This window comes from Pinus tabuliformis, chromosome X (genome assembly GCF_031772625.1).
Source record: "Pinus tabuliformis cultivar Carrire ecotype Pingquan chromosome X, CPIR1, whole genome shotgun sequence".
In the NCBI taxonomy this organism is placed as follows: domain Eukaryota; kingdom Viridiplantae; phylum Streptophyta; class Pinopsida; order Pinales; family Pinaceae; genus Pinus; species Pinus tabuliformis.
In genome coordinates, this window is record NC_142308.1 from 957,596,784 (window position 1) to 957,740,962 (window position 144,179).

General features: G+C 37.4%; 1 non-coding gene across 1 annotated transcript; it reads left to right on the forward strand.

Moving 5' to 3' along the window:
• Positions 1-51,608: 51,608 nt before the first annotated feature.
• TRNAR-CCG (transfer RNA arginine (anticodon CCG)) lies at positions 51,609-51,682 on the forward strand. The gene has a single exon. It is a non-coding gene; the product is annotated as a tRNA-Arg (tRNA).
• The last annotated feature ends 92,497 nt before the right edge of the window (positions 51,683-144,179 follow it).

Sequence of the window (144,179 nt, forward strand, 5' to 3'; positions counted from 1 at the left end):
TAGTTGACATAGTATGCCTTGCAAGAAAGAGGTCAGATGGCTAGCAAGGTGGTAGGTTACATAGAATCTCCCTATGCATCAGATGGGAAACATGGTGTGGGGCACTCTTCTGACTTGGCAAGCACATTGAGAAGCCTAAAGGAAGAAATAAGGAGTTGCAAAGCATACAATGACAAAATCATGCAGGCACAAGAGAAAAAAGCATAGGTAAATGCAATATTACTTTAGAGTTTGTCAGATTCGCAGTGATAGGGACCTCTTTGGTTCAGCCATGGACATGAGAAAAAAATTAATGGTGCATACGGAAGTAGGTATCATAGTAGACATAGGTCAGATAGATATGACACTATCAGAGATGGTAGGATGTTGGACACTCTAGATAGGAGGGTTATCAAACACAAATATTACTCTAGTTATAGTTCTGATAGATGTCATGATCATCATCATTATCATCCATACAAGAGGAATGATAAGGGATACTTGTCAGATGAGTTCAAGAAGGCAAAGGCACCTACCTTTGATGGAGAGATGAAGAAATCGAAAGATGCAGAGGCTTGGTTGCTTGGCATAAGGAAATTATTTAGATTGCATGATTACTCAGAAAACATGAAAGCAAGGATAGCCCATTTCAGTCTCAAAGGTAAAGCAAACGTTTAGTGGGAAGATGTGAAGAATGTCAAGAATATACATGAGGATGTTTTGACTTAGCATGTGTTTGAAAGGCTCTTCAAGAAGAAGTACTTGTCTAAGAGGTACTATGATGACAGGGCTAAGGAGTTTTACGAGTTGCGGATGGGTTCTATGATAGATGAGGAGTATACTAGCAGATTTTTGGAGATGTTGAGATATGTGCCTTACCTCAAAGATGAGAAGGCCAAGGACAAAGATTCATTATTGGATTTCTAGTTGCATATAGAGACCGGATTGAGTTCGATGAGCCTAGATCATTGGAAGATGCCATCTGAATGTTGAAGCATTGTTATGAGCAGTCGAAGCGCAAAGTTGAGCCTAAACGTGACTTGAAGAGAAATGAAAAAGCTAAAGGAAAATGGCCACCAATGTGAGGAATACCTCAAGATGCAAGTGAGAAAGATAATGCATTTTCTTACAAGAGATTCAATACAACTGAGAAGGGACATGGAGAGCAGTAGGCTAGAGGCGGTGGTGGGGAACCATTGTAGTGTTGGATATGTGGTAAGGATTATCGTAAGAGGGATTGTCCATTGTATCAAAGTGTTAGTAGACCCCAGATATATAGTGCTCAAGAGGCTCATATGGTTGGTGATGTTGGTCATATCATTCCTCAGATATATGTAGTTGTGGACAACAAGCAAGTAGATCATCAGGCGTCGATCATTAAGATGGATGGTAAGATTTATGATCAAGTTGTTTCTATTTTGATTGATCCTAGATCTAACTATAGTTATATTAATCATGATCTGGTGGATGAGTGTGGTTTGAGAAAAGAAGTGCATGCAGAATCTTGGTTGGTACAGTTGGCTACAGGTACAAATAAGCTAGCTCACCATTGGGTACGAGTTTGTGCATTTGAGTTAAATGGTATGCCTACAGTAGCACATTTGAATGTATTTCCATTGGATTCATACAATATGATTTTGGGTATGGATTAGCTATACCTTCACAGAACCAAAGTGGATTGCTTTGACAAGGCCATTGAGCGTGTGGATGATAGTGGGGAAAAGAGGACATTACAGGGAAAGAAGAAGCCTACATCAGTGAGGATGGCTACCGCTATGTAGGCTAAGCATAGTTGTAGAAAAGGTTGTGTGATGTTTGCAATACACATTTCTAGCGATAAGGGTATTAAGGAGGTTGAGGATGCCGATGTGTTAAGTAGGTACCTAGTTTTGTAACAGTTTCAGGATGTATTTTCGGAGGACATTTCTGAGTTTCCACCTCATAGGGAGGTCGATTTCTCTATTGATTTAGTGTCAGGGGTAGCTCCAACATTGAAAGCACCTTATAGGATGAGCACACCTGAGTTGGTAGAGTTGAAGTTGCAACTAAAGGAAATGTTGGACAAAGGATACATCAGACCCAATGTATCACCTTGGGGCGCACCAATGTTGTTCGTAAAGAAGAAAGATGGTACTCTTAGATTGTGCATTGATTACAGGTAGTTGAACAAGGTAACGATCAAGAATAGGTACCCTTTGCCGAGGATTGATGATTTGTTTGATCAGTTAAAGGGAGCAGCAGTGTTCTCTAAGATCGACTTGAGATCGGGATACCATTAGGTACACATCAAGGAAGAGGATATCTTCAAGATTGCGTTCAAGACCAGGTATGGGCATTATGAGTTTTTTGTTGTTCCATTCAGTTTGACTAATGCTCCAACTACATTCATGTGTTTGATGAATAATGTGTTGCATCCTTATTTGGAAAATTTTGTTATTGTATTCATTGATGACATACTAGTATATTCTAAGAATGAGGAAGAACATGCCAAACATTTAGCAACAATGTTGAGGTACATTACTTGGGGCATGTTGTCTCCAAGGATAGCATGGCAGTTGATCCAGAAAACATAAGGGCCATCATGGAATGGGCAACTCCTAAGAACGTAGATGAGGTGAGATCATTCATGGGATTGGCAGGTTACTACAGGAGGTTCATCAGGAACTTCTCACACATTGCATATCCTATCACATCATTGCAGCGGAAAGGTAAGAAGTTTGAATGGATGACAGAATGTGAAGATAGTTTTGAGCAGCTTAAGTAGTTGTTGACACATGCACCAGTGCTAAAGATTGTGGATTCATACCTGAAGTTTGTAGTGTGTAAAGATGCTTGCAAGAGGGGACTTGGTGGAGTTCTCATGCAAGAAGGACAGGTAATGTGCTGAGTCATGGAATTTGAATGAGCACGCGCAGAACTATCCAACGCATGATCTTGAACTAGCAGTGATTATACATGCATTAAATATGTGGAGACATTATCTTCTAGGTAGGAGGCTTTCACTGATGAGTGAGCACAGTGGATTGGGGTATTTTTTTGACCATTCGAATCTAAATGCCAGGGAAGCTAGATGGTTGGCTACCCTTAGTGAGTTTGACTTTGAGATTAGATACATCAAAGGGAAGTAGAACCAGGTTGCAGATGCTCTTAACAGGAAAGTATAAGTAAATCATATAGCAGTTATAAGCTCCTACAGGACAGAGCTACAGGATAGGATCTTGCAGATAGGACCACAGGATGAAAAATACATGGAGATCATGCAAAGGTTGCATCATAGTACATGTATAGGTACAGGGGATTAGGATGCAGACTATTGTCTCACGGCAAATGGCTTGGTGAGGTTTTGAGGCAGGATCTATGTTCCAAATTGAATTGATCTCAAGAATCTTATCTTGAGGGAGTTTCATGTGAAACCATATTCAGGTCATGTAGGATATCAAAATACATTGAAGAAAGTGAAGAAGTTTTACTATTGGCCGAATCTGAAGAAGGAAGTGGCTGAGTTTGTGGCTAGATGTTTAGACTGTTAGCAGGTAAAGGTGGACTTGTAAGCATCCAGGTGGTCTACTACACGCTATTGCAATTCCGAAATGGAAATGGGAGGTCATTTCCATTGATTTCATCATAGGTATTTCAAGGAAAATAAGGTAGCATGATTCTATTATAGTCATGGTTGACAGATTGAGCAAGGTAGCTCACTTCATTCTAGTGAAGACTACATATTCAACAAGTGAGGTAGCACATGTTTTCATCAAAGAGGTAGTGAGACTACATGGCGTTCCAAAGAAGATTGTGTTGGATAGGGATGCAAAGTTCACTTCCAGGTTTTGGAAGGAGCTATTTGCAAGCTTGGGTATAGAGGTGGCCTTTAGTATAACTTACCATCTGCAGACAGATGGTTAGATAGAGAGGATCAACAAGATCTTGGAAGATATGTTGAGTATGTACGTGATGCACCAATAAAGGAAATGGGAGGAGTATCTCCCATTGGTGGAGTTTGCATATAATAATGGTTATCATGAGTTATTGAGGATGATTCCTTTCGAGGCATTGTATGGAAGGAGTTGTAACACTCCCATCAGCTGAAGTGATCCAATGAATAGGGTACTTATTGGAATGGACATGTTGATAGACATGGAGAAGGAAATGCGGGTTATAAAGAAGAATCTAAAGATGGCACAAGATAGATAGAAGAGTTATGCATATCAGCATAGGGTGTTCAAGGAGTTTCAAGTTGGGGAACATGTGTATTTGGGCATCAAGCCCAAGAAAATATCTTTGAGGATTGGTTCATGTGCGAAGTTGGCACCACAGTATTGCGATCCTTTCAAGATCCTTGAGAGGATTGGACCAGTGGCATATCGACTTGCACTGCCTCCAACAGTGAGAGTCCATGATGTTTTCCATGTTTCATTGCTTAAGAAGTATATAAAGGATGTTGATCATGTTACTGATTGGTCCATATTTCGCAAGAAGGAGAATTCTTGTCTGAGCCTCAATGCATATTGCAGCAAAAGCATCTCATGCTCAAGAACAGAGCCATAGAGCAAGTTAAAGTGCAATGGAAGCACTTTGGGCCTAAAGAATCTACATGGGAGATGACAGATTAGATGTGGGGCCTATATCCTTCATTGTTTGCCAGTTGAGGCAAAGAAATTTTGGTTTGATGTTGGTTTATGTTTCACATATGTTTTGTTGATGTTTTGATATTTGTATATCTATATGTATATGGATGTAAATACTTCCACGAGCTAAGTTATAAAGCTCCAATAAAAGATATGGTTATTATCTTGTCATGATGTTTTTCTTTTGAGTAGGTATTTCATTGTAAATACTGCAATGAGCTAAGATATAAATCTCCACGGGCAGTATGTTTTCTTTTCAGTAGTTTTGTTGAGGTCATGGTGTGGTTTAACACTGAGCATGGTGTTCCCCAAGGGGGAGGGTTCTGTAATAGCCCTGGTGAAAATTTCATGTAATAAAAGTTAAAAAAGGAAAAAATAAGACCACGGGTAAGGGACCATGGAAAATTTTAAGGGCTAATATTTGTAGGTGGGCTAATTTTCCATGATTTTTCCAAAAAAAAAAGGATTCGCCAATTTCCATTTTTTATAAAAATGGTTCGCCCATATTTTACAATATAAAATTATTTTACCTTAAAAATCACCAACATTATATAGAGAGCATATATAAAATCATTATAAATTTGAATAATTTTACAAATACATCAATAAACATTTTATAGTTTTCATATTAGGAACTACTGAGATTTGCCAATGTTTCTAAACTTCAAAATAATTTTCCATCCCTAAAATTTTCCCAGTAAGGGGCACGTATTCCAAGCTGAAATGTTGAGAAAATATATCCTAGTGGGCATCACTGGACGTGTGTTTTGGCTAAAGAAAATTGTCAATGGCTAAGGCAAAGGCATTAAAAGGAAAAAAGGCATTTCTGGCACATTTATTTATGAAAATAAAGGAAATCAGGAGAAAAGGAAGGTAAAAGGTCATAGGTTGCATGTGAGGAGTAAATTGAAGGAATATAATGTAAAATGAATAAATTAGAGGCCTTATGCATAAAAAAGATTCTGAGGACTAGTTCATGGCTTTTGTCAGTTCAAGTTTGGATCTCTCTCATTATTCTCTCTCTCTCTCTCTCTCAATCTCTTGGTCACTTAGAGTTTTCTTGGAGCACTCTAGTTTGGAGCAAGGGAAGGAAAAGTAAGCAAGGATCAAGGAAAGGAAAGCAGGATCAAGTAGCTTTAGCAAGAATACTTGCAGGTAACCTTTTTCATGTGTGATTTCCTAGCTGCTTTGGACATGCATGGCTTTGCATGTTGGTGTATGGTTCTCTTACTATCAGTGGTGTTGTTTTTTCGGATTATGATAGTGGATTTCAGCCTAGCCTAGCCTTTTCTCGGATGCCATGGTGTGTTGGGATGTTGATCTCAGTTTTGAGCTTTGGAATTGTAGGATGGATTTCAAGATCCGGGCCGAAGGTAGTCTCAAGGTTCATTCCCAAAGGCCTAGGAATCCCTTGATCGATTTTGGCGGGATACATGGTAAAGCCTAAGGGAGTAGTCTCGATTTAGGGCCTAGTGATCCGGGTTGGATTGCAGTAAAGCCTAAGAGACAAGGAGATGGAAAATTCCTCAAGTATAGTGAGGGATTCTGAATAGAATTCCAAGTTATGTTCAGTTGTGATCGAAGCATCAATTTTCGTGTGATCACGATTTGATGAGGGTGGATGTGGTTTAACCTCTTGATTCCCTTGGTTTTTCTTGGATTGGTTTTTCTATGAGATCCCACATTCATGCTTGGAATGTGGCATGGGAGTGACTGGATGAAAGAGAGATTTGGTTCAACCATGTCTATGGTTGGGTGGTACGTGGAAGTCCTGAACCTGGTCAGATTTTCCTATGATTAATAAAATCTAAGTTCTCTTACTTTTGCAATGATTTATATTTGGATTTAATGGTTTTCATATCTATGATATTTATATGGTTTTATGCTGGTTATAAGCATGGTTGAATGACTGGTTTATGTCATGGTTATTTCATATATTACTTCTAATTGTTAAATGGATGGATGCAAGACCTAATTGATTATGTAGTAGTTCAATGGAGAAGGAGGTGATCCTTATGGTTATATCTCTAAGTTGTTTCAGTCGTTTATGCTTTGTCTTGTATCCTAGACCTGTAGGTTGCATTGATGCCAAGTGTTTGACAAAATGTCAGTCCTAGTTGGGGATACTCATGCCTAGTACTAAAGGTGATTTTTTATTGATCAGCATCATTACCATGTTTCTAATGAATTCTGGAAGTTACAACAAGTTCTGGGTAGAGGCCAGGATTATGGGCTAGAAAAGTGGCTTAAATCCAGGGGTTGCTGGCACAGAACTAGCAATTTTGGTCCACAGTCGCTAGCAAGTAGGCCTATGAGACCGAATTTGGGTTTTTGGTCGCTCCCTTGCCCATAGCATGAGAGAGACTATGGCCTAAGAGCTATAGAATAGTAGTGGGACCCAGGGACAGGCTGTTTGAGTGGCTGACTTGTCTCCCTAGGGTTCTGTTGATGATGTTGGATGACTGTATGTGATGTTTCATCGATTCCACTTCCTTAAGGTGACATAGGAGGTCTAATCTTGTTGTAATAGCATCTCTCCTCATGTTTACCCTAGTTGGCATGGTTACTTTGGGTAGACCTGGGAGGGGGTGTTACAAAGAGGAGTTGAATTCAAAGGAAGAATGTACCCTCCAAGAGGAAGAGATTATCAAGTCGGATGTTCTAAATGAGGTGAACTAGGACATATGAGATTGGTTTGTCCAAAAATTAATTCTTCAAATCAAAGAGGTGAACATGTGATAGAGGTCAAAGAAGAGAGTGTGAATTCAGTTGCAACAGATGAGACTCCCAAATTAGAAGATTCATTGTTAATGAAAAGAGTTCTGATTAAGTTAGAAAAGAAGTTAAGGAGTTAGCCTAGATAAAAAGTTTATTCGAGATGATATGCAAATCAAAAGGTAAGCGTTGTAAATTTGTGATTGATAGTGGTAGCACAGGTAATTTTATTTCCACTTAGATGGTAGAAGAGATAGGGTTGAAGAGAGTATCACATCCTATGCCCTATAAGGTGTCTTTGGTTACAAACATGACATCATGTCTTGATGAATGAGTAGTGTAAAGTGGAATTTGAAATTGGTGGCTATAAGGATGAGGTGTTAGATGATATAATTCCTATAAATGTTTGCCATATTTTGTTGGGAAGAGCATGGTGGTACAATACGAGATCCATTCATAATGGCATGAGGAATACTTATTCTCATGAGAAATATGGTTAGAAACATGTATTGTTATATTTAAAGGATGAGGAAGCAAAATAAGAAGTTTGTATTAATGTGTTGTTTATGAGTGGAAAGGAATTTCTACAAGAATTCAAAAAGGAAGAGGTACATGTTTCTTTAATAGATAAGCCTTGGGTAATCCTTACCAATACAAATTTGGATTATTTACTTGTAGAAGTTAATATGTTGTTGGATGAGTTTGTTCATATCATAGTTGATGATTTACCAAATGACTTACCTCCTATAAGGAGTATTAGTCATCATATTAATTTGATTCTAGGAGAAAATATTCCTAATAAAGTAGCATATAAGATGACTTCACAAGAGAATGAAGAGATAAAAGATAATTGCAAGAGCTGCTAGATAGAGGTTGAATCCATGTTTTCTCCTACAGTACTCATTCCAAATAAATATGGAGAATGGAAAATGTGTACATATTCTAGAGCAATAAATAAAATCACAATCATGTATAGATTTCCATTAACTCTTACTGATGATTTGGTGGATTGTTTGAGTGGTGCCAAGTATTTCTCAATGATTGATTTGAAAAGTGGGTATCATAAAATTAGAATTAGAGAGTGAGATGAATGGAATACATCTTTCAAAACCAACAATGGATTGCATGGATGGCTGATGATGCCTTTTAGGCTCACAAATGTTCCTAGTACTCTCATGAGATTAGTGGATGAAGTTTTGAAAGAATTCATCATAAGTTTCTTATAATTTATTTAGATGATATCCTGGTGTATAAATTTTTAGAGGTTCTATAACATAATTTCAGCTATGAACCTCTAAAAACCTAGCTAAACTCTTGCAATCATTGATGCCATATGGTTATGAGGGAACTATTCCCCCCATCTGCCTTCATCCTTGACATTGATGTGTTTAACGCTCGTACATTAGAATGGCCTAGAATACCATGGTTGTAGCCTGCCAAAGTCATGAAGAAGACTAAAGAAATTCCAAAAGTCATGGTGGCCATTGCAAAATCAGACACTATGATGCTTTGATTAGTGGATCAAGGTAACACGGGTTAGTCCATAGGGATTTGGCCCTCCTCTGTGTGTGACTGTCTGCCCCAAGGGTTGGCTCAATTGGTCTAGAGAAAAATGTGAAGTTTCTTGGAAATGTTTCTAGTTGTTGTTGATCATAGGCTCAAATCTCTTTGATTTGGCCCTCTTGTATTTGTGTGTGTGTGTGTCCCCCAAGGGTTGGCTCAATTCGTCTAGAGCAAAATGTGAAGTTTCTTGATACTGTTGCTAGTTATTGTTGATCATAGGATCAACTCTCTTTGATTCCCTTGGGGCGAGGCCCCGTGATTAGGGCTGATAGTTTACCTTGTTTACCATCCATGAAATGTGCAAAAGTACTTCGAGGTTTCCCATAATTTCATTTCAAGTAAATAAATAATAAAATGAATATATAGATATATATATATATATATATATATATATATATATATATATATACACACACACAAACTTACAAAATCTTAGATAGAAATATATGTCAGTAAAAGAGTATATGAAGGAATTTTATAAAAAAAACATTAAAGTCAGTCATATTCAAGAAGATGTTGAAAATATTGCTAGGTATATCAATGGGTCGAGGTACAATATTTAGGATGAGATTAGTATCTTGTCTCCAAGAATAGTGGAATATGCATATCAACTTGCTTTAAAAGCAAAAGAGAAGTTAGCTAGGAAAAAAGAGTCAAAAGAGCATAGGAAGGTGTCCTTCATGAGGAAAAGGACAACATAATATAAGAGGAAAATTTCAAACCCCAAGAGAAAAAGGAGGAAGCTTGAGTTAATCAATTCAATCACAATGTGTTGTAAATTTGTGGTTGATACTTGTAGTATAGTTAATTTGGTTTCCACTGAAATGGTAAAAAAGCTAAGGCTGTCAAGAGTAGCACATCCTACACATTATAAGGTTTATTGGTTAAAAAAAGGACGTTAGATCCTAATTAATGAGAAATGTAAAGTGGAAATTCAAATTGGTGGTTATAAGGATGAGGTGATATGTGACATCATTCCTATGGATGTCTACTATATTTTTTTGGGAAGACCATGGAAATCTGATAGGAGAGTCATTCATGGTGGTAGGCGGAATAATTATTCTCTTAAGAAAGATGGTCATAAACATGTATTATTATCTTTAAAGGATGAGGAGGAAAAAGAAGAAGGTGGTCCTAATGTGTTGTTAATGAGTGAAAAGGAACTACTGCAAAAAGTCAAAAAGGAGGAGGTACACTTTGCTTTAATTGCCAAGCCTACGTTAATACTTACTAGTCCAAATTTGGATCATTTTCCTACATAAGTTTAAAAAAATTGGATGAGTTTGTTCATATCATAGTTGATGATTCAACAAATGAAATAACCCTATAAGTAGTATTATTCATCACATATATTTGATTCTAGGAGAAAATATTCCTAATAAAGTAGAATATAAGATTACTTCATAGGAGAATGTGTTGTTCCTACAATACTCAGTCTAAAGAAAGATGGAGGATGGTAAAAGTGTACATATTCTAGATCAATAAATAAAATAACAATCAGTTACATATTTCCATTGCCTCATATTGATCTGAACTTAAACAAGAACTCAACAACTTATAGATATACTCATAAAAACTGAGATGCAGCAGAAAAACACTTCATTTCATCAATAGAAAAATATTTAACTATGCTTACAAATAGAATGGAAATGAGATAGCTCGAGCGATGGTAGCTTATCTCTGAGAAGAGATGTGGAAGCTACATGCCTATGAACTGAGTTACAATGAGGCTTAAGGGCCTTTTTATTATTGAACAATAAGAGAAAACCCTAAAAAACCAAAACCCCAACCCGAGGAGATGTAACACCAAGAGTTTATGGGCCTCGTTGGGGTTAGTTGGGCAGCCAACTTCCTGGGGTCACAACTTTGTCATATTATCTCTATTTGACGTGTATGGTACCTCATTGGAAATATCTCTCTGAGGACTACAACTGCTAACGAAGTTACCTTGTTAATCGCCTAAGGAATGTTTCCAAAAAAATGTCATTTAGGGCCTCAAAACAACTCCTAAAGTTCAGGACTCGAAAAACTGCCAAAAATAGTAAACTGCGTTACAATTAAGGAAACTGAAAAACTGAAAAAAACAATGGCGAGGGTCTAAGTGAAATAGGCAGGTGGCCACCAATATCCACCTAGATCAGTCCTCCCCCCTTAGGAAGTAATGGTCCCCATTGTGTTGAGTTCCTCCATGAGATGAGGAAACTTCTGTTGAACTTGGTCTCTAGTGAACCATTTGCCTTGGTGAAGGAGTTGGCCTGCTTTGACAAATCAATATAGTTGTATCCTATATTTCCGAGTGTTCTTGATCTGTGTGTCCATGATTTGGTCAGTTGCAGCCTGTTCCATGCTGTCCGGGTTGAGCTCTATTGGTGTGAGTTGTTCTACAATGTCAGATGTGTCCAACAATGGTGGAAAGTATGGCCAAACGCGATCTACATTGAACACTAGGTGCAAACCAAGGAATGGTGGGATGTTGAGCTCAAAAGAATTGTCCACGATGGCCTTGGTGATGGTGTATGGCCCATGTCGGAGAGGGCGAAGCTTGTGGTGGGGTCCAGTAATGCGCTCCTTCTGCAAATGTAGCCAAAATTTGTCACCCACCTAGAACTTGTGTGGCACTCGATGCTGATCATGGCGATGCTTGTACTTAGCATTGGATATGTCCAATATATCATGGACGTGTTGGTAGATGTGTTGAATGTGCTCAATTAAGTTTTTATCCCTTTCAGCTTAAGACTGCACGTGAGCCGAATCTACCTGAGTGGATGCAAATGGTATGGCCACATCAATGGGGCATAATGGTTGAAATCCCAGCCCTAGTTGTGGCCTGTTGAGCTATGGAGAGCTTTGTCGTAACTGTGTTGGACATAAGGGATACTTTCATCCCATGTGTGTGGATGCTTCGAGTTATACATGCGCAGAATGTGTACGATCATCCTGTTGACAACCCTTGTTTGGTCATCAGTTTGGGGATGGAAAGTCGTGGACTTAGTGAGTTTTGTATCCATCATCAACCAGAGACTTTACCAAAATGCACTCAGGAACTTGTTGTCCCGATCTAAGATAATGGACTGTGGGATCCCAAAGTGTACCCACACTCGCTCAAAGAAGAGCTTAGCAGTGGCCTCTACTGTGATACTCTTCTTGCAAGCCGCCATGATGGCCATCTTAGAGAATCTGTCAATGACCACAAAAACACAATAATTGTCGTGCTTAGTAGAAGGAAGGCCCAACATATAATCCATGGAGACAAATTCCCAAGGCTGACTAGGAGTAGGTAGAGGAGTATATAAACCTTGCTTCTTGATGGTTGGTTTGGCAATGGCATAGGCGCTGCAAGATCTAATGTACTTCCCAACATCTTGACGAAGTTTCGGCCATTAAAAATACTTCTGCAATAATGCCACTATTTTCTCTACTCTGAAATGTCCAGTGACCTGACTGTAGTGTGCCTCCCAATTTATCTTGGCATGCTCACTTGAAGGAACACATATGTGTCCCAAGTGGCATAATAGTGCATCCTGAAGGTGAAAATTTGTAACATTCTTCCCTTCCAGGAGTGTCTGGTATATGCTATCGAATTCTGGATTGCTCTTATAAAGGTGCAGCTACCCCGATGTCTCGTTCCCACAGGAGTCAAGCACAGTGATTAGCTCCATGATCGGTGGTTAACTGAGGCAATCATTGACATTATTGGTGCTTCCATTCTTATACTTAATGTTCAAATGGAATTGTTGCAAATAGGTGGACCATTTCTGACGACGATCATTCTACAACTTCCCTTGTGTTTGTAAGAACTGTAGAGGTCAGTGGTCTATGTGGATGACTGTTTCCTTCCCCATAATGTAATGCTTCCATTGTCAGCAGGCCTACACAATGGAATACATTTCTTTGTTGTAAGTGGGGTACATTTGGATTGTGTCTGAAAGTGTCTCACTGTGGTAAGCCACTGGATGCCCATGTTGAGTAAGAAATTCACCAATAGCATAGTTGGAGGCATCTGCCTCAATCTCAAATGGTTTTTGTAGGTCTAGTAATGTGAGAACTGGTGCAGAAGAGAGGTGATTCTTCAACTTCGAGAATGCTCGTTGTTGGGTTTTTGACCCAAAGAAATTGGCTTTCGCCCTACCCTTGGTGACTTGACTTAAAGGCCAAGTGATATGAGAGAACCCCAACATGAACCTACGGCAGAAATTGGTAAGACCCAAAAAGCTACGAAACGCCGTTAGAGTGGTTGGGGCTGACCAATCTCGAATGACTTGTATCTTGGATGGGTCCACATGCACACCTTGATCTTCAATGACGTACACCAAATATTGAACTTGGGTAAAGCCAAAGGTACATTTCTCCAAGTTAGCACATAACTTGTGTCGTCGAAGGGTTTGAAGGACTTGTCAAATATGGTGGAGGTGATCTTCCCAACTCTGGCTGAAGATCAATATGTCATCTAAATACACCACCACGAATGCATTGGTGAAGGGCTACAAGATGTCATCGATTAGTCTCATGAAAGTTGCAGGGGTGTTCGTCAATCCGAACGGCATGACCAACCATTTAAAAAGGCCCTCCTTGGATTTGAAGGCAATCTTCCACACATCGAAGGGTTTAATAGGCACCTGGTGATAACCTGATTTCAAGTCAATATTGCTAAAATATTTGGCTCCCTTGAGCTGGTCTAGAAGGTCATCAATCGATGGGATTCAATACCTATTCCAGACAATGATCTTATTCAACACTCAATAGTCAATAAAAAGCCTCCAATTCCCATCCTTCTTCTGTACCAATACAATCGGGATCTCACAGGGTGATGGGATTGGCCTGATGTGCCCTTTCTGTAGTAGTTCCTAAATTTTCCTCTTGATCTCATCATTCTCCAGAAGAGAGCATCGATAGATCGGTCCATTGAAAAGAAATGCGGGTTAGATCAATGGAGTGCTTGACCTGACAGTGCAGAGGTACCCCTATGGGTGAGGCAAAAATGTCCCTGTACTCCTCCACGACCTTGTCCATTTGTTGGTGCTATGCAGAGGATCCTTGCCTGGAAGTCATGAACACAAACTTCTTCTTTCCTTGGGGATGAATCATAAGGAAAACAAATTTCTTGATCTGGGAAATGATCTTACTGCATTGCTTTCCAATGATCAAAGAGATAGCGGTAGGTGGGGCTACTTCTGGTATCCTGTACAACTTATTAGCCAAAGTAATAATTAGAGAATGAGGTCTAGACTCATATACAACATGTCACTTCCACAAGTATGGTTGTCCTAACAATACATCAGGAACTTCAGGAGGAGCAACGTCACACAATACCTCATCCGTGAGGGCTTGATGTTATAGGGAAGGTGACACTACTCGCTGACATGAAGATCTTGTCCTTGGTGAAGCCACCCAATGGTGTACGGATGTGGATATGTTGTAGTCTTTAGGCCCAACTGCTTCACAACTTTTGCTGAAATGACGTTCTTTTGGCTCCCACTATCGACAATGAAATACAGTGAAGAACCCTTCACCCACATCTATGAGTGGAAGAGGTGTTCCCCTTCCTCTGGAACTTCAGGCTCAATTTTCTGGATCTTTGTGGTGGCCATGGTGGCACTGGGCTTCGCATCAATTATCTGCTTCCCTTTGTTAGTCCCCTTATCAGGTTCTGATTCAGAGTCAGAACATACGTCTGATTCAGAAGCCTTCAACTCGGACACCAGTGATTGCTTGGCCTGACTCTCACTTGTATTGTGAGTGGAGCTCTTATGGAACTCACACTATTTTCTCATATCCTTCTTTGTCTTTGGGTTGTTTTCCTTTACTTTTGGCTTCGATGGGTTGTCCTAGGTAGCCCGACCTTCGCTTGGTCCCTTGTTCTGTGGTTTGGGGGCACCTTTTCCTTGCTTTGGATTTGCAAATCCAAAGTCCTGCTTCTTCTGTTTAAACTTATGATCAATCTTTTTAGTGTACCAATACACCGTGTCGAGCGAGGAAATGTCCAAGAACTCCATCTCGTCATGGATGTACTTGTGTAGACAGACGTGGTACTTGAGCACCAAATGATGCTCAGTATCCTTGATACCCAACTTCATGCAAAGGGTATGGAAAGTATTTGTGAACTCCAACACATCTTGGTCCCTTCCCTGCCGTAGCGTGGTCCACTTTATATATTTCTCTTCATAGCTTCCGACAGGGTAATATTCTTCCTTGATGGCGTCTCGGAGAGAATTCCAAGTGGGTATAATTGAAAAAAGCGAGGGTTCACTCTCGTCCTTTTGTTCATAGTAGGTTTCCCACCAGTCCTTGACGTGTGGGGCAGCTTTGAGAAGTGCAAACATAATATTTTCCCGATTGGAAAAGTCATGAACTGAAAAATATCCTTCCAATAGATTTAACCATTTATCTACAACGTCTGCATCTATGAGGCCTTCGAATATGGGAATATCAAAGTTAACTTGTACCTTAGAAGGAGTAGCACCTCCAGAGTGGTTGTTGGATGAAGATGCATCGCCTGTGGGTAGTCATTGAAGGATCTGGGCAAGGTTATCCATCGTCGCATCCCTCTGTCACTCGAGGGCTTCTTTGAGCAACATTTTTAAAGGATCTCCTGCCCCCTTGTCTTTCTTTTCTTCCGCCATGGGAGGCCGTTAGGTTTTGTGAGGCTAATCCTGAAATGGTTCAACTAGATCAAGCCCTAACTTCTTATACCCTAACCTCATTGGGGACATGCAAAGAAAAATAGAGAAAGAGCAGATATACTCATAAACACCGAGATGTATCAGAAAAACACTTCATTGCATTAATAGAGAAATATTGAGCTGTGCTTACAAACAGAATGGAAATAAGATAGCTCGGCCAATGGTATCTTATCTCTGAGAAGAGATTTGGTGGCTACATGCCTCTGACTTGAGTTACAATGAGGCTCAAGGGCCTTTTTATTATCGAACAATAAGAGAAAACCCTAACCCGAGGAGATGTAACGCCAAGAGTTTATGGGCCACATTGGGGTTAGTGGGCATCCAACTTTCCTGGGTCATAACTTGGTCATATTATCTCTATTTGACACGTATGATACCTCGTTGGAAGATCTCTCCGAGGACTACAACTGCCAACACAATTACATTAATAATCACTGGAGGAATTTTGCCAAAAAAAAAACATCTTTTAGGGCTTCAAAACGGCTCTAGAAGTTGAGGACCCAAAAAACTGCCAAAACTAATAAATTGTGCTACAATTAAGGAAACTGAAAAATTGAAAGAAATAATGGTGAGGGTCCAAGTGGAATAGGTAGGTGGCCACCAATATCCACCTGGATCACATATTGATGATTTGATGGATTGTTTGAGTGGTGCCAAGTAATTCTATAAGATTGGTTTAAAAAGTGGGTATCATCAAATAGAATTAGAGAGGGATACGAATGGACGAAAAGTTTCAAAACCAACAGTGGATTGTATGAATGGTTGGTGATGTTTTTTGGCCTCACAAAGGATCCTAATACTTTCATGAGATTGATGAATGAATTTTGTAGAGAATCCATTGTAAGTTTGTTTTAGTTTATTACGATGGTGTCTAGATCTGGGGGGAATGTCCCCTCCTACCTCCATCAATCTTAACATCAATGTTTTTAATGATCTTTATTGGTGTGGTTCATAATCCCAAGGTCATGTCCTGCCAAATTCATGAAGAACACTAAAGAAATTCCAAAAGTTGTGGTCAATGTTGAAAAATTATGCACTATGGCACTTCAATTGGTGGATTGAAGTATGGTGGGCCAATTCAAAAGGATTTGGACCTCCTCTAAATCCCTAAATATTTTCTAGATACGAATTGGAGGCCTTTGATTAAGGGAAACTATCAGGCTCCCTACATGGAAGGGTTTTTCTTACCTTCTAGTTTGAAGATTAATATTATAGAGACCTAATATTTGGAAGTGGTCCTTATTTTATGGGAGCTCAAGGATTATATATGGACAGATGGAGTCAAAATTTCAACCCTAGAAATGATGTTGCTTTTGTTCTTCCTATCTAGGTAAAACTCCCCTACTTTCTCCTCCACTATTGGAATGATGAAACTTTAAAAAATATTGGCGATGCCCTAGGAAAGTATATAGATAGAGCATAAAACAAGGATGGGATGTCTGCTTGTGACTGCATTTATGTTGAATTTTATTTTGAGAAAGGCCTCACATAAGAAATATACCTATCTCCAGTTAATTGGACCTTCCTATAGGAAGTTTACTATGACCAACTTCTCTTCAAATGCAAGGTATGTCATGAATATGGTCATTTTGCAAGAAATTGTTGAAAATATTCATATGTTCCCTCACAAATGGAAGAAGGATATAACTGGTATATTTCCAAGAGAAGAAGAGGTCCCTCAAGGCCAAAAACCCCCCCCTAGGTCCCTGAGAAGTAGATTGGTACTAAGGTATCACCTCCCCTTCAACATCCTTTAGGGTATTTCCTTTCAGCAAATGTGTATGTTGATTGTACAATTATCTCAACAATCAGTTTGAAGTACTAAATGGAGTAGAAAATATAGATGATTTTTAAAAGAAATATAAATATGTTCATGAGAAGGAAGCCTCCCTAGGAGTGAAAGAGGAAGAATAAGGTATGCCTCCACTTGAATATTTCCCAATCCCAATGCAAGTTCTAGAGGAAGAAGAATTAGAAGAAGGAGAATCCCTCCTCTCCCTAAAGACCTCAATGAACCCTCTATACTATGTTGCACTAGATGAGGATATCTTTAGGAACGATAATTCTCATGATATTGCAATGGAAAGGCCACACAGGAAAGTAGGAATAAAATCAAATAAATATATTCACTCTAAGCAAGTTGATTATGATTTAGAGTTGGGAAATCCAAAATCAGTCATTTTTTTTTTTATTAAAGTCACTAGAAGTGCAAAGAAACAAATAGGCACTATTCCTCCCCAAGGAAGGTGTAGAAGTTCCACAAGTAAGATATGAAGGTGGTCTCTTGGAACTATAGAGAACTAGAGAAAAAAAAATCATAAATTAGAAGTGTAACTAGAGAAGAAAACCCCCTAATTCTTCTACTCCAAGAGAATAAAATGAAAGATTGTGATATTTTTATTTAAGGAAAACGTGTATGGAGAGGTATTCAAGCCTTAGAAGCAAGCTCAAAAGGTGATTCAGGAGTAGTATGCACTTGTTGTTACCCTTCGTTATTTTAGAAGCTTCAAGAATGGAAATATCCACATTGGGTAGCTCTCAATCTTCTCCATTTCATTCACAGAAGTTTTGTTCTATTACTAATGTTCATCTACCAATTACTTCTCAAGACAAATATATTTGTTGGAATTATCTTCATAGTATAGGTGATCTATCTCAATCCTCCAATCTCATTTTTGGGGGTGATTTTATTACCATTTTGCATCCAAGGGAGAAAAGAGGTGGATCACAAATTAGAGATATATCTAGAGAACGTATGGAAGATATAAAAATGAATTTTGACTTTCTAGATATAAAACTAACAAAAATAAAATTCACAAGGAACAACTAGAGGGTTAGACCAGGGAACGTGATGGCAAGGATGGATATATTTCTAGTAAGTATTGTATTTTTGGTTCAATATTTCTCTCTATCATCCAAATTATTGTATTGGGGAAGTTAATACCATAAGCCCATTATTTTATAACTTGATGAACAAATATATTATGGCCCTCTTCCACTTCATGTCAATTTTCTTCGAATCCTTCAAAATGCCTCTCTAATATTATCTCGAAGTCTTGGAGCATTTGGGTCATTATTACCATTATTTATGTTTAGGAATAGAATATTAAAGTGGCTAAAGAAATCATAGAAGCTTGAGAAAAGTAAAAATATAACGATAGAGAAAAGGAGACAATATTGCCTAGATTAGATTTTGAAACAATTCATCAAAAAATAGAGCAAAACCCTCTCACCATGGAGATATTAATGGAGGAAAGAAAAATGAATTTTACCATTTTAACCTGAAAGTAGAAAAAGAAATTTGAAGGTTTAAATTTAGGAGTCTATGGCTCAAGGTAGATGAAAAAAATACAAAAAATTACCACAAGTAAGAAAAAATGAGGATATGGAAAAATAATATTAAATCAATTTTGGTGGAAGGGAAAGAAATTTCCTCCTTTTATAGTATCAAGGAGGAAGCTTACCAACACCGCAAAAATGTTTATTGTGAACAAAGTCCCGCTCTTCCTCAAGTTGAGAAATAAATACTAGAAAATATCACTCTTCTAGTTACTCATAAGGATAATGAGTTATTAATAAAGCTAACTATTGAAGAGGAAATTTGGATAGTTCTAAATTCTTTCAGCCTAGATAAAGCTCCCAATTCAAATGGATTTTTAGCTCATGTTGGGTCCCTATACTACTAGTGTAACCCCTTATTGTTATTAGTACAACCCCCTTATCATATTGGTGTGCCCATGTAGTCCCCATATTGTTATTATTGTGCCCCATAGAAGCCCACTATTGTTATTATTGTGCCCTTACATTATTATTGTTATGTTGGCTCTGATTATATTATGACCCCTTAGACTCCTATATATAGAAAGGAGGTCTTGTCATTTGTATCATCAAAGAATTGTTCATTTATGTAATGTAAAGGAGGTTTCCCCCTCGAAGAGGCTTATTTTGAAGGAATTTATCTATCTTTTCTATCTTTTTGTGAGCTGGTTTCATAACATTTGGTATTAGAGCTTTGGATTCTAGGGTTTCGTTGCTCCAAACAGGTCATTATGGAATTTTCACTATAACTATTTTTCTTCGACGTTTTAGAAGCTAAAAACAAACCTATTTGAGGTGAACTCTCGCTAAACCGTGGGTCCGAATTTAAATCTAGTCACGCTATATTTTCGGAGATATGATCTGAGCAAGTTAGGGTTTTTCCAAGCTCCAAAATTTCATCTAAAACAAGTCATCGTGCAATTTTCGCTATAACTTTGTTGATACGAAGTTTCAAAAGCTAAAAACAAAACCCATTTGAGAAGAAATCAATCTAAACCTCGGGTCTGAATTTCAGATCTTGTCTCGCTATATTTACGGATATATGATCTAAGGAAGTTAGGGTTTTGGAAGACACCCAAATTACATCCTAAGAAGGTGACCTGGGGATAATCGTCAAAAATTTTGTTCTGAGCATCAGATTGAAATTTTGTAAGAAGTTTCAGAAATAGGATGGCCTGTAGTTTTCTGTATATTAGTTTCAGGTACTAAGGTCGAAAGAATGACACATGGAACTTCATACAAGTTGTCTCTATTGAACTAATCTATAATCAGGTCACCGCGGGAGATTTGGTATAACGTTTTCTTGGAGAATTAAATTCTGATCAGACTTGCGGAGTTAGAAAGAGGACTTAGAGGGCTACTATAGGACACAATTTCAGAACTTGGAGATCTGAAATTACCAAGTTATAGTCATTTCAATATCAAGCTCCTAAAATCAAGAAAAGGCGATATGAGGAAGTTTGATGGCAAGGATCCGATAAATTGGATACTACAAATGGAACAATATTTTGATCTACATGAGATTCAACTGTTACAAAAGGTACATATTGCATCTTTATATTTAGAACCAAACCAATTTTTATGGTGTAAAGGGCTTTGTTCTCGTAAAGCACTTGTCACTTGGTCAATTTTCACAGAAGAAATGATAGCACATTATGAGGATAGAAAGAGTAACACCTTCTTTAGCCAATTGATAAATCTCGAACAAAAGGGTTCAATGGCAGAGCACATTGAGGACTTTAAAAAATTTAGTATAAGGGTAATGATATTCTAGAGAAGCAAGTGATTGATGTCTTCATAGGGACTTTAAAGCATAACATTCAACATGAGGTTCATCTTTGGGAACCTGATTCATTGGAGAAGGCATTCAGGTTGAAAAGAAAATTTGAAAGAAAAATTATGGAAACAAGGAATCCCACCACTCACGACTATAATTGTGGAAGTGGTTTTTCTCGTAGCCTTCCACAACCTACAAGGTTTACACCACAACAATTGGAAGAAAAAAGAGAAAAAGGGCTTTGTTACAATTGTGATAGCAAATACATTAAAGGTCATAAGTGTGCTGAGAAGAAATTATTTTACATAGATTATGAAGAGGAGGAAGAAAAGAATCAAGAAACATGAAAAGAAGAGGATATACACCAGGAACCCACCTGAGAGAAAGAAGAAATGATTCTCACCATATCATATAAAGCATTGGAAAGAATTACCACTCCTCAAACTCTCAAGATAGAAGGACATATCAAGAAGAAAAAGGTTCAAGAAGTGAAAGATCACATCGAGAAAGAAGAAATGAATCTAACCATATCTTGTAATTCATTGGCTGGAATTACCACTCCTCAAACTATCAATATAGAAGGACATATCAAGAAGAAAAATGTTCAAGAAGTGAAAGATCACATCGAGCATTGAGAAATGAATCTGACCATATCTTGTAATGCATTGGAAGAAATTACCACTCCTCAAACTATCAAGATAGAAGGACATATCAAGAAGAAAAAGGTAATAGTGTTGATTGATTGGGGCAGTACCCTTAATTTTATTCATTGTAAGATAGCCAATGAATTGAATTGCTTCCTATATCCAACACCAGAGTTTCAAGTGGTGGTTGCAAGTGGAGGAACCATAAATTGCTCTGGAAAGTGTCATAATATCAAGCTATCCATGGGAGAATATGTATTGAATAGCCCAATGCTTTCCATTCCAATGGGTGGTGTTGATGTTTTACTAGGAGTCCAATGGCTACAATCTTTGGGTACGATAGCTTTTAATTTTCAATAACTTTTCTTGAATTCTTTTTTGGAAAGAAAGGAAGTTGAATTGAGGGGTATCGAAGGGAAACCGGGAAAGATAATCAACTCTAACAACATGACAAAGATTCTAAATAAATAACAATGGGGCATAATTGCACAATTATGTTCACTAGAGGATCCCACATCAAAATCATGTATTTCTCTAGATCTCCAAAACGTTTTGGACAATCATTCCAAGGTATTTGAGACTCCCAAAGGCCTCCCACCTATTCGTGATCATGATCATGCTATTCATTTGATTCCAGGAAGTGTTCCTCCAAATGTCAGGACTTAAAGATATCCATATGCCAAAAGGAGTGGGAACTCATTCAAAAGTTGTAGAAGATCCCAGTTCAAACAGTAGTGTGAGAACTTGACAAGGAAGGAAAAAACATATTGGAACTTGAAGCAGTCACAGAACCAAGAAATTGACAGCTACGAAATAGATCAATTTCAAAGTATCTCATCAAGTGGAAGAACTTACCCACTGAAGATTCCACATGGGAGGACAATAATTTATACAGAAGCAACAAGAACTACTCAAGCATTGAGGACAACACTTTTTGAAGGAGAGGGGCATGTTAGGTCCCTATACTACTAGTGTAACCCCTTATTTTTATTAGTACAACCCCCTTATTATATTGTTGTTCCCATGTAGTCCCCATATTGTTATTATTGTGCCCCATAGAAGCCCAATATTGTTATTATTGTGCCCTTACATTATTATTGTTATGTCGGCTTTGATTATATTATGACCCCTTAGACTCCTATATATAGAAAGGAGGTCTTGTCATTTGTATCATCCAAGAATTGTTCATTTGTGTAATGTAAAGGAGGTTTGCCCCTCAAAGAGGCTTATTTTGAAGGCGTTTATCTATCTTTTCTATCTTTTTGTGAGCTGGTTTCATAACAGCGCACTTCTATCAACACTACTCGTAGATAATCAAAGTCAACTTATGTAGGATGAACAACAAGTACATGTTCTGCCACTACAAGTTGGGAGGATGGATCAACTCCTCCTTCCTCACCTTGGTTCTAAAAGAGCTCAAGTCCTCTTATTTTTCCAATTTTTGACCTATTTCTCTTTATAATGTTTCTTATAAAATTGTATCAAAAATTATCACATCTCACATTAAGATGGTATTCCCTATGATAATTTAATAAAATCAAGGAGGTTTTGTATGCAAAAGACAAATCACAAATAACATCATTTCGGTTCAATAATCTATTCGCTCAAGAAAAAGCAGGAAATAAAATGGAATGGGCATCAAGTTATACATGGCTAATTCCTTCAAAAAAGTAAGACACTCCTTCATATTTGTTGTTCTAAAGAAATTTGGCTTCAACAATAAGCTTATTAGCTAAATAGGAAATTGCATCAAGGGCCCTTGCGAATCCCTGATAGTCGATGGTAAATTGGTGAGGTTCTTTAAGGCTACTTGTGGGATAAGACAAGGATTCCCCCTATCTCCTATGTTGTATATTACCATGGTGAATTATTTGATCAAAAGGCTAGAAAAATAAAGGACATTAGGGCCCTTACCAGTGATTAGATTCATAAGAGGGGTAAAGAGTTTAAGTCACTCTCATTTTTTTTTATGACACTTTGTTGTTCAAGGGATCCCCAGTGGACATTACAAATCATTTTAGATTTCTAGTGGAAATTTTTGTTGTAGCCTCAAGAGGGATAATTAATGTAGTTAAAATCTTTATCTAAACATAGAATATCAGTCCTAATGTACAAAACCTCGTGAATCACTCATTGAGATTTCTAGTTCTAGAGTCTTGGTCCTCATTCTCTTCTTTTGGATCCCCATTTCTCTAAATCCTTTCTCTTATCCTTCCAGGGATTTTGTACTTGAAAATTTTTAATCAATTTTTTCTCAATGAGGATTTCAATGGTTGAATCCAATTGTAGGATTTACCTTAATCCAATTTTCGCTCTCCCTATTTATCAATTCACTGTTACATTGGCTCCTAACGGGGCTGGGGATTCCCTTCTCATAGAAATAAGGAAGTTATTTTGGCAAGGCCAAAATTCAAACTTCAAAAGATTTCATTTAATCAAATAAGTTGTGGTATGCACTCCAAAAACCCATAAGGGCCTCGACATCAAATATGTCTCCTTTATGAATTTAGAAATGGGTGGAAAGCTAGCTTGGAGTCTTATTTTAGGAAAAAATAACTGACATAAGAAAGTCCCAATGAATAAATATGTCCCTAGTGAAAGGAGAATATTTCTAGAAACTCCAAATAAAATCAAGGGATATTCCCTTATTTGGAGAATCTTAACTTCTATCCCGTTAATGAAATTGAAGCTCACTTGGACTCCTAGAAATGGACGTGATATTAACATATGGATCATGTCATCAACTCAGTCACTCTCCCAACAAACTGGATAGTGCGGGGTTCAGCTCTCTTCCTCAGATTTTTTAAGACAGGGTTCCCTCACAATTTTGGTACATATAGGAATCTCTTTTATAGCCTACGGTAGAGGAACCTTTATACAAAGGTTTCTCAACTTGGAAGCCAGGTCAAACTCAGGGGTGGGGTCAAATTTCTCCACAACCAGACTCTCTGGAAAGGGAAGCTAGTTCGAAGAAGAAAGTAAGGACTTTGAGTAAATGGGAACAGGTTGTGAGGCAGCATCATTTTTTGAAATATTAGGAGTTTCATCCTCAGTTTTCTCCTCAATGATTACTGTAGGTTGTTTTTGTTTTTCTAAATTTATTACCCTTCCCGATCTTTGGTGGAGGTCATTGACCCCGAGTGGCATGGTCTGATAAGTGGGGAAAGGGAGCAGTCTAATAGAATGAATCATTTGTACAACTTTTTTATTTTGTTTGGGCACAGGTTGTGCTGAAAACTGAGGTGGCTGGAATGGTGGTGAAAATGGTAATGGTGGTTGAATAGGTTGTGTTTTCTGAGGAAGAGTAACCACTAGTATGGGTTGTGCCATAGGATAAGGTGCATACGATGTAGGATATGGATGGGTAGGCATGGGATAGGGAAAATGAGAGTGTGGTGGTCCTCTCCGTACTTGTTGCCAAGGAGGAGGACATTTCCCAAACTGAGAATGATACCCATGCTACCAAAGTTGAGGATAATTCAGATTTTAAAAAGAATATTGCGATGCGTTATGAAAATTAGGATAATATGGTGTAGGTTCAGCAGTCATACCTATACTTACCTCTGGCCATGATTTCCGTACTCCCATAGTATACAATGGCTCAAGTATTGAATGCTCCCCTTCAAATGTGTCCTTCAATCCAGGTATAGATGGCCATTCCTTGGTAGGATGTTTACCTGCACATATCACACAACTATCAACAACCTTGACATTTGCATGACATTCATGTAAAATATGCTTTTTTCTACATTTTGGACAATAAATAGACAATGTCTCTTGCTCTTCTGCTATTTTTTACTCAAATTTGAAAGAATATATTTATTTACTAATAGTATTCATAATTTCAATTTTCATATTATCCATTTTATTTTCCTAACCAATGATCATAACATATGTAGATCCAAATTTGTTGTTTCTATAATTTCTTCTAATTCCTTTTCCAGATCTGGATTGGTTATGTGAAAACTTCCTGCACAAGTCACAAATTTGGTCAAAATAAAGCTGAGTAATGTCCCCTTGTCCAAAGAAATTCAAATTATTTCTGGAATCATCCAAAAGTCTTCGTAAAAACATAGTTCTAATAGTTCTCATGTCAAACTTAGTCTTTGACCTTTGAAGGATGTATAAAAATATTTCAAGGCAATCCTCCAAATTTTCATCATTATTTTGTGTGATAGTAAAATTTTTGTCCTACATTTGTTGTGTCTTACTCTTGATAATTTTTTCAGAAAATTCCTCTTTCTTTTCATCACAAGAAGTGATAGTGTTTCCTCCCAACCCCATAAACCAGTGTAAAGTTGAGTCTTTAAGGGTTGTAGGGAAAATTTTTAACTTTTGGGCATCCAATGAATAATCATAGCTCCTACAAAGTATGTCAAATTCGAAAAGAAAAGAATCGAGATCCTCATGTACCTTACCATGGAAATGTGGAAGAACTGAAGGTGGGATGTTTTTCATTTGTACGATTGCATCAGGGTCCACTATTGGAAATCCAAAGGTGGATTGTTCTTCCAATGGTTGATTCTCACCAATCCCTTCACCATGAACTTCCTCATGATCTTCCATCTTCCTTCCTCCAAACAAATTCCCCCCTGTGGACTATGAAGGATGATTGTGTTTCAAATTTATTTTTTCAGCCTCAACAGTCTCCTTCTTCCTTACCAATGGCTATGATACCCCTGGATTGTTGTCTCGAGAATCCATATACAAAGTACCAACCTAGTTGGTTTGTGTCTGCTTGGAGTTTTTACCTACAAGAGAAGGCCCACCATGAGAGAATATTTCTAATTTATGAATATTTCCCCAGCCCTTCCTAGGCTTCGGAGCCTTACCTCTTCTAGTCATTCATTTTAAAATGAAAAACAAATTAGAAAAAAATCAAGAAAAAATGTAAAAAACGCTTGCTAGAAGCAAATTAATCATAATCCCAATTTAATGTTGCAGCGAAAAAAACACACTAACAACACTTTGGAAATTTTACCCCTCCTATTCAACAAGAAAAATAGGCCTTTACTAAAAAAATACCACATAAATTAACCTATAGTGTTGGAAACAAATGTTGAAGATATTACTAGAATCTCTTAGGTGCCTCCTCGAAAACAACACCAAAATCTTGGTTATATTATTGGTTTGTATTTAACTCAACATTTGTTTTGCCAATCCAGAATCATCAACTTCGAGGCACATTATTATATGTACCACTCTATAAACCTTATCTAATTTCACTTTATTAAATCAAATCATAAACACTTTTCTCACCCACCACACTTAGAACAAGATCTCTATCCTTTAATTGCTATGTGTCTATAGAAAGAGAGGGTATGTTATTGGAAAAAAACAACTAAACTACCAATAACATTCAATCTGGAAAGAACCTTCAAAACCACAACCTCACTAGTCAAGCAAAATAAATTAACTAGAATTCATTCACACATCTAACTTTCTGGTTCAATTCATCACATGAATTAATTAAAAATCTATTTGCAAATACATTTGATCAATATTCAAACCATGCATAAATCATGTCTACAAATGTCTGTGTGGAAAGCCCAATAAATAAAAATCAACATTATTGTTTTGAATCCTGATAAAGAACCATTCAATAAAACTGCCATCACACCTTTCATGAAATTATTCACACTTACAACAATTCTCTCACAACTCTCAGTAAATGGAATGTGACACACAACAGTAAGTCCAAACCACAATCTCATCTTATTAACCGATTAATTGGAAATAATACTATGTTATGCTTGGATGCATGTGCTCAATATGATGCCCATACTGAAATAAACAATGCTAGTCCTGAACTTAACCCAGATCGACAAAATCAAGAATGAGAAGAATAGATCTCAAACAAAATCACCTTACTCAAGAAAAGGAATAATTGATGTTTCGATTCATTATATGGATCATAATCACTTTGGACCAAGTCAGATTAGGTCATGATAAAGCACAGTGAACAAACGATAAGAGATTAAAAACAGAGTGTAGAATAGGGGTCATTAATATAAACCAATCACTAAGGCTTAGAGAAAATTTTCATCCACAATAGTTCACACAACAGGTTTAGGCTTGTACCTACCAATCAACTTGAACCTAAGGCAACCCAAGTTATAGATAATGGGTTATTTCGACCGACAATAATAAAGGTATCACTTGTAAAAATAATCATTATTTACTCCAAACCGTAATATTGAAAATGTTTGACAATCAACCTAGGAGGAGACTAAGATCACGAAAATTAACAACAACAAAAAATTACACAATAACAACCTTCCAGATCAATGAATAACTAATCAGGATCGAACTAAATGTAACAGTGTCAAGTCAAGATCAAAACCCTAAAACAATAATATGATAGACCCAGAACTTTTGCATTCATTTAAATGAGAACAATTGTGCTTTTCATTGAAAAAATAAATACTCATGTCCAACTCATTTATTCACAAAACTATTGCAAGCATGAGATAACAATATTCAGTACAAGACAGTGTAATACCAAAGGATCAATAGAGAAAATACACGCCATGTTTAAAATCAAATCTACAAAATGCTTCAACCAAAGTGCACACACACATTTACTCTATATACGATATACAATGGGTTATGGAGTTGGGTTGGTGGGTGCTTACCATACCAACTCTCACACCTATATTAAAGAGATAACTTACATAAGCAAATAATTAATCATGCATAAATATATAACTCACATATTTAGATAAAATCCTGGCACGAATTTTGTATTAATTCAACAGTCTTTACATCACAAGTTTATCTAGTTAAGGATCAAGAACAACCAACAACATCTCCCTATTCTCACTAATTTGGCCAAGGGCCGAGTTATACAATTTATACATACTTCTGAATATCAAAGAGGCACTATATGTTGACTACTATTAGAAACACTTGGATCTGAGGTCCAATTTTTGTTCAATATAAAACCAAATGACCTAGACTTAGACAATAGAAACTGGATATGTTTGTAGAAGTCGACCATTGGATTCTTCATCCTTGCTTCCTTAGATTGTTACCATCGATGGAGGGACACAAATGGTCTTTCCAAATCTCGTCAAACAACTTGGCCTCCAGCTCATACTTTGAAAAGTTGACTACAAACTGTGGTATAGGAAACCACCTAGATATAGGCACTGCATAAATTAGGGTTAGTGGTTTATATTAATCACAAATGTTTAGAAAAGAATATAAATGAAATAATGATAACACTAAACATAGATATGCCTACCTAGCTTTGCAAAATATTATATTTGCAATACTTTTCTTCAAAAACCACATCAAAATGAAGGATAAGCATCATAGGTTTAGGCCGAATTTGAGTGAAACTAAGGTGGGTAAGGGAAAAATAAGACATTTTCAACACCCAACAAACTTTTTATCTACTACATGAAAATTGGATGTGTTGAATACATAGGATTCCATTAAAAAGGAGTTTTAGCCATAAACATCTTCATGTGGTGTCATTTCCAATAGCTCCATGATAAGTGGTATTTTAATACCATTTGATGAGGGGAAGCCATTGTGCGCATTGGTGTGGCTTTTCAAAAGAAAAACATCTAAAATGGGGTTTTAAGCACTTGTTGACCACTTCTAATTGACAATTAGCTTGAGGATGATATTAGTGCTCATATTTAGTTGTGTACCTTCAAGCTTAAATAGATTCAATCAAAATTCACTAGTGAATGTGTGGTCTTGATGCGAGACACTGGAAGTGGGCATATAATGTACCTAAAAGTTTTGATCCATGAAATTTTGGGAACCTGGGGAAGGAGTGAAAAGATAAGCTATTGGACAAAATGAGTAGCTTTTGAAATATGGTCAACCACCACCATGATCGTTGGTTGTTTGGTCACCTTTTTGGAGTCCCACATTAAAATCCATTAAAATATCTATCTAAATATATGTTGGGATTGATAGAATCCATTTTCATTTATTCCCATAAGAATGAACACTTAGCTCTTTCATAGTTTTACAAAAACTGGAGCGACTTGTTTTTGATGATGAATGTAGCTACTCTAAGACCTGTTCTTTTAGGATCAAATTCTTTTGTATAAAAATCCCTTATAACATAATGTATCTTGTTTATATGTATTAAATTTTAGTTTAGTCGAGATTCATCTAACGCTCTTGGATGAGTTGTCTTAAATTATTAATTTCTATCCATTCCATATAGCCTCCCTTAAATCGTCCTAGACTTGCCAATTATAAGGCAAGGAATGAACCATCCACCTCAAGTTGTTTGGATAAAGCATTAGCCACAATATTATTCTTACCCATGTTATATATGACCGTATAATAATACCCCAACATATCGATGGCCCATTTATGTTTCTCTAGTAAGACAACCATTGTTCAAGGAAGTACTACAAACTATGAGGGTTAGTCTTGATGCCCCCTGCGAGATATGGTCACCAAGTCTCTGTTGCACGAATAATAATCACAATTTCCTTCTAATTTTTGAATTGTCCAAAATTATGGTCACACAATTACTTACCAATGAATGCTAATGGGCATCCTTCAAGTATCAATACTACTCCTAGACCTCTTACCTAAGGCATCTCATTCCAACACAAAAGTATTATTAAAGTCAAGCAATGATAACATTATAGTAGTATGCATGACATCCTTTTGAAGTAGTGAATTCCTAGAAGGGAAAATTTCAAGGATGGAAATTTATTTTAAAGTTTAGAAATCTTGGCAAATCTAACTAGTCTGTAATATGCAATCTGTAAAATGTTTGTCAATATTTCTATAAAAATATTCAACTCTCTAATAATTTTATGTAGTTGCTATATAAAATTTTGGCTTTTTAAGGCAAAACAATTTTATACTATAAAATTCGAGTGAATAACTTTTAGAAAAAATGGAAATTAGCAAATATTGTTTTTTGAAAAAAACATGGAAAATTAGCCCACTTGCGAATATTAGCCCCTAAAATTTTCCCTAATTCCTAGTTGTTGCTTCCTCACTCCAAAAAAGGAATTCCTTTTGAGTGAAGTTAGGGGAGCTATAGTTTTGCCATAATTTGTCACAAATTCCCTATACTAGTTACAAGTCACAAAAATCTCCTCAAGCTCTTAAGTGTTTTGGACATGGCCAATCTTGCATATCCACCACGTTCTTGGGATCAACTCATAGTCCTTCTTGAATTATGATGTGACCAAAATATTCAACATTATGAGCCCCAAAAACATGTTTGGTGTGCTTCATGAATAATTGTTTGTCTCTCAAGAGTTTTAAAGATGTATCAGCATGCTTTATTTTTTATTCCCATGTTTTATTACAGATCAAGGTATATCAAAGAAGACCAACACAAACTTGCCTGGGAAGGGCTTAAGAATATGGTTCATGAGGCTCTAGAAGGTGGATAGAGCATTAAAAAGACCAAAAGGCATCACTATAAACTCCTAATTTCCTTCATCGTTTCTAAAGTATATCTTAGGGATGTTTATCTCTTTCATCGTAGCTTGATGGTATCTTGAACATAGAACAAGCTTAGTGAAAAATAATTTTTCGTGAAGTTCATAGAAGAGATAATTAATAACTAGGATGGGGAATTTGTACTTGATCATCCATTTATTGAGAGCCCTAAAATCAATATACACACTCTAAGTTCCTTGCTACTTTAACACCATCGCTACTACTAATGAGTAAGGTTTGTACTCGAATATATGACCCCCACCTTTAATTGTTCCTAAATAATAATTTATATTTCATTTTTTTGTGCAAAATGGTTTCTTTGAGGACATACATTTGAAAGTTGACTCCCTAAAATTAGGGGAATTCCATGGTCATTCTCCCCTTGAAAAGGGGGTTAAACCGTTTGGAATGTCAAAGACCTGATGATGTTTTTCAAAGATTGGATGCAAATTCGGGCAGATTTATTGCATTAGATTATCCATAACCTATATGGCATTAAATTCATAAATATAGAAAAAATATCCCTTCTTTAATAAATTTTCCATATGATGAGAGTTGAATATTTGAAGCAAGCCTACCTAAAGCCCTTGAAGGGTGTGTACCTATCCCTTTTTAATGAAACTCATATAGAGTTCTTTGAAATATATTGTGACTCATCCCAATGTTTAGCCATACCACCCCCTATATTATCTCACAGCACCCATACCAATGTAAAAAATATGAGGTTTGAACTAATAGTCTCCCATCTAGAGTTTGAAATTTTCACATCTAACCCCACATTTCATCATACTTCCATTGGTGATCATGATCATAAAGTTGTTTATAGTGTTTAAAAAACAATGGTTTTCATCTAACACTCTCTTGTGAATGAAATTTTGATTACCACCACTATCAACTTGGACTAAAATTTTTTAGTGCTTGATGTAGGTTGTGAGTTTTAGGGTTTATAGAGTTGAAATTCACAATAATGCATGTAGGGATATTAGGGGTTCTATCTAAGGAACTGCAAGTTCAATATCTACCTAAGTTTGATTTTTGGTGTCTTCAACCTATAAATCTAGTGTATCTTTGGTAATTATGCCCTTAGTCAAAGTTATAAAATTTTCTAACTATCTTATGACAAGCTTGGGGTCACAACAAAATGGAAGCAAAAAAGAAAACTAACTCAATGTTATAGTAGTAAATATGAACATTCATGTAACTACGAGGTAACTATTGGTTTCTTAATTGGAATAGAAAAGGTTGAATATGATCTTATTGGAAGGTCTTTTCTCTAGTCTCCCTCTCAAAGATCCACCTAATTGGCTTGCATGCACAAAATAGCAAGTTTTCTTGTAAAGTAGAAAAAATAAGTAAAATGTACCTACCCAAACTAACTAGTGTCAATACAATTATTATTTTTCAAAATACTAGAACATACACATCAAAAATACATCAAAAACACAGAATTGGAGGAAGGATAGAATAGATTTATTTATTAATGAAATGGATAACAAATCACATAACACATTCACATGATTATTCATTATCAACACTGCTTGGAACCTCCATATGGACTCCTCCTCCTTGACCAATGAAGGTATCCTCTCCTACAATATTTAGACTCAAGGAAATAGCAAGGAATAGAACAATTCTCTATCCTCCAACAAGATAATCTAAAAATGGATAGTGGAAATAAGGGCCTTTAAGGGAAGGAAGCCTTTAAAACTCAAGAATAATAGTTCTAATTCTTGCATACTCAATTAAAAAATTGGATAGCATAAGGGTATTTTCTCCTCTCCTCCACTTTAATGCCTTATTTATACATGGGTTGATGGTTGGGGTAGTTACACATGAGTTGCAGGAGGTGATTAATATACTAAACCTATAAATTGTTATAGAATGAAGTATGGCAACTTATTAAAACAAATCTCCTCATCCTTGATAAAATCCTTTGAAATTAGTTAGCTTCTTATTTTTCTTTATTAGATTATTTTGATCAAACAATTATCAAGAACATAAACCATGAATATCATAAAAGGAAATGGACACGAGATGTAGGCTCCAAGCCAAGGAAAAAACCCTTCTAAAGGGAAAACCCAGAAAGAACTTCATCTCTTCTTATAGAAACAATTCAAATGAGAATTCTAAGACCCAAATACCAAATTAAAGACCTCCTCCATGCACCAAGCCATCCCTCCAAGAAATCCTTCTTCAATAAAGTCAAAGTCTTCAAAGTCAACAAAAGTCAAACCTTCTTCAATCTGCTCCAATCACAGGTTTCAGTCCTCAATCCAAGTCTGCAATTTCGGCCTACAACACTTAGCCCTATAGTAGCTGAAAAAACCCTAGTACCTTCACACACGTGAGAGAAAATGATCACAAATTTCAGAATTTTTAGTCTTCTTCCTTCACTTTAAATTTCTTCTTGTGTTTATTTGACTTTATCACTCTAGATCTTCTTTTTTATTGAATATCGAACTTGTTAAAGTGTGTCACCCAAATGAAGTCGAACTATTCATATATATACCCATATATGGAGGTTGATTTACCCCAAACAAGGCCGACCTCATGAGGCAAGGCCAACTTGGTATTAGAGGTCGAAATTTGACTTTCTAGACTCAAAAATAATATATTTTACATGTTACAACTTGCCCACGTACTTGTCACTTTTTAATGAAACCCACATAAAGTTCTTTGAAATCCAGTGCGACTCATCCCAATATGTAGCCATACTACCCCCTATATTATCTCACAACGCCCATACTAATGGAAAAAATATGAGGTTTGAACTAATAGTCTCCCGTATAGAGTTTGAAATTCTCACATCTAACCCCACATTTCATCATCCTTCCATCGGTGATCATGATCATAAAGTTGTGTATAGGGTTTAGAAAATAATGGTTTTCATTTAACACTCTTGTGAATGAAATTTTGATTACCACCACTATCAACTAGGACTACTACTTTTTAATGCTCGATGTAGGTTGTGATTTTCAGGTTTTATAGAGTTGAAATTCAGAATAATGTATGTAGGGATATTAGGGGTTCTATCTAAGGAAATGCAGGTTCAATATCTACCTAAGTTTGATTGTTGGTGTCTTCAACCTATAAATATAGTGTACCTTTGGTACTTATGCCCTTAGTCAGAGTTATAAAATTTTCTAACTATCCTATGACAAGCTTGGGGTCACAACAAAATGGAAGTAAAAAGAAAAATAACTCAATGCTATAGTATAAAATATGAACATTCATGTAACTACGAGGTAATTATGGGTTACTTAATTGGAATAGAAAAGATTGAATATGGTATTATTGGAAGGTCTTTGCTCTAGTCTCCCTCTCAAAGATCCACCTAATTGGCCTACATGCAAGAAATAGCAAGTTTGTTTGTAAAGTAGAAAAAACAAGTAAAATATAACTATCCAAACTAACTAGTATCAATACAATTATTTTTTTTCCAAATACTAGAACGAACATACACATCAAAAACATAGAATTGGAGGAAGGAAAAAATAGAGTTATTTTATTAATGAAATGGATAACAAATCACATAACAGATTCACATGATTGATCATTATCAATACTACCTAGAACCTCCATATAGATTCCTCCTCCCTGACTAATGAAGGTATCCTCTCCTACAATATATAGACTCAAGGAATTAGTAAGCAAGAGAACAATTCTCTATCCTCCAATAAGATAATCTAAAAATAGATATTGGAAATATGGGTTTCTAAGGGAAGGAAACCTTTAAACGCAAGAATAATAGTTATAATTCTTGCATACTCAATAAAAAATTGGATAGCATAAGGGTGTTTGCCCCTGTCCTTCACTTTAATGCCTTATTTATACCACGGGATGATGGTTAGTGTTGGTTTGAGGGTGCTTGACCCAGGTTCAGAGTGTGTTGTGCACCAACAAAACCCTCAACTACTGGCCCTTTTAGCAATGACCTACAAGCAGATCGCAGTCTCACCCGAAGCAGTTATGGGAGGTTGCAGAACCAGGCTTTTGCAACCAAAGGGATATCTGCGCAGTGGCACCGTGTATTTACTTCTACTTTATATTGATATTATAACTTTTCATGCATAAGAACTTCACGCAGATGATTAATTTAACATATTCACATTAAACCCATAAACTCTAACAAATAACAGTATATCTTATAGTTCTTCGCATAATTCAGTGAAAATCATGCATAACCAGATACATAACAATAGACAATAAACACATAAAGAGATGCAACACTTCGCCAAAACTTTATTCTTTATTAAAAGGATCTTCAATTACATGCACTTCTCTGACCTGCACACCCAGCTGCAAGTGGTTTGTGCACTCAGTTACAGACTCTTCTAGGCCTCCATGCACTCAGTTGGGGAACCTTCTCCAAAATATAGAAGATAGAAAAATACAATAGTCGAATGATCTCTTCTATTATGTTCTACTTCCTTTGCTAGGTATTACACATCCCTAAATATATTCATCTTTACAAAAACCATGGTACACATACCATGGATCCACAAAAAATTACTAATACCTGATTCCCGTTACAAAATAAGGGCTTTGTCCCATCCCCAAAGCCCTAAAAGACTACGCGATGAGTATATCTCCGCCAGCTCCGCGTGGTATGCTCCTTCTTCTGCGGGTTATTTTACCCAAAACTTAGACCATGTTAGACCATACCCAACAGCCCCCCGACACACACTTGTGGCTCATCCTGAGTCACTCGGCATCGGTGCACTTGATCTTTGTTGTGATCCCGTTGTATTGTTGGACAGTTTATGGCATCAATTTTTCTTCCTAGCACACCTCCTTCAACAAATATTATGTAGTAGGGCCAACATTATTTTGTAGTATTTTTTCTTCCCTTCTCTTCAATTCCTTCAGCTTCTTGTTCACTGCCTACGAAAGTTGTTGGGCTTCCTCCTGCCAAGTCTGAGTCCTCTCCTGCAAGGTCTGTGCTTTCCTCTGAATATCATCTATTTTCTCCTCGAGGTTCTTTCCTTTAGTAATTTTGGCAAGCCTCTACAAGACTGGTAAGGTCTTCACAGATGCCAGGATCTCATCATGGTGCTTCTACTTGGCCTGCAATTCTTCCTCAGTCTTTAAGACATTTGGATCCTCCTGTAGTGAGGTCCAAACCTGCATCGTATCGTCAAGCAGTTTTCCACAATCTTCCACCATATCAAATATCCTTTCAATGCTGATTTGAGGTCCCTTTGTCTCTACTCCCAAACCTCTGGTGGCGTAACTGGCTGCAACCTTATTTGCAGCACTGATATATGCACTTCATATTCAAAATTTCAACTTAGCCATAACATCCTTTAAGACCTTGATCGTGAGGGCGAGCTTCGCGATATTTTATGCTCGTGATTCATCCTCATGGACCTGCGCATCTGGACCTGTGCTGAAAGTCTTACCAATGGCCTTCTCTAGTTGTTCTCATTACTGCCTTGCTTCCTCCCTATCCTTGGACAATTTCTCCAATTCCTTCTTCATCGATGATTTTTCTGACTCCGCCTTTGATTTTAACAACAACATACATTGATCTCTTTCCTACAATTCTGCGCTGATACCTAATTGGTGAAATTCATGCAGCACCTAGAGGGGTAGTGCAGCGACATTCATCTAGACATTGTGCCATGCTTTGGCTCGCTCTTTGTTTGTTGCTTCAAACTTCAGTTCACCAACTAGAACATGTAACAGCCTAACTCCGAAAGTTGCTTCCAATATTTGTTATAGTTGCAACGAATGGGCTACTTTCTCTGATTGCTTTAGTGCCTGTGGCAATGCCTTTAACTACTTGATGCTCTACTGCACCTTAGCCAAAATCTCTTTGCAACGATCATCGACCTTGTCCCAAGTTTTTGTGTTGATCTCCTGGATCGTTTCTGTTATCTCGTCGATTGCCAACTCAGTGATAAAGCCTCCCAAAATGATATCGATCCAGAAATCAACAGCCCTTGAGATACTAATTTTGATTCTCTTGAGTTTTTGTATCAAATTAGGATTCCACTCCTTAGGTTCGTTGCCTTTGAAACTGGTCTTATGCTCAGATAACTTAGATACCCACTCAAGAAATTCAATGTGGAACAAACCAAAGTAAATCTCATATTTTTCTTTGAAGATATATCTCTGCAACCAAGTTTCAGTTGATAAACAAGGGTTTTTATTCTCTTTTTTTGAAAATTATTTTTCTTTCTGTTCGACCCACTCCTACAGTGCTTTCTTTGGCGAACGCCAAATCATATCCCTTTAAGCAGATCTTGGTCTTGAAAATGAAACCATTTGTTGGTTTGAGGGGGCTTGAACTAGGTTCAAAGTGTGTTGCGCACCAACAAAACCCTCAACTATTGGACCTTTTGGCAATGACCTGCAAGAATATCACAGTCTCACCCAAAGCAGTTATGGGAGGTTGTTGAACCAGCCTTCTACAACTGAAAGGATATCCGCATACTGGCGTCATGTATTTACTTCTACTTTATATTTATATTATAACAATGCATAAGAACTTCACACGGATGATTAATTTAACATATTCACATCAAACCCATAAACTCTAATAAATAATAGTATATGTTACAATTATGTGCATAATTCAATGAAACGTATGCATAACCAGATGCATAATAATAGACAATAAACACCCAAAGAGATGTAACACTTCGCCAAAACTTTCTTCTTTATTAAAAAAATCTTCAATTACATGCACTTCTCTGACCTACGCACCCAGCTACAGGTGGGCTTCACACTCATTTTTAGACTCTTCTAGGCCTCCGCGCACTCAGCTACAGAGCCTTCTCCAAAATACAAAAGATAGAAAAATACAATAGTTGAATGATATCTTCTATTATGTTATACTTCCTTCGCTAAGGTATTACACATCCTTAAATACACTTCATCTTTAAAAAAACCATGGTCCACATACCATGGATCCACAAAACAAGGACTAATACCTGATACCCATTACAAAATAAGGGCTTTATCCCATCCCCAAAGCCCTAAAAGACCGCACGATGAGTATATCTTCACTAGCTCTATGCGGTCCACTTCTTCTTATGTGGGGTATTTTACCCAAAACTTGGACCAAGTTTGGCCATATCCAGCAATTGGGGTAGTTACACGAGTTATAGGAGGTGATTAACCTAGTAAACCCGTAAATTTTTATAGAATCAAGTATGGAAACTTATTAAAAACAAATCTCCTTATCCTTGATAAAATCCTTTGAACTTAGTTAGCTTCTTATTGTTTTTTATTAGATTATTTTCATCAAACAATTATCAAGAACATAAACCATGAAGATCATAAAAGGAAATGGACACAAGATGTAGCCTCCAAGCTAAGGAAAAAACCCTTCCAAAGGGAAAACCCAGAAAGAACTTCTTCTATTCTTATAGAAACAATTCAAATGATAAATATAAGACCTAAAGACCAAATTCAAGACCTCCTCCAAGCACCAAGCCATCACTCCAAGAAATCATTCTTCAAGCAAGTCAAAGTCTTAAAAGTCAACAAAAGTCAAACCTTCTTCAATCATCTCCAATCATAGCTTTTGGTCCTAATGTAGCGGCTACGACCACACTCCAAAATTTTTCCTTAGCCTTGTTTTAGATCCTCCCTTCCAGCCTTCACAACAGCTTGCCTTGCTTTGCCAATTTCATAAGCTTCAGTGTCTTTCTTGCACAAAGGCAGTGTGTCAATCACAATTTGATCCACCCCCCTCACAAGTTGTTCACCCAGACTTGGTCTAGCTGCATGCTGAGCAACTTCCCCTTGAAAATTGCACACTTCTGGAGGGCAACCAGCCTTCCCTCCAGAAATTGCGCAATCCTTTCTGGCAGCCTACTGGGCTCCAGGGTTGCTCAATCCTGCCTACCAACACTCCCAGCAGGATTTGTGCAACTTTCCCCAGTAAGGCTGCTCAACCCAGAATTTGCAGAAATCAGGGCAGCAGTCACCTGTTCTGCCCATAAATTGCACAAATCTCCTGGGCAATAAGCTAAACTCCCAACCATAAATGCGCATTTTTCTCCAGCAGTCGAGCAGTGTCTTACATGTGCAGCTGAGTTGACCGGTTCCCTATGGGACTGACCAAAACAGACTTGCATGCATGGGTTGCTTCTCCCAAGGTAACATGCAAAGGCATGCCTTGTTTTAGGGATCTATGTTTATCAGTTGGAGGTTACATGCAAGAAGCAATTCCGAAACCTCCCACCAAGTGTCGCTTCCCCTGGATTCGTGGCATGCACTTCACAACCTCAATGTTATCAAAACTCATTAACTGGATGCTGCAGAGCTCATCCCTCACATCAACCTTGCAGCTTTGACATCCCACGTCACATCTAGGAGCAGTCAACACATTCAAATCAGTTTTTTTGGGGTAAGCCCACTTCCCATGCCTTGTGCTGCATTTCTATCACTTTTTATGTTTTCACTTGTGGGAGTATTGTTTTCTTGATCTCTTTGAATGCTTGATGATGTTTACATATATAATAGCTTGTCCTAGCTCTATTTCAATTTTTGTTGCTATCGCATGCATGAAATTGTTTTGCATGGACGTTCGCCCAACCAACGAACTACCTCACTCGCATGCATGTTGACCTGTTTGTTGAATCTTTTATTCATGTTTTGCATGCATTGTGGATCACTTATGCTATCACTTAGTGTCGTCATGCATTCACTGACTTACTTGCTTTCAGTGTCCCGTCGGCGAATCAGGCCAACCTTTTCCCGGGCTCTTCCTTCACCAAGGCAGCATTGCGCAATCTGGGAAAGAAAAACTCACCTTCCTCTCCAGAAATGCGCATTCCTGCCCAGCACTGGCCTCCAGGAATGTTTTGTGCATTTTTGGAGGACGGTGGTTGTTTGGCCCAAGAAATTGTGCGAATTTTCCCCTGGGCCAATAGTCCTTCCCAACTAGAATTGCACATTACGCAATCCTAATAGTCAGTAGCTAAACTGGACTGTGCATTACGCAGTTCTAGCAATCAGTCAGTCTCCCAGGAGCCAAGATTTTTCCTTGTGCAGTCTTTGCAGTTAGTGTCCCTACCTTCCGATCGAAATTGCGCAACCTTCATGATCATTCACCCAGGTATGTTGCAAGTCAGTCCTCATCTTCATTTTGGTTTTCGATTGATAGTTTGCTTGACATGAGTGTTGCCATGTGTTAAATTATGAAAATAGGGCCAAACTCCATGTGGGCCAGCTTATTTATGGCAGCTGATATTTCTATTGGATCCCTCTCATCGAGAGGTGTAGGATTGATCCAAATATCATCCGATTCCGATAAGTATTTATGGAGATATGAATTTATTTCGATTATATAATTATTGTCAAGTGGACCAGCTCTTATGTAGGCTCTAGAAGCCCAAACGTCATGTCTACTCAACCTATACATTTTAAGTATAAATATAAGAGGATTTGATGTCATTTTACACACTCTTTAGGTGATCTCCTCTCCACGTCTAGGTTTTTGGAGAAGGAGAAAATGCTAAGAGTATTTGCTATGATGCCCTAGCCACAGTAGCATTATGATCTAGATCCAAACACAGCTATGGAAGAAACCCTAGAAGCTGTCACTAAATACGCAGCAATAGGAAGGCTCAGTCCGAGAAGAAACCTATGCAACAGGTAGTGTGTAATCTGGGCAGCTGTAGCATTATAGTGAAACGCAGTTATTATATTATGGTGAACACAGTAGCATTATGGTGAAACACAGTCTAGCAATGTCAATATTGAAGCAGCAATCAACGTAATGAAAATGTCGCAGATAGCGTAGGCCTGTTCATGCAAAGACAACCTACGTGGATGAGATACGTGGATTTGGCAGCATAGAAGATACACGTTGTTCTCAAAGGTTCTATGCACAGTCAAACCCTAAAGGTATTAATCTATACGCAGTTATAAAGCCACGCAATAGATCTGTGGACATGATATAGCCGCAGGTATAGATGGAAACCACAATATAGATAGCCACAATAGATCCATGCATATATATATAGGAAGGCTTTACATGTTTTTCAATACATACATATATATATATATATATATATATACACGTTGTTCTCAAAGGTTTTATGCACAGTCAAACCCTAAAGGTATTAATCTATACGCAGTTATAAAGCCACGCAATAGATCTGTGGACATGATATAGCCGCAGGTATAGATGGAAACCACGATATAGATAGCCACAATAGATCCATGCATATATATATAGGAAGGCTTTACATGTTGTTCAATATATATATATATATATATATATATATATATATATATATATATATACACATATATACATACGCAGGCAATAAATGACGTAGTCAAAACAAGGTAAGTAAGGAACACACATCAATGCAGTCAGGTAGCAAGATTTAGGAGATAGCGTGGGCAATCAACGCAGTCAGGTAGCGTGGTTGAAAGAGATATGTGGAACACATCAACGCTGGACATACGCAACATTATGCTAGCTATATAATATACGGATAAATGAATACACGCTGGCCAGTCATGACTGTGAATACATGCTGGGCAGTCAAGTTTATATACACGCTGTTCATTATGGATCATATATGCAGAAAATGATATATCACGCAGACAATAATATACACATTGGTAACATCTACACACTGTCAAGATCAGAATGCAGGAAATGACATAATAACTGCAGCAACTATACACACATCAAGTGCATGAAGTTGAGTTGATCTGGGCACATACATAATGCAGTCATGGACAACAGCATGATGTGTGATATGGGCATACATATATGTTGTCATCCTTGAGGGGCAACAATGTTGATACAACAGTGAATGGTATGATTGTAACAATCTTCAGTGGAATTTTCAATGACATGGTATGGCAAGGCATGAAAGACACCCCATGATCAATATGGGCATCATGAGATATATGGGGCAGCATGATGAATATGGACATCATCATGAGATGTATGGGTAGCATAATGATACATGGAGCATGAACAGTTTCATGATGAATGTAATCATAAGCATGGGCAGCTTGATGATGAAGAGACCATGGAAGATGCAGCATGATGAGCAGCAGAGCAGCTCAGTCATCTAGGTCCAGCACTGTGATTGGGCAACATGGTGCTACATGGTAAGGTGTGGCAAATGGACAAGATGCAACACTACGATAGGTGAAGCTATCACCTTCGAGAATCAGTTGAAGTAGAATGTCTTCAGTTGATCTCATCATTATAGAAAATGATCTATGCTAGATCTAGATAAGTCAAAGTGTTGACTTTTGCTGTAAATATACTATCTCTCTCTCTCTTTCTCTGCTAAACTTTGAAGATCACAAAAGAAGAATTGATCAAGGGTTTCCCCACACATTGTGGGGTTTTTCCTTGCCTAGTGCCACATCTTGTGTCCTCTTGTCTTGGCTTGTCTTCTACGAGTTATATTTATGTTCTATCTGCAGTTTATCTTAATGCTGAAGTGATTGCAAACTGTGAAAATTTAAATAAATTTCTCTAGAATAAAACATACCTAAAATTAACATGGAATCAGAGATGAGGCAAAGACAATGCCCAAGAAAGAGTGAAAGAGCAATCACTGAAGATAGTTGGGACAAGACAAAAGGATCAATGAGTTCCTCATGATTCACATAGGGTGAAGTCGAAGCAGAGCATATTAATAGAATGGCGCAATGGAACTTTTGATGGCATACCTTAAGATCACTTCATTGGGAAGTTCGGATCTAAGGGTGTAAGGAAAGGAAAATGTATTAGTTATAAGTTTAGCCCTTATGTAAAGGAGTGTCCGAATGGTAGAGACGCAGGTCATCAAGGACACAACTGACTCTTCAAGGAAGCAAGGAACCCCAGGTTTGGAAGTCGAAGGTTTTAAAGTGGCATTCGTCGATGGAAAGGTACATGTTTGAAAATAGAATTTTCTAAGATGTTTTTGAATTCAGGGTTGTATTCAGTTACTGGAAGTCCACAAGTAGGACCATGTCCATTGACACATAGCACCGGAGGTCTGTGAGTCAGATGGTGACAGGGAAGCTTGAATTCAAAAAGAGCATGAAAGTACATGTTTGAGATGAACTGAAGGAAAATCTTACAAGGGGACCATTCCCCTCAAGTAGCAGGTCCACAAGTTTGAAACAACCCGTGGAGTTTTGAGATTCATGAATGGGAATCTCATGTAGATAGGTGGAAGAAAGCCCTCTATGACTTGAACTAAATCACCCTGGGCATAGTATGAGAGAATCAACAACTGTCTAATGAAGCTGAGATTCGCTAGGAGTGAAATTGATCCAAACCATCCGAAGGTTGTGGATGACAGACCTCTCATACCGGCACCTATGTCTAACCGGTGTAGACCCTCTCATTTGTAGAAGACAGAGGGAGTTGGATTTCGGAAAAATGTTTTGCAGTTAGCATGGTGAGCTCATATTTGGTTGAGCCTCACTGCCGGAAATATGAAAACTACATGATTATTCAAATGTTTACCAAGCAGGTAGTGTGGAGGATCACTAGAGCACTTTTTAGCGCTGGTTCTCTTTGGATTCTGTTTTGATATCATGGATGAGCAGGAAGCAGAAGTCAGTTGTTGTAAGCACCACCGAGACCGGATACATATCTATAAGTATGATCTCGTATGAAGCTGCCTAGTTGGGGAAGCTCTTCAGTAAGTTGTTTGTACACATGATGAATACCTCTGTGATTCTCTGTAACAACCAGAGGTGGGATTCGATTATTAAGGAATCCTGTATTCGACGATTGCTCCAATAGATAGACATCAGATACTACCTTATCTAGATATGGCAAGTCGATGAGCAAGGAGGCTCCATCGCATTAAGATGATGTACAGGTCGATACACTTTGTCAAAGCCCCAGGGGGAAAGATAAAATCTGTGATTTTCTCGAATGACTTGGAGTCATCAAGAGACCCTTGTACAAGGGTCCTGCATGTTGCATGCATGAAGCTCTGGGGGTTGCAGTTCTTACTGGAGCATCGTACGACCATAGGGTGACTCACCCTCCCCTAGTGGTGCGCACTGGGACAAGATGGTTCGCTCTCTTATGGGACAAGATGATTCGCTCTCTTGTGGAACAGGATGATTCGCTCTCCTGTGTAGCAGGATTGATGTGTTCTCCTGTGAGGCCTGGATTGATGTGTTCTCCATGGCGATTGTAGCAAGATTGATGTGTTCTGCTGTGAGGCCTGGATTGATGTGTTCTCCATGGCGATTGTAGCAGGATTGATGTGTTCTCCTGTGAGGCCTGGATTGATGTGTTCTCCATGGTAGTTGTAGCAAGATTGATGTGTTCTCCTGTGAGGCCTGGATTGATGTGTTCTCCTTGGTGATTGTAGCAGGATTGATGTGTTCTCCTATGAGGACAGGATTGATTAAGTTCTCCTATCAAGGCATCCTACCCATGTAGTCTGGGACTCATTGGAAGTACCTCTCATCTGATCAATGAGCAGGGAAATGAAGTTAGGGACCATAGTAGTACCGATGGATGCATCGTTGTATCTACCGTACTCCCTATGCTAGGATGACCTCCATTAATCTGGGATTAATGATACTGGATTGGGACCAGTGGTAGGAGTTGTACCATACTATGACATTGACTTCGGGTCGGTTGACACTGGTCTGGAACCAGTGGTACATACTTTGAGACTGACTTCGTGTCAGTTCAGTACTGGTATGGGACCAGTGAGAGTGGGACATACTATGATGCTGACTTCGGGTCGGTTGAGAATGGTCTGGGACCAGCGGTACACTCTCTGAGACTGTGATACTGGTCTGGGACCAGTGGTAGGAGTCGTACTTACTATAAAGTTGACTTTGGGTCGGTTGAGACTAGTCTGGGACCAGTGGTACGCACTCTAAGACTGACTTTGAGTCAGTGGAGGACGATACAAGTCTGGGACCAGTGGTAGGAGTTGTACCTACTATGACGCTAACTTTGGGTCGATTGAGACTAGTCTGGGACCAGCGGTACATACTTTGAGACTGACTTCGGGTCAGTGGAGAATGGTATGAGACATTCTTGATCAATTCTTCTTCTTCATAGTTCAGCAGAGCAGGTCAGGGCCAACAAAGTTGAGCAAAGCAGAGCAGAGCTAGCAGAGACAACAGAGCTAAGCAGAGCCAACAGAGGTTAGCAAAGCTGAGAAGAGCTGGGCAGAGAAATGTAGGGCACTGATGGCAGAGATAGTACAGTCGGACTTATGGATCAGCGGATGGAGTTCTCCCTAGTTGAGAGGGAGTGTTAAATTTGGAAACTAGGGCCAAACTCCATGTGGATCAGCTTATTTATGGTAGCTGATATTTCTATTGGATCCATCTTGTCAAGAGGTGTAGGATTGATCCAAAGATCATCCGATTCCAATAAGTATTTATGGAGATATGAATTTATTTTGATTATATAATTATTATCAAGTGGACCAGCTCTTATGTAGGCTCTAGAAGCCCAAATGTCATGTCTACTCAACTTATATGTTTTAAGTATAAATATAAGAGGATTTGATGTCATTTAGACACACTCTTTAGGTGATCTCCTCTCCACGTTTAGGTTTTTGGAGAAGGAGAGAATGCTAAGAGTATTTGCTATGATGCCCTAGCCGCAGTAGCATTATGATCTAGATCCAAACACAATGATGGAAGAAACCCTAGAAGCTATCACTAAATACACAGCAACAGGAAGGCTCAGTCCAAGAAGAAACCTATGCAACAGGCAGTGTGTAATCTGGGCAGTCGTAGCATTATAGTGAAATGCAATTATTATATTATGGTGAACACAGTAGCATTATGGTGAAACGCAGTCCTAGCAATGTCAAGATTGAAGCAGCAGTCAACGTAATGAAAATGCCGCAGATAGCGTAGGCCTGTTCATGCAAAGACAACCTACGTGGATGAGATACGTGGATCTAGCAGCATAGAAGATACACGTTGTTCTCAGAGGTTCTATGCACAGTCAAACCCTAAAGGTATTAATCTATACGCAGTTATAAAGCCACGCAATAGATCTATGGACACAATATAGCTGTAGGTATAGATGGAAGCCACAATATAGATAGCCACAATAGATCCACACACACACACACACACACACACATATATATATATATATCTACGCAGGCTTTACATGTTGTTTAGTATATATATATATATATATATATATATATATATATATATATATATATATAATAACATGTAAAGCCTGCGTAGATATATATATCTATATATATATATATATATATATACATACGCAGGAAATAAATGACGTAGTCAAAGCAAGGTAAGTAAGGAACACTCATCAATGCAGTCAGGCAGCATGATTTAAGAGATAGCGTGGGAAATCAACGCAGTCAGGCAACGTGGTTGAAAGAGATACATGGAACACATCAACGCTAGCCATACGCATAAATGAATACACGTTGGTAGTCATGACTGTGAATACACGCTGGGCAGTCAAGTTTATATACAAGCTATTCATTATGGATCATATATGCAGGAAATGATATATCACGCAAACAATAATATACGCAGTGGTAACATCTACACACTGTCAAGATCACAACGCAGAAAATGACATAATAACCGCAGCAACTATACACATATCAAGTAACAATGTAAACTTTGAAACTGGAACTAATACTGTTACATGTTTCATAGAGATAGCAAAAAAGTGACCTGATTTTGAAAAGGGGTGATGCAGAACACACATGTTTTTTTAGATCATTTTGGCACTTTAATTTTTTTTATGTACACTGCATTTTAGAATGGTAGTGATTTTTATGCTGATTTTAAAAAGTGGTAATTCTGCATCAGTCCCTTTTTTTAAAAGACCTATTTTTTGACTTTAAATTTTCTAATGTATGATATGTAAATAATTATTGTGTAAATTTAATAATTTTTGAAGTGGTCATTTTCTTCATATTTTCTTGTTTTTATTTTAATTTTAATTTTTTTGTAGTGAGGTTTTTATTGTTTTACATTTTCAAATTAGAAGGTTGATATTTTGAATTTTCGATATTCTACATATTTATACATCCTTAATTAATTTTTCAATCCACATGAAATAATTCTTTCTAAAAAACAATATTTTTTAACAATGGACATAAAAATAACCATTTTTAACATAAATATAACTAAAAAACTACACGTTTTGATAATTTTTTGCTAGAACTGACATGTCAAAATCACAATTTTTATACGAAAATTTTAACTAAAAATGGTTAAATAATAGTTTTATTTTTATGAATTTCATGTCAATAAAATAATAATAATCACTTTTTTTTTCAAAAAATAATGATTAACTTAAAAATTAATGCGAAAATCACATTTTACAAATATTGAACGCACAATAGTATCAGTTCCCGTAATTGGAATCGAATAACCACCGCCCGACTGCCCATGGGGGTGGCTATCTGATTCTCGGAATCAAATGGCCACCACCCAGCCACCCCCACGGGCAGCTGAGCGATGGCCATCTGATTCTGAGAATCAGATAGCCACCGCCCAGCCACCCCCACGGGAAGCCGAGCGGTGGCCATCTGATTCTGAGAATCAGATAGCCACCACCTGGCCACCCCCACGGGTGGCTGGGCGGTGGCTACTTGATTGCCACCCCCATGGGTGGTTGGCCGGTGGCTATCCGATTCCAAGAATCGGATAGCCACCCTCATCGGCAACCAGACGATGGCTATTCGATTCCGAGAATTGGATAGCCACCCCCATGGGCTTCCGGGTGATGGCTATTCGATTCCGAGAATCGAATAGCCACCCCCACGGGGGGTCGAGCGATGGCTATTCAATTCCAAGAATCAGATAACCACCCTCACCGGTGGCCAGGCAGTGGCTATCTGATTCTTAGAATCAGATAACCACCCCGTGACCACCCTTGAGGTAGATATCCGATTCTCAAAATCGGATAGCCACCGCTCGGCCGCCCCCATGGGCGGCCGAGCGGTGGCTATCCGATTTTGAGAATCGGATATCCACCTCAAGGGTGGTCACGGGGTGGTTATCTGATTCTAAGAATCAGATAGCCACTGCCTGGCCACCGGTGAGGGTGGTTATCTGATTCTTGGAATTGAATAGCCATCGCTCGACCCCCCATGGGGGTGGCTATCCGATTCTCGAAATCGAATAGCCATCACCCGGATGCCCATGGGGGTGGCTATCCAATTCTCGAATAGCCACTTCCCAACCACCCCCATGGGCGGCTGAGCGGTGGCTATCCGATTCTGAGAATCAGATAACCACCACCTGGTCACCCCCACCCCCACAAGCAGTTGAGTGGTGGCTATCTGATTCCAAGAATCCGATAGCCACTGCGTAACCGCCCATGGGGGTGGTTGGGAAGTGGCTATTCGATTCGGAGAATCGAATAGCCACCGCCCGACAGCCCGTGGGGGCGGTGGCCGATAAAATTGTTTTTTTTTTTTTTTTAATAAAAAATAAATTTTGTTAAATATGTTTATTGTGTGTGTGTCTATATATATATATATATATATATATATATATATATATATATATATATATATATATTTTTTTTTTTTTTTTAATTTTATATATATTTGTAAAATATATATATTTTAAATGTTATTTTAGAAAATATCAAAAATATATTTAGTTTTTTTTAATTTTAATGTTTTTTTTTTAAATGATGTTAATTTGAAAATATGTGTTTTTTAAAAATTTTAATTGTTTTTCGGGTTTTTATTTTATTTTTAATTTCAATATATTTTTGTTTTTTAGGGTTTTTTAAAGATGTTTTTAATCTTAATTTTTGTAGTTTTTTAAATTTTTTGGTTTTTTTTTTAATCTAGTTTGTTTTTAATTTAATTTAATTTTTTTAGTTTTTCTTAATGTTTTTTTTTAAATTTCCTATTTTTACTTAATTTTATAATATTTTTATTTTATTTTATTTTTTTTCCAAAAATTTTTATGGTTTACCACATTAAAAAAATGTTATTTTTTTGAAAATATGTTTTTCTTATTATTTATTTCTTTAAATTTTTAAATTCTTATATTTTATAGGTTAATTTAATTTTTTTACATTTTTATGATTGATTTTTTTTTTTTTAATGTTTTGTTTTTAATATGTATTTTTCTTTATGTTTTGGTATTTTTTTTTAACTTTTTTTTTTTTTGTGTTTTGGTATTTTTTTTTAACTTTAACTTTTTTTTTTTTGTGTTTTGGTATTTTTTTTTAACTTTTTTTTTTTGTGTTTTTTTTCATTGTTTTTATTTTTTATTTTATGACAATCACTCTCATTCCTCTCGTCAAACCATCTGTAGCACTCATAGCTACAGCTCTAACCTTATGATTTCCTAATAATTGTTTTACCTCACAAGTAACCTGAATTTCTTGACCGGCTGTACCTTGACCCTTAACTATCAATGAATTGTAAATATTAGGCATATTACCTGGAGGAAAAGAGACATCCAGTACTGGGCCAATGATTTGAGCAATACGTCCCACATTTTTTTCTACACGTGCGGAAACCCCAAGAACAAGAGGATTTTTTCTCATACAAAAATGGAAATAATTTCCATGAAGAATATATAAATATGATTTTGCCAATATCATCAATAAAAAAAAAATGTTCCATATTGGGTCGATCAGACCAGTAAATAATAAATGGAAGTTACCACCTTGGTAAAATCCAACTTTATTGAAAAGTTTAAATTCATCCATATTTGGAATATGAAGTAGGTAGATGGATATGAATAAGGATCATGAGGAAGTCTTCGATTTATCTATAACTAGAACCAATTTATCCATAACTAAACCGAAAATACTTCAAAATTATGTCCAGATCATCTGTGAAATATGAAACTTGATATTCATGACCTTTCTCTCATTGACCATTATCTCTTCTCTTCATACGCACATTTGTATATGTATTTTCGGACAATTCGCACCATTATGGTCTAATGTCCATTCGGTTCCTTGATTTCATTCATGAACTAGTTTAACCACTGAAAGGTTCTCGGGTCAATCCATGGAGGAAGAACTTCAAGAGCAAAGATTGGGTTGCGTCATACATAAAGAACATTATACAATGAGAGTGTATCTAGCACCCCAATAACGGACGACTTTTTGTAGGATATTTCTGTAAAAATTGATTGTTTACGTTCGGTCCATGTCGAGCAGACCTCGTCCTTGCAAGAAATAATTATTAATAAAGGAGGGACTTATGTCACCAAAAACAGAGACTAAAGCTAGTGTCGGATTCAAAGCTGGTGTTAAATATTATAGATTAACTTATTATACTCCTAAATATCAGACCAAAGATACAGATATCTTGGCAGCATTCCGAGTAACTCCTCAACCCGGGGTGCCACCTGAAGAAGCGGGAGCAGCAGTAGTTGCTGAATCTTCCACCGGTACATGGACCACTGTTTGGACCGATGGATTACTAGTCTCGATCATTACAAGGGGCGATGCTATGACATCGAGCCCGTTCCTGGAGAGGAGACTCAATTTATTGCCTATGTAGCTTACCCCTTAGACCTTTTCGAAGAAGGTTTTGTTACTAACTTGTTCACTTCCATTGTAGGTAATGTATTTGGATTTAAGGCCTTACGGGCTCTACGTTTGGAAGATTTGCGGATTCCCCCTTCTTATTCCAAAACTTTTCAGGGTCCACCTCATGGTATCCAAGTTGAAAGAGATAAATTGAACAAATATGGTCGTCCTTTATTGGGATGTACTATCAAACCAAAATTGGGTCTATCAGCCAAAAACTATGGTAGAGCAGTTTACAAATGTCTCCGTGGTGGACTCGATTTTACTAAGGATGATGAGAACGTAAATTCCCAACCATTCATGCGCTGGAGAGATCGTTTTGTCTTTTGTGCGGAAGCAATTAATAAGGCTCAGGCTGAGACGGGTGAAATTAAGGGACATTATTTGAATGCTACTGCAGGTACATGTGAAGAAATGATGAAAAGGGTAGTATTTGCAAGAGAATTGGGAGTTCCTATCGTTATGCATGACTACCTGACGGGAGGTTTTACCGCAAATACTTCTTTGGCTCATTATTGCCGAGACAACGGCATACTTCTTCACATTCACTGCGCGATGCATGCAGTTATTGACAGACAAAGAAATCATGGTATGCATTTCCGGGTACTGGCTAAAGCATTGCATATGTCCGGTGGAGATCATATTCACGCCGGTAATGTAGTAGGTAAACTTGAAGGGGAATGAGACGTAACTTTAGGGTTTGTTGATCTACTGCGTGATGATTTTATCAAAAAAGATCGAAGTCGTGGTTTTTACTTCACTCAAGATTGGGTATCTATGTTAGGTGTTATGCCCGTAGCTTCAGGAGGTATTCACGTTTGCCATATGCCTGCTCTGACCGAGATCTTTGGGGATGATTCCGTACTACAGTTTGGTAGGGGAACTTTGGGACATCCTTGGGGAAATGCACCTGGTGCAGTAGCTAATCGGGTTGCTCTAGAAGCTTGTGTACAAGCTCGTAATGAAGGACGTGATCTTGCTCGTGAAGGTAATGAAGTGATCCGTGAAGCTTGTAAATGGAGTCCTGAACTAGCTGCTTCTTGTGAAGTATGGAAGGAGATCAAATTTGAATTTGATGTGATTGATCGCTTGTAATCCAGTGACTTTCGTTCTACCAATCGGACTCGGCCCAATCTTTTACTACTACCCCAAATATTAGTCCAAATCGTGAGCGGAGATATGGGATTTCAGATATCAATATATGGAATTTCCATATATTAATATCTATATATCAATATCTATGTAGATATTGATATATAGATATTTCCAAGGTTAAATATCTCAAACAGAGTTATTTATGAAAAAAAATTTGGGTCAAGCATTCGATAACGAATCCTATTCATCCTTTACAATGATCTTATAGATCATTCGATAGGGTTGGTAGCTCAGTGGATCAGAGCTCATGGTTCCGGACCATGAAGTCAAGGGTTCAAATCCCTTCTAGCCCAAAAGATGTTGTATTTTAAATGAAAATTCCTTTCCATCGCGGTATAGGAGAGAATCTTTCTTTATAATAGAATAAAGTATTCTATCATAATCCCGGATTGATACTTCAGATTCCTAATCAATAATGAATGGAAATGATTTCTCAATGATTCATTCCACTATTGATTAATAATTTTCATCATTGTATTTATACTTATACGACTTCTCTTCATACAAAATAAGATAGGAAAAGTAACAATTTTCACCTTTATATGGAAGGAAAACTCTATGTCTATAAAGGAGTGGTTCGAAGACAAGCGTAAAATCACTGCATTAATAAAAAATTCAGTCGAAAGGGATAGTAAGGATTCCAATGAGACGGAGAAAAACAAGAATAAAAGTATTGATTACGCTAAAATTAAGAAGTTATGGGCTCAATGCGATAATTGCGAGAACTTACTATATCTCAGATTCTTGAGAGAGAATCAAAGTGTTTGTAAAGAATGTGGATATTATCTGCAAATGAATAGTTCAGATAGAATAGAACTTCCAATTGATCGTGACACTTGGCGTCCTATGGATGAAGACATGTACACTCTAGATGTTCTTCAATTTTATTCTGAGAATGAACCTTCTCATTCTGATAATCTTAATTCTGAGGATGAATCTTATAAGGATCATATCACTTTCTATCAAATAGAGACAGGTTTAACTGATGCTATTCAAACAGGCACAGGTCAATTAAATGGTCTTACTATCGCACTCGGAGTTATGGATTTTCAGTTCATGGGAGGTAGTATGGGCTCTGTAGTAGGTGAGAAAATAACCCGTCTGATCGAGCGCGCTACCGCGGAATATCTTTTTTCATTATTTTTTTGAAATTTTAATGTTTTTCGGAATCATAACAAAATCTTTTACACCATTATTTCAAAATGTTGAAAATTTAACACACCCCCCCCCCCCCCCCCCCCCCCCCCCCCCCCCCCCACCCCCCCCAAAAAAAAGGTGTTATTCAAACATCAACACTTTTCGTTTTGAGGGCGTTTTTTGCACAATTTTTGCACATAAAAATTTAGTTTTACTAGCATTTTTTTAAAATGTTGAAAATTAACCCTAAAAAAAAATCCATCATTCTATTATTAGCACTTTTCATTTTCAGGCTGGTTTTTGCATAATTTTTGCACAAAAAATTGTTCTCACTGCCATTTTTAAAACATGTTCAAAATTGGCCCTAAAAAAAACATCGTTCTAGTATACACACTTTTCGTTTTTAGCATTGTTTTTCATGTTTTTTCGGGGTTTTTTGGGCAAAGTTCTCTTTTTGAGTTTATAGTTCCCGTTTCAAAGTTTACATTGTTAAGTGCATGAAGCTGAGCCGCAGTGATGAAAAGGCAACACAGTCATGGTTATACGATGAATGTGTGATCTGGGCACATACATAACGCAGTCATGGACAGCATCATGATGTGTGATCTAGGCATACATATATGTTGTCATCCTTGAGGGGCAACAATGTTGATATAGCAGTAAATGGTATGACTGTAACAATCTTCAGTTGACTTTTCAATGACATGGTATGGCAAGGCATGAAAGACACCCCATGATGAATATGGACATCATGAGATATATGGGGCAGCAGGATAAATATGGACAGCATCATGAGATGTATGGGCAGCACAATGATACATGGAGCATGAACAGAATCATGATGAATGTAATCATAAGCATGGGCAGCTTGATGATGAAGAGACCATCGAAGATGCAACATGATGAGCAGCAGAGCAGCTCAGTCATCTAGGTCCAGTACTGTGATCGGACAACATGGTGCTACATGGTAAGATGCGGCAAATGGATGAGATGCAACACTATGATAGGTGAAGCCGTCACCTTTGAGAATCAGTTGAAGTAGAATGTCTTCAACTGATCTCATCATTATACGAAATGATCTATGCTAGATCTAGATAAGTCAAAGTGTTGACTTTGGTTGTAAATATACTATCCCTCTCTCTCTTTCTCTGCTGAACTTTGAAGAACATAAAAGAAGAATTGATTAAGGGTTTCCCCACACATTGTGGGGTTTGTCCCGGGCTAGCACCACATCTTGTGTCCTCTTGTCTTGACTTGTCTTTTGCGATTTATATTTATGTTTTATCTGCAGTTTATCTTAATGTTGATGTGATTACTAACTGTGAAAATTTAAATAAATTGCTCTAGCATAGAACATACCTAAAATTAACACCATGTCTCCAGGTATCGCGGGTGTTCATCTTCCTCTCAGTAGTGTAGGTACAATGGTTTCCAGGAGAGAAGAGATGAAGACACCATTTAGAGCACACTTTGGGATGTTGTCGATCAAGTGTCTATGGACTTTCCTACCCACAAAGACATCAAGTTGTTCATAGACAAGGACATCAAGACATGACAGCAATAGCATCACAGCGATCAACATCATGAACAGCAGGTGAAGACAACATACCAAATGCAACGAATGCAAGAGGAGGGTTGTTGAAAACACGGAGGCAGAACAAGGTTGCAAGCTCAAGCATATCCATTGATGATGAAAGCAACTTTGGAGACTCTAATTATGAGGTGTCAGTGCAAAATGAAGACCTTGCAAAGACAGAGAATGGAACAAAGAAGGAGTTTCATGTGCTGAAACAGCAACTCAGGAAGAACATGAAGCTACATAGATAGATGAATGAGTTGTAGCAAGAACAGGAAAATAAGTGAGCGCAACATGCACTCACGGATGAAATTGCACCCGTACAAGTTAAAGCTCCATCCCAACAGCTAACATAGAGCAGACATGGTGAGCAATGTTGTTGATCGCATGCAAGGGATTCAACATCATGTATGTCATTGAGCGCACTCATGCAACCCAACCCATTCAACACGCTCACCAAGGCGAAGACAAGAAGCAAGTCCAACTGGAGCTGAACATCTACTTCGGAAAGTTGATGCACATGATCACCAGCACACACTTGAAGATCAACACAGACACTATGCAGTGTTACCGGTTCAGCTACACCCAAGAAGACCATGTGCATGTTAGCAGACGAGTTGGATGAAGGAGCCGAACCAATGCACCAGTTGCAACGGAAGCAAGAGTTTGCTTCAACAAGATGTCACCATGAGGTGCATGCACACCATCACGGATGACCAAGCATGGCATCAACTCACCACCTTCACCATCATAAGCATGTCAAAGAGTTGGTCTCATCACAGCAGACCGAGTGTCAGTGATGTCTTGCAAGGCTTTCTCAAGCCATGTTGTCTCACATGAGTACATATGCATTGTAATGTTGAGTCATGTCAAGTATAAGTCAAGTGTCAATAGTTGGACGTAACATTCATAGAGTAAGTGAAGAGTCATGAGGGTATTTGAACTATCATAAAGTGGAATGTCAAGGGTCACCCCAACCTTTTCTATAAATAGTCTCTCATAACTCATTGTGAGGCTTTTGGTCAGCCAAGCTTCTACTAAGACTATCTTGAAGAAGGCTTGGACAATATTGTAACGTGCCTTGGCTTCTCCACTACATAGAGTCAGTACATGTCTTTGGAGGAGTAGGTGGATGTGGCTGTAACATTTCATTGATGGGGCTAGCAGGTTTACATGGATGTATTGTATGATTAGAACTTACACTTTTATATAATAAGAGCCAACATATTTTCATGCATATGTTGTTATTTTAGTTGGACTGCTCTGGTTGCCTTAATGATATATGTTGTTTAACTTACGTATTTGTGTATGAACTAATTCACATGAAATTATATGAATCTTGTTGTTAATGTGTTGTATATATTGTTAATGTTGTCTTCGTCCATGTCGACTACTCTGCCAGACACCAGACATACCTTTGACATGAACCTTGTTGTAACAATTATTACACTCGTTCAGACTGATCCATCAGTGTTGTACGTGTTATCTTACCTTGTATGTTGTGACTACCGCATCCGAGTGGACTGCTACGCTGGAAGCTATGTATGTCCTTTGCGTTGTGTGTTCCTAGCTGAGTTGGGACTTGGCCCTTTCACCCTGGAACTCACCTTCACCCTTTTATCCCCCTTTTGTGTTAGAACCTCTCATACATCTTCCTTGACTCGCTACAACAATCACATCCTTGCTACTAACAAAGTTATCCTACTTGCCTTTGTGCGACATCGCGGTCAAGGCATTACCTTACGACTCACTGTTGGGACTCCTACACCAAATGGTTTGAGGTCTAATTGGGACTTCTTACTGCGGAGATCCCCTTGACATGTTGGCGGGTCCAGCACCGTCAACAGGTCCTCAATCCAAGATTGTAATTTCAGCCTACAACTCTCAACCCTATAGTAGCTGCGAAAAATCCTATTACCTTCACATATGTGAGAGAAAATGATCACAAGTTTCAGAATTTTTGGTCTTCTTCCTTTGATTTAACTTTCTTCTTGTGCTTATTTGAATTTCTTGCTCTAGATCTTCTTCATTATTACAAATCAAACTTGTTGAAGTGTGTCACCCAAATGAAGTCGAATTATTCATATGTGTACCCATATGTGGAGGTCAATTTACCCCAAACTAGGTCAACTTCATGAGGTATAGTAGACTTGGTCTTAGAGGTCAAAATTTGACTTTCTAGACTCAAAAATGATATATTTTACATGTAACAACTTGCCCATGGATTTTCTCCAGTGGTGACATGGCCACTTGTATTTTTTTTCTTCATGCATTTTCAATCAATGATGTCCTCACCCTCCAAAGGGTCTTTGATCTGATGGGGTCTTTGAGGTTCTTTGATCATCAAGATTCAAGTGTATTCTTTGTGCTTTCCATGCTTCCTTTGTTTGCTCTCTTTTCCCTATCTTCCTCATGCGTGCTTGCCATGTTGTTCCTAGAATACTTATATCTGCAATCACTCATGACAAGCAACCATCAACTTGAAAATATCCTATTCTACCATGTTTTATGCATATTTTTTGTTCATGCCTTTTCAATGCACTAAATATGGACAAAAGGAGCTTATGGGTGCATGGGCACACTTTGAAATGTTGGAGGGTTTCAAGGCGCATGGCACAGATCCGGAGGGAAAATGGGAAGGATTCAAGCTTCCCAAGTTAACTGTGCGCTCAAGGAAGAGATGGAGGGCGTAGGGTGGACACTTGAAGGCCGAAGGATGAAGGATTTAGGCCTTCAAGGTGCACTTATGCGCTCAGGCGACCCAGGAGGGTGCATGGCACAAGTCCGAAGGCTAAAGGTTGATGCTTCGTGCCTTTGGAGTGCACTCACGTGCTAAAAGGTTCCAAGAAGGTGCATGGCACATTATGGAAGGCTCAAGGGTTGGGCTTAAGGTCTTCATGGTGTGCTCATGCGCTCAAGGAGGGTGCACTTCTTCGTGTTGAAGGAGTGTGCTCAAGGAAGACTTAGTCTCTTGAAGGGCGCAGTGCAGAGATATAAATGGGAAATAGGCTTAAGGAGTGTGCTTTACGCTCTTTGATAGCACATGGCGCACTTCCGAACATCAAAGGATCCCAGATAAAGGCTTCAAAGTGTGCTCATGTGCTTTTGGCCTCATTGGATTTGATTTGAACCAAATATTTGTCTAAGTATGAGATATATGGCAAGGGCTGAAAAGGATGAGTTTTAGACATAAAACCATGTGCGACATATATCTACTCATCAATAAAACTTAGACAAACTTGAATAATGATAAATAAGCATCAAAACGCCACTTTTTCCACATTCCCCCACGTACGACTAGTGTAGTGTGTGTGACTGCAACCCAAAAGTGTCGTTTTACAACAAAAAATATATTACAACCATGAAATGCACCTAAATATGTTGTAACCAATGCGACAACAATTGATACCATTCAAGGAAACTTATAAAATAATAGTGGAAATAATAAAATAAGAGTAGATAACATCATCAAATTTTAGAGGGGAAAAACAAAAAAACTATTTTCTCAACTTGTATTTCAACGTATCTCCCTATAGGTTTACTCAAATTTCGAGAAGAAACACTCATTGGATGCAAAATTCAATTCCTCGTCCAAGGATTATCCATGTTTCATACTTTCGATGGACCCTACTACACGAAAAAATGAGAAATACCTGAAAAACGTGATTGCAATCACGTTTTTTCATGTATTTCTCATTTTTTTGTGTAGCAAGGTCCATCAAAAGTATCCAACATGGGTATTCCTTGGATGAAGAATTAAATTTTGCATCTAACTATAACTCCTACTCGAAATTTAAGTAAAACCTTAAGGGGATAAGTTTAAAATACGAGTTGCAAAAGTAGTTTTATTATTTTATATTTTTTGTACTTTTTTACTCCAAAAATGGTGAATCATCCCTCATGATTGACATCATCATTTTGAATCCTATTGGTTCTTATAAAGTTTATTTTGGTTTTACATTTTTCTTAGGAGACCCATTTTAGACCTCAAAATTCCCCTAATGATCATAACCAGCATTGTTAACATAGTAAGGCATTTAGTTGACAACCTATTTTTATATCATAACATAATGTTGGGAGGCTTTACATGAGACATCTTGATACCCAAAAAATGCACAAAAATTATCTAAGATATGCATCTTTATAAGGCATAAATCGTGTTTTTGTTTAAATAATATTTTTATTTGTAAATTGTGGTGGCAAACCATTTAGAAGAGTGACAGTGAAAAGTTTTAGTTGTAGTTTGATGTTGCGATCCATTTCAAAGAGAGAGATTTTAATCTTTGAGTTGTAATAATGCATGAGAGAAGTTTTTTAATTTGTAATAATAATATATTTTTATTGTAAGCTTCTACAACTAGTTTCCATTAATATGATAATATATTACATTAAGGGAAATACATATTCCATGCTCCAAAAAGACTACCCTGGTAAGCCATTGCTTCAAATAGGTGCACCCAAAATAACACCATTACTACCAATTCAAAATTTAGATACAAAAATTGTCAAGGTCACATAAGCAAAGTGACCCAACTATGTCTACTAGATTTGTCCACTACTTCCCTTAATGTTTACAAAAAAAAATTAAGGATGACAATAAAATGACCATATTGAACCAAGCTTGCAAGTGCACCCTTTTCCATCCTACTAAAAGAAAAAGAAGGTTTCAACAACAGTAAAAAAGTAACATGTTGATCATTAAGAGTCTGGAGAAAAATTCCAACCACATCATGAAGTTCCATACTGATAACCACCTGTAGAGATGAGTGCAAAAAACATCAAATCTCTTTAGTTGGAGAAAATGACAAGAGAGAAGGGAGAGGAGTTTGTCTATGGAGAGGTGACAATGGGAGAAGAAGAGTTGAATGGGGGAGTGTTAATGACTACAAGGGTGCATTCAACTCCTCTGACTTAGAGACCAAAAATTTCTCCACCCTTGCTAATCTAGCCACAATGTCATCTAAGCTAAAGTAGATCTTCCAAAGAATTTGATTGATATCCTCTTGTCCCACAAAAAATTTGTAGTTGTCTACTTGCTTGCCTTGAAGAACCATGCATATCAAGGTTTCTAGCTATTGGTGCATTGTAAGTGAATGAAGGAAATGGATCTTACACTTTCTAAACCTCCCCAAATCAGGTATCCATTTGAGGTTGCCTCCTCCAACCTCAGAATTAGAGAAATAAGTCTGGTTACCAAACTCCTTCTACTCGAGGAAGAGAATTTCCTTCCTAACTTCGGGAGGAATTTATTCAAATTAGTTCACCATAGAATCCTGCCCAAACAATCGTCAGCAAGAAGAAGATGATCAAGTTGCACCACCTCTATGACTAGGCATTCTCTTTCGATGAGCCATTATAGCAACGGGAAAGGATTGATATAGAAAATGAGAATAAAACTGAGGTGAGAAAGGAAGAAGATAAACTTTCAAATAAGATGTTATCGACTCAACTACAAGGGCATCATCAACAAAGATATATGGAAGGGAAAAAGAGGTTTTTCTAGGAGTCAAAAGTAAGAGAATTCCCTAGAATTTCAACACACCCACAGACCCTAACACTGAGTAAACCCCGACTTGAGAGAGATAGAAGAAATGGAAGGTTGAAGATCTTGAGCATGATATGGTACTAGAAGGACAATTATCATTGTTAAAACCAAATGGGAAGAGTACTTTGGTACCAAAACCTGCAAACCAAAACTAGGAAACTAAAGGAAATGACTTCAAAATCAGAACCTTGAAGTTGTGAGGTGGGTAGAATTGCCACCAGTTCAAAGGATAGACCAGTCCCTATATTATGAAAAAAGTATACAAAAAATATTGACCCTTCCCTATACTATTTGAAACGATAGGGACAGTATGAAAAGGATGAATTCTTAAACAGTGAACAAAACTAGGAAAAAAATGATGATAGTAAGGAAACAAACCTCCCACAAATCCTGAGGATACCAGAGATAGAAAACAAGTGTTGGCATTATGATACAGGTGTTTTCCTTGATGGCAACTCACTCAGATGATAGTTCACAGTGCAGCAGGTTAACAACAAAGGATTACAGATCACGCTCCAGAGATTGAAGAAAGAGAGTGGTTTAAAAATTATACACTGGTTCACTTTGTCCAAGCAGCATATACACGCGGGTTAACATAACAAAAGGAGTGTATATGTATACACACACTTTCATAGAAGAAAAACGTGCATGAGATGGAAAATCAAGGTTTGGGTCCAAGGTATTGGTCTGAGGTATTTGACCCAAGGTATTTGGTTTGAGGTATTTGGTCCAAAGTATTGGTCTGAGGTATTTGACCCAAGGTATTTGGTCCGAGGTATTGGTCCAAGGTATTGGTCCTAAGTGGTTTTGGTCCAAGGTATTGAGAAAGGCCTAAGACTATATAAGGAGGAGAAGATCATTAGGCCAAGGGTGCAAGTAATGAATTTCTTATGAAGAGTGAGATCAAAAGCAAATATGCATGTTATGGGTTTCTGGTGCTTTGCTTGATCTGAACTAAGGATGAACCTTAGTGGTTGATGAGGGATGAGATCTAATGATGGATCAGGATCATAAGACCTGAAATGAATTATCATTATGTGGTCTGATCATGGATAGTCTAGATTTGAATGCTAACGCATGATTTACACTGTAAATGTTCTAATCTAGGTATGACTGAAGTCTGGAATAGTTGTGATGTTTTAAGTTAGTATTTGCAGATCTATATGTTGGTTCGCTTTGATAAAAGCATGTATACATGTTGGTTCAGCACATCGAAGTAGTGTATACATTATGAAATATGATGTTTGAAAGTGCAGTTGGTTTTGGTTGTTGATGCAGAGTTCTGGGTTCTTCTTTGTGTTCTGGTGATAGTGTTCTGAATGTTCAGATTGATTGATTGTGATTTGATTCAGTGATGATGGGTTTTTAGTGATTGATTGATTCAATTATGGTTGATTCAGAGATTGATGATTGAGTTTCAGTGATTAGTTGATGCAGATGTATTTGATGGATGTATTGCAGTGGTGATTGATTTTGAGCTTCAATGTTACTTATGGTTCGAGTATGAAAATTGGATGAAATGTGGCCTTCAGATTATGGTGTTTTATTCCAGGAGTATCCAGTCTGAAAATTTATGAAACATGGTACCTAGAGGAAGAGAAAAGGTTGTAGCCTTCTGTAGGCTAGCACCTACGTACTGGTAAACATATCGGCCAGTACAAGAGCCAGGGGGTTGGAGCTCCCTTCCAGTAGCAGCTGGAAAAGGAGAGAAGTTGGTAGCCTTCTGTAGGCCGGTGCCTACGTACTAGTAAATGTATTAGCTAGTACAAGAGCTATGGAGTTGGAGCTCCCTTCCAGTAGGAGCCGGAAAACGAGTGAAGGTTGGAGCCTTCTATAGGCCAACGCCTACGTACTAGTAAACGGATCAGCTAGTACAAGAGCTAGGGGGTTGTAGCTCCCTTCCAATAGAATCTGGAGAACGAGAGAAGTTTGTAGCCTTCTACAGGTGGGTGCCTACATACTAGTATGAGTGTGCACCAGTAGAAGATTGTAAATAGGTTTTTCTTATATTAAAAGAAGACAACAGCAGGTCATTTTTGTCCTGCATTGGGTTTCCACCTTAAATCTTGGTGTTCATGTGTGTTGCTTATGTGTGATGATTTATTATGTTATTACTGCACATGGTTAATGAAGTATTGATGCACTAATTAAAGATCAACATATGATGAATTAACTGAATCATAAGTTTGTTGGATATACGTTGGTTGTTTTAAAGACAGTTGCGTGTACACATGCGTTACCTTCACAGAAGTAGCGTATATAAATTTGAGTATGAAAATAAAAAGTTATTGAATTGATAATTATTGATTCACCCCCCCCCCCCCCCCCCCCAAGTATTATTTCCAACAATTGGTATCAGAGGAGGTCATTTGGCAAAAGATTTATTGCTTGAAGGAGATCTGTAGAAACAATGGGAAAGAAGCTAAAGAATAAAGTGCCTCAGAAGAAGAAGACAGCTCAAAGGAACATTAACAGTAGGAGAGACAATTGGTCGTTAGTTGGAAGTAAGTATTTAGATTCAGAATCACCCCAGATTGAAGATGAACAAGCAAAATAAGTATCAGGTACAAATTTTTGGTGTTCTGGTGATACTTTTCTCTGTTCATGCAATGTTGAAGATATTGAAAGTGATAGTGAAAGAAATATAGAAGCAGAAGTTAAAAAACTCACAGATAAAATTAGAGATCAACAAGATCTGTTTAACAAAAGGGAGTGTGTCTTCAAAGAAGAAGTTACCAGGTTAAAAGCTCAGTTGGAAGAAGGAAACAAGGTAAGGAAGCAATACAAGGAAAAGGAAGATCAATGTCAAAAGCTGCAGGATGAAGTGACATCATTAAGAAATGAAGTAAATGAAAAGAGCACAACAATCAAGAGACTTAAAGATAGATCCAATTACTATGAAAGTCTTGACGCTAAGATCCTCTCTCTAGAAGAAGATCTTGAAAATTCAAATAAGCATAATGAACAACTACCTCAAGCAGATGAAGAACAAGAAAATGAGATTCTTAAATTAAGGCAACAAGTGGAAGAAGGAAGAAAGGCTAAAGAAATCATGAAGAAGCAATATCTGGAAAATGAAGAGCAATATCAGGTTGAGGTAAATATCTTAAAAGGTAAATTAGAAGAAAAGGATAAATTGTTACGATTTCAAGATAGTACTAAGATTTTGGATAATATTCTTAGTAGTCAAAGGTCTCCTACCATCAAAACTGGTCTTGGTTTTCATGAATCTGTTGAATGTGAATCTAGCTCTCAAGATGAGGCAAGGAACTCTAATGCAAAATATTAAATGCTCAACAAGGAAATGAGAAGTCAACCCCATCAACAACCAAGGAAAGAAAGTATTCAAAGAATATTTTACTTCTAACTATGGAAGTGATAGTTGGTTATTTCCTCTGATGAATAATGTTGAATGTTTTATATGTCATAATTTTGGAAATATTGTAGCAAGATGCAGAACTAGAATGGTTCAAGACCGTCACACAGAAAGATCAACAGCTTCCAGGTACTTTAAGGGATATTGTTTTTCTTGTAATATGTTTGCTCACAAAGACATTGACTGCTATAGAAGGAATATGATACATGTAAGATATTATGCATGTAACAAGTTTGGACATATAGCAAAGGAATGCAGGAGCAAATTTCAACCACCATACCAAAAGGGGAAAACATCATCACACTAGAAGATATGGAAGAAGAAGGAAGTACAGTCAGAAAGATGTGGCATAACACAGTGTACAAACATAACAGACTCAGGGGGAGCTGAAAGTGTGAAACTTATGAATTCCAATTCTCATACACAGTTATCATGAAGACAAGTCACATATATACATGAGTTAGAAGTTGAACAGTCGCGTATACAGACTGTTTATGATATGTGGAAGTGTTTTGGTCCTCATAAGCTGTCAAAAATTTGATGTATATCTAATTGATGACGATTCCTTGATGATTCTTACTGACGAATGCAATGATCAGATCTGATAGTGAACAGTTGGCACAAGTTCAGGGGGAGCATACGTTTCAAAGAACGCATTGTTTGAATTATAATAGAAGACCTTCGTACATCACGATAATTATATTTCTTGATCAACACAGTTGTTTGATTCAGGTGACACTTTTGATGATGGACATATACAGCCTATTGATCTTGATGTTGCTAGCAGATGTTGATGGTGCAGATCATATATGGTGTATGATAGTTGCTGATGACTATCATGCTCTTGTTTAGATTATTGGTCCTTGTTATAAATTCCATGTATATAATTTGAGTAAGGTCATGAAAATACCTAATTTGTAACCCCACTATGCATGGGAAGGATGAAGTAATAATTTCTATTTCAGTCATGTATAAACATTTGGTATATCCCCGCTTGGTTGGGTGGATGAGTCAAAATTGGTGTATCCCCACTTGGTTGGGAGATTGATGTATGTATTAGTAATTGGTGATAGGAAGGTCATACTCACTTAGTTGAGTTATAGTATCATGTTATTCTTTTGAAAATTATTTTTGCAGACTCTACATGTGCTAAGGGGAGCATGGACATCATAATGTATATCAAAGGGGGAGAATATCTTGGTCTGCCCTTTGCCCTTGATTTCAAAGGGGAAGATTGTCTTGGTTGCCATCAAGTCCAAAGGGGGAGATTGTTGCCATTATGATATAGGTATTGTCCTTGATGGAAACTCACTCAGATGACAGTTCACAGTGCAGCAGGCTAACAACAAATGATTACAGATCACACTCCAGAGATTGAAGAAAGAGAGTGGTTTAAGAAGTATACGCTATTTCACTTTGTCCAAGTAGCGTATACACGCGAGTTAACAGAACAAAAGGAGTGTATACGTATACATGCACTTTCACATAAGGAAAAGCGTGTATGGGATGGAAAATCAAGGTTTTGGTCCAAGGTATTGGTCCAAGGTATTTGACCCAAGGTATTTGGTCTGAGGTATTGGTCCGAGGTATTTGGTCCAAGGTATTGGTCCTAAGTGGTTTTGGTCCAAGGTATTGAGAAAGGCCTAAAACTATATAAGGAGAAGAAGATCATTAGGCCGAGGGTGCAAGTAATGAATATCTTATGAAGAGTGAGATCAAAAGCAAATGTGCATGTTATGGGTTTCTCGTGCTTTGGTTGATTTGAACTAAGGATGAACCTTAGTAGTTGATGAGGGATGAGATCTAATGATGGATCAGGATCATAAGACCTTAAATGAATTATCATTATGTGGTTTGATCATGGATAGTCTAGATTTGAAAGCTAACACATGATTTACACTGTAAATGTTCAGATCTGGGTATGACTGAAGTCTGGAATAGTTGTGATGTTTTAAGTTAGTATTTGCAGATCTATATGCTGGTTCACTTTTTTAAAAGTGCATATACACAATGGTTTGGCACATCGAAGTAGCATATAAATTATGAAATATGAGGTGTGAAAGTGCAGTTGGTTCTGGTTGTCGATGCAGAGTTTTGGGTTCTGCTTTGTGTTTTGGTGACAATGTTCTGAATGTTCAAATTGATTGATTGTGATTTTCTTCTGTGATGATGGGGTTTCAGTGATTGATTGATTCAGTTATGGTCGATTTAGAGATTGATGATTGAGTTTCAGCGATTGGTTGATGAAGATGTATTTGATGGATGTATTGCAATGGTGATTGATTTTGAGCTTCAATGTTACTGACGGATGTTATCACCTAGTTTGACCTCAAGCTGAAGGGAGGTAATTCCAGGGTAACCACAAACCAAGCTTAGCGTAGTAGCTAGCCCTACCAGGCTGGGAGAGGGATGTTATTTGATCTAAAACATAGTTTGAAGAAAAACCGACACTATGCATGGAAAATGGTTTGTCCCTTGGAATGACTTATTGAAAAATGATGGAGATATGATGTGTATGAGTTGGAATGGCCACATACTCGCTAAAATGACCTCCCTTATGCCTCATATACTTAGATGTTTCTGATTTCATAACCAACCCTAGCTCAATGGGTAAGAGAAATTAGGGTTTAGTGCTTGTGGAAAATAATGATTTGGACACCCTAGGGAAAACAACAACTCCCTTTGGCATGCACTTAACCCTTTGAAACTTTACCCTTCACTTGAATACTTCCTTTGAAAAATTGATCTTTTGATGGTCTAGCATCTTTGGAACACCGAGTTAATAGCTTGGGATGGTGAAATTATTACAGTTACATAATGAAATAAGCATTTCTCTTTACAGATCATCTTCACATGGTGAAGGGATGTTATTTGATCACCCTTTATTTGTTGGTCTTATGCAATGGAATGGAACCTTGGCAACCCTAATGACCTAATGAGACCTTGAAGGACTGAATTTCAAGACGACATAATGACCTCATGACTGACACAAATGGCATGATAAATATAACTTTATGGTTGATGTACATTCAGCAAGATATGAAACTATGCCAACAAGTAATCACATTTAGGGAAGAGTGATGTTTTTTTACTAGGACTACCTTCAGTAACTAATTTTTTGCATGACCTAATGGAATAATAAAAATTGTTGAATCGGACCCCTAAAATGACATGACAAGAGGATTTATTATCACTAATGGCAGGATGCAAATATTGACACTAACATCGGCCTTATTGGGGATGGCAGCTCCTTGGACCAAGTGCCTAACCATGTGGGCCAATATAGTCAAAAACTTAAATTGAAATGCATGACTAAAAATTGACGACTTGACGACACAAACTGACTTTTACTCAACTAAAAACTGACTCAATACTAAAACACAACTAACAAAATGGAAAAGATGCTTGAAATGGAGCTTATTCAATAAAACCTACTCTAACTATTCCATTCATCACCTGATCAAGTGAAATGAAACAACCAATGCAACCAAGTAAGCATTCTGGTTATTGTTTTAATTCTCCGCAAGAGCTTGTTTATGAACAACAAGAGAGAACTACTAAAAGGAAACTCCCATGAAAACTTGTAAACAAATCCAAATTTTCCAAGATTGAATACTATGGATTCTCTATCTAACTCCAAAAATACTGCATAAGGATCTTGAAATTCGTGTGCACTAGGACTTAGCCCATACAATGGATTACTTTTGTTTCTTCTCATACCATGAATGCAAACTTTCATCTGAACTTTGTGACGAGACTCCTACTAAAAATGACAAAGAAACCTACTGTCGGATCAAGTTTGTATCAATACTTTTTTCAAGCTCATAGTTAGCTAATGGAGAAGAAATTTGACTGCAGACATCATCCAACACATCAGCTATTAGATCGTGAAAAAACTTGAAAAGACTGTTGCACCCATTTTCTATTGGTTCCAATGAGATTGCATGATTTTCTATAGGCTGCTCTTTTGAAGATACACTATGCAAAATTCCCTTCAAAAAATAAAATGATTCAAAACATAATGGTAGGAAATCATCTTGCATCATTTTATCATATGTTCCAACTTCCAAGTCTTCATCTGCAACCTGACATTCAATGGCATTCGGAGGTTGCAAATCTAGATATGGGAAATCTTGAACCAGGATTTCATTGCCCTCTAGATGGTCAAGATCAAAACTTATTGACAGTTGATTTCTGATTGCACAAAAGTGGTTTCTGATGAACTAAAATGAAGTAAAACAAAGAGGCAAATATCCTTCACTTACTTCAAAATTTTCTGCACTTTCCTCCTCACTTCCATAGCTGATATGCAACGATTGATCACTGTACTCGAGCTACTGAAAGTGAACTTCCTCTCTCCACAAACCAGCTGTTGATTTGTCTTCGAGAGTAGCTTCTGTTTAGAGAACATCATCATCATCATACTGATCAAACTTGGGCAAATCATCAGTATAAAACACATCATCAAGCATACATATCATATCAACAGATCTCTCTTCTCCAAGATGATGTATAAAACAATCATTATCATATCTATGACAACTAGGATAAGAAAGAAAATGTTTTGGATCAACCATTTATTCTTCTTCAATCAGCAAGCCATGGTATTGAACATCATATTCATTCTTTTTGGTGATATTTTGCGTCATCTCTTCCACTGCACTTACCAAAATGTCGAGCTTTACCTGTAAAGACGTCGATTCCTCTGGATCTATGCTCTTCATCTCTTCTTCCTTCAACTTTTCCCTTCTGATCAGCGAATTAGCCTCTACATCTACTGCACTATTTTTCATCTCTTCAAGTGTTGCAAGGTTCCTTTCCCTCAGTTGAAACTCCATTTCTGGATCAATGGCTTTCGGGTAGTGTAAAAGAGATGACTCAAGAGGAGGTCTTATATAAATAGGCATCGAACAATAAAATTGGTTAAATCTGGCAAAAAATTGTTGTACTGTCTCCCCTAGCTGTCTTTTTAGCCGGTTATACTCTTCTAGAATCAAGAAAGGGTTTTGTCTGATCATCCACTTGTCGAGGAAAACTTTGACGAACTACTAGAAATCTGAGATGCTCGCATCAGGCATGGTTTTGAACCAACTCTTGACTTTGCCTTGTAAAGAAAGATCAAAAAGCCTAATACTGACATCCTCTTCATCAACTTCAAAAAGGTCAAGAAAAGACTCAAAATTCAATACATGTCTCTCAGCAGTGATGTTGTCGCATTCACCCTCAAATCTTGGAAGATATAGGTAATGATTTTTAGGGAAAGCATGGAATATAGGAGGTAAGATGAGTGGTTTGTATCAATCTGAAATTTTACAAGGTGTAGGAGTATGTACAGAAGCTGCAAAATCAATCTTGGTCTCTTTAGCTCAGCAGTTTGAAGACGGTCATCATAAGATTCAGAAGAAGAGTCTTGATCAAGATCAAAGGCATGTGAATACATTGTATTCACAATCTTCAAAGGGAAAGAATCAAGTGCAGGTCTAGGATATTTTCTCAAATACAATATACTTTGTACAACCTTCTTGACATTCTCGAGAAAAGAGAAGAAGTAACTTATAACAAAGAACATAATGTCTTGGAAGAAATTCCAACTTGAATCCCTGATCTTTCCATATTATCCTTTCATGTTTTTATTGGTCAGGTTCATCCTCTGGTGGAGTCCTTGGATCTGATCTCAAAACTGATTTGGAGTCGCCACGTGAATGATTTCAGCATTCCGATGTCTGATCATTGTCCACCATCAACAATCAAATCTAAACATGATACATTTTGCTGAGGAACATAAAACTACGTCCCCAGTATGGTCGCCACTATGTTATCACCTAGATTGACCTCATGCTAAAGGGAGGCAATTCCAGGGTAACCACAAACCAAGCTTAGCCTAGTAGCTAGTCCTACCAGGCAGGGAGAGGGATCTCTCTGTAAGGATCTCAATCAAGATGACTGGATCAGGTAAGGGATTTTATGCTAGGTATAGTATCTCAAAAGGTTTTGATTGAATTTGTTGGTATTTTGCTAGATCAGATGGAGCTAGGTAGTTTAGGTCAGAAATGCAGGGTGTTCTATGAGGAAAGGTAGGCATAAGATTTAGCACTTCAGGCTTAATGGTGTGAGGTGCTTAATACTGATGAGGAGATGAGGAGGGCATGTGAAAATCATGGATCCTTCTCAAACCGTAGAAAACATGAAATATTGAATGATTTCCCAAGGTAGAGCACTGTTACAATGGATTCTACCTATCAAACTTGATAACATTCAATAAGAAGCAATGAAATGGATGATGGCATACATAAAACATGTAAACAAATTATTAAAAAAGAAGAAATTGTGATAAAACTCCATACCAGAGAGATCCCATGAAAATAGCTGCATATCCTATTAATCTCCTTGCCAAACTACTTACAATGATGTACAATCAAGCTCTGAGAATCCAAGTGATTGCAACCTCTCACAAAGAGAAAGAAGAAGAAGATATAGACAAGTATTCAACCTACTCCCATCCTCAGGGGTCAAATCCCTAAGATGAGGATGTGATCTAACTGAAACTAAACAAGGAATAGAAATATAGGCATAATTAACAACTTGCCTCTAAAAGTGAAAAACTGATTCATTTGACTTCAAACTAACTCCTGAGCAATGAATCTACCCTCTACAACTATTTAACCATAATGTTTACAAGCCCTGACATCATTTACAATATTAAATCATCCACCATGAGAGAAAATCCATGATCATAGCCGAAAACTGTAAAAATAGGCATCTTAAGCAAAATTTGCTCTATGCGCAGCACCACTGGCTCAACGCGTAGCACCACTTTCATGCCACTTTTAGAGGCCTTCCCTTCATCCAAATTGAGCCCATGATAGCTCATTGGAAAGGACTTCACGTATACTTTCTAGAACACCTAGAATTGCTACATTTGGAGCTCATTTGATCTCTCAAAACGTGATTCTTCCAAAGCTTCTTCTGTGTGTCCAAAAAGTGGCAGAAAGGTCATTTTTAGGGTGTTTTTGGACCTTTTAGTGGACCAGTTTTGCTCCAAAAATTCTGAAAATGTATAGGGTGCATGTCCTCATCATTCTAAATCCAAAAAATGTAAGCCATTCCTCCATTGAGTGCCCCTAGGAAAAGCACAGTGCCGATGGTGCTGTGTTTCTGGGCAGGTTTCCTATGTATTAAAATTCAAAATTTGCAAATGACAAAATTTGCCCAAAACTTGCCCAAAATTGGTGAGTAGAACCACCATCAAGCATCTTGATGAGACAAGTATGCTTTAGCAAGAAACCTAAGCCTATCTTCATATTTTTTTCTTTTCAAGGCCTGCCTTAATCTAGCTTTGATCTTCTGATCCTTATGTTGCAAATCCTTTTACAGGTCATGTAGTGATAAGCCATGTGTCTAAGCATCTTATTGTCCCTGTTGGCCTTATTTCACAGCTTCTTAAGGTGTAGATTTACTCTTTCAAGCCAAGTCTCCCTATCCTTTTCAATCTCCTGCTCAATAGAGGTTAAAGTGACTTGTGTTTCCTTGCCACTTTGCCTTTTTACCTTGTGCATTTCCAGCTCCATGAGGACTTGTTTTTCACTCAACTGTTTATTTTCCTACTCTAAGTATGTGATGAAATACTTGGCCCTTTCTAGGTTATCCATCAAAGCTTGTACTTGAGCTTCATTTTCCTATATGATGATGTCCTTGATTGTCTCTCTCTCTTGAGCCTCTAAATCAATGGTCTTAATGTCAGGTTGCTCAGGCTCATCATGTTTTGCCAACTCAAAATCCCTTTCCTTCTCATCATAATCTAGCATATTTTCCTTTCGCCTATGCAACTGTTTTACCTATACCTTTTGTGTCAATGAAGAAGGCAAAGCCCCTTCCACATCCTGTGGAGTTAGCATTTGCCTATGGGCTGCTGAAGAAGGTAAGGCCCCTTCCACATCCCGTGGAGAAAACACTTGCCTATCTGCTACAAATAGTCTCCTAGTGCCTCTCTGATATGTCATGTAAATGGGTGCCTCAGTAGTTCTTGTCTCCTTGGCCTCCTCATCTGTCTTCACCTGAGCACTGCTGGAAGGTCTTCCTTGTCCATGTTTACAAAGTTGAGGTTGTATGGAGGGAATGGGTGAGAGTGTTTTAGGAATGAGGGGAAGGGAGATGAGCTTGTGGCTAGGAAATGAATGAAGGATTTAGGAAATGAGAGGGAAGACTTCTTTTGAGAAATTTCCCTTGGGGAAGAGGGATAAAAGGGACGAGAAATATGAAATAGGGATAAAGGGGCAAAGTGATAGGGGATAAGGAAATAGGGATAGGTTTTTAGAGCTGTAATGAGTGATAGAAGGAACATTGATAGTTTAGGATTTTTAGGCATACAAGGGGAATTTTAGGGTTTCATGTTTCTCAAGGAAAATGATGATTATGATGTGGATATGCAAACAAAAAACACTGTAAGGAATGTCAACTTACTTGTAGGCAGGTAAGAGAAAACAAATTTGCAATTTGTTGGAAGTTTTGAGGCTTTTCTAGCCTTCCTTCTCAACGCATAGTGCCAGTACCCACGCGCACAGTGCCACCCTCTACACGCAGTGCCAGTGTAATAATACACTGGGAAATTTTGCCAGATGCGCAACATTGGCCTCAACGCGCAATGCCACCTCATGAACGCGCAGTGCTTTTTGTAGGCCACTTTTGGAAGCCTTCCTGATGTCTAAATTGGGTGTGGGATAGCACGTTGGAAAGCTTGTTGAGTCTACCTTCCAAAATATCTTTAATTTGTCAACTTTGAGTTCATTTTCCCTATCAAAAGCTCAATCTCCCAAGACTGATCAAAATGTGCAGAATGAGGCTGCCAAAATGCATAGTGATGTTGAAGTCAACTTTTGAAGGTCTTCCTCAACTCCAAATTTAGCTCATGATAGCTCATTGGAAATATATTTGTGTCTAGTTATCATTTGACTCATCAAGAAAGTCATTTGGTCACTCCAGCTAGGAGAAATTTTGATCTTCCCAAGGTCACTCCAGAAGTGCATCAACTCTCCTGAGGAAACTTCATTTTTGATATATCTCTAAAACCATGACACTTGTGTAAAAAGTGAAGGATTTTTTGCTTCCCTGACCTATTTTGGACAAAATCCTCTCTCACTTTTTCCAAATTCTTCCATGTTTGGTCTAAAACATAGTTGAAGAAAAATCGATGCTATGCGTGGCAAATGATTTGTCCCTTGGAATGAGTTATTGAAAAATGATGGAGACATGAAGTTTATGAGTTGGAATGGCATCATACTCATTGAAATGACCTCCCTTATGCCTCATATACTTAGATGTTTCTGATCTCATAGCCAACCCTAGCTCAATGGGTAAGAGAAATTAGGGTTTAGTGCTTGTGGAAAATAATGATTGGACACCCTTAGGAAAAGAAAAACTCCCTTTGGCATGCACCTAACCCTTTGAAAATTTACCCTTTCACTTGACTAATTCCTTTGAAAAATTGATCTTTTGATGGTCTGACATCTTTGGAACACCGAGTTAACAACTTGTGATGGTGAAATTATTACAGTTACATAATGAAATAGGCATTTCTCTTTACAAATCATCTTCACATGGTGAAGGGATGTTATTTGATCACCATTTATTTGTTGGTCTTATGCAATGGAATGGAACCTTGGCAACCCTAATGACCTAATGAGACCTTGAAGGACTGAATTTCAAGACAACATAATGACCTCATTACTAATAAAAATGGCATGATAAAAAATAACTTTATGGATGATGTATAGTCAACAAGATATGAAAATATGCCAGAAAGTAATCACATTTAGGGAAGAGTGATGTTTTTGTACTAGGACTACCATCAGTGACTAATTTTTGCATGACCTAGTGGAATAATAAAAAATGGTTAAATCAGACCCCTAAAATGATATGAAAAGAGGATTTTTGATCACCGATGGCAGGATGCAAATACTGACACTAACATCGGCCTTATTGGGGATGGCAACTCCTTGGAGGTGTCAAGAACACCGCAGACCAAGTGCCTAACCATGTGGGCCAATACATTCAAAAACTTAAATTGAAATGCATGACTAAAAATTGACGACTTGACGACACAAACTGACTTTTACTCAACTAAAAATTGACTCAATACTAAAACACAACTGACAAACTGGAAAAGATGCTCGAAATGGAGCTTATTCAATAAAGCCTACTCTAACTGTTCCATTCATCACCTGATTAAGTGAAATGAAACCACCAATGCAGCCAAGTAAGCATTCTGGCTAATGTTTGAATTCTCTTCAAGTGCTTCTTTATGAACAACAAGAGAGATACTGAAAGGCAACTCCCATGAAAACTTGTAAACAGATCCAAATTTTCCCAGATTGAATACTATGGATTCTCTTTCTAACTCCAAAAATATTGCATAAGGATATTGAAATTCGTGTGCACTGGGACTTAGCCCATCCAATGGATTACTTTACTTCTTCTCATACCATGAATGCAAACTTTCATCTAAGCTTTGTGATGAGACTCCTGCTGAAAATGACAAAGAAACTAGCTACCAGATCAAGTTTGTATCAATACTTTTTTCAAGCTCATAGTTAGCTAATGGAGAAGGAACTTGACTATAGACATCATCCAACACATCAGCTATTGGATCGTGAAAAACTTGAAAAGACTGTTGCAACCCATTTTCTATTGGTTCCAATGAGATTGCATGATTTTCTGCAGGCTGCTCATTTGAAGATACACTATGCAAATTCCCTTCAAAAGCTGAAATGATTCGAAACATAATGGTACGAAATCATCTTGCATCATTTGATCATATGTTCCATCTTCCAAGTATTCATCTACAACCTGACATTCAATGGCATTCGGAGGCTACAAATCTAGATATGGGAAATCTTGAACCAGGATTTCATTGCCCTCTAGATGTCCAAGATCAAAACTTATCGACGGTTGATTTCTAATTGCACGAAACTGGTTTTTGATGAACTGAAACGAAGTAAAACAAAGAGGAAAATATCCTTCACTTACTTCAAAATTTTCTGCACTTTCCTCTTCACTTCCATTTTTTATATGCATCGGCTGATCACTGTATTCGAGCTGCTGAAAGTGAACTTGCTCCCTCCACAAACCAGCTATTGATTTGTCTTCAAGCCTAGCTTCTGTTTGGAGAACATCATCATCATCATATTGATCAAAATTAGGCAAATCATCAATATAAAACACATCATCAAGCATACATGTCATATCAACAGGTCTCTCTTCTCCAAGATGATCTACAAAACAACCATTATCAGATCTATGACAACTGGGATAAGAAAGAAAATGTTTTGGATCAGCCACTTGTTCTTCTTCAATCAGCGAGCCATGGTCTTGAACATCATATTCATTCCTTGTGGTGATCTTTTGTGTCATCTCTTCTACTGCACTTACCAAAATGTCGAGCTTTACCTCTAAATATGTGGATTCTCTGGATCTATGCTCTTCATCTCTTCTTCCTTCAACTTTGCCCTTCTGATCAGCAAATTAGCCTCTACATCTACTGCACTGTTTTGCATCTCTTCAAGTGTTGCAAGGTTCATTTCCCTCAGCTGAAACTCCATTTCTGAATCAACGGCTTCCGAGTAGTGTAAAAGAGCTAAATCAAGTGGAGGTCTTATATTAATAGGCATCGAACAATAAAATTGGTTAAATCTGGAAGAAAATTGTTGTACTATCTTCCATGGCTGTCTTTTCAGCTAGTTATACTCTTTTAGAATTAAGAAAGGGTTATGTCTAATCATCCACTTATCGAGGAAAACTTCGACGAACTCCTGGAAATCTGAGATGCTCGCATCATGCAGGGTTTTGAACCAACTCTTGACTTTGCCTTGCAAAGAAAGAGAAAAAAGCCTAATACTGACATCCTCTTCATCAACTTCATAAAGGTCAAGAAAAGACTCAAAAGTCAATACATGTCTCTCAGTAGTGATGTTGTCACATTTGCCATCAAATCTTGGTAGATATAGGTAATGATTTTCAGGGAAAGCATGGAGTATAGGAGGAAAGATGAGTGGTTTGTATCGATCTAGAATTTTACAAGGTGTAGGAGTATGTACAGAAGCTGCAGAATGTGTCTTGGTCTCTTTAGGCTCAGCAGTTTGAAGACGGTCATCATAAGATTCGGAAGAAGGGTCTTGATCAAGATCGATGGCATGCGAATACTTTGTATTCACAATCTTTAAAGGGAAAGAATCAAATGCACGTCTAGGATCTTTTTTCAAATACAATATACTTTGTACAACCTTCTTGACATTCTCGGGAAAAGAGAAGAAGTAATTTATAACAAAGAACATAATGTCTTGGATGAAATTCCAACTTGAATACCTGATCTTTCCATATTGTCCTTTCATTTTTTTGTTGGTCAGGTTCATCCTCCGGTGGAGTCCTTGGATCTGATCTCGAAACTGATTTGGAGTCACCAGGTGAATGATTTCAGCCTTCTGATGTCTAATCATTATCCACCATCAATAATCAGATATAAACTTGATACATTTTGCTGAGGAACATAAAACTACATCCCCAGTATGGTCGCCACTATTTTGTCACCTAGATTGACCTAAGGCTGAAGGGAGGCAATTCCAAGGTAACCACAAACCAAGCTTAGCCTGGTAGCTAGCCCTACCAGGCCAAGAGAGGGCTCTCTCCGTAAGGATCTCAGTCAAGATGACTGGATCAGGTAAAGGATTTTAGGTTAGGTATAGTAGCTTGAAAGGTTTTGATTGAATTTGTTGGTGTTTTGTTAGATCAGATGGAGCTAGGGAGTTTAGGTCTGGGAAATTAGGTCAGATATGCGCGGTGTTCTATGGGGCAAGGTAGGCATAGGCTTCAACACTTCAGGCTTAATGGTGTGAGGTGTTTAAGGATGAGGAGATGAGAAGGGCATGTGACTATCATGTATCCTTCTCAAACAGTAGAAAACATGAATTATTGAATGATTTCCCAAGGTAGAGCACTGTTACAATAGATTCTACCTATCAAACTTGATAACATTCAATAAGAAGCAATGAAATTGATGATGGCATACATAAAACATATAAACAAATGATTAGAAAATAATAAACTGTGCTAAAACTCCATACCACATGGATCCCATAAAAATAGCTGCAAATCCTATTACTCTCCTTGCCAAACTAGTTACAATGATGTAAAATGAAGCTCTGAGCATCCAAGTGAGTCCAACCTCTCACAAAGAGAAAGACGAAGAATATATAGACAAGTATTCAACCTCCTCCCATCCTCAAGGGTCGATTCCCTAAGATGAGGAGCTGACCTAACTGATACTAAACACGGAACAAAAATATAGGCACCATTAACAACTTGCCTCTAAAAGTGGAAAATTGATTCATTTGACTTCAAACTAACTCCTAAGCAATGAATTTACCCTATACAACTATTTAACCATCATATTTACAAGACATGACATCATTTACAATAGTAAGTCATCCAACATGAGAGAAAATCCATGATCATAGCCAAAAACTGGAAAAATAGGCATCCTAAGAAAAATTTGTTCTGCATGCAGCGCCACTAGCTCAACGCGTAGTGCCACTTTCAGGACACTTTTGGAGGCCTTCCCATAATCAAAATTGATCCCATGATATCTCATTGGAAAGGTATTCAAGTATAATATCTAGAACACCTAGAATTGCTACATTTGGAGCTCATTTGACAACACAAAACTTGATTCTACCATGGCTACTTCTATGTGTCCAAAAAGTGGCAGAAAGGTCATTTTTAGGGTGTTTTTGGACCTTTTGGTGGACCCGTTTTGCTCCAAAAAATCTGACAATTTCTAGGGTGCATGTCCTCATCATTTTGAATCCAAAAATGTAAGCCATTCCTCCAATGAGTGCCCCTAGGAAAAGTGGAGCACCGGTGGCGTTGCGCTTCTGGGCAGTTTTCCTATGTATTAAAATTCAAAATTTGCAAATGACAAAGTTTGCCCAAAACTTGCCCAAAATTTGTGAGTAGCACCACCATCAAGCATCTTGATGAGCCAAGGAAGCTTCAGCAAGCAACCTAATCCTATCCTCATCTTTTTTTCTTTTCAAGGCCCGCCTTAACCTAGCTTTCATCTTCTTGATCCTTATGTTACAAATCCTATTGCAGGTCATGTAGAGATAAGCCATGTATCTAAGCATCTTGTTGTCCCTGTTGGCCTTATTTAATAGCTTCTCAAGGTGTAGATTTACTCTTTCAAGCCAAGTATCCCTATCCTTTTCAATCTCTTGCTCAATAGAGGTTAAAGTGACTTGTGTTTCCTTGCCACTTTTCCTTTTTGCCTTGAGCATTTCCAACTCCATGAGGACTTGTTTGTCACTCAACTGTTTGTTGGCATTATGATTCAGGTGTTGTCCTTGATGGCAAACCCATTCAGGTGATAAATCAAGACGGTGGCAAACCCATTCAGGTGATAAATCAAGACGGACGCAGGAAATATGTTCAGCAAGTGCGTCCCCGCAGGTATACCATACAGAACCCGCGTCCAGGGACGCAGGCCAGCCGTTCAGGAGGTGCGTCCGCCCAGTGCACACATTTCAAGGCAGAGAAAAGCACGTGGGGGTTTCTTGTGTGGTATCTAGCCGACGTTTTTGTGTTTCTATGGTGTCGGCTCGTGGTTTTGTTCCATGTTTTGGGGAGAAGCTTGCCTATATAAAGCAAAGGAGTTCATTTGGATTAAGCATCATCTTGGTTGAATATCTTTTGGTGAGATCTAGTCCAGATCTATGAAGGCGAATCTTCTAATGGACTGTGATCTCTATGGCGCATGATCAGATCTGTGGATCTGAGTGTTTGGGTTGGTTCTGAAGTCCTCATATCTTTTATATCTGAAGGGACGCAGGTTCAGTGAAGGGAAAGTGCGCCGGGACGCAGTACAGTAAAGGCTCAGGTGCGTCTCGGAGGCAAAGGACGCGGCGCGACTGTGTTATTGGGTGCGTCTCTGAAGCAAAAGACGCGGCGCGATAGTGTTTCTGGGTGCGCCGGTCGCAGCAAAGCATAGAGGAACAGTGCGTCGGCACGCAGAACAGTGGAAGGTAGACTGCGTCCAGTCGCAGGTCACAGAAAGAAAATATGCGTCCCTGTCTTAAGATGATCTGTTGACTGTATATTTCTGTTCATAAGGTGTTCTGGGTTATTTCTGTAATTACTGATCTGATATCTGTAGTGGACTGTATCTGTTGTATACTTGTTGATCATTTGATTCTTCATGAAAAGAAGTAGGGGGTTGTAGCTCCCTTCCAGGAGAGACTGGAAAACGAGAGAGAGTTGTAGCTCTCTGCAGGTTGCAGCCTGCGTGCTGGTAAAGGACTGCACCAGTACAAAATCATTGTAAAAAGAATTTCTTGAAAGAAGATACAGACATATTGCAGCAGGTGGTTTTCTCCCGCATTGGGTTTCCACCTTACATCTTGTGTTCTTTGGTGTGACTGTCTATTTTCTTTATTCATGCTCATTATTTTATGGTACTGATATGCAAGAATAATTCAAAAGATCAAATAAGGAAGATTTGGTAAATTGCTTGATAATACTGATTCACCCCCCCTCTCAGTATTATTTCCAACAATTGGTATCAGAGCGGGTCCTTCAGAAAAGCTTGATCGCTTGAAGGTAGATCGTTCATCATGAGCAACTACGAGAGAGAAGCATCAATCAGGCCACCAGTTTTTGATGGGACAAACTTCAATTATTGGAAGGTAAGAGTTACTGCATATCTTCAATCTCTTGGTACTGAAGTTTGGGACATTGTAGAAACAGGCTATGCTTTTCCTTCAGCTACTCCTACAGATCCAGCTGAGAAAAAGAAGTATGAAACAAATGCAAAAGCAGTCAGTACTCTATTAGGAAGTATATCCCAAACAGAATTCATGAAGGTAATGCACTTCAAATCAGCAAAAGAAATATGGGACAAAATGATCACAAGCTATGAAGGAGATGAACAGGTAAAACAAGCCAAACTTCAAACTCTCAGAATTCAATATGAGACTCTCAAGATGTATAATGATGAAAGTGTGGCTAATTATTTTCTTCGGGTAGATGAGATTGTAAATTGTATGAAAAATTTGGGTGAAGAAGTAAAGGAGTCTCTAGTAGTTCAAAAGATTCTAAGATCATTATCCCCCAAGTTTGAATCCAAAGTATCTGCAATAGAAGAAAAAGAAAATCTCCGTGTTCTTACTATGTCTCAGCTACATGGAATTCTAACTGCTTATGAAATGAGAAAGGGAGGACCATCAGACAGAAGGGAGGCTGCTTTTAAAGCATCAGGCAAAGAAGATTACTATGAAGCAAGCCATGATCCAGAAGAAGAGGAAGAAGAATCAAATTTTGTCAGAAATCTTCAAAGAGGTTCTGGAAGGTTCAGAGGTAAGCTACCTTTCAAATGCTTTGCTTGTGGAAGAGTAGGTCATTATGCTGCAAAATGCTCTTATAAGGATAAAGGAAAGGAACCAGTTAGATGGAACAAGAAACAAAGCGCAAATAAGAAAAGCTACTACACCCATGAAGATAGTGATGGCTTATCAAACAGTGATGAAGATGAACAAGGTAATAAATATAGGTTGTTAATGGCATTTGAAGATGATGATTATGAGGATGCTGTAGATGTGGATAACCTTTATGATGAAATTACTAGACTCAAGAGATGCATAGAAGAAAAGAACATGATTATTGATACTCTACAATTCCAAATTGATGAAAAGGAAAAACATCTTGAAAAATTAGAAGGTGAAATTGTTGGTCTTAGAAAAGAAATTGAGAAAACAAAAACTATTAATCTCAAGTTTGTCAAAGGATCTGAAACTTTGGATGAGATTATTAGTGTGCAGCGGTCTCCACTAAATAAGACAGGTTTGGGCTATAATGGAGAAACTTCTCAAGCATCCACTTCAAAAAGTTATCTTGATGCAGCAAGAAGAAATGAGCAAGAGCACAAGGAAGATCATCAGGTAAAGCAGGGACAAATGTCAAGCAGAAACTATCAGGGGCAATCCAGCTTAAGGGTGAACAAAAGCCACAACCAGCCACAGGTAAAATCTTCTCAATTTGGTTCAAGAATAGATGAAAATAGAAATTACAATCAGTTGGCTGGTAGATCCAATAATCGCAGAAGCTTCTTCAATGGACAATGCTTTTCTTGCCATAACTTTGGTCACAAAGCAGCTCAATGTGTTGCGTATAAAACAATCATGACTAGGGAAGCTCAAAAACAAAGAAGTATGACAGGGATTACAAAAAGGACCTATAACAACTTTTCAGCTCTTGAAAATGAAGTTGAATGTTCTATTTGCAATAATTTTGGACATAAAGACTTTGAATGCAGAAGCAGGTTTCCGGAAAGAAAGGTACAAGAGCAACAAGCCTCAGGCGCCAAAACATGGAGAATAAAGGAACCTCAAACAGAAAGATGTGGGATAGCATTTTATGCAGAAGGACAAGAAAATCTATGGTACATTGACAGTGGATGTTCGAAGCATATGACAGGTGATAAAGAAAAACTTGAGTCTTATTCTAATTTAGAAAAGGGAAAGAAAGTCTCTTTTGGAAATGATACTCCTGCAACTATAAAAGGAAAAGGTATTGCTCCTTTAAAAGAAGATGTTAAGGCTGGAAATGTTTTGTTTGTTGATGGATTGAAGCATAATCTACTAAGTGTCAGCCAGATGTGTGATCAAAGAACCGAGGTTATATTCAGATCAAATGGATGCCTTGTTCGTGATCTTGATACAGGTAAAACAGTTCTCAAAGGAAAGAGAACTCCAAATAATCTATACATATTTGATGAAGGACAACAACAATGCTATCTAAGCAAGAATGAAGAGCACTGGTTATGGCATCGAAGGTTGGGACATCTAAGCTTCTCACAAATAAGGAAAGCTTGCAAATATCAGGCAGTTAGCGATCTTCCAGATATCAAAATTCCTGACAACACCATATGCAGATCATGTCAGTTTGGAAAACAAACCAGAACTAACTTTCCAGAGAAAGAAGGATCAGCCAGCATGCCTCTTGAGCTAGTACATACAGATGTATGTGGACCATTCAGAAAAAGAACACCTAGAGGAGAGGAATACTTGATATTATTTATTGACGATTTCTCCAGGTTTGTTTGGTTAGGTCTTATGAAGCACAAAGATGAAGCATTCGAAAAATTCAAAACCTTCAAAGCCTTGGCTGAAAATGAATCAGGTCACAAAATTAAGTGCCTCAGATCTGACAGAGGTGGGGAATTTACTTCAAATGAATTTTTCGATTTCTGTGATGAACATGGGATAAGGAGAGAATTCTCTACAGCTAGAACGCCTCAGCAAAATGGAGTTGTTGAAAGAATGAACAGAACAATCCAACAAATGGCTCGTGCTATGCTTGATGAATCAGGAACCCCCGCAACCTTCTGGGGTGAGGCTGCACATACTGCGGTTATTATTCTCAACAAGACAAATGTCCGGGTGAACAGCACTCAAACCCCTCATGAGCTCTGGAGTGGTAAAACTCCTTCGGTAAAGCACTTCAAAATATTTGGGAGCAAATGCTATATCAAGAATACTGAGGAGCAGCTTCGCAAACTTGATCCTAGAGCAGATGAAGGCATTCTTCTTGGCTATTCTCCACATAGCAAAGCATACAAATGCTACAATAAAAGACTTGGCAGAATTGTTGACAGCATTGATGTAGTGGTTGATGAAAAGGGATATATTCCTAGGCAAATACATCGTGAAGACATCGAAGAAGATGAGAGCTACCCTCAAAGACAGAATGATGAAGAAGAAGAACCTCAAGAAGAATCTCAAGAAGAACCTCACGGAGAAGCAGAAGAACGGACAAGAATAGAAGAAAAGACTCCATCCAGATATGTTCAGAAGAACCATCCAGAATCTCAGATCATGGGACAAAAAGAAGCAGGTATACAAACTAGAAGAACAGTTGCAGAAGCTTCAAGCTATTTGGCATTACTTTCCTCCACCGAACCACAAAATGTGAAAGAGGCATGCAAAGATGAATGTTGGGTGAAAGCAATGGATGAAGAACTTGAGCAAATCGAAAAGAACAACACTTGGGAGCTGGTTCCTAGACCAAAAGATAAGAATGTTATTGGAACAAAATGGGTCTTCAAAAATAAATTGAATGAAAATGGAGAAGTAATTAGAAACAAAGCCAGACTCGTCTGTAAAGGGTATGCGCAGCAAGAAGGAATAGACTTTGAAGAAACTTTTGCTCCTGTTGCAAGACTTGAGGCCATCCGAATGTTCCTTGCTCTCTCAAGTTTTCAGAACTTCAAAGTATTTCAAATGGATGTGAAATCAGCCTTTTTGAATGGAGACTTGGAAGAAGAAGTGTACATTGAACAACCAGATGGGTTCATTCTTGGAAATGATCCAAATCTTGTATGCCGATTGAAAAAGGCTCTCTATGGTCTCAAACAAGCTCCAAGGGCTTGGTACTACCGGTTGGACAAATATCTTCATCAACAAGGTTTCTTAAAAGGTTCAGCAGATAGCAATCTGTATATAAAAGTTGAAAATGACAAATTGCTAATACTTGTTGTGTATGTAGATGACATTATTTTTGGCAGCAATGAAGAAGCTATGAGTCAAAGCTTTGCCTCAGTCATGCAAAAAGAATTTGAAATGTCCTTGCTAGGAGAACTGACATATTTCCTTGGTTTGCAAATCCAACAGAAGGAAGGAGGAATCTTTTTATCTCAAACCAAGTATCTCAAGCAGATTTTGAAGAAATATGGCATGGAAGATGCAAAACCAGTATGTACACCCATGGTCACAGGATGTAGTCTCAGTGCAAATGATGAATCTGCAGCAGTACATCAACCAACCTACAGATCTATGATTGGAAGTTTACTATATTTGACAGGTACCCGACCAGACATCATGCATGCAGTTGGAATAGTTGGAAGATTTCAGGCAAATCCGAAGGAGACTCATCTTCAAGCAGTGAAGAGAATTTTCAAATATCTTCAAGGGACTCAAAATTATGGCTTATGGTATCCTAGAGATACAGATCTTACTCTTCATGCCTATACAGATGCAGATTGGGCCGGAAGCGTGGATGACAGGAAAAGCACAAGTGGTGGTGTGTTCTTTATGGGTCCCAGACTGGTCTCTTGGTTCAGCAAGAAACAGAGTTCAATTGCCTTGTCTACAGCTGAAGCAGAATATGTTGCTGCTGCATCTTGTTGCACCCAACTCCTTTGGATGATGCAGAATTTGCAGGATTATCAAATCACTTGTACTCCTCCAATCCCTATCTTATGTGACAACACAAGTGCAATCAGCATCTCAAAGAATCCGGTTATGCATTCAAAAACCAAGCACATACCAATCAAGTACCATTTTCTCCGGGAACAAGTACTTGAACAGAAGGTCAAGTTGGAGTATGTTCCTTCTAAGGAACAAGTTGCTGATATTTTCACCAAACCATTGCCCAGGGACACTTTTGAATACCTCAAGCAAAAGCTGGGGGTTGTTGATGCATCATCTTACTGTTGATCATCTTCCTATTGGTGGTATAGGCTCAGGGGGAGCACATAATGCATTGTTGGCATTATGGAGAAGGAGATCTTGGAAATAGCTGCAATATGTCTCTATCTCCTTCATGATGGATTTCTGGTTACAGATCTGGAGATGCATGAGCATAGGGGGAGCATACCCTTTGCCCTTGATGTCAAAGGGGGAGAATGAAGCTGAAGATTATGTGGTTGCCATCAAGTCCAAAGGGGGAGATTGTTGGCATTATGATTCAGGTGTTGTCCTTGATGGCAAACCCATTCAGGTGATAAATCAAGACGGTGGCAAACCCATTCAGGTGATAAATCAAGACGGACGCAGGAAATATGTTCAGCAAGTGCGTCCCCGCAGGTATACCATACAGAACCCGCGTCCAGGGACGCAGGCCAGCCGTTCAGGAGGTGCGTCCGCCCAGTGCACACATTTCAAGGCAGAGAAAAGCACGTGGGGGTTTCTTGTGTGGTATCTAGCCGACGGTTTTGTGTTTCTATGGTGTCGGCTCGTGGTTTTGTTCCATGTTTTGGGGAGAAGCTTGCCTATATAAAGCAAAGGAGTTCATTTGGATTAAGCATCATCTTGGTTGAATATCTTTTGGTGAGATCTAGTCCAGATCTATGAAGGCGAATCTTCTAATGGACTGTGATCTCTATGGCGCATGATCAGATCTGTGGATCTGAGTGTTTGGGTTGGTTCTGAAGTCCTCATATCTTTTATATCTGAAGGGACGCAGGTTCAGTGAAGGGAAAGTGCGCCGGGACGCAGTACAGTAAAGGCTCAGGTGCGTCTCGGAGGCAAAGGACGCGGCGCGACTGTGTTATTGGGTGCGTCTCTGAAGCAAAAGACGCGGCGCGATAGTGTTTCTGGGTGCGCCGGTCGCAGCAAAGCATAGAGGAACAGTGCGTCGGCACGCAGAACAGTGGAAGGTAGACTGCGTCCAGTCGCAGGTCACAGAAAGAAAATATGCGTCCCTGTCTTAAGATGATCTGTTGACTGTATATTTCTGTTCATAAGGTGTTCTGGGTTATTTCTGTAATTACTGATCTGATATCTGTAGTGGACTGTATCTGTTGTATACTTGTTGATCATTTGATTCTTCATGAAAAGAAGTAGGGGGTTGTAGCTCCCTTCCAGGAGAGACTGGAAAACGAGAGAGAGTTGTAGCTCTCTGCAGGTTGCAGCCTGCGTGCTGGTAAAGGACTGCACCAGTACAAAATCATTGTAAAAAGAATTTCTTGAAAGAAGATACAGACATATTGCAGCAGGTGGTTTTCTCCCGCATTGGGTTTCCACCTTACATCTTGTGTTCTTTGGTGTGATTGTCTATTTTCTTTATTCATGCTCATTATTTTATGGTACTGATATGCAAGAATAATTCAAAAGATCAAATAAGGAAGATTTGGTAAATTGCTTGATAATACTGATTCACCCCCCCTCTCAGTATTATTTCCAACACTGTTTATTTTCCTACTCTAAGTATGTGATGACATACTTAGACCTTTCTAGGTTATCAATCAAATCTTGTACTTGAGCTTCCTCTTCTTGTATGATGATGTTCTTGATTGTCTCTCTCTCTTGAGCCTCTAAATCAATGGTCTCAATGTCAGGCTGCTCAGGCTCATCATGTTCTGCCAACTCAAAATCTCTTTCCTCATCATCATCATCTGGCATCTTTTCCTTTCCCCTGTGCAACTATTGTACCTGTACCTATTGTTTCGATGAAGAAGGCAAAGCCCATTCCACATCTTGTGGATTTAGCATTTTCCTATGGGCTGCTGAAGAAGGCAAGGCCCCTTCCACATCTTGTGGAGAAAACACTTTCCTATCTGCTGCAAATATTCTCCTAGTGCCTTTCTGATATGTCATGTAAACAGGTGCCTCAGTAGTTCTTGTCTCCTTGGCCTCCTCTTCTGTCTTCACCTGAGCACTGTTGGAAGGTCTTCCTTGCCCATGTTTGGAAAGTTGAGGTTGTATGGAGGGAATGAGTGAGAGTGTTTTATGAATTAGGGGAAGGGAGATGAGCTTGTGGCTAGGAAATGAATGAAGGATTTAGGAAATGAGAGGAAGACTTGTTTTGAGAAATTTTCCTTGTGGAAGAGGGATAAAAGGGATGAGAAATATGAAATAGGGATAAAGGGACAAAGGGATAGCTGTTATGAAACCAGCTCACAAAAAGATAGAAAATATAGTTGAACACCTTAGAATTCAGCCTCTTAGAGGAATTGTAAGGCGTTGATCTATTCTATCTTTTTATGAGTTGGTTTCATAACATTTGGTATCAGATCTTTGAATTATAGGGTTTCGCTTCTCCAAACAGGTCATTGTGGCATTTGCGCTATAACTTTTTTCTGCAACGTTTCAAACGCTAAAAAAAAACCCAATTTGGGCTGAAATCATTCTGAACCACAAGTTCGAATTTCAAAGCTTTTTGCACTATATTTGCGGAGATATGATCTAAGGAGGTTGGCATTTTTGCATACTCCCGAATTACATTCCAAACAGGTGACCTGAGGAAAATAGTCATAACTTTTGCTTTGAGCATCAGATTGAAATTTCGTAAGAAGTTACAGAAAGCGGATGGACTGTACTTTCCTGTGTATATTTTTCAGATCCTAAGGTTGAAACAATGACACGTGGCACTTCCTACAAGTTTGCTCTTCTGAAAAGGTATATAATCAGGTCATCTTGGGAGATTGTGCATAACTCTTTCTTGGAGAATCTAAATTCGATCAGACTAGTGGCATTGGAAAGAGGACACAGAGGGCTATTGCAGGTCAGTATTTCAGAACCGGAAGAGCCGAAATTACAGAGTTATAGTCATTTCAATATCGAGCTCCTAAAATCAAGAAAAGGCAATATGAGGAAGTTTGATGGCAAGGATTAGGTAAATTGGATACTTCAGATGGAGCAATATTTTGATATACATGGTGTACCACTGTTACAAAATGTATGTATTGCATCTTCATATTTAGAACCGGATCAATTTTTATGGTATAAAGGGCTTTGTTCTCATAAACAACTTGTTACGTGGTCAATTTTCATAGAGGAAATGATAGCACATTATGAGGATACAAAGAGAAACACCTTTTTTAGAGCAACGCCACAACAATTGGAAAGAGTAAAAGGGCTTTGTTACATAGTGGAAAGTAAAATTATGGCAACAAGGAAGTCTACCCCTCACAACTATAAATATGGAAGTTTTGTTTCACCTAGCCTTCCACAACCTACAAGGGTTACACCACAACAATTGGAAGAAAAAAGAGAAAAAGGGCTTTGTTACAATCGTGATAGCAAATGCACTAAAGGTCATAAGTGTGTTAAGAAGAAATTATTTTACATAGAGTATGAAGAGGAGGAAGAAAAGGATCAAGAAACATCAAAAGAAGAGGATATACGCTAGGACCCAACCTCAGAGAATCAAGAAATGAATCAGACCATATCTTGTAAAGCATTGGCAAGAATTACCACTCCTCAAACTCTCAAGATAGAAGGACATATCAAGAAGAAAAAGGTGCAAGAAGTGAAAGATCACATCGAGAAAGAAGAAATGAATCCAACCATATCTTGTAATTCATTGGTCGGAATTACCACTCCTCAAACTATCAAGATAGAAGGACATATCAAGAAGAAAAATGTTCAAGAAGTGAAAGATCACATCGAGCATCAAGAAATGAATCTGAGCATATCTTGTAAAGGATTGGAAGAAATTACCACTCCTCAAACTCTAAAGATAGAAGGACATATCAAGAAGAAAAAGGTTCAAGCAGTGAAAGATCACATCGAGCATCAACAACAAGTTTTCAAACTTTTAAAGGATAACACCACTTTGGTGCAAAATCAAATGAAACAACAGGTAGATCAACATCGTAGTGAAAAATGTTTTGATGTAGGTGATTGGGTATTTTTACTGCTACATCTCAAGCAAGCTATTTATGAGAAGGAAATGTTGGCAATATTACATGCACTTAAGAAATGGGGACCTTATCGAATGGGAAGACACTTCAAGGTAAAAATGGATCATGATAGTCTTAAATACCTTTTCGAAAAAATATTATATTTAGAAGAACAGAAAAAATGTGTCACAAATATGTTGGGTTATGGCTTTGACATCATCTATAGAAAATGGAAGCAAAATTTTGTTGCAGATGAAGAAAAAATGAGGATGTGGAAGCATCGTTTTGTGCTATTTCTATTATCCAACTAGATTGGATAAACGAAGCAAGGGATGAATGGAATAACGATGAAGAAGTATGGCCACTTATTCAAAAGTTGCAAAAGATCCCAATTCAAACAATATTTCCAGAAATTGAAGAGGAAGGAAAAATCATATTGGAACCTAGAGAAGTCACAGAAACAAGAACCCGACAGCTACGTAATCAATCAATTTCAGAGTATCTCATCTAGTGGAAGAACTACCCACTGAAGATTCCACATGGGAGGACAAGAATTTTATACAAAAGCATCAAGAACTACTCAAGCGTCGAGGACAACACTTTTTGAAGGAGAGGGGCATGCTAGGCCCCTATACTACTAGTGTAACCCCTTATTGTTATTAGTATAACCCCCTTGTTATATTGATGTACCCATGTAGTGCCCATATTGTCACTATTGTGTCCCATAGAAGCCCACTATTGCTATTATTGTGCCCTTACATTATTATTGGTATGTCGGCTCTAATTATATTATGACCCCTTAGACTCCTATATATAGAAAGGAGGTCTCTTCATTTGTATAATCCAATAATTGTTCATTTATGTAATGTAAAGGAGGTTTCCCCTTGAAGAGGCTGAATTCTAAGTCGTTGATCTATCTTTTCTATCCTTTTGTGAGATGGTTTCATAACAGTAGGGGATAAGGAAATAGGGATAGGTTTTTAGAGTTGTAATGAGTGATAGGAGGAACAATGATAGTTTAGGGTTTTTAGGCATACAAGGGGGATTTTAGGGTTTCATGTTTCTCAAGGAAAATGATGATTATGAAGTGGATATGCAAACAAAAAACACTATAAGGAATGTCAACTTACTTGTAGGCAGGTGAGAGAAAACAAATTTGGAGTTTATTAGAAGTTTTGAGGCTTTTATATCCTTCCTTCTCAACCCACATCACTAGTACCCAGATGCGCAACACCACCCTCTACGCACAACACCATTGTAATAATACACTGGGAAATTTTTCCAGACGCACAACGCCATTGTAATAATACACTGGGAAATTTTGCCAGACGCGCAGCGCCACCTCCTAAACACGCAGCACTTTTTGCAGGCCACTTTTGGAAGTCTTCCCGGTGTCTAAATTGGGCATGGGATAGCTCCTTGGAAATATTGTTGAGTCTACTTTCCAGAACATCTTGAATTTATCAATTTGGAGTTCATTTTCCCTACCAAAAACTCAATCTCCCAAGACTAGTCAAAATGTGCAGAATGAGGCTACCACAATGCATAGTGATGTTGCAGTCAACTTTTGAAGGTCTTCCTCAACTCCAAATTTATCTCATGATAGCTCATTGGAAATCTCTCTATGTCTAATTAACATTTGAGTCATCAATAAAGTCATTTCGTCACTCCATCTAGGAGAAATTTTGATTTTCCCAAGGTCACTCCAAAAGTGCATCAACTCTCCTGAGGCAACTTCATTTTTGATATTTCTCTAAAACCATGAAACCTGTGTAAAAAGTGAAGGAATTTTTTCTTCCTTGGCATATTATGGACCAAAAACTCTCTCACTTTTTCCAAATTCTTCCCTGTTTGGTCTAAAACATAGTTGAAGAAAAACTGATGCTATGAGTGGCAAATTATTTGTCCATTGGAATGACTTATTGAAAAATGATGGAGACATGATGTGTATGAGTTGGAATGGCCTCAAACTCACTGAAATGTCCTCATTTATGCCTCATATACTTAGATGTTTCTAATTTCATAGCCAACCCTAGCTCAATGGGTGAGAGACATTAGAGTTTAGTGCTTGTGGAAAATAATGATTTAGACACCCTTGGGAAAAGAACAACTTCTTTTGGCATGCACTTAACCCTTTGAAACTTTACCCTTTCACTTGAATAATTCCTTTGAAAAATTGATCTTTTGATGGTCTGGCATCTTTGGAACACCGAGTTAACAGCTTGGGATGGTGAAATTATTACAATTACATAATGAAATAAGAATTTCTCTTTACAGATCATCTTCACATGGTGAAGGGATGTTATTTGATCACCCTTGACTTGTTGGTCTTATGCAATGGAATGGAACCTTGGCAACCCTAATGACCTAATGAGACCTTGAAGGACTCAATTTCAAGACGACATAATGACCTCATGATTGATACAAATGGCATGATAAAAATAACTTTATGGATGATGTATAGTCAACAAGATATGAAACTATGCCAGCAAGTAATCACATTTAGGGAAGAGTGATGTTTTTGGACTAGGACTACCATTAGTGACTAATTTTTTGCATGACCTAGTGGAATAATAAAAAAATTGTTGAATCGGACCCCTAAAATGATATGAAAAGAGAATTTTTTATCACTGATGGCAGGAAGCAAATAATGACACTAACATCGGCCTTATTGGGGATAGCAGCTTCTTGGAGGTATCAAGAACACCATAGACCAAGTGCCTAAACATGTGGGACAATACGGTCAAAAACTTAAATTGAAATGCATGACTAAAAATTGACGACTTGACAACACAAACTGACTTTTACTCAACTAAAAACTAACTCAATACTAAAACACAACTGACAAACTGGAAAAGATGCTCGAAATGGATCTTATTCAATAAAACCTACCCTAATTGTTCCATTCATCACCTGATCAAGTGAAATGAAACAACCAATACAACCAAGAATTCTAGCTGCTTTTTGAATTCTCCACAAGTGCTTGTTTATGAACAACAAGAGAGAACCACTGAAAGGCAACTCCCATGAAAACTTGTAAATAGATCCAAATTTTCCTAGATTGAATACTATGTATTCTCTGTCTAACTCCAAAAATAGTGCATAAGGATCTTGAAATTCATGCGCACTGGGACTTAGCCCATCCAATGGATTACTTTTCTTATTCTCATACCATGAATGCAAACTTTCATCTGAGCTCTGTGACGAGACTCCTGCTGAAAATGACAAAGAAACCGGCTGCCGGATCAAGTTTGTATCAATACTTTTTTCAATCTCACAATTAGCTAATGGAGAAGGAATTTGATTGCAGACATCATCCAACACATCAGCAATTGGATCATGAAAAACTTGAAAAGACTGTTGCAACCCATTTTCTATTGGTTCCAATGAGATTGCATGATTTTCTATAGGCTGCTCATTTGAAGACACACTATGCAAAATTCCCCTTCAAAAATTGAAATGATTCAAAACATAATGCTATGAAATCATCTTGCATCATTTGATCATATGTTCCAGCTTCCAAGTCTTCATCTGCAACTTGACATTCAATGGCACTCGGAGGCTACAAATCTAGATATGGGAAATCTTGAACAAGCATTTCATTGCCCTCTAGATTGTCAAGATCAAAACTTATCGATGGTTGATTTTTGATTGCACAAAAGTGGTTTTTGATGAACTAAAACTAAGTAAAACAAAGAGGTGAAGATCCTTCACTTACTTCAAAATTTTCTGAACTTTCCTCCTCACTTCCATAGCTGATATGCATCGATTGATCACTGTATTTGAGCTGCTAAAAGTGAACTTCATCCCTCCACAAACCAGCTACTGATTTGTCCTCAAGACTAGCTTCTATTTGGAGAACATCGTCATCATCATACTGATCAAACTTAGGCAAATCATCAGTATAAAACACATCATCAAGCATACATGTCATATCAATAGATCTCTCTTCTCCAAGATGATCTATAAAACAATCATTACCAGTTTTATGAAAAGTGGGATAAGAAAGAAAATGTTTTGGATGAGCCACTTGTTCTTCTTCAATCAACGATCCATGGTCTTGAACATCATATTCATTCCTTGTGGTGATATTTTTCATCATCTCTTCCACTACACTTACCAAAATGTCAAGATTTACCTCTAAAGATGTCGATTCCTTTGGATCTATGCTCTTCATCTCTTCTTCCTTCAACTTTGCCCTTCTGATCAGCAAATTAGCCTCTACATCTACTGCACTGCTTTGCATCTCTTCAAGTGTTGAAAGGTTCCTTTCCCTTAGTTGAAACTCCATTTGCGGATCAAAGGCTTCCGGGTAGTGTAAAAGAGCTAAATCAGGAGGAGGTCTTATATTAATAGACATCGAACAATAAAATTGGTTAAATATCACAGAAAATTATTGTACTGTCTCCCCTGGTTGTCTTTTCAGTTGGTTATACTCTTCTAGAATTAAGAAAGGGTTCTGTCTAATCATCCACTTGTCGAGGAAACTTCGTCAAACTATTGAAAATCTAAGATGCTCGCATCAGGCAGGGTTTTGAACCAACACTTGACTTTGCCTTGCGAAGAAAGAGCAAAAAGCCTAATACTAACATCCTCTTCATCAACTTCAAAAATGTCAAGAAAAGACTCAAAATTCAATACATGTCTCTCAGCAGTGATGTTGTCACATTCACCATCATTCACCATCAAATCTTGGTAGATATAGGCAAGGATAATTTTAGGGGCGAATGTTCGCCCTTTGGTATCATAGTAAATTTTTACAAATCACCTCAAATAGGCCACCTTATTTTAAGGGAGAGGGTAAAAAAGGTAAATTTAGCCCTTGAAATTAGGAGTTACAACCTTCCATTCGCCCATTTTCAAGAATAGGTTTTACTTAAGTGAATCCATTCGCCCATTTTCAAGAATAGGTTTTATTTAAGTGAATCCTATGGGCCAAATACCATATTTATAAAAGAGGTATGGTAAATTAATAAAAATATAAATAAATGAGAGGTATGGTAAATAAATAAAACATTTTTTATATTTACTCCATAAGTCACCTGGTGTAAACAAATAAAAATATAAGTAAAGTGGAGGTATGGTAAATAAATAAAACATCTTTCTATACTTACTCAAAAGGTATGGTAAATAAATAAAAATATAAATAAACTAGACGTATGGTAAATAAATATAACCTCTTTTTATATTTAGTCCATAACCCTCGTTCTATTTATGAAGGCTCAAGAAAGAGGTTTTATTTAAGTGAATCCTATGGGCCAAATACCATATTTGTAACAAAGGTATGGTAAATTAATAAAAATATAAATAAACGAGAGGTATGGTAAACAAATAAAACATTTTTTTATATTTACTCCATAAGTCACCTTATATTTATGAACACTCAAAAAATGGGTTATATTTAGGTGAAACCTATGGGCAAAATACTATGGGACAAATACCATGGACTAATACCATGCAAAAAACCATTATTAAATTAATAAAAATAAAAATGGCACATGGTATTGACCCATGGTATTCACCAAAATGGCACATGGTATTGACCCATGGTATTCACCTGGAATGTAGCCTATTTAAATGGGGGAATTAAACCAGCATAGATCCATCTTTACTCCGGATCTACTAACCCCCGAGAGGTATCAAATATCGTGATATGCAAACTAGCATAGAGTGAAAAATATTTGATTCTCTTGGGGCTTGGTCAAGAGTAAAAATGGATGTTGTAATTTAATGTAGGTTAAACATTTTAGCTTGGTTAAAATAAAAAATAAAAAATAAAATAAAAATAAACTATTAATTTTATTAATTTTTATAAGTTACTAATAGTAATTTTTAAGCTCCAGGTTTATGATAACCCATGGTATTGACCCATGGTAATACCATGGTATTCATGTGAGCATAGACTATTTAATGGGGAAATTATATCGTCTTAGATCCATACAAAGTTTTATTATTTAGTGAAAGACTCGCCAAGATCTTACAAGATTTTATAATTGAGTAAAATATTTGCCATGCCTGGTGAGAGATTCGCCAAAAAATTATATATACATATTATATTATTGATAAAATCGCCTTCCATTTTTCTTATATACCATGGAGATTCGCCCATTTATTATATTTATAAATTTAGGGGGGGTTCTTAAAATTTTCCCTGGATATAGGTAATGATTTTCAGGGAAAGCACGCAGTATAGGAGGTAAGATGAGTGGTTTGTATCCTTCTGGAATTTTACAAGGTGTAGGAGTATGTACAGAAGCTGCAGAATTAGTCTTGGTCTCTTTAGGCTTAGCAGTTTGAAAACAATCATCAAAAGATTTAGAAGAAGGGTCTTGATCAAGATCAAAGGCATGTGAATACTTTGTATTCGCAATCTTCAAAGGGAAAGAATCAAATGCAGGTATAGGATCTTTTCTCAAATACAATATACTTTGTACAACCTTCTTGACATTCTAGGGCAAAGAGAAGAAGTAATTTATAACAAAGAACATAATGTCTTGAATGAAATTACAACTTGAATACCTGATCTTTCCATATTGTCCTTTCATGTTTTTGCTGGTTAGGTTCATCCTCTAGTGGAGTCCTTGGATCTAATCTCGAAACTGATTTGGAGTCGCCACGTGAATGATTTCAGCCTTTGGATGTCTGATCGTTGTCCACCATAAACAATCAGATCTAAACTTGATACATTTTTCTGAGGAACATAAAACGACGTCCCCAGTATGGTCGCCACTATGTTATCACCTAGATTTACCTCAGGCTAAAGGGAGGCAATTCCAGGGTAACCACAAACCAAGCTTAGCCTGGTAGCTAGCCCTACCAAGCCGAGAGAGGGCTCTCTCCATAAGGATCTCAGTCAAGATGACTAGTTAGGTAAAGGATTTTAGGCTAGTTATAGTAGCTTGAAAGGTTTTGATTGAATTTGTTGGTGCTTTGCTGGATCAGATGGAGCTGGGCAGTTTAGGTCTGGGAAATTAGGTCAGAAATGTAGGGTGTTCTATGGGGCAAGGTAGGCATAGGCTTTAGAACTTTAGGCTTAATGGTGTGAGGTGTTTAAGACTGATGAGGAGCTAAGGAGGGCATGTGACAATCATGGATCCTTATCAAACAGTAGAAAACATGAAATATTGAATGATTTCCCAAGGTAGAGCACTATTACAATGGATTCTACCTATCAAACTTGATAACATTCAATAAGAAGCAATGAAATGGATGATGGCATATATAAAATATGTAAACAAATTATTACAAAAGAATAAACTGTGCTAAAACTCCATACCATAGGGATCCCATGAAAATAGTTGCAAATCCTATTAATCTCGTTTGCCAAACTGCTTACAATGATGTACAATCAAGCTCTGAGCATCCAAGTGAGTCCAACCTCTCATAAAGAGAAAGAAGAAGAAGATATAGACAAGTATTCAACCTCCTCCCATCCTCAGGGGTCGAATCCCTAAGATGAGGAGCTGATCTAATTGATACTAAACAAGGAACATAAATATAGGCGTCATTAACAACTTGCCTCTAAAAGTGAAAAATTGATTCATTTGACTTCAAACTAACTCCTAAGCAATGAATATACCCTCTACAACTATTTAGCCATCATATTTACAAGAAATGACATCATTTACAACAGCAAATCATCCACCATGAGAGAAAATCCATGATCATAGCCGAAAACGGGAGAAAGAGGCATCCTAAGCAAAATTTGTTCTACGCGCAGTGCCACTGGCTCAACGCGTAGTGCCACTTTCAGGCCACTTTTGGAGGCCTTCCCATCATCAAAATTGAGCCTATGATAGCTCATTGGAAAGGTATTCAAGTCTAGTTTCTAGAACACCTAGAATTTCTACATTTGGAGATCATTTAACCCCTCCAAACTTGATTCTCCCAAGGCTGCTTTTGTGTGTCCAGAAAGTGGTAGAAATGTCATTTTTAGGGTGTTTTTGGACCTCTTGGTGGACCAGTTTTGCTCCAAAAATTCAAAAAATTTCTAGGGTGCGTGTCCTCATCATTATAAATCTAAAAATTTAAGCCATTCCTCCATTGATTGCCCCTAGTGAAAGTGCACTTTTGGGCAGCTTTCCTATGTATTAAAATTCAAAATTTGCAAATGACAAAATTTGCTCAAAACTTGCCCAAAATTGGTGAGTAGAAACACCATCAAGCATCTTGATGAGCCAATGAAGCTTTAGCGAGAAACCTAAGCCTATCCTCATCTTTTTTTCTTTTGAAGGCCCACCTTAACCTAGCTTTCATCTTCTTGATCCTTATGTTGCAAATCCTATTGCAGGTCATGTAGTGATAAGCCATGTGTCTAAGCATCTTGTTGTCCATGTTGGCCTTATTTAACAGCTTCTCAAGGTATAGATTTACTCTTTCAAGCCAAGTCTCCCTATCCTTTTCAATCTCCTGCTCAATAGAGGTTAAAGTGACTTGTGTTTCCTTGCCACTTTGCCTTTTTTCCTTGTGCATTTCCAGCTCCTTCAGGACTTGTTTGTCACTCAACTATTTATTTTCCTACTCTAAGTATGTGATGACATACTCGGCCCTTTCTAGGTTATCCATCAAAGCTTGTACTTGAGCTTCCTTTTCCTATATGATGATGTTCTTGATTGTCTCTCTCTCATGAGCCTCTAAATCAATGGTCTCAATGTTAGGCTGCTCAGGCTCATCATGTTCTACCAACTCAAAATCCCTTTCCTCCTCATCATAATCTGGCATCTTTTCCTTTCCCCTATGCAACTTCTATACCTATACCTGTTGTGTCGATGATGAAGGCAAAGCCCCTTCCAGATCCTATGGAGTTAGCATTTGCCTATGGGCTTTTGAGGAAGGCAAGGCCCCTTCCACATCCTGTGGAGAAAACACTTTCCTATCTACTGCAAATAGTCTCCTAGTGCCTCTATGATATGTCATGTAAACGGGTGCCTCAGTAGTTCTTGTCTCCTTGGCCTCCTCATCTGTCTTCACCTAAGCATTGCTGGAAGGTCTTCCTTGCCCATGTTTGCAAAGTTGAGGTTGTATGGAGGGAATGAGTGAGAGTGTTTTAGGAATGAGGGGAAGGGAGATGATCTTGTGGCTAGGAAATGAATGAAGGTTTTAGGAAATGAGAGGGAAGACTTGTTTTGATAAATTTCCCTTGGGGAAGAGGGATAAAAGCGACAAGAAATATGAAATAGGGATAAAGGGACAAGGGGATAAGGGATGAGGAAATAGGGATATGTTTTCAGAGCTGTAATGAGTTATAGGAGGAACGATTATAGTTTAGGGTTTTTAGGCATACAAGGGGGATTTTATGGTTTCATGTTTCTCAAGGAAAATGATGATTATGATGTGGATATGCAAACAAAAAACACTGTAAGGAATGTCCACTTACTTATAGGCAGGTGAGAGAAAACAAATTTGGAGTTTGTTGAAAGTTTTGAGGCTTTTCTAGCATTCTTGCTCAACACGCAGCGTGAGTACCCAGACGCGTAGCACCACCCTCTACATGCAACGCTGGTGTAATAATACACTGGGAAATTTTTCCAGACGCACAGCGTCGGCCTCAACGCGTAGCGCCACCTCTTGAACCCGTAGATCTTTTTGTAGGCCACTTTTGGAAGCCTTCCCGTTGTCTAAATTGGGTATGGGATAACTCGTTGGAAAGCTTGTTGAGTCTACTTTCCAGAACATCTTGAATTTATCAATTTGGAGTTCATTTGCCCTGTCAAAAGCTCAATCACCAAAGATTGCTCGAAATGTGCAGAATGAGGCTGCCAAAATGCATAGTGATGTTACAGTCACCTTTTGAAGGTCTTCCTGAACTCAAAATTTATCTCATGATAGCTCATTGTAAATATCTCTGTGTCTAGTTATCATTTGACTCATCAAGAAAGTCATTTGGTTATTCCAGCTAGGAGAAATTTTGATTTTTCCGAGGTCACTCCAAAAGTGCATCAACTCTCTTGAGGCAACTTCATTTTAGACATTTCTCTAAAACCATGACACCTGTGTAAAAAATGAAGGAGGCTTTTCTTCCTTGGCCTATTATGGACAAAAACCTCTCTCACTTTTTCCAAATTCTTCCCTGTTTGGTCTAAAACATAGTTGAAGAAAAACCGACACTATGTGTGGCAAATGATTTGTCCCTTGGAATGAGTTATTGAAAAATGATGGAGACATGATGTGTATGAGTTGGAATGGCCTCATACTCGCTGAAATGACCTCCCTTATGCCTCATATACTCAGATGTTTCTGATTTCACAGCCAACCCTAGCTCAACGGGTGAGAGAACTTAGGGTTTAGTGCTTGTGGAAAGTAATGATTTGGACACCCTTAGGAAAAGAACAACTCCCTTTGGCATGCACTTAACCCTTTGAAATGTTACCCTTTCACTTGACTAATTCCTTTGAAAAATTGATCTTTTGATGGTCTGGCATCTTTGGAACACCGAGTTAACAGCTTGGGATGGTGAAATTATTACAGTTACATAATGAAATAAGCATTTCTCTTTACAAATCATCTTCACATGGTGAAGGGATGTTATTTGATCACCCTTTACTTGTTGGTCTTATGCAATGGAATGGAACCTTGGCAACCCTAATGACCTAATGAGACCTTGAAGGACTGACTTTCAAGAAGACATAATGACCTCATGACTGATACAAATGGCATGATAAAAATAACTTTATGGATGATGTACAGACAGCAAGATATGAAACTATGCTAGAAAGTAATCACATTTAGGGAAGAGTGATATTTTTGGACTACGACTACCATTAGTGACTAATTTTTTGCATGACCTAGTGGAATAATAAAAAATTTCTGAATTGGACCCCTAAAATGATATGAAAAGAGGATTTTTTATCACTGATGGCAGGATGCAAACACTAACACTAACATCGGCCTTATTGGGGATGGAAGCTCCTTGGAGGTGTCAAGAACACCGTAGACCAAGTTCCTAACCATGTGGGCCAATACGGTCAAAAACTTAAATTGAAATGCATGACTAAAAATTGATGACTTGACGACACAAACTGACTTTTACTCAACTAAAAACTGACTCAATACTAAAACACAATTGAAAAACTAGAAAAGATGCTCGAAATGGAGCTTATTCAATAAAACCTACTCTAATTGTTCCATTCATCACCTTATCAAGTGAAATGAAACAACCAATGCAACCAAGTAAGCATTATGGCTACTGTTTGAATTCTCCGCAAGTGCTTGTTTATGAACAACAAGAGAGAACTACTGAAAGGCAACTCCCATGAAAACTTGTAAACAGATCCAAATTTTCCCAAATTGAATGTTATGGGTTCTCTATCTAACTCCAAAAATATTGCATAAGGATCTTGAAATTCGTGTGCACTGGGACTTAGCCCATCCAATGGATTACTTTGCTTCTTCTCATACCATGAATGCAAACTTTCATGTGAGCTTTGTGACAAGATTCCTGCTGAAAATGACAAAGAAACCGGTTGCGAGATCAGGTTTGTATCAATACTTTTTTCAAGCTCATAGTTAGCTAATGGAGAAGGAATTAGACTGTAGATATCATCCAACACATCAGATATTGGATCGTGAAAAACTTGAAAAAATTGTTGCAACCCATTTTCTATTAGTTCCAATGAGATTGCATGATTTTCTACAGGCTGCTCATTTGAAGATACACTATGCAAAATTCCCTTCAAAAACTGCAATGATTCAAGACATAATGGTACGAAATCATCTTGCATCATTTGATCATATGTTCCAACTTCCAAGTCTTCATCTGTAACCTGAAATTCAATGGCATTCGGAGGCTAAAAATTTAGATATGGGAAATCTTGAACCAGGATTTCATTGCCCTCTAGATGGTCAATATCAAAACTTATCGATGGTTGATTTCTAATTGCACGAAAGTGGTTTCTGATGAACTAAAACGAAGTATAACAAAGAGGCAAATATCCTTCACTTACTTCAAAATTTTCTACACTTTCCTCCTCACTTCCATAGCTGATATGCAACGGCTGATCATTGTACTCGAGCTACTGAAAGTGAACTTCCTCTCTCCACAAACCAGCTACTGATTTGTCTTGGAGACTAGCTTCTATTTAGAGAACATCATCATCATCATACTAATCAAACTTAAGCAAATCATCAGTATAAAACACATCATCAAGCATACATATCATATCAATAGATCTCTCTTCTCCAAGATGATGTATAAAACAATCATTATCAGATCTATGACAACTGGGATAAGAAAGAAAATGTTTTAGATCAGCCATTTGTTCTTCTTCAATCAGCAAGCCATGGTCTTGAACATCATATTCATTCCTTGTGGTGATCTTTTGTGTCATCTCTTCCACTGCACTTACCAAAATGTCGAGCTTTACCTCTAAAAATGTCGATTTCTCTAGATCTATGCTCTTCATCTCTTCTTCCTTCAACTTTGCCCTTCTAATCAACAAATTAGCCTCTACATTTACTGCATTGTTTTGCATCTCTTCAAGTGTTTCAAGGTTCATTTCCCTTAGCTGAAACTCCATTTGCATATCAAAGGCTTCTGGGTAGTGTAAAAGAGCTGAATCAAGAGGAGGTCTTATATTAATAGGCATCGAACAATAAAATTGGTTAAATCTGGTAGAAAATTGTTGTACTATCTCCCCTGGCTGTCTATTCAGCTGGTTATACTCTTCTAGAATCAAGAAAGGGTTCTGTTTGATCATCCACTTGTCGAGGAAAACTTCTATGAACTCCTGGAAATCTGAGATGCTCGCATCATACAAGGTTTTGAACCAACTCTTGACTTTGCCTTGCAAAGAAAGAGAAAAAATCCTAATACTGACATCCTCTTCATCAACTTCAAAAAGGTCAAGAAAAGACTCAAAATTCAATACATGTCTCTCAGCAGTGATGTTTTCACATTCACCATCAAATCTTGGTAGATATAGGTAATGATTTTCAGGGAAAGCATGGAGTATAGGAGTTAAGATGAGTGGTTTGTATCGATCAAGAATTTTACAAGGTGTAGGAGTATGTACAGAAGTTGCAGAATCAGTCTTGGTCTCTTTAGGCTCAACAGTTTAAAGACGGTCATCATAAGATTCAAAAGAAGGGTCTTGATCAAGATCAAAGGCATGTGAATACTTTGTATTCACAATCTTCAAAGGGAAAGAATCAAATGCATGTCTAGGATCTTTTCTCAAATACAATATACTTTGTACAACCTTCTTGACATTCTCGGGAAAAGAGAAGAAGTAATTTATATCAAATAACGTAATGTATTGGATGAAATTACAACTTGAATACCTGATCTTTCCATGTGGTCATTTCATGTTTTTGTTGGTCAGTTTCATTCTCCGGTGGAGTCCTTGGATCTGATCTCGAAACTGATTTGGAGTCACCATGTGAATGATTTCAGCTTTTTGATGTATGACCGTTGTCCACCATCAAAAATCAGATCTAAACTTGATACATTTTGCTGAGGAACATAAAACTACGTCCCCAGTATGGTCGCCACTATATTATCACCTAGATTGACCTCGGGCTAAAGGGAGGTAATTCCAGGGTAACCACAAACCAAGCTTAGCCTGGTAGCTAGCCCTACCAGGCCAGGAGAGGGCTCTCTCCATAAGGATCCAATCAAGATGACTGGATCAGGTAAAGGATTTTAGGCTAGGTATAGTAGCTCGAAAGGTTTTGATTGAATTTTTTGGTGTTTTGCTGAATCAGATGGAGCTAGGCAGTTTAGGTCTGGGAAATTAGGTCAGAAATGCAGGGTGTTCTATGGGGCAAGGTAGGCATAGGCTTTATCACTTCATGCTTAATGGTGTGAGTTTTTTAAGAGTGATCAGGAGCTGAGGAGGGCATGTGACAATCATGGATCCTTCTCAAACAGTAGAAAACATGAAATATTGAATGATTTGCCAAGGTAGAGCACTGTTACAGTGGATTCTACCTATCAAACTTGATAGCATTCAATAAGCAATGAAATGTATGATGGCATACATAAAACATGTAAACAAATGATTACAAAAGAAGAAACTGTGCTAAAACTCCATACCACATGGATCCCATAAAAATAGCTGCAAATCCTATTAATGTGCTTGCCAAACTACTTACAATGATGTACACTCAAGCTCTGAGCATCCAATTGAGTCCAACCTCTCACAAAGAGAAAGAAGAAGAAGATATAGACAAGTATTCAACCTCCTCCCATCCTCAGGGGTCGAATCCTAAGATGAGGAACTGATCTAACTGATACTAAACAAGGAACAGAAATATAGGCATCATTAACAACTTGCCTCTAAAAGTGAAAAACTGATTCATTTGACTTCAAACTAACTCCTAAGCAATGAATCTACCCTCTACAACTATTTAACCATAATATTTACAAGCCATGACATCATTTACAACAGTAAATCATCCACCATGAGAGAAAATCCATGATCATAGCCGAAAACTTGAAAAATAGGCATCCTAAGCAAAATTTGTTCTACGCGCAGTGCCACTGGCTTAACACGTAGTGCCAATTTCAGGCCAGTTTTGGAGGCCTTCCCATCATCCACATTGAGCCCATGATAGCTCATTGGAAAGGTCTTCAAGTCTAATTTCTAGAAAACCTAGAATTTCTGCATTTGGAGCTCAGTTGACCCATCAAAACTTGATTCTCCCATGGCTTCTTCTGTGTGTCCAAAAAGTGGCAGAAAGGTCATTTTTAGGGTGTTTTTGGACCTCTTGGTGGACCATTTTTCCTCCAAAAATTCTTAAAATTTCTAGTGTGAATGTCCTCATCATTCTAAATCCAAAAATGTAAGCCATTCCTCGATTGATTGCCCCTAGAAAAAGCATAGTGCCAGTGGCACTGTGTTTCTACGCAGTTTTCCTGTGTATTAAAATTCAAAATTTGCAAATGACTAAAATTGCCCAAAACTTGCCCAAAATTGGTGAGTAGAACCACCATCAAGCATCTTGATGACCCAAGGAAGCTTCAACAAGCAACCTAAGCCTATCCTCATCTTTTTTCTTTTTCAAGGCCCACCTTAACCTAGCTTTCATCTTCTTGATCCTTATGTTGCAAGTCATATTGCAAGTCATGTAGTGATAAACCATGTGTCTAAGCATCTTGTTGTCCCTGTTGGCCTTATTTAACAGCTTCTCAAGGTGTATATTTACTCTTTCAAGCCAAGTCTCCCTATCCTTTTCAATCTCCTGCTCAATAGAGGTTAAAGTGACTTGTGTTTCCTTGCCACTCTGCCTTTTTGCCTTGAGCATTTCCAACTCCATGAGGACTTGTTTTTCACTCAACTACTTATTTTCCTACTCTAAGTGTGTGATGACATACTTGGCCCTTTCTAGGTTATCCATCAAAGCTTGTGCTTGAGCTTCCTTTTCATGTATGATGATGTCCTTGATTGTCTCTCTCTCCTGAGCCTCTAAATCAATGGTCTCAATGCCAGGCTGCTTAGGCTCATCATGTTCTGCCAACTCAAAATCCCTTTCCTCCTCATCATCATCTGGCATCTTTTCCTTTCCCCTGTGCAACTGTTGTACCTGTACCTGCTATGTCGATGAAGAAGGCAAAGCCCCTTCCACATCTTGTGGAGTTAGCATTGCCTATGGGCTGCTGAACAAGGCAAGGCCCTTCCACTTCCTATGGAGAAAACTATTGCCTATCTGCTGAAAATAGTTTCCTAGTGCCTATCTGATATGTCATGTAAATGGGCACCTCAATAGTTCTTGTCTCCTTGGCCTCCTCATCTGTCTTCACCTGAGCACTGCTGGAAGGTCTTCCTTGCCCATGTTTGCAAAGTTGAGGTTGTATGGAGGGAATGAGTGAGAGTGTTTTAGGAATGAAGGGAAGGGAGAGAAGCTTGTGGCTAGGAAATGAATGAAGGATTTAGGAAATGAGAGGGAAAACCTATTTTGAGAAATTTCCCTTGGGGAAGAGGGATAAAAGGAACGAGAAATATGAAATAGGGATAAAGGGACAAAGGGATAGGGGATAAGGAAATAGGGTTAGGTTTTTAGAGATGTAATGATTGATAGGAGGAACAATGATAGTTTAGGGTTTCTAGGCATACAAGGGTGGTTTTATGGTTTCATGTTTCTCAAGGAAAATGATGATTTTGATGTGGATATGCAAACAACAAACACTGTAAGGAATGTCAGCTTACTTGTAGGCAGGTGAGAGAAAACAAATTTGGAGTTTGTTGTAATTTTTGAGGCTTTTCTAGCCTTCCTTCTCAATGCACAACGCCGGTACCCAGACTTGCAGCGCCAATGTAATAATACACTGGGAAATTTTTCCAGACGCGCAGTGTCGGCCTCAACAAGCAACGCCACCTCCTCAACATGCATCTCTTTTTTTAGGCCACTTTTGGAAGCCTTCCTTGTCTCTATATTAGGCGTGGGATAGCTTGTTGGAAATCTTGTTGAGTCTACTTTCCAAAACATCTTGAACTTTTCAATTTGGAGTTCATTTTCCTTGTCAAAAGCTCAATCTCCCAAGACTGGTCAAAATGTGTAGAATGAGGCTGCCAAAATGCATAGTGATGTTGTAGTAAACTTTTGAAGGTCTTCCTCAACTCTAAATTTAGCTCATGATAGGTCTTTGTAAATCTCTCTATGTCTAGTTATCATTTGACTCATCAAGAAAGTCATTTGGTCACTCGAGCTAGGAGAAATTTTGATTTTCCCAAGGTCACTCCAGAAGTGCATCAACTCTCTTGAGGCAACTGCATTTTTGAAATTTCTCTAAAACCATGACACCTGTGTAAAAAGTGAAGGAGGTTTTTATTCCTTGGCCTATTGTGCACAAAAACCTCTCTCACTTTTTCCAAATTCTTCCTTGTTTGTTCTAAAACATAGTTGAAGAAAAATCGACGCTATGCATGGCAAATGATTTGTCCCTTGGAATGACTTATTGAAAAATGATGGAGACATGATTTGTATGAGTTGGAATGGCCTCATACTCGCTGAAATGGCCTCCCTTATGCCTCATATACTCAAATGTTTTTTATTTCATAGCCAACCCTAGCTCAATGGGCGAGAGAAATTTAGGGTTTAGTGCTTGTGGAAAATAATGATTTGGACACCCTTGGGAAAAGAACAACTCCCTTTGGCGTGCACTTAACCTTTGAAACTTTACCCTTTCACTTGACTACTTCCTTTGAAAAATTGATCTTTTTATGGTCTGGCATCTTTGGAACACTAAGTTAACAGCTTGGGATGGTGAAATTATTACAGTTATGTAATGAAATAAGCATTTCTCTTTACAAATCATCTTCACATGGTGAACGGATGTTATTTGATCACCCTTTACTTGTTGGTCACCCTTTACTTGATAAAAATAACTTTATGGATGATGTACAGTCAACAAGATATGAAACTATGCTAGCAAGTAATCACATTTAGGGAAGAGTGATGTTTTTGGACTAGGACTACCATCAGTGATGAATTTTTTGCATGACCTAGTGGAATAATGAAAAATTGTTGAATCAAACCCATAAAATGATATGAAAAAAGGATTTTTGATCATTGATGGCAGCATACAAATATTGACACTAACAATGGGTCCAATATGAAAATTGGATGAAACTTGGCCTTCAACTTATGGGGTTGTATTCTAGGAGTATCCAGATTGAAAATTTATGAAACGTGGTACCTAGAGGAAGAGAGAAGGTCATAGCTTTCTATAGGTCAGCACCTACGTACTGGTAAACATATCAGCCAGTACAAGAGCTAGGGGGTTGGAGCTCCCTTCTAGTAGTAGCTAGAAAACGAGAGAAGGTCGTAGCCTTTTGTAGGCTGGTGCCTACATACTAGTAAATGGATCGATTAGTATAAGAGCTAGGGGGTTGGAGCTGCCTTCCAATAGTAGCTGGAAAAGGAGTGAAAGTTGGAGCCTTCTATAGGCCGGTGCCTACGTACTTGTAAACGGATCGACTAGTACAAGAGCTAGGGGGTTGTAGCTCCCTTACAATAGAAGCTAGAGAATGAAAGAAGGTTGTAGCCTTCTGCAGGTGGGTGCCTGTGTACTGGTATGAGTGTGCACTAGTACAATATTGTAAACAAGTTTTTCTTATATTAAAAGAAGACAACAGCAGGTGGTTTTTTTCCCGCATTTGGTTTCACCTTAAATCTTGGTGTTCATGTGTGTTGCTTATGTGTGATGGTTTATTCTGTTATTGCTATACATGGTTACTGTTTATATGGTTAATGAAGTACTGATGCATTGATTAAAGATCAACATATGATGAATTAACTGAATCATAAGTTTGTTGGATATACGCTGGTTGCTTTAAAGACAGTTACGTGTACACGCAATTTACCTTCACAGAAGTAGCGTATATAAATTTGAGTATGAAAAGAAAAAATTATTGAATTGATAAATACTGATTCAACCCCCCCTCCCCCCCTCTCAGTATTATTTCCAACAACAAGACCATCATAGTGAGGAGAAACCTTGTTCACCACCCCAGGTAACGTAACAATGTCGCCACCCTGTGAAAATTCCCATGCATTTATAAAGGGGCATCGATATGAGAGAACCCAACATTTGAAGGGAATTAGAAAAGTGTGTGAGGTCCAGTGAAGGAAATGTGTAAGGCCTGGAACACTCTTTAAAAACCACAAACCTCCCATAAATCATGCACTCTTCAATGAGCTCACTGCACTGCATGTCAAGATCTCCCAAGACCATGGCCAATCCGCCCTGAAAAATCCTAACCATATCTATTGTTAAGCGATAATCCCAGATGCCAAACATAATGTCGTACTCCATCAAAAATGATACCACCTGTGAGAATTTAAAACTGTGGGTCGAGGTAGGTGACACCAAACCTGAGAATGTTATATGTTCCACATGATTACTAAGAGGTGACAGGTGTAGGGTATGGTGCCCTTTTCAAAGGTCGCCAACCCACGCTCCACTCTCGTCTTTGACACGTTAATCATGCCTCCTATCATTACATTGTCTCTTTATAACACCCCCATCGGAGACATTAGCTTCCCATGAGGACCTATCATTCTCCATCTATCTTTTTATGCCTTAAATAGCTTCCCTCAATTATGCAACCGACCAAGCTTCATCCAAGGCTAGGTGTCGTTCCTGACTTCCCCAATTGGCTAGTGCATCCACCACCCTATTCTCTTCATGTCGCGTGTGTTGAAGGATAATATAATAAAACCTTCATAATAAGTCTTTGATATTAGAAATCACATCCCATAAATTCTAACAATGCAATGTTTTATGAGTGTGTTGGTCAGTTAACAATTTATGGATGGATTGGATGACAACCAGTGAATCTCCATGACCCTAAATCAAATGAAAACCTTCTCTAACTATTATTTGTAAACCTTTCTACAGCAGGGAATTATGTTAGGTTATTTATGGTCACTCTACATGACCATGCATATATATTCAATGGCTAGGATTTTTCATCTCGAAAAATCCCTCCATACCCAGTCTCTCTGGGGTTTCCCTTGGAGCCACCATCAAAACTCAATTTTAAGGAGCTCAAGGGCAGGGTATATAAATTGGTTGTAAGATAATTAGAACATTGCATGACATATGAATAGGGAGTGTACATAGAAAGATCCAAATTGAGGTTCTTCAGAGTGGGTCATTCAAACTCCTCTACTTGCTAATTATTGATAGTCCAAGAGGATGCAATAATAGTTTCCTAGATATGGAGAAGGATCACCTATTTTAATATTGACACTGGTCTTCTCTTCATATTGAAATTTTTAATATTTCATTCTTTCCATAAGTTCCAAAGGGTAAAACCTAACACCAATTTCCAAGCTAATGAAACAATGGGGTTTTTGAACTTACAACAAAACCTTTGGTCCAATAAATTCTTCAAATCTCCCAAGGAGGGTCAACTACAACTAAATATCTAAGGAAGAAGTTTCCAAATGCCAACTACAAAGGGACATGAAAGGAAAATGTGCTCTGTTGACTCCTTCACCTAAAAGAAAACTTTACATAATGGAAGTCCCTCGTATCCCTTTCTACGAAACAAATCCCTTTCTAGAGGCATCTTCTTGAGTTTCCCATGCTCGATGCATCTAAGGGAGAAGGGGACATTCATGTGTGTAATGGACATAAGCCCTACAACAAGCAAAAAGTTTATTTTTCCTAAGATCCTTGGTCTTCTTTGGTTTCCCACCTTGTTACTGGATTGCGATATTGGACTGATCACCCTTATTAGCATTAGGTTGTCCACCTTGGTTTCCTTGACTACCCTAAGATGGCTAATTCTAGTTACCCTTCCCCTTGTTCCTTCTCTTGGGTTTGGGGGAATGGGAACACTCTGTTGAGCATATAATTGACTATGTGGAGGTAGTTGTTGTTGCAGTAGAGGAGGTTGAGGCACGGAAGGTTGAGGTGCTGGTGTTGTTGCAGATGGAGCACTAGGCAGTGCGAATGGATAATAAGGGTTTGTAGTAACATTTTGGTAAACAGGTTGAGCAACAGTTAGCCTGGCATCGGTTGATGCAAATGGGAAAATGCATATGACATGCTTGTACCTTAGTAAGAGTTGACATGTGAAGGATCAAGATGAGGATAAGTGTAGGTGGAACTGGTTCCCCATGGGGTTGACCATAACTCGTAGGAGGTTGAGAATATGGTTGTGGGTGAGAGTGGGATATGGATCCAATGATATCCTCAACGACATGACATGCCCCCGGCACAGAAGCGGCACCAGGCCTAAGGAGATAAGGAAGGATGGTATAAACATAACCCGATTTTGCGTAGATCATATCATATTTCAATGTTATCTAGAGAGCTTCTTCCTCAATATGAGGGAAGTGTGATGCAACATCTTTACCTATGGGGGCCAGGAGACTTATCCAAAAACAATCCATATAAACACAATCCTCAAACTTGAGAGTCTTACAAAGGCTCCTCCTTTTGCGTCATTCTTGGAAATGGTAGAGGTGTGGAGTTGGGATGATGCAAAATTTGAGGAAGAGCTAGAAGAATCAAAAGAACTAGATTTTTAATGTGGACTCAATGGAGGACTGGGTGGATGGATCCTAACTCGACGAGCAGGGGTGACAGGATGTCCAAAAGGAAACTAGGGGCGAAGGTCATGAAGTCTCCTTGATTGACGCTTAGGGGGCACAATGGTGTCAGGATGAAATATAACTCTAAAGCCTAAAAGAGTGAGGATGGAGAAAAAGAGTAACAAATAGCAAGAAAACACCTAGTGCAATGGTGCAAAGTGCAAACTAACTATAATGATATGCTACTCTGATCCAAGCAAACATGTTCTATTAAATAAAAAATGACCTCTGGCCTAAAGGTTGTCTAGATCCTCAAAGAAGTCCTAGGTATATTGTTTCAAATGTCTTTCCAAAAGACTTCTTATTTGAAGGGGTTTGATGTCCACAAGCAGAGTTGTCAAGAGAAAGGTAGGGTAGAGAGATGATTAGTTACCCACAACCACCCCTATAGGTTGTTTTCCTAAGGCTGACCACTAAGGTTACCTTTGTCCCACGGGGGCAGTCGAGTATTGATATTCTTGGTAGTCATTCAACAATGTGGAGCACTGGATCAATGAGTAGGTTATCCTTGTGGAGAGTCAAGCACACTAAGACCTAAGCCTAACCCCCTTCTAAATTAGGTCTCTGGAACGCTTTGGTTTTGACCGTTGGATTGTGAAGAATTTTAAGCTCCCTACAAGGAAAAATTTTGTCTCATTGTAAGTGATTGATGGGAGTTTTTGGAATCCTATCCCACCAATCCTAAACCTAACTACAAAGTCATTTTCCCCTACTACCCAAGTGGGCTTAATCTATGTGAGTTAAGTTATTTTTATGTGGATTGTTTCAAGTCTTGGCTTAGCGGTTGTAACCAATATCATGTTTGCTTAGGGTGTGAGTGTGTGAATGTTGTGCAAAAAATCCTTTCTGTAGATAGAAACGATCCCTCTAGTCCTATGGGAGGATCTAGCAACAAAAGAAGACAAATATATGTAAATTTTCCTAGTTTATACCAAAAAACACAAAGGAGGATAGATGGCCTACCTCACTCTGATGCTAACATTTGTTAGTGTCATCCTTGATTCTTTCGTTTCCAAGATCAATCTCCTATTCACAATTATGGATGAATACATACAATTAATATCACGTGGATACAACTAGCACATACATAGAAAAATTCATTCCAATATAAACCATGTAACAGATCAAGGAGTATTACACTAAATGAGAAATAATTGACACATTTATGAAAAGTAAACACATAATGTATATTCATAGATGGTAAATGGAGCATTGTAACCACTTAACCCTTGATGTTGGAAGCCTCCTTTAAGTGATTTTCCAAGTCCTAGCCTTAACCTTCAATCACTCCTTCCTCCTTAGAAAAATGGGCAGCAATTGGGCATAGTTTAGCACCAGGAAGGCAACCAATCATTAGGCAATCATTCGTGGATAGTAGGGATCTCATTTATAGGGAAGGAGAGGGAGTTGAGGATCCATTAAAGGAGGGAGAAGCTCCACATCTCAAGGGAAATATCCATGAAAGTATGATCAAGGACCAAGAATGGGAGATCTTGTTCCAATCTTAATTCACCTGTAACCAGATTGTCGTTCTCAAGGCTTCTAGTAAGAGAAGCTTATCCTCCATTTTGGGAAAAACTGCCTGAAGAGGATCAACGTGGTTTTTCCTGATAAAAGTCGCGCTGGAAGTGCTAGGATATTATGATGAAACAAGTGACCAGCACGAGTCACCAGTTATGAAAAATGTGTTGATCTTGAAAAACAAGGTTTTTGACAAGTTCTTCATAAATTTCTCGAGGCAAGTCTTCTTCTTTTCTTTGGGGATGATTCTGAACATGTTTCATGGTGAATACATTGATAGCTTTCGTCGTTTTGCGACATTTTTGGCATTAACACACACAAGTTCAATAGTTCAGGATACGAGACGGGGAGTGTGACAAAATAGAGTATAACAGTTAATAATGTGTCGGTGGATGAGCTAATTGAGCATGTTTTATGATGACAATGTTGCTGAAAATTAATGTGCATAAATTGTAAATAATATTGAAAATGAGCAATAAAATAACATCAAGCTCAAGCACAAAATTCCCCACCAAAAACGTAATGAAGCAGCAAGAAAAATCATGGAAAAATAAGTAAGTCAAAGACATAAAATGACCAAAATATATAATTCCTAAAGGGATTGGGATCTTAAGGAAAAATCTCCTTAAATGATTCAAAGAAAACTAGCAAAAATAGAAAGCAATGTGCTGGGAAATAGCAGAAACAAGTTGCAAAAAGAAGGATTCTCAAGGGGATCCTAAAGAAGAAAAGAAACACAAGTATCTAAGGGATAAAACATTTTGTAAGAATGGCCTAAAAAGGAATAAAAAATGATGGAAAAAATGTTGGAAAATAGTGGTTGAAAGTTCTACAAACTAAACTCCTCAACTCAAAAAAAATTCTCCTAAATGGTAGAGGTGTACTCTAAACCCTAAGGGGTATTTTTCCTTCCTCAAAATGGGAAAAGTGATAAGAGACTCTAGGCCTAGGTGTGACTATGGAAAGTACAGTAACCCTTCCCAGCACATAAGAAAAACTCTCGGCAAAAAATGAAAATTCTAAAAAAAAAATCTGGAAAAAGAGCAAGACGCAAGTTCTGACCTATTAAGTGCACCGAGATGCAGAAATTCATCCAAAGGAGCATTCGAGGGCATAGGTTCTGCTCCAAAAAGTGTGCTCTATTTCTGAGGGTTCCACTCAACAGATCTGTTGAAGATTGTGTCATCTCGTGTGTGGCAAGTACCCGTGACCCACAAAAAAGATGCAGAAACCAAACAGAAGCAAGAAGTTTCCAACAAAAGGCAAAAATATAAAAATAGAAATAAAAATTGAGAGAAACAAGAAATTCTAAAAAATCCTAAAAAACGTTGAAATAACAGTCACCAAGGCTTCTGAATTTCTACACCAGCAAAGTTGCCATTTGTTGAAAAATAAAGACCCAGTGGAGTCACCATTTGTTAGTGTGAAAATTCTTAGCAAGTGTACCAAAAATGCTTCACTTAATTTGTTGGTGACAAGCAACCCTAACAACAAAAATGACAGCTACAATTTTTATTTAGATCTGCAAAATGAATATTAGAAACCCTGCAAAAAGATATATCATGCAAACAAAATAACAAATAGCAACATGTAAAATGATAAATACCCAATGGAAAAGGGAATTATTTTTATTGTTATTATCAAATTGAAAAGTTTACACCTAATGAGGAAAGATTATAAACTTGGGTTTGTAAATTGCCTCGTCGAGATGGGTTCTTTGAAGGCCATGTGCTTCAGCTCTTTCTCTCAAAGTATGCAGTGAGAAAAAGATTGTAATAGAGGCTTGAACTCAAAGTGAGAGCTCAAATTCCATAGGACGATAATGGGGATGATGAGAATGGTCACAGTGAATAATGAGGAAAAACACCATCTGTTTATAATAAAATATTGAGACAGATTGAGATTTAAAAAATAGTAAAATGTTATCGACCAAATCAAAATCTAGTTGTTATGAATATTTTATTATATTTTTTGGAGGGAATGAATATTTGAAATGATCAAATATTTATTTAGAAAGTGTTTAAGGTAATTAAAAAATAAAGAATGATTTATGAATTAATTTATGTTGATTAAGTCAAATTTGAATTAGAAACAACTATTAAATATTGATTTAATAATTATTTCATGAGAGAAATAAGGGAATAATAAATAAATATTTTTTTTTAATTATTCCTAAGTGATTAAGTCGAAACTGGTTAGAAATAATCATTAAATAATTATTTAAAGAATGATTATTATTTTTCTTTTCTTCTTCTTCTTCTTCTTCTCTTTTTTAACTTAATATTATTTTATTCTAATGTATATATATATGTTTTTATTTATTTTTATTTCAATAATATTATTATTAATATTATTATTTATTTATTTATTTATTTTTAACTTAACAACCAATTTTAAACTCTTTATATAGTTAATCATTCGTTTTATTCCAATATTTATATGTATAGTTAATATCTCTATAAAAAGTTAATTATACGTTTTATTCTAATATTTATATTTCCATGTATTTAATAACTTTTATCTAACTATTAAATTTAACAACCAATTAAATTATTTATATATTTATTTAGAGGTATGGTCCCTTATTATAACTAACTTCCAATTAAATTAAATTATTTTTATTTTTATTTTAGAGGTTAGGTCCCTAGTCCTATTTAGTCGTTAGCCTAGTTAGCCGTTGGAGGCTCTGCTCAAGCTATTTAACAGGCAAAGCTGGATCTGGTTCTTCAACTTGTCCTGGTGATGAACCACACTAGTTGGTTCGAAACGCGTCGACAAATGATTGATCTTGTGATTTACGGCGAAATCTCTCATTAACCTGATATGGATCACATAAGCCTCAATTCAAAAAAAGAATAATAAATAAATAATGATTTATTTAATTATTCTCATGGGGTTTCTGGATTTTAATGAGAAATAATTTAAGAAAATGGTCCACTAAATTATTTTCTAAGGTGAAAGTGGGTTTTAATGTGTAAAAACTCTTCATACATGGTGTATTTCGATCAACCTAGTTACATATGTCTAGGTGATGATTTTTTGGGTGGTAACACACTTGTTTTCTACCCTAACATGGACACACCCCCACCATCTTATGCATTATCAAACTTTGGCCATCGATTCTTAGAGGCAATTCTACAGTTGCTCATGCATTTTCACATTTATCAAGGTAATCTCTGTTAGGTCCCTATAATACTAGCGTAGCCCCTATATTGTTATTTTTGTGCCCCATAGAACCCCCATATTGTTATTTTTGTGCCCCGTAGAAACCCACTATTGTTATTGTAAAGCCACTACATTATTATTGTTATGTAGGCCCTAATTATATTTTGACCTTTTAGACTCCTATATACCAATGAGGACTTGTCATTAGAATCATCCAAGCATTGTTCATTTATGTGTTGTAAAAGGAGGTTTCCCCCTCGAAGAGACTTATTTTCATGTCCTTGATCTATCTTTTCTTCTATTTTTTGTTATCTGGTTACATAACATTTGATATCATAGCTTTGGATCCTAGGGTTTTTTTATTTCAAACAGGTCATCTTAGTATTTTCGCTATAACTTTTTATATGAGGCTTCAGAAGCTGAAATTTTTTTCACGTAGATCTGAAATCTTTGTGAACTTCATTTAAAATTTTCAATTCTTGGTTCGCTATATTTTCAGAGATATGGTCCAAGAAATTTAGGGTTTCTGCATGCCCCATAATTCAATCTCAAACAGGGGTTCCAAGAAAAATCGCCATAAATTTTTCTTCGAGCATCAAAATTGAATTTAGTATAAAGTGACTAAAATTGCACGGACTACCATTTATTGGGTACTATTTTTAGGGTTGAATTTTAAAATAGTTACACGTGGCATCTTGTACAAGTTCGGTCTACCGAAGTACCAGTGCATAATCTGGGTCATTGTGGGAGAATTGGTATCATTTTTTCTTGAAGAATCCAATCTCAGTCTAAATTGTGGAGTTGGAAAGAAACATAGAGGGCTACCAAAGTATGCAATTTCAGACCTTGGGAGGTAGAAATCATAAAGACACAACAATTTCAAGGTTTTCCTTATTAGCAAGCTCAAAATCAAGCTCTAAAAGGTGTGTATTCTTAAATTTGCATGGATTTCATTAATTGGTTCCAAAATTACTCCCAAAAGAAAAAACTCTACACCCATTAAGCCCTAAGAAAGCTCCACTATGACACATGAAGAGGAAGAAATGCAACATGACATAGCAAAATTATGGGCCCAAGTGCAACAAATTTCACTCTCACAAAGAGCCACCAAAGATGAACTAAAAGGATACATGGATGGTTTAAAAGGGGACATGGATGGTTTAAAAGGGAACATGGATAATTGAAAAGTGGATTTGGAAGGTTTAAAAGCAGACATGGAAGGTTTGAAGGAAGGTTTGACAAAGTTGCTACAAGAAAGGCTTCCTAATGGTGACAAGGTATTATGTGAGACTCATTATGAAAACAAAAGGAATCTGAATCATGATTTTAGAGACTCTAATTTTTGGTTTAAGACCAACCACATACCAAAGATTGATATGAGGAATTTTTATGGAAAGGATCTAGTAACATGGATACTATAGATGGAACAGTTATTTGATCTACATGATGTGAAACATACACAAAAGATACGAATTTCATATTTATATTTAGAACCCAATCAATTTGTGTGGTTTCGATGGCTTTATTGTCATAAATCATTTGTCACTTGGACAAATTTTACTAAGGAATTGATAGCACATTATGAGGATATAAAAAGCAACACCTTCTTTGGCCCATTGATAATCTCAAACAAAAGGGTTTTGTTGGGGAGAACATTAAGGAATTCCAAAGATTAAATATCAAGGTAATTGATATTCCAAAGGAGTATATGATTGATGTCTTCAAAGGAAATTTAAAGGATAACATCCAACATGAGGTTCACCTTTGGGAACCTAAGTCATTGGAGAATGCATTTAGGGTGGCAAGAAAGTTGAAAGTAAATTTATGGCAACAAGGAAGTATACCACTCACAATCATAAAGAGGAAAACATTGTTGCTCCTAACCTCTCACGGCCTACAAGGTTGACACCACAAAAACTGGAGGAAAAAAGAGTAAAAGGGATTTGTTACAGTTATGACAGCTAATACACTAAAGATCATAAGTTTACATAGATTGTGAAGAGGAGGAAGAAATGAAACAAGAAACATCAAAAGATGAAGGTATGCACTAGTAACCAACCCTTGGGGTAGAAAAAGAAGAAATGAATCTGACCATATCTTGTAATGCATTTGCAGGAATTACCACTCCTCAAACTCTCAAAATAGAAGGATATATCAAGAAGAAAAATTTAATAGTGCTTATTGATTCATGAAGTACTCGTAATTTTATTCATTTTAAGACAACCAAGGAGTTGAATTTTTTTCTATATCTAGCACCAAAGTGTCAAGTGATGGTTGGAAATGGAGAAACTATAAATTACTAAGGGAAGTGCCATAATATCAATCTAACCATGGGGGAATATGTATTGAATAGTCCAATTCTTGTCATTCCAATGGGTAGTGTTGATGTTGGATTATAAGTCCAATGGTTACAATCTTTGGGAACGATATCTTTTAATTTTCAAGAACTTTTCTTGTATTTTTTCTGGGAATGAAAGGAAATTGAATTAAGGGGTATCACAGAGAGACCTGGGAAGATAATTAGCTCTAATGGCTTGAAAATTATTTTGAAGAAGGAACAACGAGGAGTAATTGCGCAATTATGCTCACTATATGTTCAAACATTTAAGTAATTCATTTATCCAAATGTCCAAAGAGTCCTTAACAATCATTCGAAGGTGTTGGAATAAGGAATTACTGAGAGGGGGGTGAATCAGTAATATTGAGGTTCTTAAAACTTTTTATGAATATGTATTTAGTTCTTTGCTCTACTATCTATTACTTATGAGAGCATTCATACATAATACAAATGAGTAGCAAGATGATATATTCATCTATACATATAAACCATCACATGAGCAACATACACATATTGACACCGATTTTCAACCCAAAGGAAAAAAACCACCAATTTGTTTGTTGTTATGATGTAAACTAAGAAGCTATTTATTTACATCAGTTTATTTGTGAAAATCCACTCATAGGAGGCTCCGACCCCCTTAGCATAGCAAGCACCTAATTTCCAAGAGGCACCAACCTCTTATGAATGCAGGCCACCACCTTCTCTATCCATTCTTCTACATTTCATACAATTTTCAAACTGAAAACAGGGGAAAATGCATATACAGAGAAATACCAATCTGGTGTACTGCAAAAATATACTTATGCTCTTGAGCCTCTACTGTTCCACAGGCTCTCTCGACCTCACATAGCAACACCCTATCCTCTTCTCACAACTGCATATATTTTTCTCTCAACCTTCTGTTCCACAGTCTCTCTGCAACACACTACTTAAATTCAACAACTTGGTCATGTTCCACAGCTCTCATGCACTCCAATCTACTTCAACACATACAACATTTTTATCTTCCCCACCTTGCTCAATGGAAATAATTGGTTTTGTTCCTCTACTGCACTCTATTCAATGTTGTCTCTGATGTTTATTTCCACACTACCCGAGTGTACCTCTGTATGACACCTCCATAGTGTTGTTGCGTCTATTGCTTGAGTTATGTCGTTGCATTAAATATGAGGATGGGCTCCTGAGCGCTTCACCAACTCCCTCTATGATTCTTCATGCTAAGAATTTAATCTTAGTCCACCTGCAGACTCCAATGAGACTCCCCATGCTTATTAATGGCTCGCAGAGCTTGATTGTACCACAACATGGTTTCTATGTTCCTTATTTAAGTTTATAATTCATGCATGAGAGATCAAAGATGGATTTCATTCAACATCAGAACAAACCCAACAATTCTACTCTAAGAATCATTGTCCTCATTTCCTTGACCCATTGATCTCTGCAAATGCCATTAACTCCATTAGCCAACTCCTTTAGATTTCATTTACTCTCTGACTACCGACCCATTCATCCTTTCACTCTATAGTGCAGTATCGGAGTCATAACTTATCGTATCTCATATAAAAATAATGTTACGAAATTACACATTTATGATGCCTTTAACCCCTTGATGCTTAGCCCTTATCACTTGTTCTTTCACCCTGGGACCAGGAGATGTGACCGACGGCTTTAGATACCATTGTAGTTTTATATCAGATACCCTACATATCATAACTATTATTGAACATACCTTACAAAATTGCAAAGTCCCTATTGCTTTTAGCTCCCTCTGCTTATCCCTTTATCACATTTCCTTCATAGGACCAGGTGTCGTGACCAGGGGCATATCACTTAGGTGCTAAGCCCTTCAGGCTCCTTTGGGAGGCTTTTCTCCCTATGTATTTTAATCTTCCACCCTTGGTTCCTTTAGCTTCTCATCTAGACGCCAATACATCAGAGCTCCTTTATCGACACTTCCTTCATAATTCAATTTCGGAGGAATTCTGAAATTTCGACCTCTGCAATACTCATAGCGCTCAAGTGTTGAGTCTTATTTCTATTCCCTTGGTTCTATGGGTCCCTATAATCATGTTCCAACACCATCGTAACCCCTTCCATCATAACTTTTCCAAAAATCTCTTATAACATAGTTACGATGTATCCTTCCTCCGAAACGCCAACCTCTGAGATGGTGTCATGTTGTCGTCATCACTCCACCTGGCGCCTCCTTAGTGGTGACATTTATCAACCAAATTTGCCCCATTAGGTCACTGAAAATTCGAACTCAAACTGCCATGTGTCCACCATATATCCACATCATGCTGATGTCATCTTCCATGTAAACTCCCCAAGGCCAATCAATTGTCACAATGTGTCCTACCAAAGGAGAGAGAAAGGGTCATTTGGTTTTTCAATGAATTCCTTTGTAAACTTTGTTTACCACAGTCTCGACATTTCAAAAGAATTCAATTTACAAGGACTTACAAAAACCTAAGGTTCTGAAATTCCTTCCTACTTCTGATATTCCGATATGCCATCTACTTTGAGGTTCCGATATCAAGTCTCAATGTTCTCTTGCTCGAGCATCGGATCGGAAATTTTCTCAAAAGGAATTATAAAGGAGTTACGAAATTATAATATGTCGATACTCTGATCCTTCTGATATCGAGTTCAAATATGCTTCCTTCCTCTGATATTCTAAGTTTCGAGGTCCTGGACTTGCTTCCAATATTCGGCATTTCGAAATTCTGGGTCTGAAATTCAACCTTCCTTGAACTTTAAGACCCTAACTTAGGAATTCAATAACTTTTGATCCAGGAGGACATTTATGGACTTCCACATAACATTGGAAAGATATTTCAAAGAAAATTCTAGTGGAGCAGGTTCGATGTTGGCTATGATCCCATCAGTTACCTGAAACATGGCTTCATATCTCTCTACCTCAATGTTATTCTGGTTGACATCAATGCCAACATACCAAATTCCATAATTGAACCAATTTCAATTTGCCAACAATCTCCCCATTTGGCATTGATGGTGTGAGAATCTACCCTAGTTTCCTCTAACTAAAACTAAATTTATTTAATTTAAACACAATAAAAGGAAATAGCTTATTTATAACTCAACAATTATTTGATGATAATATGCAATTAAAATTTATTTACAACAGATTAAACAAGTAAGAATTTCATCGCAACAAATTACATATGTAATCAATAAATGGAAGAATACATGTTCCAATAGCTTGGTTGAGATTACACTGACTCTATTGGGATACTCCTCTCGACTACCTAACTAAATTTACCTCCCAGCCAACTAGGAATGATTTCCTAGCCCAAGAAACCTCCACAGGTTCCCTAGCCCTCTGAGCCCAAGTCCAACTAGCTGTAGTATGTCCAAGTTAAACCAACACTCTCCAGTAGATCCAAGTTTGAATTCTCTCATTTATCTCTCCATTTTCTCCCTTCTCTTTCTCCACTTTCCTCCCCCAAAACAAAATCCTCCAAAACCAAAACCAAAACCAAGACTAAGACCAGGTATCTCTTCCCCTTTCCTCCCATCCTCCTCCCCCTTTTATGTCTCTTCCTCCCATCCACCTCAACCACCTATCATTAATGTCATGACTACCCCCTCATCCTTTCATTTTAGTATCCTTGACTTTTCTTACCATATCTTATTCAAAGTAGATTTGAGAAGACACTTTGGGAATAAAATATGGATATTTAATTTAGAATTAAATTGGAGAAGACCATATCTTCTCAAAAGTAGATTTGAGAAGACACCTTGGGATATGAATATTTAATTTGGAAATAAATTGGAGAAGACCATATATTCTCAAAAGTAGATTTGAGAAGACACCTTGGGATATGGATATTTAATTTGGAAATAAATTGGAGAAGACCATATCTTCTCAAAAGTAGATTTGAGAAGACACCTTGGGATATGGATATTTAATTTGGAAATAAATTGGAGGAGACCATATCCTATCCAAAATTAAATTTGAGAAGACAACTTGGGAATTGAATAATAACAATAATAAAAGTCATATCAGTAAAATAAAATTACAGTTTCATAAATGTAGGTATATACCAATATTTTTTAATAAGTATAAGTCAATATTTTCAGGTTAATTAAAAAATAATAAAAATTAGCATGATAGAATCAATTAGGGCATTACATACACCCCTCCTTTATAAAAATTTGTCCTGAAGTTAGAGTGAAAAAGATATAAGGAGTTAAAAATAAGTTTGACAATAAGGCATAACAAAATAGAGAGAGAGTTATAGTAGTCAAATTAAGTAAGTCAAACAATGATACAACTTCCCATCAAGAGTCTCCAACTAATATACATTCTCCTATCATTCCTAACCTACTTCCACTCCCACCCTATCCATATTTTGCTGCTATATACTATGGCATCAGCTAGACCAATCTAACGATTGATAAAACCAATATGGCGAAAGTGTCAACTATATCGACCTAACTTCCCCAGCAGGCAATTAGCAATCGTCATCACACGTCTAGGGGAGTGTGTCCATCACTACGCTCCCACGATTCTAGGTTTGGAGGTTACATGGTGGGAAATGCCTTCACCCCTCCTCACAACTAGGTTCAACACCCTAATATGGACCACACTACAACGCTGGTTGGATACTTGTCATCAAATAATCTAGTCACAAAGTCTTGTCAACTGCAATTTACATTTTACCCATGGCATAAGAATGCATATCAAGTAGATACAAAATGTAATAGAACAATGTAAATCATACCATTCCTCATTGGATATCTCGACATTCCCCATCGGAAGAGTAGATCTTGGTTATCATATAGTTCTTTCCAATTTGTAGGTTAGTTCTCATTCATGCATATACATAACAGCAAAATATATATAGATAAGTGATCTTAAACATCATGTTATTAAGTCTAGTATCCACGTGTCAATTTTGTACTTCATACTGGAAATAAATCTTACATTAGATAAATCATAATTTTTCTAAGTCATTCATTAGATAAATCATATCCACTTAAGCCATACATGAAACGACAATAACTCTGATAAGTCATACACTAGATAAAGTGTAACCAAGTAAGTTGTTCAATAGGTCATACATCAAATATTTCAATAAAAAATACCTAATCCCTCTAATGATTTATATAAGTAGTTTCACATGTCCAACTAAATGCATCAATATTACATAGCATTCATAAATAAATAGCATGGAACAACAAATAGAGCCTTGGCATAGGTAGCTATCTAAGTCAAAATGGGCATCACAGATGCTCAAAAAGTGAGGGGTAGTCACGACACATATTCTCTCCATCCTCCCAAGTAGCAAATCCCGGGCTATACTTGTCCCACTGGACCTTAACTTGGTCTACCATGCGATATCTGAGTTGTCAAACCCGGCGGTCCAATATGCATTATGCTTTGACCATTATGGTTCCCACGTCCAAGACTGGTAATTCCCTCCAATCCAGTTTGTGAGATTCATCATAAACATAATGTCGTAAAATAGATACATGAAAATCATCATGAGTTTTATCCAAATGGGGTGGCAGTACAAGACGATAGGAAATTGGTCCAATCTTCTCCTTGATCCTAAAAGGTCCTATAAACCGAGGTGACAACTTCGTCCCTTTCCCAAACCGAATGGTTCTTTTTTTGGGTCAGATACGAATAAAAACTTGGTCTCCTACTTCATAACTTCGATCAGTCATATGTGAATTAGCATAACTCTTCTATCTATCTTGCACTTCCTTTAACCTTTGTCAAATCTTTCTTACCTATTCCACCATTTCTTGAACTAATTCCAGCCCAACTATTACTCGGTGCTCCAACTTTTCCCAACTCAATGGCATCCTACATGGCCTCCCATATAGAGCTTGATAAGGAGGCATCCCGATTGAACTGTGGTAACTTTTATTATAGGCAAACTCTACCAATGGTAAGTACCTTTCCCACTAAGTTGGATTATCCATGACATACATTCTAAGCATGTCTTCCATAACCTGATTTACTCTTTTAGTCTGCCCATCTATTTCTGAATGATATGTAGTGCTCAGGTTCAGCTGAGTCCCTAATGGAAACTGCAAACTTGTCCAAAACCTATATGTAAATCGAGAGTCTCTATCAGAAATGATATTTGTGGGTAACCCATGTAGTCGAATAACTTCACTTATAAAAACTTGTGCCACATCAATATCATCGTAAGTGTGTCTCACTGGGATGAAATGGGAACTTTTGGTTAATTTATCAATTACAAACAATATAGTATTGTGCCTCTATGAAGTGAGTGGAAAAGCCACAACAAAATCCATAGAAATTACCTCCCATTTAGATATAGGAATTCCATGTGGTTGTAAGAGTCCTACCGGATAGCGATGATTAGCCTTCACTTGTTGACATTCAAGACATTTGGTGACAAACTAGGCTATGTCGTGCTTCATCCCTACCCAAATGAAGAGTTTCTTCACGTCTGCATACATCTTCCTCACTCCAGGATGTACACAATAGAGTGCTCTATGTGACTCTTCGAGGATGGTTCTTCTTATACCCCCTTCCTTAGGTATGTACATTCTCCCTTGAAATATCAATAGTCCATCTAGTTCGAGGACATATCCCTCAAACTTGTGTTATATCTGCTTCCCACTTTAGAGTGTTGATATAACCTTTAGATACCAACTATCTTCAAAAATTTCCTCCAACACACGTTCCCTCAAATTGACCCTTAAGGGTATTAGGGAGAAGGTCTGTGACCTCCTTCTTAGTGCATTTGCCACCACATTATCCTTTCCCTTAATGTATGAGATCCCAAAATCATATTCACTCATGCATTCACTCCACTGCCTCTGTCTAGCATTCAAAACCATTTGAGTGAAGAGGTTATTCAGGCTTTGATGATCTATTCTTAACTCAAAGATTCTCCCAATGAGGTAGTGTCTCCACAGTTTCAAAGCTAACATCATTGTTGCTAACTCTAAGTCATGGGTAGCATACAACTCTTCATGTTTCTTCAATTTTCTAGATGCGTAGGCTATTACTCTACCTTCTTGCATCAATATTGCTCCCAATCCTTGCTTCGAAGCATCAGTGTAGATAGTGAAGTATTTTTTCCATGTCTAGTACTCGAAGGATCAGTGCACTAGTTAGTAACCTCTTTAGTTCATTGAATGCAATGTCACATTCATATGTCCATTCATACCTGACCCCTTTTCGATGTAATGTGGTGATGGGTTTTCCAATCCTTGAAACCCTTCCACAAACCTGCGAGAATAACCTACGAGCCCCATAAAACTACGCACCTCATGAGAATTTTTCGATACTGGCCAATCCGTTATGGCCTTTACCTTTTCCGGGTCAACTAAAATCCCTTCTCCTGAAATGATGTGCCCAAAATAATGAATTTTCTTTTGAAAGAAGGAACGTCTTGACAATTTTCCATACAATTGATTTTCCCTTAAGCAAGTCAATACAACCCTTAGGTTCTCTTCATGCTCCTTTTCATTCTTGGAAGACACAAGAATGTTGTCCATAAAGACTTGCACAAATTGGTCCAAATACTTCCTGATCACACCATTCATGAGGCTCATGAATACTGTTAGTCATTTGTCAAACAAAATGGAACAACTATGAACTCGTAGTGCCCAAACCGAGTTCAAAATACGGCTTTTTAGATGTCACCTTCCTTAATCCTCAATTGGTGGCATCCGGATCGTAGATCAATCTTTGAGAAAAAAATTTCTCCCTTCATTTAATAAATGGGTCATATATTCTAGGTATCAGGTACCTATTCTTTATTGTGGCTCTATTCAAGTCCCTATAATCTATGCATATCCTTAAGGAACCATCCTTATTCTTGACGAAAATCACTAGTGCACCCCATGGTGAAATACTAGGTTTGATAAATCCCAAGTCTAAAATCTCTTTGTTTAGTCAATTTAACGTCTTACATTGCTCTACATAAATTATCAATCCAAGTATTGTAAATTGATGAAGTGTGGTGCACCTTATGTGCTTAGTTAACCTTTTTCTTACTTCGTTGTTTTATAGTTTATGTTGTTTTTGGGGTTTTGTTCTTGTTGGTTTCCTAACGCGTCTAATGCAAATGGAAATCTCATTCTAAGGTCTTAAGAATACTTTTAAAGGACAAGTATGGATAGAGATTTCAAGACAAGGTCTATGTACCTAATGGTAACTTCCAAAACTTAGCACTTCAAAAGATCTCAAAACATGTTATTGATGGAATTAGTACTTAAACAAAAGTGTAAATATGCAGCTACTTCAATCAAACAAAAGATGAAATACTGATCATGAAATCACTGTCTCTGTTGCTTGTCTGAAAATAAAAGTTAAGCTATTGCACTCAAACAAATAAAAAATTGCAAGGAAAGTAAACTAAAATCACATTACATCAACTCATATTCTGACCCCTCACCATTCGACTCGCTCTGGCTATCAGAGGTAATCATAAAAAACTTGAGCAATCTGATATCTAATTTGCAGAAAATAAATCTAATATTAAACTACACATTCATACTTCAATCCCTCACCATTCGACTCGCTCTGGCTATAGGAAGTAACTGAAAATGACATGAGAAATTCAATAACTATCTTGCAGAAAAATAAACTAATATCAAACTACGCATTCATACTTCAATCCCTCACCATTTGACTTGCCCTGGCTATAGGAGGTAACTGAAAATGACATGAGCAATTCAATAACTAACTTGCAGAAAAATAAACTAATATCAAACTACGCATTCATACTTCAATCCCTCACCATTCGACTCGCTCTAGCTATGGGAGGTAATTGAAAATGACATGAGCAATTCAATACCTAACTTGCAGAAAAATAAACTAATATCAAACTACGCATTCATACTTCAATCCCTCACCATTCGACTCGCTCTGGCTATAGGAGGTAACTGAAAATGACATGAGCAATCTGATATCTAAACTAACTAACAAAGCAAGTAAATAAAACTGAAATCAAAGCATAACTGAAATTGAAAAGAAAAAAAACAAAGTCAGCAGAGAGGCAAATCTCATATTACTATTGATGCAAAAACATGTAAAGAAGAAAACTAATCTACGATCAACTGGTTGAAAACACTTACATGAATTAAAATTGCATGAATGGAAAATATAAACTATCAAACTTGAAAGCAATCAAATGACATAATGAAATCAAAGCAAAATTACAAAATGAAATCTACTCTACCTTACATTCTAATATGCTCCATGAAATCTACTTCACATCTCCTTCCATGTTGAGAACATCAAAGCTTTATTCAAATTCTTCAAAATTACAAAGTACAACAAAGCTCTCCAAAGCTTTCAAAAGCCATCAAGGAAGAACTACAAACTCCAAGCTAAAGAACTAAAATCCAAGCCAAGCTAGCTGAGACTAATAAGCTAACAAATGAAGGAGAGAGATCTCCTATTTATACAAAAATATGAGAAGCCATCTCATTAATGAGAGTCCATGAATCTCTCCCTCTACCTCTAGAGTCCTAATAAAAATAGGAACTGATAAGACACATGTCTTCTTAGATTTACAATACAATTAGGAGATGTGACACATATCCTCATGATCCCATGATTCTTTCCACTCAAATTCGAATTTGGCCTTAGAGTGCCACATAAGAGTCTTCTAGAAGCCTCCTTTCAACCTACACATGTCAACAATCTCAACCCACTTGTTAGGTATAAGAATATGCACATTATTTTCTAATTTTTAACCACAAATTCACTAAAAAGGCTTAGAATTAATAAAGTTTGGAAAAACATAAATGTGGCCCAATGATAATGAAAGTGGGATGAATGTGGTGATATAGTAGTGAAATGGAGGTGATATGATGGACATAATAGTGAAAGTGTAATGGAAATGAACGACATTTTCAAGACTCAACACTCTTTTAACTACATCTGCAACTCACGAAGTTCTGGAGTTTTCATCCTATAGGGTGTCTTAGAGATTGGTTTTGCACCAGGTTTTAGTTCGATTGTGAAATCAATCTCCCTCACAGGTGGTAATCTCGACAATTCCTTAGGAAAAACATCCTCAAATTCTGACAAAACAAGGTGCTGATCTAGGGAGGGTCCCTTCTGGTCACTTACAACCTCGGCCACATATAGTTTACAACCTTGTCGAGAAAATCATTTTACCTTCATCGTGGAGATGAATCATAGGGACACTCCTCTCTTGATACCACAAATCTCAATTGACCTACCTTCATCATCTAAACAAATCACCTTCTTTTTTAAACAGTCTACCAAAGCTCAATGAGCTTCTAGCCAGTCCATTCCAATAATTACATCGTACATCCCCAATGTTGTGATGTATGCCTTCAACTTAGTTATACACACCTCGAGGTTCACCTGACATTGGTCAACACTAGGTCCTACTGCTTGTTTTATCCCAGAAGCCATTTCAACTTGTTTAAAGTCATCGTGCTCATAGGCTGCCAACCCACATTTTTCTAATGCAACTAGTGAAATGAAACTATCTGTAGCACTAGAATCAAACAAAATTTTAACTTTTACTTTGTTTATCATACCTGAGGTTTCTACCATGGTAGATTGGTGTTCAACTTGTTGGTTATCAATTGCTGCATAGATTCGATGGTGGCTACTTGCTTCCCCCATTGGTGCTTTTCCTTCTCTATGGTTGTTACCAATTTGTAACTTAGGACAATCACGTTGGTAATGAGATCCCTCGCATCCCCAACAAGTGATATGTGGTAGAATCTGAATAGAATTTTGCAGATTTCTTTAGAAATGGATCCTTCCCCTATGACCCCTGCCCCTACTTGTGGTTCCTCGCATATGACCTTGATTTGCATGATTCCTCGAAGCTGCAGGAGAAGTTGCACTAGTAACCATTGAAATCCCCACTTTCGGTGCTCTAGGTACAACCCTATTTCCATATGGTGGTGGCTTCAAACTTCCTCCCCTGGATAAGGTATGAGGGGCCTTCCCCATAAACCTTGGTTGTTATGGAAAAATGGTTTTTGTTTCCACCTTTTAAGTCTAAGTGATATTCAACATAACAGGCATATTCAACAGCTTCTGCAACTAAGGATGGTTTCCACATCCACATCATTTCCCTAATATTAGGGTTCAATCCATAAATGAAACGATCTACTTGGCATTGATCAGTGTCCATGTAGGAGACATACTTGACCAATTCCATGAATCTAATCTCATATTCCTCTACTGTGTGGTTTCCCTGTACCAAAGCATGGAAGGCTCCTAACTATTATTCTTCACAATACACTGGTAGGTGCTTTTTCCTAAACCTCTCCTCAAATAACTCCCAGGTAACTATGTCCGGAGTGAGGTGTAGTTGATGCTCTAAGTTACCTCACCAATTCAGAGCACTGTCTCTAATTTGGAATATTTATATTTTAGCTTTTGAATTGGTAGTATAATACCTTAGTGTAAAGTACCTTCTCATTCCTTCTAACCAGGCTTCTGCTTGTTCGTTGGCACGGCCTCTAGCAAAATCTGGGAGCTTAATATTTTGTAGCTCCTTAGTAATTTCCTCGATTGGAGGTCCTCTATCGGAGTCTCTTGATCCCTCGATATTCCCCAACCCTGATGGAGCGTGTTCCACTTCCACCTCAATTGTTTGACACCCTCTTAAAGTCTCATTAATTGCTTCTAGGGAGCGCAATATGAGAGCTAGTTTTGGTGATGGCAATGGGTTATTTGTAGGAGGTCCTTGTGATGATCCTCTTTGACCTCAATTTCTCCGCGTTTTCACAATTTTGAACTATTCAATTATCTGTTCCATAGGAGACTTATTAATGCAACTTAGGACTTGTCTGCTCTTAGTCTACTCACACACATATATAAAATGATAGGCATAAGTTTTTCCTTTACCATGCTCGTAAATAATCATTACTAATATTGATAAGATTCTGAAGGATCTCCTCTCATGTGTGAGCTCCTACAAATTTTCTCTTAATACTAGCTAGGTTACTAGTGCAATGTACCTGTTAGTCATGCTCTAATGCTTTATTAACACCAAATTACTTTATTTAGTAACCATAATTATTTATTTAATTTAATATTAAAGTTAATTAATGAATTGGTTTAATATACTCAAATATTAGTTCACTCTTGGTGGCTTTCAAAATACTAATCTAGAATGAAGTTTGGAACCATTCTTGTGTATTCACTAACAAACCATTAATCCAATTTCAAGTAGTAGTTTAAATATAAAGAAGAGATTTTACTAACTCTTAGACACATATTTCTTTCTTCGATAAAGAAATATCAAACCATTCAAGGCACAATGAACACAATATTTACCTTGGAAACTAAAATGGGAAACCAACTCCAAATGGTTGTTGAGTTTTTAATTGGATAATCCTTCGACTATAGTTCTTGGCTCTTTGAGCATACTCTCCCACAAAATGTCCTTTGAGAGTGAAGGTACAAATGGTAATGGATAAGACAATAAACTTAACCTTTCATTTCCTTTTTCTCATACCATTTTTTTTAATTCTTCCTTAAAAAAAAAAAAAATTTTAAAAAAATAATAATAATAAATTTAAAAAAAAAATTGCACTCTTTTATATCATTCAGTTTTATATTTATATTGTCTTTGATATTTTATTTTTATAAACTATTCATATCCATTTTAATCAAAATTTACTCAATACATAATACATTTGTTCAATAAATAACATATATTTTACATCCAAACAATCAATACTATATAGATTGATATATATTATTTCATTTCAAATTTAATCATACTAGTTTAAAACTAAGTTTACTATTAACAATTTCAAACACAATATTTAACTTATCAATTTCCTTATTTCTTTGTGCATCCCATAGAATAACAATTGATATATAATTTCTAATTTATGTCCTATAACATAAAAATATGTTATTAATATTTTTCCCCGGATAGAAATAAATACAAGTTCTTTATTAAATATCTATAGTATCTTTTAACTATATAACATTATATAACTAATAAATTACTTAAATTTTAATTATATATATATATATATATATATATATATATATATATATAACATTCTACTCAATTTGATTATAATGTTTAAAAACTTTAAATTATAGATTAGTAAAATCGATTTATCATTTTGATATGGTTTTTGTTCACTAGTCTATTTTCTATTTTCACCCATTATTGTAATTTGGACAAAGCACAATCAACACTTTATATATGTTATCAATAAAGTAAGGTATTATTAGGCCATATGAAGAGCCATAAACAACATATTCGTTGGTAAATAAATTATTATATTTTATGTAATAAGAGAATATAATTCTTAAAAATAAAGTAACACCTGAAGTTTAAATATTACATTTTTTATGTAATAAGAGAATATAAATTTTAAAAATAAAGTAACACACCAAAAGTTAAAGGTTCCCATCACAACTCTTTCCATAAAATAATATAAATTACAGAAATTTATATATATTTAAATGAAGTACAATTATTTTATTAACCTTATTGGTAATTGGACTATTCTATATTGTCCAATAAATAAACCATTTAAAGGTAGAGGAAGAAGAGATTAAAAGAAAATATGTTTTACATATTTAGAAGCAACATAAAACATAATATGATTTATAAGACGTTTAGGTATGAGAGATGTGATGATAAAATAAACAACGAGATATGGTAACAACTTTGAATCTTTAAAGGTTGACAAGCGAATTCGGTAGGGGTGAATAGTGTATGCAAAGACACATTATAAATGGATTGGGTTTGTTTTTGTTGAAATCTTTATGGAATGTGTTGTGCAGTTGTATTACATGGTATGATTTTTACTTGGTTTCGAAGCTGCAAATACTGAACTTATTATACAATGTGTGTTGATCAGTGGTTGATATTGATGTCAATCCAAGCAGCACTAAGGGCTATTTCGATATTATACGGGAATTTTGACTTAACAACTTATTCTATTCTGAGTCAAGGATCTTCTAGATGGATTCTACTCGTCGAGATATTTTTGTTGATATATTGCACGTCAAGTAATTCTTCACGGTTTGAGACATATTCATGTTTGAAGTTAGTAACCCCAGTTAGTGGGCTAAAACCCTATGGGGTTGTGGCATGGCACTCAATATTGGTTGTGGTCATTGAATAGTCAATAATTAGTAATAATAAAATTTCTCCTAAAACATTCACTTGTTGAGGACCCTCTCAACTCAAGACATTCATATAAATAATGACCTTCATATCCTCCTCTAGTAGGGATTTTGTGGCTTTAAATAGGTCATTGTGGAATTTTCACTATAACTTTTTTCCTGCAAAGATTTAGAAGCTGAAATTAAAATTCATTTGAGCCAAAATCTTGATGAACCTCATAATCGAATTTTAGATCTTGGTTCACTATATTTTCCGATATATGATCTGCGGGAGTTAGGGTTTTTGCAGTGTCCCGAATTCATGTCAAACAGGCAACGTTGGGAAAATAGTCATAACTTTCACTCTGAGCATTGGAGTCAAATTTTGTAAATAGTCACATAAATAGGACGGATTGTAGTTTGTTGAGTAGCGTTTTTAGGGCCGAAGGTCACAACTGTGACACGTGGAACTTCGTACAAGTTCACTCTACTGAACCAATCTATAATCAAGTCATTGTGGGAGTTTGGGCATAACTCTTTCTTGAAGAATCCAATCTTGATCAGACTTGTGGGTTTGGAAAGAGGACTTAGAGGGCCACCACAAGATGAAATTTCAGGCCCTGGAGATCCAAAATTACATAAGTACAAAAGATTCAATATCGAGCTCCTAGAAGGCAAGAAAAATCATGCATTCAAGGATCACTGCAGTAAGGACCACACATCAACAGTCAAGGGACAACTCTGTTGAATATATACGATGCTTTTTTATTGTATATATCTTTAGGTTAGTTTTGGATATATTCTTGCATAAAGTCCAGGCCTATATCAAGAGTGGAAGTCTTTATCTGCTGTTGCAACAAGTCAACAACAAAAGTGATAAGCACAATTCAGGTACACATTGTAATTTTAGTTTGTATTTATTAATTATTATGCACTTACATGTGTTTTGCGGATAGAGGTAAGTTGAAGGGTATCTTGTTTTGTTTTGGGATTGCTTTCACTGGGCAAATTTTGCATGCAGGTAGAAGAAGATTCAAGTACAACTTCAAGCAAGAATTCAGGAGCAGAAATATCAAATCAAAGGAAGCATTGTAGCAGGACATCCTTTGAAGACATGACATCCATTCGTATATTGTGAAGAAGTGCCAAGGCTAAGAGCCATCATTGTAAAGATGTAAAAGATTCATTTGTAAAATTGTCATCATTGGAAGAGTCATTATTGTAAAAGAGTCAATCTTCCTAGAGTCGAAAAGACATTATTAGGAGGTATAGGAGTCTCTGTTGGGATGATGTCCTAGTTGGGTTGCAAGTCATAGTGTGATTGGGTGTTCGGTCAAAATCATTGTAAATCATATTGTATCATGGATCGTTTTCCTTGGTATGGGAATCCACACTATTGTCTCATTTCAGTCATTATAGGGTGGCAGGGAGGTGCTAGGCTGGTGCATGAAGTCGCCTACAGGTTGGAGCCTGCGAACACTTTAGGGTGGTAGGTTGGTCTAGGATGTTGGGGCATCCATTCAGTTGACTACTGAAGAAACCAAGGAGTTAGGGCATCCTTCCATTGGGAGCTACAAAAGAATGTTTTTCTAGAATTCTAGGACGTTGTTGCTTTCATTTCAGTTGGGGCTGAAGATTAAAGAATTTATTAGAAAATCATTTTTTGGTTTTTGACCAGGAGGGGGTTTTCAACCTAAAATTCTTGTGTCTACTATGAATGCTATGAAAATATTTAAAAGTTCTAATTTCTAAGGAATATTGATTCACCCCCCCCCCCCCAAGTATTTCCACAATGTGCTTGTACAAGAAAGATCATGGGAACAAATGAAGAAAATATGGATCCAAATGTGCATGTGGAAATGAAGGACCTGGTGAATTTTATTGACATTGTAAACTTTGGTAGGGAGCCATATCCACCAATTCAACCATACAGTGCAGGATTCTTGAAAGTTTCAGCAATTCACTCATTATATTGGGAGCATAATGATAATCCAGATGGACATCCAGTGTTATTTCTTCATTAGGGACCTGGCAGTAATTACAAGTAGTGGTAATAGAAGATTCTTTGATCCAGAATTTAACCGTATCGTCATTTTGACCAGCGAGGTGCAGAAAAAAGCACACCACACGCATGCTTAGAGGAGAATACGACGTGGGATCTTGTAAATGACATTAAGAAACTAAGAAAACATTTGGGCATTGAGAAATGATAGGTGTTTGGTGAAATCATAGGGTAATAGTGGGGCCTCTTTGTATATGTTATGGGCTCTTGTCCTTTTTCCATGATGGATCAGTTAATGAACCATTTGGTTCATCACACCAAGTGTTTAAAATTTCCTGTGATATAGTCTAGCATCAACTACCGTGCTACCCTTATTGTGCTTTGCCAAAGACGAAATACATTTGTACTTTGTAATCATCATATTAAAGATATCAAGTAGTCTTTTAATGTGAATGGGATGTCATTTCCTATTGTCAAACTATTAAGCCATCGACCACTATTTGGTTTCATTCTCATTGTTCTCTGCACAACTTGTATGTTATGAGTTTCGAAAAGATGAAGCCAGTTGCAATTCCAAGAGGTTTTGGTGGAATAGATAACCTTTAAACCTGGCACCTACGCTGAAAGAAGCCCTATATTATAGGCATGAAAGGAATGATTTCTACATAATATCAAAAATTGAGCTTGCAATTGAGATTTTTATTAAAATCCTGTGATTTGTCTCAGTATATAAAAAGGCATATAAGGAAATGGGGAAATTCAAGAGAAATAGCTAGTTGTGCATGTATATGGAATGGAGTGGAGAGTGGCTTATTCATAGATTTTGCACAAACAGGCTTGAAGCAGACGTTGATGCGTAGACCACACATGGGGCTTGGACCATGTAGTAGGTTGTGGGATATATGGTTTGGGTGGTTCGCTCAATAGTGGAATTAACACATATTTGTTGGGTTGTGTTATATTCTTTCCATGACTAGCCCACGTAGTAAACAGGGGGTTAGATGCCCCCCCCTTTGTTGCGCCGATTGCGTAGTGGGGAGGTCACAAGAGGTTTGAGGGGTGCAGGTAACCCCCCTCTATGGGGTCAGGGGCAGCGGCCTGGAAAATTTTGTTTTTTGGACCCTATATTAGCTTGGGGGACCTACCTATGGTTTTGTGCATGATTTTCGCACATGGTTTTGGACGCGATGGTTTTCGGTCCATGGTTTTGGACGTGATGGTTTTTGGTCCATGGTATTAGATGCTTCGGCATGTATAAATATGTATTGTAACATTGAAAGGAACATAATGAAAAATCAAGCTAGTAGTCCCGGTTTTGCGATCCAGGGGGAAAAACTTTGTGTACATGTGTTTTATGTGTTATGCTCTCGCATTGTTTATTTTCTATGTTTTAGAATTTGTATGCAAGTCATTTTTGTATGGGGTTAAAACCTACAATATTTTGCACAAACAAGTTTGAAGCAGAAAAGGTCCAGAGATCCTTGAGACGCAGTCCCGAATTCTGGTAAGTTTGAAGCAATGTTTTTAAATTTGCAACCGTATAATAAGATAATATTGACAATCTTAATTAGCAAGTGAATGAGCTATTACATGTCAGAAGAAATGGTGATAAAAAAAAAAACATAGGTGCAAACAACGCAATTTCCTAGATCATTCACAGGGAAAGGGAAGGCAAAGGGGATCACAGTAATAACATCGCGCCCTTGTCAAGATAGATGGAATGTAAAAAGACAATCTGTAGTCAAAACCAGAGGTAGCATAAAATTTGGATAAAGATGCACCAAGAGAAAAGATGGGAGCATAGGTTAGAACAAAGGTGGCAGTAGTAAGAGGATCTAGAGCGACAGTTCGATAGCTAATTGAGCATAAGCCACGAACTGAAATAATGGAACTTAATAAGCTCATTTTGCATGCACTAAGTCACCCACTAATAAAGTAGAAGTTTTGTACTACATTCTGGGTAAACTTCCCAAAAAGGATGTTTCTAGGAATAACAAAATCCCATTTTTTTCCCACAGTCTCCAATAGCCCATGCTAGCTAGTCGAAGTCGAGACAACCAGGGACAAAATGAGGGTCCACATTGCCAACACTATGAGGATAAAATGGAGTGGAGGGCACAATTGTCCTAATATCTAAAGGAGATCCACATTCATCTTTGTAAAACCTCACCATTGAGTGCCTCTATCAGAGACTTCATTCTCTCTAATTATATGCACTTGAAGGCTCTAAATCAAAACTTTCCAATTTTGATTCGAGAGTGCACTGGAATTAAGCCAAGAATATGAGATAGATATTGTAAGACTTTGTAAGAATGATATGATTTATTATCATTTATTTTTATTAAGTTAAAACCGATGTTGGAAAGTGAGATATTATTTATTCTTGCTTTTGGATGGATGAAAAACTTATCGCATATGATTATATGACAATGGGAAGTTTCTCTTTGTAAATCAGAGAGAATTTTTATTTATTTATTTTATGCTAGTTTTCTTTTTATTTTCCTTTTTTTAAAGGTGGTGCTAGTAGGTAGGTTTCAAGGTCCAAATTTTGAATCCAAGCTTTGATACCATATGTGAGAATCTGCCCTAGGGTCCTCTAACTAAAACTAAATTTATTTAATTTAAACACAATAAAAGGAAAATAGCTTATTTATAACTCAACATTTATTTGATGATAATATACAATTAAAATTTATTTACAACCTATTAAACAAGTAAGAATTTTATCGCAGCAATTTATATAAGTAATCAATAAATGGTAGAATACATGTTCCAATAAATTGTTTGAGATGATCCTGACTCTATTGGGATGCTCCTCTCGGCTACCCAACTGAATTTACCTCTCATCCAACCAGGAATGATTTCCTAGCCTAGGGAACTCCACAGGTTCACTATCCCTCTGAGCTCAATTCCAACCATTTGTAGTGTGTCCAAATTAAACCATCACTCTCTAATAAATCCAAGTTTGAATTCTCTCATTTGTCTCTCCATTCTCTCCCTTCTCCTTCTCCACATTCCTCCCCCAAAACCAAAACCAAAAATCTCTTCCCCTCTCCTCTCATCCTCCTTCCCCTTTTATGTCTCTTCCTCCCATCCACCTGAACCACCTATCATTAATGTCATAACTACCCCCTCATCCTTCCATTTTAGTATCCTTGACTTTTGTTACCATATCTTATTCAAAGTATATTTGAGAAGACACTTCGGGAACAAAATGTGGATATTTAATTTAGAATTAAATTGGAGAATACCATATCTTCTTAAAAGTATATTTGAGAAGACACCTTGGGATATGGATATTTAATTTGGAAATAAATTGGAGAAGACAATATCATCTCAAAAGTAGATTTGTGAAGACACCTTGGGATATGGATATTTAATTTTGAAATAAATTGGAGAAGACCATATCTTCTCAAAAGTGGATTTGAGAAGACACCTTGGGGTATGGATATTTAATTTCGAAATAAATGGAGGAGACCATACCCTATCCAAAATTAAATTTGAGAAGTCAACTTGAGAATTGAATAATAACAATAATAAAATTCATTAAGCAAAGTCTTTCGGTAGAAATCACACTTTTTGGTTCAAAATGCGTCAGCCAAAAATTTCTCTGATGTGATTTATACTGAAGGACTTTGTTTAACTCATTATGGATCATAGAAGCTTGAATACTAAAATAAAAGTCATATCAGTAAAATAAAATTACAGTTTCACAAATGTACGTATATATCAATATTTTTTAATAATTATAAGTCAATATTTTCGAGTTAATTAAACAATAATAAAAATTAGCATGATAGGATCAATTAGGGTCTTACAGATGGCAACAACATAAGATCTCCCTGAAACTAAGCATGGTCTTCTTTACTATTTTTCTTCTCAGTTGCTCTAATAATCTTCTCCCCCTTTGGCATCAATGACAAAGGATTCCCTTGAATACTCCCCCTAAACCACGACAGCCTAATCTTCCATTAATCGCACATGTTGAGTAGCTGCCAACACACACCAAAATTGAGTCATTTGGGAGGAGGAGTCACAACTCCTATCTGTTGCCTAAGATATTCAAAGGGTTCCCTTGATAGTTTCTTTGTAAAGATATCTACAAATTGGTCTTTATTGGCTACATATTCAAGTCTAACAATATTGGCTACAACTTGTTCCCTTAAAAAATGGAACTTGATAGGGATATGCGTGGTCTTGGAATGCATGACAGGATTCTTAAAGATATTGATGGCACTTGTATTATCACAAATTATTGGAATAGGATCAATCAACTCTACCTTAATATCCTTCAAGGTTTTCTTCAACCCATAGAAATTGTGAGAAACAAGTGGCAACTGCAGTATACTATGCTTCAGCAGATGATAAATAAATGGAGGCTTATTTCTTGCTGACCCGTGACACTAAGAAATTTCCCAAAAATAATTTTGCGCCCAAGGTGCTCTTCCTGTCATCAATATTGTCTACCCAATCAACATCACTGTAGGCCTTCAACTTAAACTTTCTTCTTTTAGCATACCACAGTCCATAATCCCTTGAACATATTTGAAGATCCTTTTGACATCAATGACATGAATTTCGTGAGGGAAAGCTTGAAATCTGGCCACAAGACCCACCACTTGCATGATGTCTGGTTGTGAAGCTATGAGATACAACAAGCTACCTATCATGGATTTGTATTCAGTCTAATTTACCAGCAGTGTCTTATCTTATATGAACAATTTGAAGCCTATAACCATAGGTGTGCTAATTGGATTGCAATATTTCAGCTCAAACTCCTTCATAGTTTCTCGTAGATACTTGGATTGGGAGATAAACACTCCATTTTGAGACTGAGAAATTTGCAATCCCAAGAATAAATACATCTCTCTGATCATGGACATCTCAAATTATGTATACATGCAGTTTGCAAATTGATGTCCCAATTGTTCCATGTCGCTACCAAATATTATGTTGTCCACATACACTACTATAATTAGTAGATGATTGCCTTCAAACTTTATGTATAAATTGTTGTCTACAATACCTTTCTTAAATCCTTGTTGTTGAAGGTATCAATCCAGTCTTGGATACCAAGCTCTCAAAGACTGTTTGAGACCATATAAGGCTTTTTTTAGTTTGCACACAAAATCTTTATCTTCGGTGAGCGTGAATCCTTCTGGCTACTCAATATAAACCTCTTCTTCCATATCTCCATTGAGAAAGGCAGACTTCACATCCATTTGATATACCTTGATATTTTTATGACTGGAAAAGGCAAGAAACATTCTAATAGCTTCTAGTCTCGCTACTGGTGTGAAGGTTTCCTCAAAATCTACCCCCTCTATTTGGGCATACCCTTTGCAGACCAAACGAACCTTGTTCCTAATTACTTGACCCTGCTCATTTAGCTTGTTTTTAAAAACCCATTTTGTTCCAATGACATTTTTCTCTTTGGGTCTTAAAACAAGCTCCCAAGTGTCATTCTTCCCAATTTGATCAAGTTCTTCATTCATAGCCCTCACCCAGAACTTGTCATCACTTTCTTGGTTGAGTTTTTTAGGCTCAATATGAGACAACAGAGAAAGATTTACATAGCTTGAACTGACAACAAGTTTCCTCCTAGTCTAAATACCAAGTCTCTAATCTCCAATAATTTGACTCTCCGGATGTTGTTTTTGTACATACCTAGAGAGTGTTTTGGGCCTTGGGGTTGTGCTTGTTTCCATGTCTTCATTATCTGGATATGTTTCATCTTGATCTAAGGGCATAATTTCTGAATTTTCTTCTGCATCTAATTTCATGTTTCCTTTGAAGGACTTGGGTTGTGAAGTTATTTCATCTACTACCACATCAATGCAATCCTCAACCCTCTTTATATATTTGGTGTTAAACTTGTAACCTTTACTTCGAGCAGAGTACCCGAGTAATATACCCTCATCAACCCGTGAATCAAAGGTTTCGTGATTTTTATCATTCCTTTTGATAAAGTATTTGCTCCTAAACACCTTGAAGTGTTTAACTAATGCAGTTCTTCCCTTCCACGACTCAAGAGGAGTTTTATCATTATTAGGCCTAAGTTTTTTATGTTTGATAGGTACATTTTTTCTTATGCTACTTCTCCCCAGAAGATGTGGAATGCATTTGTTTCATCCATCATATCTCTAGCCATTTCCTGGATTGTTACGTTCTTTCCCTCAACTACTCCATTTTGTTGCAGAGTTCTAGCCACAGAATATTGCCTTCTAATGCCATGATCTTCACAGAATTCTTCAAACTCTCTTGAAGTGTATTCTCATCTTTGTCTCATCTTAAGCATTTGATATTTAAATCTTTCTCATTTTCCACTTGAGATTTTTTTTTTTTAATTCTTAAATGCTTCAGATTTTTTTTTTAATAGCACAATCCAAGTGGCCCTGGTAAAATCATTAATGAGAAGCATAAAATACCTTTCTCATCATGGGGTTTTTGCTCGAGTTGGGCTGTAGATATTTGTGTCAATCAACTCCAGTGGTCTAGATGAATGGAACTATTTTGATTGGAAATGAGTTCTAGTGTGCTTACTAAATTGACATGATTTGCAGATTGAATTATCAGGCCTTGACAGTCTTGGAAAACCTCTCACCACTCCTAGCTTGCTGACTCTTGTCAAACTATCAAAATTCACATAACCAAGTCTCTTGTGCCACAACTGTGCTTCATTCTTTTTTCTTAAACAACAATTTACTCTGGAGTCATCAAACACATATACGTTGTTGTGAGTTTTGATTGCTTTTCCCACTAGTTTTTCATCTTTCTCATTTCGGATCTCACACTCCTTGGATCAAAACACACATCATAGCCATTATCACACATATGGCATATACTAAGCAAGTTGTGCTTGATACCTTCCACATACAACACTTTTTGAGCTTTCGTCTCTTGATCTAGACTGACTATGCCTTTACCCTTAATTCTTGTTGGGGAATTGTTGCTGAAAGTGACATTGTTCCCTCTGTCATTTTCTTTTATAGAAAATTTTTTTCTCTTATCCTCATTCATATGCTTGGAAAACCACTATCCACATACCATATGTTCCCTTTATTATGTGTGGATAGAGCAAGTCCACAATGCGTGCTCTTTCAGTTTTTCGTTTCCAATTCTCCTTATCCTCTTGAGAAGTTGGATGTTGAATATTTTGGGACTTAGATAGGTACTCAAACATGATTTTGCACTCACTTTCCTTGTGCCAAAAATTACTACATTTTAAACACTCAGCATCACTTAACAGGGGAGAGAAGGCATTTCGATCTCTGAGAGGAGAGTTTTGAGATCTAAAATTCTAATTCTTATTATATCTAGGATTTTCATCTCTTTCAACTTTGATCCTTCTACAATCAACAACCTTATGTCCAAAGATGTGACACTTATAAAAATAACCATAAAATAAATAAGTGTACCTATTGTTGGAAGGTTTATGAGTTTGTGCACGTAGGTACCTCTATTGTCTAGATGATTGATTCATTCTCCATTGGTGTGGCTCCTTGGGATGGATGGAGTTATTATTCCAGTGATGAGCTCCTCTTTTCCTTGTTGCCCTTTTGTCTTTGTTTATTCTTTCTTGAAGCTTCTTTTCATAGCTCTATATTTCCTCAAATCCTATAGACTTGAGGTTTATATTTCCCATAAAGGATTCCTGTCTTCTTGAGTATCCTAGACCTATTTTTTTTCTTGAATACCTTTGACTGTTTAGAATCTGATCTAGATTTCCTGTGCCTTCAGCAATTTTTTCATTGAGACATTTCTCGGTCTCCACTCTCTCAAGATCTTTTCTCAGGGAGAGGACCTCTGCCTCAAGACTCTGACATTAATCTTCCCATTCATGGATCAAATCATGAAGAACTTCTTCCTTTTACTTAGCTTCTTCTAATTTGACTTTTAAGGACAGAATTTCATCTTTTCCTGTTTTGTGATTGTTTCGTTCTGCTCCTTGAACAACTCTTGTTTTAAATGCTTGCTCTCTTCTTCTAGTCTCTCACATGTTCCCTGTTTTTCTTCTAGTAGAAGGGCTAAACTATCTTTGCTTTTAATGGCTTCTTCAAGTTTTTTTTTTTATAAACAAACTCTTCATTGTCTAAGTTGTACATACCTTACTCAACCAGGGAAAATTTTAGGGACTAATATTCGTAGGTGGGCTAATTTTCCATGTTGTTTCCAAAAAAAAGATTCGCCAATTTCCATTTTTCTAAAAATGATTCGCCCACATTTTATAGTATAAAATTATTTTACCCTAAAAATTGCCAAAATTTTAAATAGACTACTGTAAAATCATTAGAAATCTAAATATTTTTACAAAAATATTGCCAAACATTTTACAAATTGCATATTAGGGACTAGTAAGATTTGCCAAGGTTTCTAAACTTTAAGATAAACTTCCATCCTTAAAATTTTCCTTGTCTTAAGCACGTTGTAGTTGTTACTTTAGTTGCCTGTTATTTTTCTTGGCATTCTTTAACTCATCAAGAAACTGATGAGTTCCCCTTCAGATTCCACTAGTCCTAATTCTTCTTCTTCCTCTTCAAACTCAGTAATATTTTGTTTCTTGGAGTCTACATCAAATTCCATGAGTAAATACTCATTTGAATTATTTTCTTAAGAGTCCTCGTTTTCTGATTCTCGTGTTGAGTTATCCTCTTTGGAATAGAATCCATTTTTCTTGAAGAACTTCTTATTTTGTTTTCTTTGAGATTTGTTTCTAAATTTTTTATCATATTCCTTTTCTATCCTTTCCTTGATAGGAATTTGGATGAAAATTTTCCAACTCTTCCACAGTCAAAGCATTTTAAGGGTAGCTTCCCTTTATACTTTCTTGAGCCACACCTTAGTTTCCTGGAAAATTGAGCCAGCTCATGATCAAATTTGTAGTTGGAGCAATATTGATGATCTTTGTTCTCCTTGGCCTTCTTGGACACTTTGAACGTTGCTTCCTTGGGTTTTGACTCTCTACCTACTCTCATCTCATAGGCTGTGAGAGTACCAAGCAACTAGTCCATCTTGAGATCCTCTAAATTATCCATTTCTTCAATAGTTCATACTTTGGCATTAAATCTCATGGTAGGGATCTTAACACTTTTTGAGCAATCATATCTTCCTTGACTTCTTCACCAAATCCTCTAATCATATTGGTTATTTCATCAACTCTGAGGAAGTATTCTGATATGATTTCTTCTTCACTTGTTTTTAAACTTTCAAACCTCATTCTGAAAGTTTGAAGTTTGGCTTGATTGACTTTGTCATCTCCTTCATGATTTTTATTGAGCTTCACCCACACTTCCTTGGTATACTTATAGTGCATTTTACGAGTTCAGATTGACTAAGGAAAAAGAGAATATAATTCTTGGCTTTAGTATTATTTCCATAAAAAAAAATTACCATTTGCATCAGTGGGAGGGACATCAAGGACATCATAATCTATTAGTACAAAGCTCCAAACATCTACTCCTAGGGACATAAGATAGGCTTCCATCCTAACTTTCCAGGAGGCATAGTTTGTCCCATCAAAGATTGTATTCTGCTTGAGTAAGCCTCTTAACTCTCTTGCTTAGACATAATTCCTTATGGATCTACCTTCCAGTGGTTAGATTGTTCTTGAAGGAACTTGGCTCTGATACCAATTGTTGGAATAAGGAATTACTGGGGGGTGAATTAGTAATAGTGAGGTTCTCAAAACTTTCTATGAATATGTCTTTAGTTTTTTCCTCTATTTTCTATTACTTATGAGAGCATTCATACATAATACATATGAGCAGCAAGATGAGACATTTATTTTTACATACAATCCATCACATGAGAAACATACACATATTGACACCGATATTTTCTTGTGGAAACCCAAAGGGAAAAATCCACCAATCTATTGTTGTTGTGATGTAAATTAAGCACCTACTTATTTACACAAGATTTTTTGTGAGGACCCGCTCACAGGAGGATCTGACCCCCTTAGGATAGAAAGCACCTACTTTCCAAGAGGTACCAACCTCTTATGAATGCAGGCCTCCACCTACTCTAGCCATTTTCTACCTTTCATACAATTTTCAAACTAAAAACAAGGGAAAATACATATCCAGAGAAATACCAATCTGGTTCACTGTAGAAATATACTTCTGCCCCTGGTCCTCTACTGGTCCACGGGCTCTAACAGCATCACATAGAAGCACCCTATCCTCTACTCACAACTGCATATACTCTGCTCCCGGCCTTTTGTTCCACAGTCTCTCTACATCACTCTACTTCAATTCAACAACTTGGTCCAGTTGCATAGCTCTCACACACTGCTCTACTCTCTTCAACACATACAACATTGTTATCTTCCCCAACTTTCTCAATGGAAATCATTGGTTTATTCCTATGTTGCACTCTATTCAATGTTGTCTCTATTGTTTGTTTCCACACTACCCGAGTGTACCTTTGTATGACACCTCTATACTATTTTTGTGTTTGCTACTTCAGTTCTATCGTTGCATTAAATATGAGGATGGGCTCCTGAGCACTTCACCAACTCCCTGTGTGATTATTCATGTTGATAATTTAATCTCAATCTACATGGGCACTCTAATAAACTCCCCATGCTTATTAATGGATCGAAGAGCTTGACTGTACCACAACACGGCTTCCATGTTCCTTATTTAAGTAGAAATAATCCTAGTAGTTCTACTCTGAGAATCGTTGTCCTCGTTTCCTTGACCCAGTGATATTTTCAGATTCCATTAACTCCTTTGGCTTAGATTTACTCTCTGACTACTGACCCATTCATCCTTCCTCTTTGTACTGCAATATCAGATCCATAACTTATTGTAACTCATATATAAAAAATGTTCGAATCACACAGTTCGGATGCCTTTAGCCCCTTGGTACTTAGCCCTTATCACTTGTTCTTTCACCATGGGACCATTAGTTGTGATCGACTACTTCACATACCACTGTAGTGTTATATCGGAGCCCCTCCATATTGTAACTTTTATTGAATAGACCTTATTAAATTGCAAAGTCTCAATTTCTTTTAGCTCCCTCTTCTTAGCCCTTTATCGCATGTCCTTCATAGGACCAAGTGTTGTGACCGGGAGCATAGCACTTAGGTGTTAAGGCCTTCAGGCTCCTGTCGGGGGAATTTCTCCATGTACATTTTTCTCTTCTACCCTTGGTTCCTCTAGCTTCTTTTCCAAGTGCCAATACATCGGAGCTCCTTTATCGGTACTTCCTTCAAAATTTAATTTTGGATGAGTTCCAAAATTTCAACCCTCGAAATACTCATAACACTCAGGGGCTGAGTCTTATTTCTATGCTCTTGGTTCTATGGGTCCCTATAACCATGTGCCAACACCATCAGAGCCCCTTCCATCATAAATTTTCCAAAAAGATTTCATAATGGAGTTACGACGTCTCCTTCCTCCAAAATTCTGACCTCTGAGATGTTGTCATGTTGTCGTCATCACTCCACATGATGCCTCCTTAGTGGTGACATGTGTCACTCAGATATGCCTCATTAGGCCATCGAAAATGTCAAATCAAATTGCCACGTGTCCACCATACAACCACATCATGTTGACTCCATCTTCCATGTCAACTCCCCAAGGCCAATCAACTGTCACCATGTGTCCTACCAGAGGATAAAGAAAGGGTCCCTTAGTTCTTTGGTTTTTTAATGAATTCCTTTGTACAACTCTTTTTCCCGTAATCTCGACACTTTCAAAAGAATTAAATTTACAAGGACTTATGAAACCCCAAGGTTCTGAAATTCCTTCCTACTTCTGATATTCTGATATGCCATCTACTCCGAGGTTCCGATATCGGGTCTCAATGTTCTCCTGCTCGGGTATCGGACCAGGACTTTTCTCAAACGGAATTATAAAGAAGTTATGAAATTCTAATATGATGATACTCTGATCCTTCTAATATCAGGTTCTAATATGCTATCTTCCTCCGATATTCAAACTTCTGAGGTCCTAGACCTACTTTCGATATTCAACCTTCCGGAATTATGTGTCTGAAATTCAACCTGCCTTGGACTTTAAGACCCTAACTTCGATAGTCAATAACTTTTGATCTAGAAGGCCATTTCTAGACGTCTACATACCGTTGGAAATATCTTTAGGAGAAATTTCCAGTGGAGCAAGTTTGATGTAAGCTTTGATCCCATCTGTTACCTAAAACATGGAAGAAAATCTCTCTGCCTTAATGCTAGTCCAGTTGACATCAATGCCAAAATACCAAATGCCATAATCAGACAATTTCAATTGGCCAACACAAGGTATTTGATACTCTCAAAGGTCTCCCACCTATTCTTGATCACAATCATGTTTTTCACTTGATTCACAGAAGTGTTCCTCCAAACATTAGACATACAAATATCCATATTCCCAAAGAGTGAATTGAACTTATGGTTGCAGAAATGTTAGAGGTAGGTATAATTCCACATAGCCAAATTTTGTTCTTTTCTCGAATAGTATTGGTGCACAAGAAGGTTGGATCATGGCATATGTGTCTGGATTAAAGAGAGCTCAATAAGCTCATTATTTAAGATAAAT